Source organism: Rhinolophus sinicus, chromosome 3 (genome assembly GCF_057876585.1).
Source record: "Rhinolophus sinicus isolate RSI-liver-muscle chromosome 3, RSI-T2T, whole genome shotgun sequence".
In the NCBI taxonomy this organism is placed as follows: Eukaryota; Metazoa; Chordata; class Mammalia; order Chiroptera; family Rhinolophidae; genus Rhinolophus; species Rhinolophus sinicus.
The window spans coordinates 100,101,135-100,245,313 of record NC_142503.1 but is presented as its reverse complement, the minus strand read 5'-3'; the positions used below and the strand labels follow the sequence as shown (position 1 = coordinate 100,245,313).

At 42.8% G+C, this 144,179-nt stretch overlaps 1 protein-coding gene across 1 annotated transcript; it reads right to left on the bottom strand.

The window, feature by feature from the left end:
* Nucleotides 1-66,382: 66,382 nt before the first annotated feature.
* SEPTIN14 (septin 14) lies at nucleotides 66,383-114,357 on the bottom strand. The gene is made up of 8 exons (XM_074326717.1): nucleotides 114,267-114,357; nucleotides 113,694-113,889; nucleotides 105,500-105,686; nucleotides 103,862-104,023; nucleotides 87,512-87,608; nucleotides 78,554-78,722; nucleotides 77,545-77,677; nucleotides 66,383-66,562 (listed from the first exon to the last, which is right to left on the bottom strand). Exons 1-8 carry the CDS (start codon nucleotides 114,355-114,357, stop codon nucleotides 66,383-66,385), a joined length of 1,215 nt encoding a protein of 404 aa, XP_074182818.1.
* Between the last annotated feature and the right edge of the window lie 29,822 nt (nucleotides 114,358-144,179).

Genomic DNA, 144,179 nt, shown 5'->3' with positions numbered 1-144,179 from the left:
ACCCATAACCGTACCCTAAACCCTAGTCCTAACCCTAACCCTAACCCCTAACCCCTAGCACTAACCCTAACCCTAGCCCCTAACCCAAACTCTAACCTAACCCTAACCCCAACCGTAATCCTAACCTAACCCTAACCCTAACCTACCCTAACCCTAACCCTAACCCTAAACCTAGCCCTAAACCTAACCCTAACCGTACCCTGACCCTGAATCTGACCCTGATCCTGACCCTGATGCTGACCTTGAACCTGACCCTGATCCTGAACCTGACCCTAAATCCTAACGCTAACGCTTACCCTAACACTATCTTAACCCTAACCCTAACCCTAACCCTAAGCCACACCCTAACTCTAACCCTATCCCTAACCCATACCCTAATCCTAACCCTAACTGAGATCCTAACACGGTCCGGACCATAAATATATACGTGCCTGTAGGCTGAACCCGAATCCTGTACATCCCTCAACTTCAACCTAACCACCTCCGTAATATTGTCCCACCCTCGCTCAAACCGTCAGCACTATCATTGACCCTAACATAAATATCAACATGGGTTTAGGCAGAACCCGAACCCGGTCCCATCCCTACACCACACCATAACCACCTCCCTCACCTTGTCCTCACCCGCGCTCTAACTGAGGCCCTAGTTCTGTCCCGAACCTTAATTCATACCTGGCTGTCAGCAGGAGCCGAACCCTGTCCAATCCCTCATTCGTACCCTAACCACTTCCCTAACACTGTCCTCACCCTCGAGCTAACAGTAGCCCTAACCCTGATGTGAAACTTAATGTGTACCTGGCTGTAGGTGTAGCCAAACCCTGGCCATTCCATTACCCTCACCGTAACCAACATACCAAACTTGTCCCTACCCTCGAGGCTACCAACGTCCTAACACTCTTTCGACCCTAAATGTATACCTGGCTGTAGGCAGTGCCCGAAACCTATAACATCCCTCACCCTCACCCTAACAACCACCCCAAACTTTTCCCATCCCTCGCGCTAACCCAGGTCCTAACACTGGTCGGACCCAAACTCGAAACCTGGGTGAAACCTCAGCCTGAACCATGTGCTCACCCTAATGCCCACCTCAACGTTATGCCAACCCTCGCACAAACCGAGACCCAAAAAGTGACCCGTCCATTAATGTATACCTGGCTGTACGCAGAAGCCGAACCCCTTTCCATCAATCATCCTCACCCTGAACACCACCCAAAACTTTTCCCATCTTTGGTGCTAACAGAGGTCCTAACACTGGTTGGAACCTAACTCGAAACCTGGGTGAAGCCTCAGGACAAACCATGTCCCAACACTCATGCTCATCCTAATACGCCAGCACAGCATTGTCCCAACCGTTGCATTAACCAAGACCCTAAAACTGACCCAACCATAAATGTATACGTGTCTCGAGGCAGAACCCGAATCCTGTCCCATCCCTCAACCTCACCCTAACCACCTCCTTAATATTGTCCCACCCTCGCTCAAACCGTGGGCACTATCATTGAACCTATCCTAAATATCTACATGGGTGTAGGCAGAAACCGAACCCGGTCCCATCCCTCACACGCAATCTAACCACTTCCATAACCTTGTCCCACACTCACGCTAACCGTGGCCCTAACACTTACCCGAACCAAAATGCACACCTGGCTGTAGGCAGAAGCCGAACCCTGTCCCATCACTCACCTGCACCCTAAACACTTCCCTAACCTTGTCCCCACCCTTGCGCTAACCACGGCCCTAACACTGACCCAAACCATAATGAATACCTGGCTGTAGTCCGAAGTGGAACTCTGTCCCATCGCTCACCCGCACCCTAACCACTACCCACTTCCCTAACATTGTACCCACTCTCGCGCTAACCATGGCACTAACAGTGACCCAACATTAAATATGTACATTGCTGTCTTCAGAACACCATCACCCTAACTACCACCCCAAACCTGTCTCCACGCTCGCGCTAACTAAGGACCTAGCACTGACCTGAACCATAATGTATACTTGCTGTTCGCAGAAACCGAACCCTGGCCCATCACTCACTTGCACGCTAAACACTTCCCTAACCTTGACCCCACCCTCGCGCTAACCATGGCCCTAACACTGACCCGAACGTTAATGTATACCGGGCAGTAGGCAGAACCCAAAACCTGTCCCATCCCTCAAACTCACCCTAACCACCTACTTAAACTTATCCCCACCCTGACTCAAACCATGGGCACTAACACTGTCCCTACACTCTAAATATCGACATGGGTGTAGACAGAACACGAACCCGGTCCCATCCCTCACCCTCACCCTCACCACCACACCAACCTTGTCCCTACCCTCAGGGTAACCGTGGCCCTAACACTGTTCTGACCCTAAATGTATATGTGGCTGTAGGCAGATCCCGAATCCTGTCCGAATCCTCACCCTCACCCTAACCACCAACCCAAACTTGTACCAACCCTCACGTTAAACGAGGCTCTGACACTGGTCGCACCTTAAATCTAAAACTGACTGAATCCTTACGCCAACACCTGTACCAACTCTCACCCACACCCTAAAAGTTGTCCCTACGCTAACTCTAACCATGACCCAAATACGGATCTACCTTAACTCTAAAACTGGCAGGAGCCAGAGTCTGAACCATGAACCAACGCTCACCCTCACAGTTACCCATCCCAAACTTAATCCAACACTTGAACTAACCGTGGCCCTGATAGCTGAGCAAACTTCACCCCCACCCCCACCCGACCAGGTCCCCCACGCAGCTCTTGGACACTCAACCTCAGTCATGCTATGACCCCAGGAGCAGGAATCTCCCCGCACTTGGTGGCAAATGAAGGCTGAACAAACCTTGAAACACCCACACCCGCTACTCGTCCCCCACGAAAGCCTTGGGTACTCACCCTCAGCCAGGCGCTTACCTCAGGCACAAGGCTGCCACAGCACTGGCCAGCACCTGAAGGCTGCGCAAACCTCATCCACACCCCCACCCACTCCTGGTCCCGCACGCAGGCCTTGGGCACTCACCGTCAGCCAGGCGGTTGCCAGATGCACAAGGCTGCCATACCACTGGCCAGCAAATGACGGCTGCACAAACCTTGACCCCACTCCCACCCAGTCCTAGTCTCCCGCAAAGGACTGTGGCATTCACCCTAAGCAAAGGGGGACGCTCCAGGCCAACGGCTCCACCAGCACTGGCCAGCAACTGGACGCTGGTTCCAACTCTAACCCTAACCCTAAACCTATCCTGGTTCCAAAACTAACCCTAATCCTACCCTATCCTGGTCCCAACACTAACCCTAACACTAACACAAAACCTATCCTCGTTCCAACCCTAACCCTAACCCTATCCTGGTATCAAACTTAACCCTAACCCTAACCCTAACCCTACCCTGGTTCCAACCCTAACCATGACACTAACTCTAACACTATCCTGCTTCCAACCCTAACCCAAACACTAACCCTAACCTGATTCCATCCTAACCCTAACCCTAAACCTATCCTTGTTCCAACCCTAAACCTAACCCTAACCCTAACCCTATCCTGGTTCCAATCCTAACCCTAACCCTAACCTAGCCCTAACCCTAACCCTGGTTCCAAACTTGACCCTAACCCTAACCCTATCTTGGTTCCAAACTTCACCCAAAACAGAACATTATCCTGGTTCCAACCCTAAATCTAACTCTATCCTGCTTCCAACCCTAAACCTAACCTGAACCCTATCCTAGTTCCAACATTAACCCTAACGCTAACCCTATCCTCGTTCCAACCCTAACCCTCAGCGTAACCCTATACTGGTTCCAACCATAACAATAACCCTATTCAGGTTCCAACTCTAACCTTGACCCTATCCTGGTTCCAACCCTAACCCTAACCCTAACCCAAACCCTATGCTCGTTCCAACTGTAACCCTAACCATAACGCTATCTTGCTTCCAACTCTAACCCTAACCATAACATTAACCCTATCCTGGTACCAACACTAACCCTAACCCTAACCCAAACCCTATGCTGGTTCCAACCCTAACCATAATAATAACCCTAAACCTATCCTGGTTCCAACCCTCACCCAAACCCTATCCTGGTTCCAACCCTAACCCTAACCCTATCCTGGTTCCAACCCTAACCCTAACCCTATCCTGGTTCCAACCATAACAATAAACCTATTCAGGTTCCAAAACTAACCTTACACTTAACCCTATCCTGGTTCCAAGTCTACCCAAACTCTAACCCTATCCTGGTACCAACAATAACCCTAACCCTATCCTCGTTCCAACCATAAACTTAACCATAACCCTATCCTGGTTCAAATCCTAACCCTAACCCTAACCCAAACCCTATGCTGGTTCCAACTGTAACACTAACCCTAACCCTATCCTGGTTCCAACCCTTACCCTAACCCTAACCCTATCCTGCTTCCAACCCTAACCCAAACCCTAATCCTATCATGGTTCCAACCCTAATAATAACCCTATCTTGGTTCCATCTCTAACCCTAATTCTATCCCTATCCTTGTTCCAACCCTAACCCTAACTCTATCTGGTTTCGAACCCTAACCCTAACCATAACCCTCCCCTGGTTCCAACCCTAACACTGACCGGATCCTGGTTCTTACCCTAACCCTAAACATAACCCTATCCTGGTTCCAACCCTAACCCTAACCCTAAACCTATCCTTGTTCCAACCCTAACCATAACCCTAACCCTATCCTGGGTCCAATCATAACCCTAACCCTATCTCGCTCCCGGTCTCCCTTGCAGGCCTTGGGCACACTCCCTCAGCCAGGGGGTTGCCCAAGGCGCAAGGCTTCCACACCACTGGTCAACGCCTGAAGGCTGCACAAACCTCGTCCCCACCCCCACCTGCTCCTGATCCCCAGTGCTGGAGTTGGGCATTCACCCAGGTCCTCGGCTCCACCAGCACTGGCGAAAATCTGAAGCCTGCACAAACCTCATCCTACACCAACCCGCACCTGGTCCTCCACACAAGACTTGGGAACTCATCCTCAGCCAGGCTGTTGTCCCAGCCCCAGGGCTCTCGCAGCACTGGCTGGAACCTGAAGGTTGCACAAACCTTGTCCCTACCCTCACCTGTAATTTGTCCCTCGCCCAGGCCTTGGGCACTACCACTCATTGAGGCGGTTGCCATAGGCACAAGGCTGCCACAGCACTGGCCGGCACCTGAAGGCTGCACAAACCTCATAACCAACTGCAATCGCCCGTGGTCCCCCTCGCAAGCCTTGGGAACTCACCCTCAGACAGGCGGTGTCCCAGTCCCGCTGCTATAACAGCACAGGCCACCTCCTGAAGGCAGCAGAAACCTCATACTGCCCCGCACCCTCTCCTGGCCCACAGCGCAGAACTGGGTACTCACCCTCAGACAGGTGGTTGATTCAGGCCCAAGCCTTCCACACGACTGGCCAGCAACTGAAGGCTGCACAAACCTCCTCCCCACCCCCACCTGCTCCTGGTCCCCCTCACAGGTTTTGGACATTCACTCTCAGCCGGGCGGTTACCCAGGCGAAAGGCTTCCACACCACAGGCCAGCACCTGAAGGCTGCACAAACCTCATAACAAACCCCAATCGCCCCTGTTCCCCCTCACAGGCCTTGGGCACTCACCCTCAGCAAGGCGGTTTCCCCAGGCAAAAGGCTACCACAGCAGTGGCTGGCACCTGAAGGCTGCACAAACCTCGTCCTTACCCCACCCGCTCCCAGTGACTGGCGCAGGCCTTGGGCACTCACCATCAGCCAGGAGGTTGCTTCACACCCATGGCTCTCTGAGCACTGGCTGGCACCTGAAGGCTGCACAAACCTCGTCCCCACCCCTACATGCTCCTGGTCCCCCTCGCAGGCCTTGGGCACTCAGGCTCATCCAGGCAGTTGCTTAGGCCCAGGGCTCTCAAAGCATGGCTGGCACCTGAATGCTGCATAAACCTCGCCACACCCCCACCCTCTCTTGGTTTCCTGCGCAGGACTTGGGCATTCACCATAACCACGGCAGACGCCCCAGGCCCACGGTTCAACCAGCTCTGTCCAGCACCTGAAAGCTGCACTCACTTTGTCCCCACCCCCACCTTCTCCTGGTCCCTCTCGCAGACCTTGGGCAGTCACTCTCAGCCAGGCCATTGCCCCAGGCCCAAGGCTCCCACAACACTGGTCAGCACCTGAAGGCTGCAGAAACGTAGTCCCCTCCCCTAACCAATCCCTGTCATCGTGCAGGCCTTGGGCACTCATGCTATCCAGGCAGTTGCCAGAGGCACGAGGCTGCCACAGCACTAGCCACAAAATAAAGGCTGCACAAATCTCGAACAGACCCAAACCGCTCCTTGTCCCCCTTGCAGGCCTTGGGCACTCACACTCAGCCAGGCGGTTGTCTCAATCGCAAGGCTTCCACACCACTGGCCAGCACCTGAAGGGTGCACAAACCTCGCCCCACCCGCAACTGCTCCTGGACCCCCTAGTAAGACTTGGGCACTCACTCTCAAAGAGGACATTGTCCCAGGCCCAAGGCTCCCAGAGCACTGGCCAGCACCTGAATGCAGCAGAAACGTAGTCCCCTCCCACACCGGTTCCTGGTCCCCTTGCAGGCCTTGGGTATTCACTGACAGTAAGGCAGTTGACACAGACCAAGGACTCTCCCAGCACTGGCTGGCACCTAAAGGCTGCACAAACCTCGTCCCCACCCCCATTGGCTCCTGGTCCCCAGGGCAGGATTTGGGCATTCACCCTAAGAAAGGCAGAACCCAGGGCCACTGCTCTGCCAGCACTGCCCATGACCAGAAGGCTAAACAATCCTCGTCCCCACCCCCACCCACTCCTGTTACCCCTCGCAGTCCTTGGGCATTCACCCTCAGGCAGGAGGATGACAGAGGCACAAGGCTGCAACAGCGCTAGACAGGAAATAAAGGCTGCACAAACCTCGTCCCCACCCACACCCGCTCCTGGTCCCCTGCGCAGGACTTGGGCATTCACCCTAATCAAGGAAGATGCCCCAGAACCACGGCTCCGCCTGCACTGGCCAGCACCTGAAGGCTGCACAAACGTAGTCCACACGCCCACCAGCTCCTGGTCCCCCTAGCAGAACTTGGACACTCACCCTCAACCAGGCCGTTGCCCCAGGCCCAAGGCTCCAACGGCACTGGCCAGCACCTGAAGGCTGCAGAAACTTAGTCCCATTCCCTACCCGCTCCTGGTCCACTTGCAGGCCTTGGGCACTCACCCACAGGAAGGCTTTTGCACCAGGCCGACAGCAGTCCCGGCACTGGCTGGAACCTGAAGACTGCCCAAACCTCGTCCCTACCCCCACCCGCTCCTGGTTGACCATGCAGGCATTGGGCATTCACCCTAACCAAGGTGGCCACAACAGGCCGAAGGTTCTCCCAGAACTGGGCTGGCACCTGAAGGCTGCACAAACCTCGTCCCCACCCCCACTGGCTCCTGGTCCCCAGGGCAGGATTTGGGCATTCAACCTAAGAAAGGCAGAAGCCCCAGGGCCATGCTCTGTCAGCAGTGCCCAGGACCAGAAGGCTAAATAAACCTCGTCCCCACCCCCACCCGCTCCTGTTCCCCCTGGCAGGCCTTGGGCATTCACCCTCAGCCAGGCGGTTGCCGGAAGAACAAGACTGCCACAGCACTGGCCAGAAAATAAAGGCTGCACAAATCGCATATTGACCCCAACCGCTCCTTGCAGGCCTTGGGCACTCACACTCAGCCAGACGGTTGTCTCAGTCGCAAGGCTTCCACACCACTGGCCAGCACCTGAAGGGTGCACAAAGATAGTCCCCAAACCCACCTGCTCCTGGTCCCCCTAGCAAGACTTGGGCACTCACCCTCAAACAGGCCATTGCCCAGGCCCAAGGATCCCAGAGCACTGGCCAGCACCTGAACACTGCACAAAACTTGTCCCCACCCCACCCGCTCCTTGACTCCCATGCACCCATTGATCACTCACCGTCAGCCAGGCGGTTGCCAGAGGCACAAGGCGTCCACAGCAATGGACAGGAAATGAAGGCTGCACGCACCTTGACCCAACCCACACCCGCTGCTGGTCCCATGCGCAGGACTTGGGCATTCATCCTAACCAAGGCGGAATCCCCAGCCGCAGGGCTCTCCAAGCACTGGCCAGTACCTGAAGGCTGCACAAAACTCATCCCCACCCCCACCTCCTCCTTGTCACCCATGCAGAACTTGGGCACTCACCCTCAGCCAGGCGGTTGCCAGAGGCACAAGTCTGCCACAGCAGTGGACAGGAAATGAAGGCTGCACAAAACTCGACCCGACCCTCACCCGCTCCTGGTCCCCTGCACAGGACTTGGGCATTCACCCTAAACAAGGAAGACGCCCGAGACCCAGGGTTCTGACAGCACTGGCCAGCACCTTAAGGCTGCACAAACCTTGTCCCCACCCCCACCCGCTCCTGTTCCCCCTCGCAGGCCTTAGGCATTCACCCTCAGTCAGGCAAGTGCCAGAGGCATGAGGCTGCCACAGCACTGGCCAGAAAATAAAGGCTGCACAAATCTCGTACCGACCCCAACTGCTCCTTGTCCCCCTTGCAGGCCTTAGGCACTCACACTCAGCCAGGCGGTTGTCTCAGTCACAAGGCTTCCACACCACTGGCCAGCACCTGAAGGGTGCACAAACCTCGTCCCCACCCCTCCTGATCCTGATCCCCCTAGGAAGACTTGGGCCCTCACCCTCAAACAGGCCATTGCCCAGGCCCAAGGCTCCCAGAACACTGGCCAGCATCTGAAGGCTGCAGAAACCTTATCCCCACCCCACCCGCTCCTTGACTCCCATGCACGCCTTGCTCACTCACCCTCATCTAGGTGGTTGCCCCAGGCCCAGGGCTCTCCGTGCACTGGCTGGCATCTGAAGGCTGCACAAACCTCGTCCTGCACAAACCCCACCCGCTCCTGGTTGTCCTTGCAGGCATTGGGCATTCCCCCTAAGCAAGGCTGAGGCCCCAGTCCCAAGTTTCTTCCAGCAGTGGGCTGGCCACCTAAAGGCTGCACAAACGTAGTCCCCTCCCCTACCCGTTCCTGGTCCCCTTGCAGGTCTTCGGCACTCACCCACAGTAAGGCGGTTGACCCAGACCAAGAACTCTCCCAGTACTAGCTGGCACCTGAAGGCTGCACAAACCTCGTTCCCACCCCCACCGGCTCCTGGTCCCCAAAGCAGGATTTGGGCATTCAACCTAAGAAAGGCAGAAACTCCAGGCCCACTGCTCTGCCATCACTGCCCAGGAGCAGAGGCTGCACAAACCTCATCACCACCCCGACCTGCTCCTAGTCTCCCATTCAGAACTTGGGCACTCACCCTCAGCCAGGCCGTTACCCCAGGCCAACGGCTCAAACAGCTCTGTCCAGCACCTGAAGGCTGCACTAAATTTGTCCCCACCCCCACCTGCTCCTGGTCCCCCTAGCAGAACTTGGGCAGTCGCCCTCAGCCAGGATGTGCCCCAGGCCCAAGGCTCCCACAAAACTGGCCAGGACCTGAAGACTGCAGAAAATTAGTCACCTCCCCTAACCAATCCCTGTCCTCTTGCAGGCCTTGGGCACACAACCACAGTAAGGCAGTTGCCCCATGGCCAGTGCTCTCCCAGCACTGGCTGGAATCTGAAGGCTGCACAAACCTTGTCCCAACCCCCACCCACTCCTGGTTGCCCTTGCAGACATTGGGCATTCACCCTAAGCAAGGCGGAGGCCACAGGCCCAAGGCTCTCCCAGCACTGGGCTGGCATCTGAAGGTTGCAAAAACCTCATCTTGAACACCCAACCACCCCTGGTCCCCGGAGCAAGCCTTGGGCTCACACCTTAAGCTGGGCGGTGGCCCAAGGACTGCTGCTGTCACAGCACTGGTCACCACATGAAGGCTGCAGAACCGGCAAGGTTTCCTGGCCCACCGCACAGGCCTGAGCACTCACCATCAGACAGGTGGTTTACCCATGCCCAAGGCTGCCACAGCACTGGCTGGCACGTGAATGCTGCTCAAACATCCTCCCAACCCCCACCCACTTCTGGTCACCCACGCAGGCCTTCGGCACTCATACTCAGCCAGGCGGTTGTCTCAGTCGCAAGGCTTCCACACCACTGGCCAGAAACTGAAGGGTGCAAAACCATAGTCCCCACACCCACCTGCTCCTGTTTCCCCTCGCAGGACTTCGGCACTCACCCTCAGCCAGGCAGTTGCCAGAGGCACAAGGCTACCGCACCACTGGCCAGAAAATAAAGGCTGCAAAAATCTCGAACCGACCCCAACAGCTCCTTGTCCCCCTTGCAGGCCTTGGGCACTCACCCAGAGTAAGGCAGTTGACACAGAACCAGGACTCTGGCAGCACTGGCTGGCACCTGAAGGCTGCACAAACCTCGTCCCCACCCCAAACGGCTCCTGGTCCCCAGGGCAGGTTTGGGCATTCAACCAAACAAGGGCAGAAGCCCCAGGGCCACTGCTCTGCCAGCACTGCCCAGGAACAGAAGGCTAAACAAACCTCGTTCCCACCCCCACCCGCTCCTGTTCCCCCTTGCAGGCCTTGGGCATTCACCCTCAGCCAGGCGGTTGCCAGAGGCACAAGACTGCCACAGCACTGGCCAGAAAATAAAGGCTGCACAATTCTCGTACCGAAGCCAACCGCTCCTTGACCCCGTTGCAGGCCTTGGGCACTCACACTCAGCCAGACGGTTGTCTCAGTCACAAGGCTTCCACACCACTGGCCAGCACCTGAAGGCTGCACACACCTTGTCCCCACACCACCCGCTCCTTGACTCCCATGCAAGCCTTGCTCACTCACCCTCAGCTAGGGGGTTGCCCCAGGCCCAGGGCTCTCCAAGCACTGGCTGTCCCCACCCTCAGCCACTCCAGGTCCCCCTGCAGGCCGTACTCACTCACTCTCAGCTACGCCATTGCCCCAGGCACAGGGCTCTCCCAGCACTGGCTGGCACCTAAAGGCTGCACAAACCTCGTCCCCACCCTCACACACTACTGGTCCCCTCGGAGGCCTTGGGGACTCACACTCAGCCAGGCGGTTGCCGCAGGCAAAAGGCTTCCACACCAGTGGCCAGCACCTGAAGGGTGCACAAACCTCATACCCACCCACATCAGATACTTGTCCAATGCCATGGCCTTGGGCACTCACCCTCAGCCAGGCAGTTGCCCCAGGCCTGGAGTCTCCCAGCACTGGCTGGCACCTGAATGCTGCACAAAATTCATCCCCATCCCCACTGGCTACTGGTCCCCCATGCAGGACTTGGGCATTCACCCTAAGAAAGGCAGCGGCCTCAGGCCCATGGCTTCGCCAGCACTGGCCAGGACCAGAAGTCTCACAAACCACGTGCCAACCCCACCGGATCCTGGTCCCCAAGCAGGATTTGGGCACTCACCCTCAGCCAAGGGTTTGCCCCAGGCGAAAGGCTTCAACACCAATGGCCAGCAAATGAAGGCTGCACAAACCTCATCCCCAGCCCCATCAGCTCTGAGTCCCCTGCCGAGGCCTTCGGCACTCACTCTCAGCCAGGTGGTTGCCCTAGGTGCAGGGCTCCTCCAGCACTGGTGGCCACCTGATGGCTGAACAAACCACGTCCCCACCCCTAGCAGTTCCTGGTCCTGTGCGCAGGACTTGAGCATTCACTCTAACCAAGGCAGACACCCCAGGCGCAGGGAACTCGCAGCACTGGCCAGCACCTGAAGGCTGCACAAACATTGTCCCCACCCCACCCGCTCCTTGACTCCTATGCACGCCTTGCTCAGTCACCCTCAGCTAGGCGGCTGCCCCAACCCAGGGCTCTCCATGCACTGGCTGGCACCTGAAGGCTGCACAAACATCGACCCCACCCCCAACGGCTCCTGGTCCCCCTAGCAGGCCTTGGGCACTCAACCTCAGCAAGGCAGTGACAGAGGCACAAGGCTACCGCAGCACTGGCCAGCAACTGAAGGCTGTACAACCCTCAATCCCCACCCCAACAGCTCCTTGTCCCCTGCCGAGGACTTGAACACTCACCCTAAGTCAGGCCATTGCCCCAGGCCTAGGGCTCTGCCAGCACTGGCCAGCACCTGAATGCTACACAAACCTCGCCCCCACCCCACCCGATCCTGGTCCCCCTCGCAGGTCTTGGGCACTCACACTCAGCCAGGCAGTTGTCTCAGTCGCAAGGGTTCCACACATCTGGCCAGCAACTGAAGGCTGCACAAACCTCGTCCACAGCCCCACCTGCTCCTGGTCACCCTAGCAGGACTTGGGAACTCACCCTAAGCCATGCTGTTGCCCACGGCCCAAGGCTCCCACAGCTTGGTGAGCACCTGAAGTTGCACAAACTTAGTCCCCTCCCCCACCCGTACCTGGTCCACTTGTAGGCCTTGGGCACTCACCCACAGTAAGGTGGTTGGCCCAGGCCCAGGGCTCTCCCAGCACTGGATGGCACCTGAAAGCTGTACAACCCTCGTCCCGAACCGCACCGGCTCCTGGTGCCCTGTGCAGGACTTAGGAATTCACCATAATAAAGGCAAAGGCCCCAGGCTCACGGCTCCGCCACCACTGGCCAGCACCAGAAGGCTGAACAAACCTCGTCCCAAACCCTACCCTCTCCTGGTCACCCTCACAGGACTTGGGCACTAACCTTCAGCCTGGCAGTTGCCACAGGCCCATGGCTCTCAGAGCCCTGGCTTGACCTGAAGGCTGCAAAAACCTCATCGCCACCCCCACAAGCTCGTGGTCCCCAGGGCAGGACTTGGGCACTCACCCTAGGCCAGGCCTTTGCCCCAGGCACATGGCTCACTGAGCACTGGCCAGCCCAAGAAGGCTGAACAAACCTCGTCTCCACCAACACCTGCACCTGGTCCCCATCGCAGGCCTTGGACGCTCACCCTCAGCCTGGTGGTTGCCAGAGGCACAAAGCTGCCACAGCACTGGCTGGCACCTGAAGGCTGCACAAACCTCGTCACCAACCACACCGGCTCCTGGTGCCCCATGCAGAACATGGGCATTCACCCTAAGAAAGGCAGAGGCCCCAGGCCCACGGGTCCACCAGCACTGGCCAGCACCAGAAGGCTGAACAAACCTTGTCCCCAACCCCCACCTGCTCCTGGTCACCCTCGCAGGCCTTGGGCACTAACATTCAGCCAGGCGGTTGCCCCAGGCCCAGGGCTCTCCCAGCACTGGCTGGCACCTGAAGGCTGCACAAACCTCGTGCCCCCCGCACCGGCTCCTGGTTACCAGGGCAGGATTTGGGCATTCAACCTAAGAAAGGCAGAGGCCCCAGTTCCATGGCTCCACCATCAATGCACAGCACCAGAAGGCTACACAAACCTCGTCCCCACCCCAACCTGCTCCTGGTCCCCCTAGCAGGACTTGGGAACTCACACGAAGCCAGGCCGATGCCCACAGCCCAAGGCTCGCACAGCACTGGCCAGCACCTGAAAGTGCAGAAACTTAGTCCCCTCCCCCACCCGTTCCTTGTCCCCTTGCAGGCCTTGGGCACTCACCCACAGTAAGGCAGTTGGCCCAGGCCCACGGCTCTCCCAGCACTGGATGGCACGGGAAGGCTGCATACACCTCGTCCCCAACCACACTGGCTCCTGGTGCCCTGTGCAGGACTTGGGCATTCACCCTAAGAAAGGCAGAGGCCCGAGGCCCACCACTCTGCCTGCACTGGCCAGCACCTGAAGGCTGCACAAATCTAGTCCCCACGCCCACCAGCTCCTGGTCCCCCTCGCAGAAATTGAGCACTCACCCTCAGCCAGGCCGTTGCCCCAGGCCCAAGGCTCCAAAAGCACTGGCCAGCACCTGAAGGCTGCAGAAACTTAGTCCCCTCCCCCACCCGTTCCTGGTCCCCTTGCCAACCTTGGGCACTCACCCACAGTAAGGCGGTTGACCCAGACCCAGGACTCTCCCAGCACTGGCTGGCACCTGAAGGCTGCAAAAACCTTGTCCCCACCCCCACCCACTCCTGGTCCCTCTAGCAGACCTTGGGCATTCACCCTCAGCCAGGCCGTTGCCCTAGGACCAAGGCTCCCAGACCACTGGCCAGCACTTTAAGGCTGCACAAACTTGGCCCCACCCCCACCCTTTCCTAGTGACCCTTGCAGGCCTTAGACACTCACCCATTTCAGGTGGCTGCCCGAGGCCCCAAGCTCTCCTAGCACTGGCTGGCACCTGAAGGCTGCACAAACCTCATCCCCACTGTCACCGGCACCTGGTCCCCCATGCAGGACTTGGGCATTCACCCTAAGAAAGGCAGAGGCCCCAGACCCCCGGCTATGCCAGCACTGGCCAGCACCAGAAGGCTGAACAAACCTTGTCCCCACCCCCACTCGCTCCTGGTCCCCCTCGCAGGGCTTTGGCACTCAACTTCAGCAAGGCAGTTGCCGCAGTCACAGGGCTCTCCCAGCACTGGCCTGCACCTGAAGGCTGCACAAACCTAGTTCCCACCCCCACCCGCTGCTTGTCTCCCATGCAGACCTTGGGAACTCACCCTCAGCCAGGCGGTTGCCTGAAGCACAAGTCTGCCACAGAACTGGCCAGCAAATGAAGGCTGCACAAACGGTGTTCCTCCTGCTACCCGCTCCTGGTCCCCTGCGCAGGACTTGGGCATTCACCCTAAGCAAGGAAGACGCTCCAGGCACATGACTCCGCCAGCACAGGCCAGCATCTGAAGTCTGCACAAATCTCAACCCTACATCACCCGCTCCTGGTCCCCCTAGCAGGCCTTGGGTACTCACCGTTAGCCAGGCGGTAGCCTCAGGACCAGGGCTCTCCCAGCACTGCTGGAACTTGAAGTCTGCACAAACCTCATCCCCACCCCCACAGGCTCCTGGTCCCCCTCACAGGCCTTCAGCATTCACCCTGAGCCAAGCGATTGCATCCCAACACTTTCTCCACCTTCTTGCTGACCATGGCCCTAACACAGACAAGAACTTAATGTATACCTGGCTGTAGGCAGAAGCCGAACCCTGTTCCATCCCTCACCCTCACCCTAACCACCAACCCAAACTTTTCCCATCCCTCACGTTAACCGAGGTCCTAACACTGGTCCGACCCTAACTCGAAACCTGGGTGAAGCTTCAGCCCGAACCATGTCCCAACAATCACACTCATCTTAATGCCCACCTCAGCGTTGTGCCAACCTTCGTGCTAACCGAGACCCTAACACTGATCCGACCATAAATCTATATGTGTCTGTAGGCAGAACCCGAATCCTGTCCCATCCCTCCACCTCACCCTAACCACCTCCCTAATAGTGTCACATCCTCGCTCAAACCATGGGCACTATCATTGACCCTAACATAAATATCTACATGGGTGTAGGCAGAACCCAAACCTGGTCCCGTCCCTCACCTTCACTCTCACCACTTCCCTAACCTTGTCCCACACTCGCACTAACCGTGGCCCTAACATTCATCCGACCTTAAATATTTACATTGCTGTATTCAGAACCCGAACCCTGTGCCATCCCTTACCATGACCCTAAGTACCACCTGAAAACTGTCTACACGCTCGCGCTAACTGGGACCCTAACACTGACCCGAACCTTAATATATACCTGGCTGTGGGCAGAAACCGAACCCGGTCCCATCCCTCAGCATTACCGTAACCACTTCCCTAACCTTGTCCCCACCCTCGCGCTAACTGTGGTCCTAACACTGACCCAACCTTAATGTATACCGGGCTGTAGGCAGAACCCGAACCCTGTGCCATCCCTCACCTGCATCCTAACTGTCGCATCCAGTGCAACACAGGCAGTGAGGGTGTGAGAAGGGGCGGTTTGGGTTAAGTTTTTAAGAAAGAAACAAACAGAGACTTAATGCAGTTAAATCTCTCAGAAGGCCAGGGTTCTCTCAGTCTCAGAGGACTGGAGCCCAGAATAAGGCCGACTGAAGGTTTTTATTGATAGGTATACAAATACGAGATAGTAACATTGTTTCTTACACGGTCTGTGAGACTCATATATCATAGCAGAAAAATGTTTATTCCAATCAACCTTTGTCTGTCAACAGCCGAAGGTAGGTCCCATGATGTCTTACCTAAAGTATGTACCTTCTCAGGGTCAAGTCTCTCATATTGTAACAGCTCCGTTGAGATAAGTGAGACAGCTGATCTTTGTTGTCCTCATGACTTCTCTCACAAACAGGTGCAAGAGAAAAGCCAGAGCCGGCAACAGCTTTTCCCAGGCAGGGGGAAGGGGAGGCAAGGCTCTTTCCTATATTCTTCTAAGGCAGCTCATTGGGGGTCCCCACTCAGTTCCGCCTGCCTTAGGTTGTATCTCACGTGAGATATCTTACCAGTCTTTGGCTGCAAACCATTTTTTGGGGACCAGACAGAGAGACATAAGGTGTAAACACAAGGATGGAACAGAGTCCCAGAAAGGCACAGACTCACAGAATCTTCTTTACTTTAGGAAAGATGGCGGGAGAGTTGGCTAGGCTGTTGTGTGACTACACCTAACCATTTCCCTAACTTCTCCCCACCCTCGTGCTAACCGTGGCCCTAACAAGACCGGAACCTTAATGTGCACCTGATGCAGGCAGAAGCTGAACCCTGGCCCATCCACCACCCTCACCGTAACCACCATACCAAACTTGTCCCTACCCTCGCGGTAACCAAGGCCCTAACACTCTTCTGACCCTAAATGTATACCTGGCTGTAGGCAGAACCCGAAAACTGTTCCATCCCTAACCCTCACCCTAACCACCATACCAACCTTGTCCCTACCCTCGGGGTTACCGTGGCCCTAACACTGTTCTGACTCTAAATGTATATGTGGCTGTAGGCAGATCCCGAATCCTGTCCGAATCCTCACCCTCACCCTAACCACCAACCCAAACTTGTACCAACCCTCGCGCTAAATGTGGCTCTGACACTGGTCGCACCTTAAATCTAAACCTGACTGAATCCTTACCCCAACACCTGTACAAACTCTCACCCGCACCCTGAATGTTGTCCCTACCCTAACTCTAACCGTGACCCTAATACTGGCTCGACCTTAACTCTAAAACTGGCAGTAGCCAGAGCCCGAACCTGTCCCAAGGCTAACCCTCGCAGGTACCCCATCCCAAACTTATCCCAACACTTGAACTAACCGTGGCCCTGAAGGCTGAGCAAACTTCATCCAAACCCCCACCTGCTACTGGTCCCCCTCGCAGGTCTTGGGCACTCAACCTCAGCCAGGCAGTGACCCCAGGCTCAGGGCTCTCCCCACACTGGGTTGCACCTGAAGGCTGCACAAACCTCGTCCACACCCCCACCCGCTCCTGGTACCCTGCGCAGGCCTTGGGCACTCACCCTCAGCCAGCCGGTTGCCCAAGGCAAAAGGCTACCATACCACTGGCCAGCAAATGAAGGCTGCACAAAACTAGTCCCCACTCCCACCCAGTGCTAATCTCCCGCAAAGGACTGGGGCATTCACCCTAAGAAAAGGGGGACGCTCCAGGCCCATGGCTCCGCCAGCACTGGCCAGCAACTGAAGGCTGGTTCAAACCCTAACCCTAACTCTAACCCTATCCTGTTTCCATCCCTAACCCTAACCCTATCCTGGTTCCAACCCTAACCTTAACCCTAACCCTATTCTGGTTCCAACCCTAACGCTAACCCTAACCCTATCCTGGTTCTAAAGCTCCCCCTAACCCTAAACCTATCCAGGTTCCATCCCTAACCCTAACCCTATCCTGGTTCCAACCCTAACCTTAACCCCATTCTGGTTCCAACCCTAACGCTAACCCTAACCCTATCCTGGTTCTAACGCTCCCCCTAACCCTAAACCTATCCTGGTTCCACCCCTAACCCTATCCGGGTTCCAACACTAACCCTAACCCTACCCTTGTTCGAACCCTAACCCTAACCCTATCCTGGTTCCAACACTAACCCTAACCTAACCCTATCCTGGTTCCAACTATAACCCTAACCCTACCCTGGTTCCAACCTTAACACTAACCCTAACCCTATCCTGGTTCCAACCCTAACCCTAAACCTAATCCTATCCTGGTTCCAACCTTAACACTAACCTTAACCCTATCCCAGTTCCAAACCTAACCCTAACCCTAACACTAACCCTATCCTGGTTCCAATGCTCCCCCTAACCTTAACCCTATCATGGTTCCACCCCTAACCCTAACACTATCCTGGTTCCAACCGTAACGCTAACCATATTCTGGTTCCAACCCTAACCCCAATCCTAACCTTATCCTTGTTCCAACCCTAACCATAACCCTAACCATAAAGCTAACCCGATCCTGGCTCCAACCATAACCCTAACCCTAACTTGCTCCTGGTCTCCCTGGCAGTACTTGGGCACACACCCTCAGCCAAGGGGCTGCCCAAGGTGCAAGGCTTCCACACCACTGGCCAGCGCCTGAAGGCTGCACAAACCTTGTCCCCACCCCCACCTGCTCCTGGTCCCCTGCGCAGGAGTTGGGCATTCACCCTAAGCTACACAGACGCCCCAAGCCCACAGCTCCGCCAACACTATACATCACTTGAAGGCTGCACTAACCTCGTCCCCACCCCACCTACTCCTGGTACCCTTCGCAGGCCTTGGGCGCTCACCCTCAGCAAGGCCTTTGCCTAGGCGCAAGGCTCCTTCAGCACTGGCCAGCACCTGAAGGCTGCACAAACCTTGTCCCGAACCCCACCTGCTCCTGGTCCCACTCGCAGACTTTGGGTGCTCTCCCTCAGCCAGGCAGTTGATCCAGACCCATGGATCTCCCAGTACTGGCCAGCACCTGAAGGCTGCACAAACCTCGTCCCCACCCCCACCCATTCCTGGTCTCCCTCACAGGCCTTGGGCATTAACCCTTAGCCGGGCGGTTACCCCAGGCCCAAGGCTTTCACACCACTGGCCGGCACCTGAAGGCTGCACAAACCTCGTCCCCACACCCACCTGCACCTGGTCCCCCTAGCAGGACTTGGGAACTCACACTCAGCCAGGCCATTGCCCAAGGCTCCCACAGCACTGGCTAGCACCTAAAGGTGCAGAAACTTATTCCCCTCCCCCACCCCTTCCTTGTTCCCTTGCAGGCCTTGGGCACTCACCCACAGTAAGGCGGTTGCCCCAGATCCAGGGTTCTCCCAGCACTGGCTGGCATGTGAAGGCTGCACAAACCTCGTCCCCAACCCCACCAGCTCCTAGTCCCCCATGCACAACTTGGAATTCACCCTAAGAAAGGGAGAGGCCCCAGGCCCACAGCTCCGCCAGCACCAGCCAGCACCAGAAGGCTGAACAAACCTTGTCCCGAACCCCACCTGCTCCTGGTCCCACTCGCAGACTTTGGGTGCTCTCCCTCAGCCAGGCAGTTGATCCAGACCCATGGATCTCCCAGTACTGGCCAGCACCTGAAGGCTGCACAAACCTCGTCCCCACCCCCACCCATTCCTGGTCTCCCTCACAGGCCTTGGGCATTAACCCTTAGCCGGGCGGTTACCCCAGGCCCAAGGCTTTCACACCACTGGCCGGCACCTGAAGGCTGCACAAACCTCGTCCCCACCCCCACCCCTTCCTTGTCCCCAGCGCAAGACTTGGGCCTTCACCCTAAGCAAGGCGGAGGCCCCAGGCCCTCAGCTCCTCCAGCACTGGCCAGCAACTGAAGGTCGCACAAACCTCGTCCCCACCCCAACCCGCTCCTGGTCTCTCTCGGAGGCTTTGGGCACTCACTCTCAGCCAGGCAGTGGCCGCAGTGTACTGGGAGCAGCCATGAATGGTCACTAACGCCATCTTGGTGGGACCACACACCCCCGCCCCCGCAGTGCTGCGCAGCAAGACCCCAGTGTGGACCCGGCACTCAGAACCAGTTCCTGTCGGGAGCCTCACGGTGCAGAGGGGCCAGGCAGGGGAGGGGCAGCTGCACGTCCACTCTGATTCGCTCAATTACAAGCCTTTTACAGAAGCACAGAAATAACGAGCTCAATTTTAAAGACCTCATTTCCTGCACAAGGCTGGACAGCAGGGCACCTGCACGTCTCAGCTGGACCAGGCTCGGTGGCCCGTCCTGCAGCCTCCTCCCCTCCCATGAGCGTGAAGTCCTTGCTACCTGGTCTGGCTTCAGTTCAGCTGGGATGTCCTGTGGTGTCAGGTGGCTCCCCCTGGGCGTCGCCCACAGCAGTCCCCTGGGACACTCTGAGGTAACAGGAGGTGATGGCTGCTGACCAGCAGGAGGCTCACTGTCCACTGCTCCTCTCTCAGCCTTGTCAATGGGGCCTATTTGCCCTGGGCAGTGCCCAGCCCCATGTCTGGGTGACCAGGGACACACAATACTGGTGGCAAAACAAGGTCATGAGCTCCTGCTGGGAGCAGGCAGGTCATCTGGGCAGAGCTGGGCCTTTGTGGAGGCAGCCTGGGCCATGTCAGGACAGACCGGGTGGCCTGTATGGCCAGCCCCGCCCTCCCCGCCAGGAGGCTCCGTGAGCCCTGAGCCGGGCACACCCACCTGTGTGAGCAAGCACACGTGTCCCCAGGTGTGTGCAGGACCGTGAGTGGGTGGCATGTATGGCTGTGTGTGAGTGTACCGCTCACGTGTGCTGTGGGAAACTGTAGTGTCTGCGTCCGGCTTCTGATGCCAGGCTGACCATGCAGCCTCATTTCCCAGTGGTCATCTACGCCGCGGGGAGGGCGAATGCTGCCTTGGTTCTCCTAGGCCCCAGGGAGAAGGGGTGCCCACCGTATGCAAAGCCACACGGCCCCGCCGAGGCCTTACCATCACGCCAGGACAGACATCACCCCCCATGGAGCAGCCCCCCCAAGGTCACGTCGAAGGTGGCGCCAGGGGCTGACACCACGGTACTGCACCTCCTGTCACTCCTCCAGCCTTCCTCCGGTCAGCTGTACAGCCCCCAGGGCCCACCCAGCGGCTGACTCTCCGGACGGCACAGCACCCCAGGGCTTGAGAGCCAGAGGCTGCTGCACCCACACCCCAGCCTCGCGTGGTCACCACCTCTGCACCTCCTGTCTTCACCCTCACGTCCCCGTTGGGCTCAGGTGCCCACTTCTCCTGGCCAGCATTTTCTCTTTCTCCTCCTGTCACGCTTTGCTACATCCTCATGCAAAATTAAGTCCAAAACTATTCCAGTTACTCCCAACCCTGAGACAAGTTTTAAAATAGAGACTGGATTAACATCCCACTTCCCAGGACCCTGGCGGTTCCTAATGCATTTACCATTTGCAAACTTGCTGACACAAATCCCACTGGGAAAAGGAAACTGCTGATCTTCTTTCCTGTGCAAGTGTTTCCTCTGATGGGTCGGCTTCCCTTTATGCGGCTCCAAATGAAGTCTGCACAGACCCCTGCTTGTTCCCACCCCTTTTGTTAAAATTGAACATGTAAATCTCCGCTGTGGCCTTTAGTGATCAGGACCAAAATTAGAAATATAAATTACCATGGTGGGAAACAAGATGCTGTCTGACGTGAAGGATGGGGGACGGGGGCCACCTCGTCGGTGACGCATCGATGGGGACAAATAGCCGTTCAGGGAGACCTGGGAGCCACAGGATTCCAGCCACTTCCTGCCAGTCCCCTCTTCCCAACAGGAAGTGCAGGCCACACCTCAGTGCCCCACTGAGCTCTTCAATGAAAGCTGGCATTTGTTTCTTCCACTGTGACTTGCCTCTCTTGCCCGGCTTCCCGAAACCCTCCGTCTCCTCTCTATGGTCATCTCTGTCTGGTACTCACTGTTGACATTAGAGCCCCACATGCAGTTTGAAACAAGATGGATAAGCACATGGAATGTAGCCTTCTCCTGCACTGTTCAGGTGGAGCTGGCAGGAGACCCTGTCATAGCACAGTGGGAGAGCTGACGGGACACATGCCCAGGGAGGGCCCATGAGAGTCCCAGGGGCAGCCTTGGGGCCTGTGTCTGTGCAAATGCTCAGCCAGGGGGCTGCCAGGAAGGCCTCCTGGGCAGCTGGTTGGACGATGGAGCTGCAGAAGTGAGATAAAGGTGTGGTGGAGAGGGACGTGCGGGTGGGAGGGGGCACGGGGACGGGGCATAGCCATGAGGCCCAGGACCCCAGAGACAGGTCATTGTGTGAGCCGGTGGGGCCTCTCCATGCAGGCCTCAGACCAGCACGTCCAGCTCCTCCGTCCAGCTTGCCTGCTCTGGGCATCTACCTGCTGCCATCTCCTTCAGTGACATGTAGTCCCAGCAGGACAGGTGCCCCAGGAAGACCACCTGAAACAGGTTCCTCGTATTCTTGGGAGAGGACCGCACCAGCTCACCCTGGGAGTGTGTCTACCTGCACACATCTGCTCCTTGCATTTCCTTCCGTAAGGCTCTCTGGGAAACTCTGGCTTATATGTTCATCACTCTTGTGATCTAAAGGAGGAAGACTTTTTGTCGTCCTTTATCAGAGAGAGGGAATGTTGCTTCAGGTGGTTACCAGCTTGGACAGAGATGGGCTGATTCCAGCCCGGCCACCCCACCAGTGGCCTGCAGAGCCTGGCTGGAGTAAGGCACCCCCCACGCCACGCCACCCCCACCAACGTGTCCTGCTGGGTTCAGAAGGCCCATCGCCAGGGTGCGTGATGTGGGGAGGACCCATCATCCCGGGCCGTGGCCACCCGGTCTCGGGAGTGTTCAGGTAGCACCGTCGTGCCTCAGACTCTTCTGACACGTGTCCTTTTCTCTTCTGATTCTTGTCTGGCTCCACCTTAGATTACTTCTCTCTTCGTCTACATTTTAATCCCCTTGGGACAGAGACCCAGTGTCCCCACTTGGATATTAACCCCGATCCCTTCATCATGTTCAGTACTGGTGGGTCCCACTGTGCGAGTCCTGGAGGGCACGGCACTTCTGTTCATATTCATGCAGCGACCTGAGCCACACCCACGGTGGGCCCTGCAAGACTGGGTCCCAGAGTCCACATTAGAGGCGGGTCAGGCCTGGTGAGTCCTGTCAGCTCCAGAATCCCATGTTTTCTGTCTGCTCAAGGGGGTGATGGCACCACCTCATGAGGCTGGGGGAGGGGCAGGTTATCTTGTATTAATGGATAGAAAGTATATGGAGCAAAGAGTCATAGTGAGTACTCAAAAGATGGTACCAAATAAGTGTTATCAATTTGAGTTCTTGAACAAAGCCTTGACGTGGGCAAGTCCTTGCTCTGTGTTCTGTGCCAGTGTTCCCACCACGCACGCTGTCTGTGAGCCTCAGAGTGCTTCAGAGGTGAGCCAGCAGCCTGCACAGGAGGAGAAGGAAGCCCAGGACAAGCCGACTGCAGCCCTGCCTTCCTCCCCTGGAGGCTGTCAACGGGCAGGCCCATGGGAGCAGGAGCAGCCTGGTGAGGGCGCCACTGGCAGCTCCAGCTGTGCACGTGGCAGGCAGGACAACACACCTGCCCTCAAGCTGTGGGAAACATGACATCTTAGGAAGGTCATCTCTACTGCGTGATCTCACTGGCTTAGGGACCCTCTGCTCCCAACAGGCCACAGGTGACATGGCCCACCTAGGATATGTGATAGGCGTTTATGCACTTGTTTGCCTGTACAGAGATGGGTGTGTATAGAAACTGTGTGTGTGAGCATAAGTGCAGGGTGTGCAAGCACACAAACATTCCTTGGGGCCTACTGTCCCCACCGAGGTGGGAGATGGTGTCCTGGGCTGCCGTTTTGACCGTTAGCTGCACCCCCCAGGGCCTGGAACAAAACCCGGCAGCCTCTCAAACCATCCTTTCCAATGGATGTACGATGGTTATACGTAACACTAAGCTTCCCAGCAGAAGCCTTTCTCCCTGCTGCTGCCTCTGAGTCTCCATTTCAGTCCATTTCTGGCCATATTTTGCTTAAAAACCAGCCTTTAGTAGTTTGGAAAGCTTGAGGTGCCAGTGACTATGTCAAATTGCTGCTGGTATGAGTAGTGACAAGAAGAATGGCAGGACATTGGGAGGTGAGGGGCTGAGCTGTGGTCAGCTGTACAGCTCCAACAGCTTGGCCTGGGCATGTGCAGTCTTCCCAGAATCGCTGCCTGACACATGGCCTCCCGAGTGGGGACAGGCAGGGTGAGAGGAGAGGGCTTCCTGCGCCCTCTTGTAAGTACAGGGAGGCAGCTGTTCCAAAGTGTCTAGCCATCCACAGTGCCCTTTGTCCTCTGGCTGTGCAGCATGCTAGCCCTGGACCGTTACCCCACCCCTCTGGCCACACATGCAGGGCCAGCCCCCATGGTGTGAGGAGCACCACAGCTGAACTCCTGGAGGGACAGTTCGCCCACAAATCAGACACTCTGCTTGTCCCTGTTGCGGTGGCTGAGGGCGAGGTGACGAGCTCCTTGTCACTAGCAGTGTTCCAGCCAAGAGGTGGGAGGTCTGTGCAATGGGGAACAGCATGGTGGACAGTGACCCAAACCTGGGTTCAGACCCCAGCTGACCACTCAGCTGCAGAACCATGAGAAACCATTCACTCTGTCCCACTCTCACTGTCCTCCTTTGTTTACGGGGGTTGCTGTTTAATCTCCCTGCAGGGAAGTCACAGGGTTATGAAAGGCCTTTACTCAGTGCCCAGGGCAGAACCAGCTCATGGTAAGCTCCCCATCTACCCTCCCTGGGAAGTCACTGCCCTTGTTCTCAATGCTGCATAATTGTCATCAGTGCTACAGCGCCGCTGAGGGCAGACACTCCCCCCAAGATGCTGACACCAGGCCGCGGGCTTCAGCATGCCCCCCCTCCCCGAAGTCCTTGACCGCCATCCCTCCCTTTGCCCCTCAGTCATGTGATCCAGCCACACTGCCCTCCCTGCTGCTCCGGAAGCTCAGCAGCCACTTCCTACCTCAGGGCCTTTGCATGTGTTGTCCCTTTGGCTGACTGCTCTTTCCCCAGATCTGCACACAGCTGGCTCCTTCCCATCAATCACGTGAGCCTTCCTCAAACAGCCTGAGCCCGACCACCCCAAGTAGACGGCAGAAGCCCCTCCTGTACCCCACCTCCCAATAGACCCTCTCACCACCCTCACCTGCTTTACAATCTTTGCCAAATTTATCATCTTAAGTTAATTTGCTTATGTCTGCTCTCCACTATGACATATGCTGCTCCCCATTAAAACACGTCTGCCCCCCACTACAACACGTCTGCTCCCAACTATAACACGTCAGCGTCACACAATAACACATCTGCTCCCCACTATAACACATCTGCTCCCCACTATAACACATCTGACCCCCACTACAACACGTCTGCCCACACTATAACATGCACTGCTCCCCACTATAACACATCTGCCCCCACTATAACACATCTGCCCCCCACTATAACACGACTGCCCCCCACTATAAGACATCTGCTCCCCACTATAACACGTCTGCTCCCCACTATAACATGCACTGCTCCCCACTATAACATGTGCTGCTCCCCAGTATAACACATCTGCTCCCCACTGTAACACGTCTGCCCCCCACTGTAACACATCTTCCCCCACTATAACACATCTGCCCCCCACTATAACACATCTGCCCCCCACTATAACATGTCTGCCCCCACTATAACATGTGTTGCTCCCCAGTATAACACATCTGCTCCCGACTGTAACATGTCTGCTCCCCACTATAACATGTCTGCCCCCCACTGTAACACGTCTGCCCCCACTATAACACGTCTGCCTCCCACTATAACACGTCTGCTCCCCACTAGAACACATCTGTCCCCCACTAGAACATGTCTGCTCCCCACTATAACACGTCTGTCCCCCACTATAAAACGTCTGCCCCCCACTATAACATGTCTGCTCCCCACTGTAACACATCTGCCCCCCACTATAACACATCTGCCCCCCACTATAACACGTCTGCTCCCCACTATAACATGACTGCTCCCCACTATAATATGTCTGTCCCCCACTATAAAACTTCTGCCCCCCACTGTAACATGTCTGCTCCCCACTGTAACACATCTGCCCCCCACTATAACACATCTGCCGCCCACTATAACACGTCTGCTCCCCACTATAACACGTCTGCCGCCCACTATAACACATCTGCCCCCCCACTATAACACGTCTGCCCCCCACTGTAACACGTCTGCCCCCACTATAACACGTCTGCCTCCCACTATAACACGTCTGCCCCCCCACTATAACACGTCTGCTCCCCACTAGAACACATCTGTCCCCCACTAGAACACGTCTGCTCCCCACTATAACACGTCTGTCCCCCACTATAAAACTTCTGCCCCCCACTATAACATGTCTGCTCCCCACTGTAACACATCTGCCCCCCACAATAACACATCTGCCCCCCACTATAACACGTCTGCTCCCCACTATAACACGTCTGCCGCCCACTATAACACATCTGCCCCCACTATAACACGTCTGCCGCCCACTATAACACATCTGCCCCCCCACTATAACATGACTGACCCCCACTATAATATGTCTGTCCCCCACTATAAAACATCTGCCCCCCACTGTAACATGTCTGCTCCCCACTGTAACACATCTGCCCCCCACTATAACACATCTGCCGCCCACTATAACACGTCTGCCACCCACTATAACACATCTGCCCCCACTATAACACATCTGCCCCCCACTATAACACATCTGCCGCCCACTATAACACGTCTGCTCCCCACTATAACACATCTGCCGCCCACTATAACACATCTGCCCCCCCACTATAACATGTCTGCTCCCCACTATAACACATCTGCCGCCCACTATAACACATCTGCCGCCCACTATAACACATCTGCCGCCCACTATAACTTGTCTGCTCCCCACTATAACACATCTGCCGCCCACTATAACACATCTGCCCCCCCACTATAACATGTCTGCTCCCCACTATAACACATCTGCCGCCCACTATAACACATCTGCCGCCCACTATAACACATCTGCCCCCCCACTATAACACGTCTGCTCCCCACTATAACACATCTGCCGCCCACTATAACACATCTGCCCCCCCACTATAACATGTCTGCTCCCCACTATAACACATCTGCCGCCCACTATAACACATCTGCCGCCCACTATAACACATCTGCCGCCCACTATAACACATCTGCCCCCACTATAACACATCTGCCCCCCACTATAACACATCTGCCGCCCACTATAACACGTCTGCTCCCCACTATAACACATCTGCCGCCCACTATAACACATCTGCCCCCCCACTATAACATGTCTGCTCCCCACTATAACACATCTGCCGCCCACTATAACACATCTGCCGCCCACTATAACACATCTGCCCCCCCACTATAACTTGTCTGCTCCCCACTATAACACGTCTGCCGCCCACTATAACACATCTGCCCCCACTATAACACGTCTGCCCCCCCCACTATAACATGTCTGCTCCCCACTAGAACACATCTGCTCCCCACTATAACACGTCTGCCGCCCACTATAACACATCTGCCCCCACTATAACACGTCTGCCGCCCACTATAACACATCTGCCCCCCACTATAACGCGGCAGGAAGGCTACCACTGAGTCTCTGTTTCTGGAGCAGCTCTAAGAACATGGCAGGAGCTCAGTAAACAAGTGCTGGGCCGGCTGAGTGAATGAACAAATTGTTATTATCTTCACATCACGACTGTGTCTTCCTCAGGAACACCCCTGGCCGCCTGTCCTTGCACATTTAGTGTCAGCTCTGTCCTCTGTGGTGTGGGTTCAGGTGCCTGCAGGGTACCTTTCGAGTCTCAGTGAGGGCCCTGTGGTGCTACACGAAACGCGACACCCAGGTGAAAGGCTGCTTTCTCCTGTACAAGTGGCATCTTAAACTCAGAGATGCAGCTCCAGGAGGGCCTGCCCCCCAAACCTGGGCAGAACCCATCGTCTGCACTCTCCAGAAAAGTCTGGCTCTCCCCTGCTGAGGAACGTGCTGCCATCTCTCCCTCCCTGAGAAATCCAGGGGCAGTAGAATTGTACCAGCTCTCACTTGGAGTCCGACTGAGCCAAGCGATGAGCGATGAGCGGGCCCTTTAAAGAGCGGTATTGCTGTGGGCACTCGTTTGCACAGTGAGCGCGCAGCCCAAAGGTCCAACGTGCTGAGACAGCGCCCGCTGCCGGCTGCACCCTCGCAGTGCATTCAGAATTGCAATGCTTGAAATCCGGGTCTCCACACGTCCTTCCCTGGAGAAAAATAGCCTCTCCACAGTGCGTGCCCAAGCTGTGGCAATGTGCACAAGACGTCACTGTGGTGGGGGCACATAGGAGAACGTGCACTGCCCAGAGCCCCTTCCCTGAGCAGGTGTGTGCAGGTGCCCGGGAGCACCCCTGGCCCCACCTGGAGTGGGGACTGGAGCAGTGTGGAATTTAGGGGACCTCCCCTCAGACCGGAAGCTGCAACCCATGCAAAGAATGCTGACAACAGGCGCTGAATGTTGTAATCCCTGCTCCCAAACAATGCCTAACAGAGCAAGCAGCACTTGGACGCCTGTCAGGGAAGGCAGGGTCCTGGGAAGGGTGCTGATGCCATCCGAGTGCTTAGTGGCTGTCACCTACTTGTCTTGGGGAGTGCCTGTCACCTACTTGTCTTGGGCAGTGCCTGTCACCTACTTGTCTTGGGCTGTGGCTGTTACAACACGCCTGCCTCGGTTTTCTCACAGAACCGGAGAGGACAGCTCTGGCCACGGCCTCTGCTGAGCACAGCCGCCGTGTCCAGTGTGTGCCGTTGGGTCACATGCTTATCAGCTCCAGACAGACTCTTGTTCATTCTCACCTCCTGAAGGCTGCACGTGGGGCCGAGCACCCCCCTCCGTGTCCATCCTCACTGAGGCTCTAACAAGTCACCACACACTCAGGGGTGGAAAACAACACCAGTTATGCTCCTGCAGGGCCAGCCAGCCAGTCCCCAGCGAGTCTCCCCGGGCTCAGGTACAGGTGCCAGCACGTCCCTATGGAGGGTAGGAGAGCCTCTTCCTGCCTCTGAGGGCTGCCCATGCCCCCCCTTCAAAGCCACTGGGCGGCCTGCTCCCTGCCTCTGCTGCCACATCGTCACCTTCTCTTCTGTCCCGACCTCGCTGCACTCCTACAAGGACCCGCCCAGGTAACCAGGGAGTGTCCCCATGCTCAGGTACCTGGCGTCAGCACATCTTCAAATGCCTCTTCATGTAAAGTTCCAATCACAGGTTCTTGGGGTTCAGGACATGGGCATCTTTGGGGGCCCGATTCAGCCCGTACACCCACATCCTGGTGAGAGCCCACGTGAGTACTTCTTCCTTCATGGACACAGGCTGCAGCCTGAGCCCAATGTGACAGAGCCTGCAGCAGCCCCTCTCCCAATGTCCCCAAAAGAGACTGGCTCCCACTCTTGAGACAGACCTTTTCATGAGTGTATTTACGCAGTGGCCAGTGTGGCTGCAGCCCAGCCCTGACCCCAAGGAGTCAGGAAGCAAGAGGCTTTCTATAGCTGTCGCCCAAGACCCTGCTTGTTGCCCCTTCCTGACAGGGAGACTGCCGCTTCACTGTCCAACTTTGGGACAGGCTTGACACTTTGCGATCAGGGAGCTGGCACTTGGAAGTTCTACCCTGCTATACACGATGAGCCACAAAGGAGCCATCCCGGGGCATTTAGCTAGTCACCTGAGGCACAGGCCGACTGCCCCAGCCAGGCAGCAGGGAGCTGGAGGGGTGCCATGTGTGACGGAAATGCAGAATGAGCCCTGCCCTTCGCATGACTGCAGGCACTTTTCTTGTTGAAAAGTTAGGCACCTCAGCCAGACTTAAGGAGCAAGACTTAATGAGGGTCTGGATTCTTCACGCACAGAGTTGTGATAGGAAGACTCAGTGGGAAGTTAGCTTTAAACTGCCTGTCAAGTCGCGGTCTCCAGGACTCGGCAGAGAGTCTGTGCATTCCGCCAGCTCCCCTGGGACTGGGCTTTACACACTGTTCAGTGAAAGCTGTATGTGTTTAGGGTGCACACGAGGGTGGATGCACACACGTGAGAGGAGGAGGCAGATCCTCTAAGCGACACATCACCTCCTCACGCGCTGACACCATTTTCTGTGATGAGAACACCTGACATTCACTCTGAGGCACTTCACAGGACGCAGCAGAGCTGTTCACTGCAGTCAGGACACTGCATATTAGCTGCGAGGCTTCTGGGCCCACAAGACTGTGACGTTGTAGCCTTCATGCAACAAGGCCTCAGCCCGCCCCCAGCCACCATCTCTCTGCCTCTATGAATTTGAGTGTTTTAAGATGACACACGTAAGTGACACCATGCAGCATCTGCCCTTCTCTGTCTGACTTACACCACGGAGCCCAGCAGCACCGCTGGGTCCGTCCACCTTGCAGTGAGTGGCAGGGTTGCCTTCCTCTTTATGGCTGAACATTCCATGGGACACGAGGCTGCCCAGGCCCTATCCAAAGGTCACTTTGTCCTGTTTTAACACCCAAAGGCACCAGGTGTCAGACGTGCCAGGCGGCCCCCTGGCTGCATTTTAAAGGGGCTCCATCTGCTGCTTTTCACACGGGGAGCATCAGCATGCCTGGCTTGGAGCCCCGAGGAGCCCGGGGCCCAGACCTGCCCCTCAGGGGCTGCAGCACACACTGTGGGAGCTGGGCCAGCTCTGCACTTGTGAGCTCAGAAACACGCGAGTGCACGTGGGTCACACAGGCACGAAAAGTCACCGGCATGCTTTAATGTGGGCCATCTAAGGCCAAGGCCCTCACTATCGGAATCCTGGGAAACTGCCTGTTTCAGACCCCAGCGGGGATGACCCCGGGCTCTCCTGCTCACTGCCCCCAGGAGACAGGGTCCAAGCAGGCCTCAGGCTCTCCATCAGGGACCGTGGGGGTCGGCGGGGACAGAGGGGCAAGGAAGGCACCGCTTGCTGTGCTGAAGCTCTGTCACCTCACCGGGACAAACACACAGTGTCCTTCTGCCCTGTCTTGACCAGCTCGCAGGCCCTGCCCCTGCACAGCAGGCCCCCCGTCATTGTGCCGGGGTGACAAGCAAGCACAGTGTCTCCAGCTGCCCGAGGAGACTGGGAAGCCAAGACTGCCCCCTTGTGGACAGCTGAGGGCTTACGTGTTCCGTCCGGGTCACTCTCACAGAACAGGTACCTTTCTGGAGGTGCTCAAAACACAACTTACTGCCACAAACTATGTTGTTGCTTTGCCAAAACCTAGTAGGCAGCTCTCCCCAGCAGCTCTTATGGAGAGAAAACCCTACTTCACCACTTCACACCACTCCAGGGAAGGGAGGGAGGAACAATATTTTTAAAAGGAGAAAATGCCTGGAAAGCCCCTGTGGCCTTTCCCAGAGTGTACGTGACTCTCCCAATGTCTGGCTTCTCCCAGCAGCACGGTCTGGGGGCAGGTAGCTGGCCTGACCCCCAGTAGCATCTCAGGGCCTGGCCGGCCCTGGCTGGTTGCAAGCTCCCTGGGCCGGCCGGTGTCTGGGCTGGGAAGACCAGAAACCATGGGAATGGCACCCAGCACTGATCCTCACAGAAGAGCCATGCTTCAGCTTCACTGGGCTTCTCCGCGCAGCCGTGTGCCAGGCCTGGCTCACCCTATCTGTCCCCACACCTCACATGTCACACAGAGACTTGTGGGCCGTGGCCCAAGGCTCAGCTCCAGAGTCGGGCCATCCTGGAAAAGCCAAGGGTCTGGCTGATGCTCTCCGTGGTCTTGGGCAGGCCTCAGTTTCCTCACATTTGTGTTAAGGGGTGATGCTCATTTTCAATTGCCCTAAAAACAGATATGGACTCAAGGGTTTTTGTGCAGTAATCATTCAAGAGGTGATCCCAGGAAGCAGGGAGGAGAGAGCAGGGAAGTGAGACAGGAAGCAAGGAAAGTGAGGTCACAAAGTGTCCCCGAGGCTGCTATGAGGCAGAGGCATCCATCCCTGGGGAGTGGGGCTTCCCCCCCCCCCCCAGCAGAGATCATCCAGGGTTCGCCCAATTGTGCATCTAGCAGGCATTTACCCTGAGGCTGCTATGAGGCAGAGGCAACCATCCCTGGGGAGTGGGGCTTCCCCCCCCCCCAGCAGAGATCATCCAGGGCTCGCCCAATTGTTTGTGCATCTAGCAGGCACTTACCCAGTGCCGAGCTGTGCACGGTCTCACCAGGACAGACAAAGCAACTGAGAGATGTCCCGTTCTGAGTCCTAGCCAGGGCCTAATTCTGACTTCCAGAACTTTCCTCTGGGATTGAACACATGGTGTCCGGTGGATCTCGACATCCTTCAGGTGAGTGGACACGTAGCTGCAGAGCTGGGTGACCCCCAGCAGAGCCACACGGCTGCTGTGCACTGCTGAGCTCACTCATTTGGCTCCTGGTTGTCTATGAGCACCTACTCTAAGCCAGACACTGTTCTAGGCCCTGGGGACACAGTGCCCCAAGGACAAACCCCTGCCCTCAGGAGCCTGCACTCCGGTCAAGACAGACAGTACACCCGTAAGCAAATGAGCAAAGACCTGAAAAGACCAAAGAACATGCACAGGTGGCAATAAGCACACAAGAAGGTGCCCCACGGCACGTCACCAGGGAGATGCAAACTGAAATGACGATACCTCCACACGCCCGCCAGCCCAGCCACACCCCAGCTCACTGACGTCACCAAGTGCTGGCAGGACATGTGGCAGCAAGGATTCTCAGTCACTGCTGGTGGGGACACAAATGGCACAGCCACTTTTGGTGACAGTCTGGCGATTTCTCCAAAACTGAAACACTCTTATCATATGACCCAGCAGTCACGCTCAATCATAATTTGCCCAAAGGAGCTGAAAACACATGTCCACACAAAACCCGCTCACGGATGTTTACAGCAGCTTTTTTCGTAACTGCCAAAACTTGGAAACTACTGAGATGTTTTCAGTGGGTGATGGATAAGCAAACTGGTCCAGCTAGACGATGGAATATTATAAGTGATAAAGAGAAATTCAGTGAAAAGATACAGAGGAAACTTAAATGCATATTACTAAGTGATAGAAGCCCATCTGAGAAGGCTACATACTGTGTGAATCCAAGTACGTGACGTTCTGGAAAAGGCAAAATGCGTGGACAGTACAAGATCTGGGGTTGTAGGGTGGGAGGGGGAGGGATGAACGCAGGAGAACAGAACATTTTTAGTGCTGTGAAAACTTTCCACCGAAGTATCGTATACTGACAGGAAAGTGCTCAGTGGATTTTCATTCTCATGTCAGTAAACATCCTCACATAACCATGTCTGGGTGCTGACACGTGGCTTGGAAAGGTTACAGGGTGTTCCATTATTTCTGTGGTCAGTGCCATGCTGCTGGATACTCAGTCTGTAAAGATATTCCAAATAACAGTAACATTCCTAAAAACACACTCAGGAGTGTTCAGGAGGAAGATGCCATCTTAGTAGATATCAAATTCCTTCTCCTGATTTTGTTTCTCTTTTCTAAACAGAGGGTCGGTTGTTGGGCTGTTCTCATTCTGAAAGTACACACGTTCCAGATGTGGAAGAGAGCCCTCCTGCCTGCCTTTCAGGGAACGTGTAATTATGGAGGCGCCTGGCTCCAGCAAACAGGCATTCTCCTCCCTCTGACTCAGACACAAGATCTTCCAGACCCAGAGAGGACCTGCCCCTCATGGGCACTGACCTCGGGAGATTAAATGTCACCTGGTGCATAGGGTTGTGGCATCCCTCAAGTCAAACATTTTGGCTAACACGAGTTAGGCACATCCAGGCACTCAGGTATGTGCGCATGACCAGGTGACAACCATGCAACTCAGCCAGACACCCAGGGAGCCTAAGGAGCCAGACCATGTCCAGACAACCAGAGTGTGGGCACAGCTTTGCACACTGGTGCACCCACCAGGCACGGGTTCATTGCTACCTGTTCTCTTCTGCACTCTGTTCTGAAAAGCTCTGCCGCAGGATGGCTGGAACACAGAAAATGGACATGCAGCCCACGGCCCTGGTGGGACCAGGGACTTCCTGGGTCTCTTGTCCATGTGCTTGGCAGCCACGACTCAGCTGGTGCCCTTGTCACCCTCCCAGGAGCGAAGCCACAGGCAGTCCTTGAAATCTACATACCAGCTCCTCACAGTTTGCGAGGGGGTGACACTGGCAACCAGGCCTTCTAACACGGTCCTATTGATGTAGGTGATGTTGGATCTGCTGGCAGTTTCTGAGTGTGGACCAGGATCGTGTCTCATGAGGCCGAAGAATGGAAACACAGACCAGGGAGAGGCAAAAAGTTGTAAAAATAGGATAGTTTATTAGAGGCAGGAGAAGAGGTTGCAGCTACCGAGCAGGAGGGGGTCCCGAATGTGGGGTGCCCCATGGCTGAGGCAAAAGCTCTTAATTTTTATACCTTCCCTTGCCTGCTTGGGGAAGGGGAGCTGTTTGGAGAAGGGAACTGTTTGAAGAAGGGAACTGGCACCTTCTAATGAAATTCGTCTACCAGGTTGGTTTTGCTTGACCATGCTAAAGGAATTAGCAAAGGAACCCACTCTTATCTATCAGATCTGCTCCATTTGTCAGGCCAAAATGAATTTTATGATTTACCTCAAGGCCTTGTTACATTATGTCCTAGAGCAAAGGAGTGATTTCAAAACCTGAAGCTTTAGGATATGGCTGTGTTTTCTTTATCTTACCAGGGACCTACCTATCTACCTAACAATCATACTCACTAACCTGTCTCAATCCACCCCTCTGAAGACGAAACCCTAACTGGTGTTAGGGGACAGGGGCGACAACCGCTCTGGCTGCTTCAGGCTGAGGAGGACGTAGAGAGAGACCAGCAGCTAGGGCTTGCCCAGAGGTCTATCTAAGGGTCCCCGGTAGATGAGCAGAACCAGATGAGGAGTTTGTTGCTTTGGAGGCTGCGTAGCCAGCTAGTGAGTGGTTCACAAGCAGAGATGCACCGTATGCAACAGCAAGAGGTAATTCCTATAATAATGAATAACAGAAATATGAGAAAGGCTTCTTTAAGTCCTGTTAAGCTAGGAAGCCAGGAAGTAAGGAAGGATAACTCTAAACCAAAGAATCTTGTATTTACTTTAATATTGGAAACCTTTAATTAACTGTGAACTATCAGATAGACTGAAACAGCATAACCCTTTAAACCTTTTATATTCTTGACTGTGTTTGAGAAGTAGATAATCTATAGCAGCTTTGTTTGAGAACTGTTATTCTGACTTGTCCTAACTTTTGTCTCATGGCATGGATAGCCTGTGAGATGGCGTTTTAGGGTTTTTGTTATTGAGTAAGTTATTTGACTATCTAGCCTTTTGTATGTCCTTTTCTATAAAAGAACTCTCATCAGTGAAGAGCGTCCAATCTGGGTTGTCTAGGGGTATTTTTTTTGTACATCTGTTTTAGCAGTATAGGCTTGTATTAAAACTTATTGGCAGTTAATTCTTCCTCTGTCTCTGGGAGGAAGGTGGCAAGATTAAGGGTGGTGCAGGTCCTTATTTGAATCATAGGACCTTTTAAGAAGGCCTGATGTTGTAGGAGGCTCCTATCAGTGAGCCTGTGACTCTTATTAGCATTTAAAAGCCCTTGAATGTGGTGTGGGGGAAAAATGAAAATGGTTAAGTCTTGTCCCATTGTGAGCTTGGTGGCTTTGGGAACTAGGATGGCAGCTGCAGCTATGGCCTGGAGGCAAGCTGGTCAGCCGCCATGTTAAGATGTCTAGTATTTTACTTAAATAGTTTTAGAGTGCTCTTTATGTTTATTTTACATTTTTTAAAGGTATAGACCAAAGACAAGAAACAGGCTGAGCAAAATGAGCCCAAATCTGGGGGCTGATTTTATCTTTACAACCAAAGCAGTTTTCAGAGGAAAAAGGTCCAGAGTGAGCATTTGACACAGAATAAATGGCTTCTAGATCATTTAGGAAATTAATAGGCTTACCACGTCAGGGTCACCCACCGTTTTACCCGCTGTGATGAGAACAGCTTGGGAACTTTAGGCCCAACAGTGATGACAGCCATTTTGGGGGGAGGGAGCTGGTCCTTGCTCCCTTCAGAACAAGGGGTATTCTCTCCTGTAGTGCCCTTTAGTCTGTACAGGGGGCATGGTTGTTTTGGAGGATTAGGAATCTAGTGATCTGGGCTTGTATATCCAGAGTAGGCTCTTTTATCTGGAGCTTTCTCTGGGGCTTTGGAGTGTCCTGAGGTGGCTTCAGCCCTGGGTTGTCTATAACTGTGGCCAAAAATCTGTCCTGTCTCTGATCTTATGCTCTGGTCTCACTTTTCCTTTATTCCTTGTTTTTTTGTCTTGGCTGTTAAAGACATTTAAACAAATTCCTGGCCTTTTTTTAGGATCTGAGCCTCTTAATTAGGGATGTAACAGTGGGTCAGAACCATTAGAATTCCCTGCCAGTTAGGGAACATTAGGCTAAGTTTCCTTATATTGGCCGATAGCTGATACTGAGGAAAGCACATGAACTTTAGCAGTTTTACAATATAAAAGTTTACTTAACTGTTAGCAAAACTTAGTTTTTAGATTTAATTTTTGAGTAACCAAGGATGTGATTGAGAAAATATAAAACAGAAAATTATTCTGGTGACATATATACTGACAACCAAAAGCAAGCAATTAGCACTTCTACTGGCAAACCCAGGAATATATTTGACAACCTTTAAAAGCATAGGTTTTAGTAATAAAATATAAGATATATTTATTAACAGATCTTAATTTCTCTCTTAACATTCATGTGACAAGAAGTTAGAAATAGATGAACTTGTGATGTACCTAATAATTAACACCTCAGTATTTTGTTATTTTGAAATACCTAGATATTTAATTTAAGCTATTTTTTTTTTTTGACAAATTCTGTGAAAGATATCATGACTTTAGTATTCTGGGACTCCAATCTAAAGGCTGTTTCCCTTATAATGAATCTCACTGTGGTTGGTCGCTGTAGGACTCAGAGCAGCAGAGTAAGGGCACTGGCTTGAGGTTTGGTTTTTTAAAGTGCCACTTTTTTCCTTCAATTACCTCAGGCTTAGGCATTTCTGTTTATAGGTGGATTAGGAGATGGGTGTTTGTTGAAGGGTCGTCCTCAGGAGAGGAGGATCCCACTGGAGTTCTCTTGGAGGAGTCTCTTCAGGAGGGGTCTCCCTAGGGAGAGTCTCCTTAAAAGGAGTCCCCCTCGGAGGAGTCCCCTTAAAAAGGGACTCATTGGGGGAAGGGCGGCAAGAGATCACAGCCAAAACAGCCGGGTCAACTTTACATTTTTTACGGAGAGCTGGGTTGTCCCTCAGGGCAAAAAAGGCCTGAACATATGCAACTTCTGACCATTTGCCCTCCTTTCTGCAAAACAGCTCTAGTTGCATGATAGTATTGTAATTAATACTTCCCTCAGAAGGCCAAGTCTCCCCATCTTCCAATGAGTATTTAGGCCAAGTCTCTGAACAAAAGAAAATCAGGTGCTGTTTCTTCAAAGTCTGAGGGTCAAATTTGTCCCAATATTTCAAGATGCAGTTCAGGGGGGTGTAGGTGAGTGAGGGCTGATTGCCCATCTAAAAGAGAGGAAGAAGAGAAAGGCATCCCTTCGCAATTCATCTCCCACAATCTGCTCTGATGTGTCCCCCAGACCCGTGGGCCACGGACACCAGGCGACTGGTTCCGAGGCAGGTGGGGAGACATGGTGCGCCAGGATTATTTGCGCTTACCTCCGGGTGGGCGCCTACCCTGGCCCCCCTGAATGTTCGGTGTTGGCCTACAGGCCAATAAAGGCTGTGGCCTATGATGGGATGCTTTAAAGTAGCGGGGTGTGTACCGCGACTCTGGGCATCACAGAAATTGATTGCACGATTACTATAACAGTGGCCTTCTAAATAAAGGTGTTTAAGGACAGAGTACATTCTTAAGGCTTGTAGCTTGGGTATGGATCCTGTGCAGAAAGGCCAGGGGGACGTTTTGATTCCCAGTGGGTAAGAGAGTGCAAAAAGAGAAAACGGAAGCCCCAAAAGGCTTCAGATAAAGTTTCCTCCTTAAGGTAAAGTGAGTCTGGAATATGTTGGTCCTCCTTAAAAACTTTGCCCTGAGGTGGCTGAGGTGGCCTGGCGGGTGGTGCTCCGGAGGAGCTGCGCTTTTGCTTTTGCTTTTGTGGCCTTTCCCCCTCTGGGTTGTTGCTGCAGCCCTGCTGAGCTGGGGGCAGAGACAGGCAGCAGAGAAGCTGCTTGCGGTCCCCAGAGTACAGTGAGATCACGGAAGAGCAGGGAATGATTTGAGAGGGAATGTTAAATGCCAGTAAATCTTATCCCGAGTGACAAGAGATGTCCTATAGAGGCAGAGGTTCATGTTCTTACCTTAAGATGTCTTGAGGTCGGCAGGTAGTGCTGAGGAGGTCTCGCAGGGAAGAGACCCTAGACCAGCGTCTCAAAAGTTGAAGTGAGACAGTGACAGGATGAAAGGACAGCAGAGACAAAGGAGTCATCTTGCTGGCACTCTTATGGGCAGTCAGGCTGGGAGAGAACCTAAGGAACCTTTGGAAATTTGCCGTAGAGTGGCCCAGCCAAAATTCCCTCAGTTGTCCGCAAAGGCCCACAGTCCTGGCCGAGCGGCAGTACTCAGTCTCCTCATGGAAAGAGAAATGAGAAAGCAGTGGGGAGGCGAAGCGAGCCTCGGAACAGCTCCCTTACCGGCAGTCGGGCTGAGGGAAGACTCATGGAGCCTTTGGGACACATCGCAGAGTCGCCACGATCAGAATCCCGCAAATGCTGCCAAGGGCATTCACCTCAACCACGCGCCGTCTTTGGGCTTTACTCCACCCGACAGAGAAAGCAAGAGAGAAGGCAGTTAGACTGTGGCCGACATTCCTCCAGCTCAGTGCTGGAGGGGATCCACCAGAGCCCTCTTGCAAGACCTGCCCTCTGAGTCTTCAGAGTAGCAGCCGAGCTTTTCGCATTTAAATGACTGATGGAGACCTACTGTTTGCCTGATAGAGTAAAGGAGACAAAAAAATGATGAAGTCCCATAGGGTGGGCAAGTAGAAAGGCACAGATAAGATTTACCTCTCCTTCAATCCCGAGCAAGCCCCCAAATGATGGGGGTGATGTTGGATCTGCTAGCAGTTTTGGGATCATGTCTCGTGAAGGCGAAGAATGGAAACACGGACCAGGGAGAGGCAAAAAGTTTAAAAAAGAGGATAGTTTATTAGAGGCAGGAGAAGAGGTTGCAGCTCCCGAGTGGCAGGGGGTCCCAAATGGGGGTTGCCCCATGACTGAGGCAAAAGCTCTTACTTTTATACCTTCCCTTGCCTGCTTGGGGAAGGGGAGCTGTTTGGAGAAGGGAACTGTTTGAAGAAGGGAACTGGCGCCTTCTAATGAAATTCATCTACAAGGTTGGTTTTGCTTGACCATGCTAAAGGAATTAGCAAAGGAACCCACTCTTATCTATCAGATCTGCTCCATTTGTCAGGCCAAAATGAATTTTATGATTTACCTCAAGGCCTTGTTACATTATGTCCTGGAGCAAAGGAGTGATTTCAAAATCTGAAGTTTTAGGATATGGCTGTGTTTTCTTTATCTTACCAGGGACCTACCTATCTACCTAACAATCATACTCACTAACCTGTGTCACTGTCTGACCTAACAGTGTCTCCTCACCAGCAACATTTGTTCATTCTGGAAACAGGGCATGATGTTGGCTAATTCAGCCTCATCAGCGTTCATAAGATCAGATTAGACCTGATCATATTACATTAGATGACATCAAATCAAATTAGGCATTTTTGAAACTCTGAGTTGACATTGAAGGCTGCCCCCACAAATAGATTTTCAGAAAATGAGCCACAGTTACGGAGCAGCTACTCAAAGCCTGATGGCTTATAGCCCAGACCCTTTTGTAAACCCCGCTCTCATGGCTCGTGTCACATCTCTTGCCACATGGTGATCGACCCCGGGCTGGCCTCACATCCATGACCTGCAGGTGTTTTCAGCACACACAGATGGGCCCCTGGCATGGAGCTGGAATGAAGAGCTCGGCATCTGAACCCAGACATGATCTCTAAGGGGATCCCGCCTGCAGAGCACAGCAGCTTAGGTGTGTGTCACAGGAGTGGGAGCTGTCCGCGGTACTGAAGCGACCCCAGGCATCCCCCTACCCTACCTCCTCCTGCCACAGAGGCCTGGAAAGTCCAATACAGGCACACCTCGTTTTGCTGAGCTGCACAGACATCATGTCTTTACACACTGAAGGTTTGTGGCAATCCTGTGCCATTTTTCCAACAGGCTCAGGTGATGATTTGCATTTTTTAGCAATAAAGTATTCTTTAATGAAGGTTGTACAGTTTTTGACATACTGCTATCGCACACTTAGAAGACTACAGTATAGTATAAATATAACTTAATGCACTGGGAAACCAAAAAATTCACGTGACTTGCATTATTCAGTGTATTGCAGTGGTCTGGAGCCAAACTGCAATATCTCTGAGGTATCACAACGCGATAATCCTTCACACACACTAGAAAGGCTATAATTAAAAAATAAATAAATAGGACTTCCGGAAAAATGGCGGAGTAAGGTGAGCCTCTGTAAAGCTCCCCTGGAATTTACAAAGAATCGAACAACAAAAACTCCACAAAGGACTCCCTGCACAGCAGACAGGCAACACGAAGAGGCCCACTACCGACTGAAATCACCTACAGGTGGGAGATTCGCGCGAGTGGAGGGAGGAGGAAAGGGAGAAGTGCGCGGAGACGGAGCCACGCGGGCTCAGGACGCAGACCTACCTCAGTGCGCCGATCTCGCTGCTTCCCGGAACTACCGAAGCTGCGGGAGATCGGACTGCTAGGGCTCCGCCAGGGCTCCACAGGGCTGAGGGGACAGCATATAACACGGCTGAACCCAACGCTCACGGCAGAGACCTCGGAGAAAAGACTGAGGGAAAAAGGCTGAAACAGTGGTTTAAGCCCGCACTGCCGAGCAGAGAACGGAGCCTTAGGCACTGAGACCAGCCGCCCCCTCCCTCCCCTCCCAGAGCTCGCCCCGCCCCCACCTGCTCTGTGCTAGAAGGGAAACAGTAGCAGTGTCAGATCAAAACAACAGAAAATTTGCTGTTTTGAGAACTGTGGGCCGCAATCACAAATTCACAGCCCAACTAGTTCCAGCAAAGGGGAGAGACCTGTGGAAGCAGGACCGGCTGTGGTGGTGGTCGCCGCCATTGCTCTGGGCCACCTCTCACAACTCACCCCGTCCATGACCTCACCTATCTGGGCGGATCCCTGCAGGAGTAAACAGAACTGCTGAAATATACGGGCTCTGAATCAGGAGCTGGGAGAGCTTTGGAACATCAAAAGCTCTCCGCATACCCACCGGGACACTGCGCCCTGTGACCTAGACGATCTATTAACAGAGGAGAGGCCCGTCTCCCAGGGAATCCCCCCATTGTGTGAGAAGTTGGAATAGTGCAGAGAAAACATAGCACTACTGTGTGGGAGAAGAAAAATAAGTTGCAGTTGGAGAAATAATAAAACATTCTACCAACAAGTACTGGCAAACAAAAGAAAGACCGCTTTCTATCAACCTGTTGCAGAAGTCACTCCTGTAGATGTCTAGGAAGAGAAATAGTAAACCAGTAATCGCCATGAATAACCAAGGCAACAAGATAGCTCAGAAAGAAAGTGAAAAATCTCCAGAGAAGGCACTTAAAGATACAGAAATATGTGACTTAAATGACAGAGAATTCAAGATTGCAGTTCTGAAAAAACTCAACGAGATACAAGAAAACACAGAAAGGCAGTTAAAGGAACTCAGAAACTCAATCAAAGAACAGCATGAGCATTTTACAAAAGAGATTGAAATCTTAAAAAAGAACCAAATAGAATTTCTGGAGATTAAGAACTCAATAGAAGAAATTAAGAATGAAATAACCAGCTTAGGTAGTAGAGTTCACCAGATGGAGCAAAGAATCAGTGACCTCGAAGATAGAAACCTGGAAATGACACAGATAGAAGAAGAAAGAGACTTGAGACTTAAAAGAAATGAAAGAACTCTACAAGAACTTTCTGACTCCATCAGAAAGAGCAATATAAGAATAATGGGCATACCAGAAGGAGAAGAAAGACAGAAGGGAACAGAGAATATATTCAAACAAATTGTCGATGAGAACTTCCCAAATTTGTGGACAGAACTGGACACTCGAATCCAAGAAGAAAATAGAACACCTAGTTACCTCAATCCCAACAGACCTTCTCCAAGGCACATTGTATTGAAGCTGTCTAAAATCAACGACAAAGAAAGAATCCTCAAGGCAGCCAGGGAAAAGAAGACGGTAACTTACAAAGGAAAGCCCATTAGATTATCATCAGATTTTTCAGCAGAAACTCTACAAGCCAGGAGGGAGTGGAACCAAATATTCAAACTATTGAAAGAGAGAAACCATGAGCCAAGAATAATATATCCAGCAAAGATATCCTTTAGATATGAAGGAGGAATAAAGACTTTTCCAGACATACAGAAGCTGAGGGAATTTTCTAATACACGACCTGCACTACAAGAAATACTAAAGGAGGCTATTCGACCACCATCAACAGGGACAATTTGTGGCAACCAAAACTCAAAAAGGGGGAGAGTAAAGGCCTGAACCGGAATATGGGAATGGAGAAAGTAAGCATGCTGAAGAAAATGGAATACTCTAAATATCAAACTTTCTTTTACATAAACTTAAGGATAACCACTCAAAATAAATCCAGAACTGAAATATATACTGAAATAAAAGAAGAAACAGAGAGAAACATCATAGAATACCACCACACAGAAATAATAGACAACAACAAAAAGGCAAAGAAACAATGGAGACACAGCCTTACCAGAAAACTAAGGATAGAATGACAGGAAATCCTCACATATCAATAATCACCCTAAATGTAAATGGACTGAACTCACCAATAAAAAGGCACAGAGTAGCAGATTAGATCAAAAAACTAAACCCAACCATATGCTGTCTCCAAGAGACACATCTCAGCTACAAGGACAAGCATAGACTCAAAGTGAAAGGGTGGAAATTGACACTCCAAGCAAATGGTACCCAGAGAAAATCAGGTGTAGCCATAATGATATCAGATGAAACAGACTTCAAGATGAAAAAGATAACAAGAGACAAAGATGGACATTTCATAATGGTGAAGGGGACTGTACAACAAGAAGACATAACAGTCATCAATATTTATGCCCCCAATCAGGGAGCACCGAAATACACCAAGCAACTACTAACAGAACTAAAGGGAGAAATTGACCAAAACACAATTATACTAGGGGACTTAAATACATCATTGACAGCTATGGATAGATCATCCAAACAGAAAATATATAACGAAATAGTAGCCCTAAATGACACATTAGATGAAATGGACATAATTGACATTTATAGAGCACTTCATCCTAAAACATCAGACTATACATTCTTTTCTAGTGTACACGGAACATTCTCAAGGATAGACCATATATTGGGACATAAAATCAGTCTCAACAAATTTAAGAAGATTGAAATCATACCATGCATATTCTCTGATCACAAGGCTTTGAAATTGGATACCAAGTGTAAAAAGAAAGCGGGGAAAAACACAAATACATGGAGATTAAACAACATACTTTTAAAGAACGACTGGGTCAAAGAAGAAATTAGAGGAGAGATCAAAAGATACATAGAAACAAATGACAATGAAAATACATCCTACCAAAATTTTTGGGATGCAGCAAAAGCAGTTTTAAGAGGGAAATTTATCGCATTACAGGCCTATCTCAAGAAACAAGAAAACTCCCAAATAAATAACCTCATGTTACACCTTAAAGAACTAGAAAAAGAAGAACAAGTAAAACCCAAGGTCAGCAGAAGAAAGGAAATAACAAAAATTAGAGCAGAACTAAATGAAATAGACAACAAAAAGACAATAGAAAAAATTAATATGACAAAGAGCTGGTTCTTTGAAAAGATTAACAAAATTGACAAACCCTTGGCTAGACTTACTAAGATAAAAAGAGAGAAGACACTGATTAACAAAATCAGAAACATAAAAGGGGAAGTTATCACGGACACCACAGAAATACAAAGGATCATCCAAGAATACTATGAAGGACTATATGCCACCAAATTCAACAACCTAGAAGAAATGGACAAGTTCTTAGAAACATATAGCCTTCCAAGGCTGAACCATGAAGAACTGGAAAATCTAAACAGACCGATCACCAGTAACGAAATTGAATCAGTCATCCAAAACCTTCCCAAAAGCAAAAGTCCGGGACCAGATGGCTTCACTAGTGAATTCTACCAAACCTTCAAAGAGGATCGAATACCAATTCTGCACAAACTCTTCCAAAAAATTGAAGAAGAGACAGTACTCCCTAACTCATTTTATGAGGCCAACATTACCCTGATACCAAAACCTGGTAAGGACAGCACAAAAAAAGAAAACTACAGACCAATATCTCTGATGAATACCGATGCAAAAATCCTAAATAAAATTCTAGCAAATCGAATACAACAATGCATTAAAAAGATTATTCATCACGACCAAGTGGGGTTCATCCCCGGGACACAAGGATGGTTCAACATACGCAAATCCATCAATGTGATACATCACATAAACAAAATAAAGGACAAAAATCATCTGATTATATCAATTGATGCAGAAAAAGCATTTGACAAGATACAACATCCATTTATGATTAAAACCCTTAATAAAATGGGTATAGAAGGAAAATACCTTAACATAATAAAGGCCATATATGACAAACCCTCTGCTAATCTCATAATTAATGGAGAAAAACTGAAGCCCTTTGCTCTACGTTCAGGAACACGACAGGGATGTCCCCTATCACCTCTGCTTTTCAACATAGTGTTGGAAGTCCTTGCCAGAGCAATCAGGCAAGAGAAAGAAATAAAAGGCATCCAAATTGGGAATGAAGAAGTTAAATTATCACTCTTTGCAGATGACATGATGCTATATATAGAAAACCCTAAAGACTCCACCAAAAAGCTACTAGAAATAATCAACGAATACACTAAAGTTGCCGGCTACAAAATCAACGCACAAAAGTCCATTGCCTTCCTATATACTAACAATGAAATCTCAGAAAAAGAAATACAAAAAACAATTCCTTTTGCAATTGCAGCAAAAAGAATAAAATACCTAGGAATAAACTTAACCAAGGATGTGAAAGACCTATATGCTGAAAACTATAAGACATTTTTGAAAGAAATTGAAGAAGACACAAAGAAATGGAAAGACATTCCGTGCTCTTGGATTGGAAGAATCAACATAGTTAAAATGGCCATATTACCCAAAGCAATATACAGATTCAATGCAATCCCCATCAAAATCCCAATGGCATATTTTAAAGAAATAGAACAAAAAATCATCAGATTTGTTTGGAACCACAAAAGACCCCGAATAGCCAAAGCAATCTTAAGGAAAAAGAACAATAATGGAGGTATCACACTTCCTGATTTTGGCTTGTACTACAGGGCTACAATAATCAAAACAGTATGGTATTGGCAGAAAAACAGACACATAGACCAATGGAATAGAATTGAGAACCCAGAAATAAAACCACATAAATATGGACAGATAATTTTTGACAAAGAAGCTAAAAACATACAATGGAGCAAAGACAGCCTCTTCAATAAATGGTGCTGGGAGAATTGGATAGCCACGTGCAAAAGAATGAAACTGGACTGCTATTTGTCACCATGTACCAAAGTTAATTCAAAATGGATCAAAGACTTAAGCATAAGACCTGACACAATAAACGGCATAGAAGAAAACATAGGTACTAAACTTATGGACCTTGGGTTCAAAGAGCATTTTATGAACTTGACTCCAAAGGCAATGGAAGTAAAAGCTAAAATAAACAAATGGGAGTATATGAAACTTAAAAGCTTCTGCACAGCAAAAGAAACCATTGACAAAATAAAGAGGCCACCAACTGAATGGGAGAAGATTTTTGCAAACAGTGCCTCTGATAAGGGGCTAGTATCCAGAATATACAAGGAACTCATGCAACTCAACAACAAAAAAACAAACAACCCAATTGAAAAATGGGCAGAGGACTTGAAGAGACATTTCTCCAAAGAGGACATACAAATGGCAAATAGACATATGAAAAAATGCTCAACATCACTAATCATCAGAGAAATGCAAATCAAAACCACAATGAGATATCACCTCACCCCAGTCAGAATGGCTATCATCAACAAGACAAATAATAACAAATGTTGGAGAGGCTGTGGAGAAAAAGGAACGCTCATACACTGTTGGTGGGAATGCAGACTGGTGCAGCCGTTATGGAAGGCAGTGTGGAGGTTCCTCAAAGAATTACGAATAGAATTGCCATATGACCCAGCAATCCCTCTCCTGGGTATCTACCCAAAAAATCTGAAAACATTTAGAGATAAAGACACGTGTGCTCCAATGTTCATTGCAGCTTTGTTTACGGTGGCCAAGACATGGAAACAACCAAAATGTCCTTCGATAGATGAATGGATAAAGAAGTTGTGGTATATATACACAATGGAATACTATTCGGCAGTAAGAAAAGATGATATAGGAACATTTGTGACAACATGGATGGATCTTGAGAGAGTAATGCTGAGCGAAACAAGGCAGACAGAAAAAGCAGAGAACCATGTGATTTCCCTGATATGTGGTATATAAACCAAAAACAACAAAAAAACAAGACAAACAAATGAGAAACAGAAACTCATAGACACAGACAATAGTTGAGTGGTTGCCAGAGGGTAACGGGGGCGGGTGGTGGGGGGTGGGAGATGAGGGTAAGGGGGATCGAATATATGGTGATGGAAGGAGAACTGACTCTGGGTGATGAACACACAATGGGAGTTATAGATGATGTAATACAGAATTGTACACCTGAAATCTATGTAATTTTACTAACAATTGTCACCCCAATAAATTTAATTAAAAAAAAAAAAAAAAAAAAAAAAATTTAAAAAAATAAATAAATAAATAAATAAATAAATAAATAAATAAATAAATAAAAATAACAAGCATCGGCAACAATGTAGAGAAACCGGAATGCTTAAACATCTCTTGTGGAAATGTCAAATGATGCAGCCTATCTATATAACAGTTCAGCATTTCTTCAAAAAGGAAAAAAAAAATTACCACATGGCTCAACAACTACTCCTAGATACATATTCCAAGGAACTGAAAATAGGTATTCAAACGGAAACTTGTACACAAATATCCATAGCAGCATCTTCACAATAGCCCAAAGGTAGAAACAATTCAAATGTGCATCAATGAAAGGAGAAAGAAAATGTGGTAAATCCATAAACTGCAATATTATTTTGCCAGATAAAGGAATACATTAAATGTTACAGCCACTGTGGAAAATGGTATGGCAGTTCCTCAAAACTTAAAGATAGAATTAATGTATGACCCAGCAATTCTACTTCAGGGTATATGCCCAAAATATTTGAAATTAGGGACGCAAACAGATTATGTGTACACCCGTATTCATAGTGGATTCACACTAGCCGAAAGGTGGAAGCCACCCAAGTGTTTATAGATGAATGAATGGACAAAATGTGCTATATGCGAGGGGACTATTATTCAGTCTTAATATCTAAGGAAATTCTGGCGTGGGTTACCACATGGCTGAATGTGGTCCCTTGTTGTCCCTTGAAGCAGCAGCTCCTCCAGGATACACCAAGTCCCCTCACAACAGAAGCCACCACAGGATGCGAGAGACATCAGGATGGCTCTCGCCCCAGCTCTCGCGTTGAGACTCGGGACCCTGACTCTCATGAAGACTGGCTGCCCTCTGTCTCACGAGGCTGGCCCCTGGCTCTCATGCCAGAGTCATACCCTGTGCTCACTTAGTTCTCTGAAAAAGTGGTACCACAGGAAGTGATCACTTCAGTTGGGCCCGGAGGAAACGTGCGTGGGAAACCGGTTTGGAGAAAGTACTCACATGTGTAGATCCAGACCTCTAAATGGACCATTGCCCCACATAGCCAGACACCAGGGCCTGAGCAGGACCCCTACCAGGGACCCTGGACCCTAATCTCCAACCCTGACCCTGAATTCTAATCCCCTGCCTCCAACCCTACAGCTGTAAAGCCCTGAACCCTTAACATTTAACATCCCTGAACATGAACTATTACTATGAAAAACACCATGAGATCAAATGCTTCGAAGAGAAAAGGATGCCATCAAGAGACAGGGTAGATGTTAGATGAACGAGGCTGCTGCTGGTGTAACCCAGTATGTTACAGTGTTAGGAAGTTCTTACAGTGCTGTTCTCTAGACAGTAACAGAAAAACCCCACTGCTCAGCAGGAACCTTGAATGAGTTGTCATTTTGATCTAGGTTCTCCAAAGGCCCAGAGAAAATGAGTGACGTTTCTTCTGGTCTGGATATTCTATGAGCTGAGAGCTCACACTGGTGTCTTCTCTGTGAAATACACAAGCAGTTGTGTCAGTTTTATGCTGTTGGACAGTGGTCGAAACTGCAGAATCCTGAAATTAAAAGCATTAAAATTCAGATGCCCTTTCTCTACCTTTTGACTTAAAGCTGTAGATGAGCCATGTTTTATATTAAGTGTGTAACTAAAATGTTTTTAAAAACTTTCCCCTTTCTTAAGAGTATCTCAATTATCACTGAGAGGTCAAACCACCATTTCAATGCCCACACTAAGTACACATCAGTTGCCAAGAAAACATAGTAAAAGCAGACATTGTGCTCACAGATATTAACATTAAAAGTTTAACATTTTCCAAGTCCAAAAAGAATAAACGACCCATGCTCCCTGCTCCCTGCATGGGGTTCATCAGTGACAGTTTCCATGGGACTCACAGAAAGACCACAGAGCATTTTACAATGAACATGCATTGGGTCCTATTCGCCCCCTGTGCACTGAGTTGTGTGTGGGATACTGGCAGCAGTGACTGGAACTTATTTACTATAATGAAAGGACGAGGCAGTGTTACTGCATATGGGGCCCGGGTCTGCAAACATCCCATCACCCACTCCTCCCACTGCATGCCTCTGTTGTAAGGGTGAGACTCAGGGAATCAATACCACAGGTAGACCTAGCTACTTTGCAGTGTGACTCACAGCACAGGTCGCTATCTAGCCACCTGTAATTAAACCTAGTTACTGATCCATCCTGATACTCAGCTGTTTTCTCTTTGTTTCTCCCCTCAATGATTAACTGTTTGTTCCCTTTCTCAAGTAAACCCATACCTCGTTAACTAACATCCTAACCTGGGAAAGAGCAATTTCTTAATCCTCAGGCACCCGGACACTGGAATCCAATTTACAACTTCTTGCAGTTTTTCACTGGTGATGCATTCGAGTCCCAGGCCACTATGGCTAAGTGCTAGTTTGGAGTCCGGACATAACATCGTCTTCAAACAGACCAGACCCCAGGAAGGATGTCAGCCCTCAAACCTGCCTGACCCACTCCTCCTTTCCTACGTAAGAAAAAGCTAAGCTGAAGTTAGGTGCAGCTGTCCACCCTCAGACACTGGACTCTGCTCCGGCAACTCCCTCTCACCGCAACCAACACCCCCCCCCCCCCCCCCCCCCCGCCCCGTGTTTCTCTCCTTCCTACCAGAGGCAACTGTCATTGTTGGACACTGCCCTGGGCATTCTCTCTCTGTCCTAACTGTCATAAAAACTTCCTTTGTGGAGTCGGTGTGGAATGCTTTCACCTTTTGTAAATTCCACGCCACGACACCTATCTGTCCACATGGCTAACTTTGGAAATATGTGTATTTTTACAACATGTACATTCTCAGTTCTCCTGTCTTATTTAGGTTGTACGTGTCTTTACATCTGATATTCATGGAACTACAGTGCGATGAAAAAGATTTCTGTAACAATATCCCCTGAAAAAATTACCTTGCTGAGGGATGGTGGGCTGTGCCCCCTGCAACTAGCAACGGCAACTGGACCTGGAGCTGAGCTGTGCCTAAGACGTCACAACTAAGACGGAAAGAACAACTTGAAGCTGAACAGCACCCTCCACAACTGAGATTGAAAGGACAACTTGACTTGGAAAAAAAGTCCTGGAAGTACACACTGTTCCCCAATAAAGACCTGTTCCCCTTCCCCAATAAAATCTTTAAAAAAAAAATTACCTTGCTGAGTGGGATGACTTATATCTCGCATTAGTGGGTGTTCATTCAATTTATAGGTCCTTTCAAGCAAGTACACATTTACTAAAGTAAGGTGCATAAAGGCCCATCTAGCACAAAAATAAGGATAAAGTTGAAATCAATACATTAACCATGAACCTGATCATTTATTCCTATCAAATATTATGAACAGTATATAATTGCGGCTGTTGTACTTTTAGACGACTGGCATATGTGAATTCCCCATGCGTGTAGGTTAAAATTCGATTTTATCTTATTAATCTGATTCTTAATTTGAATATTAGCTCAGCTAGAAGTTGTTATTATAGGCAGAGAGAACAGTGCCTCAGGGAGAAACGGGATGGAAAGGAAGGAAGATGCTAGGTGAAACAAAGAAAAGAGAGATGAGATAGATCACTCCTAAGAAATGCTACAGCTACAGCTAATTGTAATGGGTTATAACACTATTAGCATTGCAGGCTGGGAAAAATCTCCACCCCTGTGTCCTCAGGACAGTTCCCACAAGGAAATCCCTCTTCCTGGTGGGAGGGAGTGGTCAGCAGAGACCCACCCTGGGAGCGCCCTGGAAATGCCCTGGGCTCACCTGTGATTCCACCTAAATTTTTCTTTGTTTCAGCACAGTCCCTCTCCTCCTGAGCCTGTGCACTCCTGCATTTTGGGAATATATTTTCTTTTTAAAAATAAATCCTCGGCCTGCTTGCCTTTGTTCACAACGAGTTGTTCCTACATCCTGGAATGCTTTCCTGTGATACCTCTGACCTACTCTCCGATAACACACTTACTAGAGCAAAAGAAATAATTTTTAAGCCCCCACAGTATTGGGGGAGACTGCGGGGAGAATTACTGGCCGGGGTGTCGGGTCCAGTGCAACACAGGCAGTGAGGGTGCGAGAAGGGGCGGTTTGGGTTAAGTTTTTAAGAAAGAAACGAACAGAGACTTAATGCAGTTAAATCTCTCCCCGAAGGCCAGGGGTCTCTCAGTGTCAGAGGACTGGAGCCCAGATTTGAGCCAACTGGAGGTTTTTATTGATAAGTATACAAGGGGGTAGCAGTGTTTTTGGCATAGTTTGTGAGACTCATCACGTTATAGAAACAACCCAAACCAATTATGTTGATCTTCAAACAGCCGAAGCAGAAAGTCCTTGAGGTGAGGTGTGCAACTCATTTAAGGGACATATATCACATGTTGAAATTGTTTCACAGAGCTGAGCAGAGAGAGTTTAATCATCACTCTCAAGACTTTTCTCCCAATTAGGTGAGAGGGAAAAGCCAGAGCCGGCAACAGCTTTTCCCAGGCAGGGGGAAGGGGAGGCAAGGCTCCTTCCTATATTCTTCTAAGGCAGCTCATTGGGGGTCCCCACTCGGTTCCGCCTGGCTTAGGTTGTATCTCCCGTGAGATATCTTACCCGTCTTTGGCTGCAAACCATCTTTTGGGGACCAGACCGAGAGACATAAGGTGTAAACACAAGGATGGAACAGAGTCCCAGAAAGGCACAGTCTCACAGACTCCTCTTTCCTTAAAGAAAGACACGGGGACAGTTGGCTAGGCTGTTGTGTGACTACACCAGGGCACTGCTAGCTCCTGGCAGCCGCTGCAGCTGGCAAGGATGTCTACCAGCAGAAGTAAGCAGTGTTTTTGTTCACCCTGTGAGCCTTTCTGGTGTATTTCTGCAGGGCTTGAGAGAATTTAGAAGTGCTGTGTCCTTTTCCCCTCCTCTACATGTAGACTGGCAGGAAAATATATTTGTGAATCTAGCTTCTCGGGAATAGCGACTCACAGGTTTTCTTTATTAAATCTTCCCTCCCAGAGGTGGTCATTTTTTGTGTCTCTATGTCTCTTGTGTCATTTGTCCTGACAAGTAAATACCACAATGACAGAAAGCCTTTGGCTTCCTTGGTTAAGCTGTAAAAAGACTTTTTGGTTTGAGTAGCTATTAAAATCCTACCATCAGTGGCCAGAGTATGGATCCTTTGAATTGGAAAAACTTCTAAATTGGAAAATGTGTTAGAGAACTCTCATAACAAAGCTGTTTTTTTTGGAACCTAAAGAAAGACCACATATTTAATACAAACAGATATAAGGAAATTTAACTATTCTTAAGCTTTTGAATTAGTTCTTCAGCTTCTTGGGTCTTAATAGATGCTAATGTCAACATTTGATTTAAAAAAGGCAGACAAGAAAATCAAGAGATGTGCAAATGTTAAAAATCTTTATGGAGATTTAAGATTTTGAGAACTGGTTTGTTGAAACCGGCTTTAAAGGATTTAATAACCAATCAGAAACTTGAGAAAAATGGAAGCTGATTTTTCTGTCTGATAGAAGTGAGAAAGTCTCACCATTACCTTGGGGCCCTCTGCAGAGTAGATCTGAAATGTAAACACAGCCCACAACTGCCCCAGGCCCACTGAGGTAAACAAAATAAAAATTTCAAAAGGGGCAGTTTTAACAATACAAGCCTCCCTCATCCAGCCTGGCTCCCCTTTTCCTGCTTCTTTAAAGACTGTGAAGCATAAATAAAACCCTGAGCACAATCCCCTTAGCAGTAGACAGGAAGACTCCATGCAAGAGCCTCACAAAACTTTACCTGCCACATGTGTTTAGCTTTTCCTGAATTACCTGTAAATCTCCCATTTTTACATCTAATGCCTAAGAGCCCACTGCCACCCTTGTCTAAAATGTCATATTTACCTGATTTCTCCTTGCTGTCTTTGGAAATTAATTTTTTGTGTGAATTCTAGGTGCTCGTGTGTTACAATTCTTGGTCTCTATCAGCAGTTGGGCAGAAGTTAGAAGGGGTGCGAGGCCTTTGTCTGCTTTCTGAATTTAGATCAGCAGAAAAAAATATCTGTGCAGCACCTTCTTGCACCTAGAGACTCTAGGGTTTTCTTTTTTTTTTTTTTTTTTTTTTTTTAATTAAATTTATTGCGGTGACAATTGTTAGTAAAATTACATAGATTTCAGGTGTACAATTCTGTATTACATCATCTATAAATCCCATTGTATGTTCATCACAACTCTAGGGTTTTCTTTATTCTTTCGTCCCAGAGATGTTCTTTGTTTCCTGTGTCTGTGTCTTGCGTGTCTTTTGCCCTAAGGAACTCCCACGGGGACAGAACACAGGCACAGGCTCCCATAAGCCTGTCCTTGGAGCCGGCCCCGCAGGCTGGGGAGTTAAGCGCTTCTCTCCAGACCAGCATCTGCGGAGACAAACTTTGCCGTGGGTCCCTCTCTAAAAATCTCTTCAGGTTTTTCTTTCCTTCTTGTTCTGTGTCCCGGGAGCTTGGCTTTGTGACCTAGGAAGCTAATCCTCTCCAGTCCCTATCATCGGCCAGGTGCACTTACTCCATTGGGCCTGGTGGCCAGTGGGATAAGCTGGGGTTCCCAGTGTGCCTCTGCCTGGCTGTGCCAGCTCCCAGGGGAGTGTGTGCTGAGGGGCCTCTGCCCATAAGGGGCATCTGTCCCCCGTGCCTTCCTTACCCGTTAGTGCTGGACAGATCCCGGTCCATTAGCACCTGCTGGGGACACAGATTAGTGGGTTTAGGGCTGGAGGTGCCTCCCTTTTTGTGGGAGACCTGAGACACCCTGTCCACCCCACCATCCCTACTGTCTGTGTGACGAAGGTCTGTGCTTTATCTGACTGTCTTTGGGGGTGACCCTTTGGCTGTGGGAGGGCTGCTTCCTCTGCACTCTGTGTGGAAGGGCCTCTGGCTTCCTGGCCTGAGCTGTAAAGAGGCTGGTTGGTGGTGTGTCACTATTTAGACCTCACTGTCCATGTACAGACGATGGGTCCTTGGAATGGGGAAAAGCTTCTAAAATGTGTTATAGAGCTCTTGTGACAACCAGCTGTTTTCTTGGTAAAACATCTTATTATGTTCTCTATAGTTATTAGTTATTACTAATTCTGTTAATTTGTGATCTCTGTCTGAAATGGTGTTTGATTGTGGTCAGATGTTTTCTAGTTCCGGATGGTGTTACCAATTTGTGATATTTGATTGGCTTTAACAAATTAAATGCTTATATAAACTAAGAAATAAAATAAAAACTAACCCAAACACTTTTCAGGATCAGATGATCTGGTGAAATATTTGATATTAAAGCTGGTTTTAGCGTGGTTTGATTACACAGTCGTGTCTTTGAAAATTATTAACCTAAAATACATTTTTTAACTGGGTTTATAAAAATAACTTTGTTATCCATGTTATAAACTGTGTCAAGAAAATAGCTTCGGTAATAATTGACTTTGAAATGTCTAAGTTTTAACTAATATGTAAAATAGATACAATTTAAAAAAATATTTAGGTAAACTTTTCAGTGATAATTATATTGTATATATACATTGAAAAGATTTTCTAGGTATCTTTGATAATTTGAAGCTTTAAAGTTTTGTTATCAAAATTCAGTGATGGATACTTATTGCATGTCTAGACCATTTTCAAATAGGAGAATAATGAAACACTAATTGCTGAACATAAATTTATCAACTTTTTGCTATTGTAGGGGAACTAAATATATTTGGGTGTATTAGTAAACATGTCTTCTGCCACATTTCAATTTTTTGTGTGTTATGGGGAAACATATTTCTAGAAATTATTAAATATGGTCATAATTATATCAATGTAAAGAATCCTGGTGGAACCGCACAATTGCTTGCTTAGTTTTCACTACAGATTAAGATGGACAATTGGATTGTTTCCGTGTCTTTGCTGCTGTGGACAGCGCTGCTGCGGATTCAGGTATTAACTTTTCACCCCTGTTTTCAACCTGTGTCTGTGGGGTATATTCCTAGAAGTGGATTTATTGAACCACATTGGGTGCTTTTTTTTTTGGTGCTGTGGAAATTTCAAAGCACTGTATGCAGAGGCCACACCATTTTAATATTTTTAAAGCAATGCTTTAGGGTTCTAATCTCTCTACATTGTTGCTGTGCCTTGTTAGTTTTAGTTTTCTGGATTGATAGCGAAAGGTAGTGTGTGTGAGGGGGGATCACACTGTGGTTTTCATTTGCATTTGCATCAGGACTGAGGATGTGGAACATCTTACTGTGCTTGTTGACCACTTGTATGTCTCATCTGGAGAAGTTCTAGTCAAGTCTATTTTACAATTTTAGTCGCTTGTCTTTTTATTCATGAGTTGTACAAGTTCTTTGTCTACTGTGGATAACAGACTCTTGTCAGATATATAATGTGTACCTATTTTCTTCCATTTTATGGGCTAATTTTTCACTTTCTGGGTAGCGCCTTTTGATGCACTTATGTTTTTAATTTTGAGGACAGCCAATTGGTCTATGTTTTTGTTGCTGCTTGTATGTCGTGTGAATTCTAAGAAACCATTGCTAATCCAAGGTCATAAAAATGTATCTCCATGTTTTGTTCGATAGTTTATACTGTTACCTCCTATATGAAGCCCTTCATCTATTTTTAATTAATTTTTGTATGGGGTGAGAGGCTAGGGTCCAATTGTATTTCTCTTCATGTGGATGGCCAGTTGCCCAGCAACATTTGTTGGAAAGACCCTTCTTTACCCAATGTCATGTTGTCTGTCATGTATCAGAAATCAATGGACTTAGATGGTGGGGAGCTGCTGTGAGCCCTGCGGCCACCCTCTGTGAATGGGCGCACCCCGTCTGGCCCTGGCCATGGCCCTGCAGCTCTCCTGGGAGTGAGGCACCGCCCTGCACAGGAGCGGCAAAATTGTGATCAAATTCCTATTTGATATCAACTACAGAAAACTGACTATGAGGGACCCAGTCTGCTGAGCCCTGTAATGCGCTAGATTATTTCTATCTATGACCCTATGAGGAATGTAGTATTCTGCCCCCTGTAGTTAATGGAACTAGAGTTTGGAATTATAAGTAATTTGCCCAATTTCACATAGCTAGTAATGGTGGAGCTTCAATTATAAAATAACTAGCAAGTGTGTCGCTGATCTCTATACGATAATGCCTGACACATGGCAGACGTCTTATAAAATTAGACCTTCTAATATAAAAAGTAAATATGCCCAAACATTGTTATTCTCTCCAGAGACAAAATCACTCAGACCTCCTTTGAATATTGTCTTCTGTTTACCTCCGTCATTGTGTTGATGTAATAACTTAAAAGGACACAGCTACTAAAATGAAATGAGAATTTCAATGGCAGACAGTAATTATGTTAACAAAAGAACAAGACAAACAAATGAGAAACAGAAACTCATAGACACAGACAATAGTTTAGTGGTTGCCAGAGGGTAACGGGGGGTGGGGGGTGGGCGGTGGGAGATGAAGGTAAGGGGGATCGAATATATGGTGATGGAAGGAGAACTGACTCTGGGTGATGAATACACAATGGGATTTATAGATGATGTAATACAGAATTGTACACCTGAAATCTATGTAATTTTACTAACAATTGTCACCCCAATAAATTTAATTTAAAAAAAAGAATTTAAAAAAAAAAAAAGAAAGTTATGTGGCTTGCCTGTTACATGCACCATCTAGTTTCCATTTCACAGTAAATCTGTTCATATGTATTAACTTCCTTCCACTTCGTGAGCTCAAAGTGACCTGTCCCAGGTTGCACAATGACAAGTAGAGGAGACTGGGTTCAAACCCAGATCACTTTGGCTCCAGAATCCAGAGGCTGCACTATTTTCTGCAAATGCTTCCTTCCTCCACATCTGGCTGAGGATCTTGGCAGTTTCCTCAGAGGAATGGGAAAGCCCTGAGGAGTTAAAGACCCCAGTATCACAGTCTCCAAAGCTAGAGGCTCATGGGGAGACAAAGTATCTTCTTTTTTTTTTTTAATTTTATTTTATTAAATTTATTGGGGTGACAATTGTTAGTAAAATTACATAGATTTCAGGTGTACAATTCTGTATTACATCATCTATAAATCCCATTGTGTATTCACCACCCAGAGTCAGTTCTCCTTCCATCACCATATATTTGATCCCCCTTACCCTCATCTCCCACCCCCACCCCCACCCCCCTTACCCTCTGGCAACCACTAAACTATTATCTGTGTCTATGAGTTTCTGTTTCTCATTTGTTTGTCTTGTTCTTTTGTTGTTTTTGGTTTATATACCACATATCAGTGAAATCACATGGTTCTCTGCTTTTTCTGTCTGACTTATTTCACTCAGCATTACTCTCTCAAGATCCATCCATGTTGTCACAAATGGTCCTCTATCATCTTTTCTTACTGCCGAATAGTATTCCATTGTGTATATATACCACAACTTCTTTATCCATTCATCTATCGAAGGACATTTTGGTTGTTTCCATGTCTTGGCCACCATAAACAAAGCTGCAATGAACATTGGAGTACACGTGTCTTTAGGTATAAATGTTTTCAGATTTTTTGGGTAGATACCCAGGAGAGGGATTGCTGGGTCATATGGCAATTCTATTCGTAATTCTTTGAGGAACCTCCACACTGCCTTCCATCACAGCTGCACCAGTTGGCATTCCCACCAACAGTGTATGAGGGTACCATTTCTCCACAGCATCTTCAACACTTGTTACTATTTGTCCTGTTGATGATAGCCATTCTGGCTGGGGTGAGGTGATATCTCATTGTGGTTTTCATTTGCATTTCTCTGATGATTAGTGATGTTGAGCATTTTTTCATATGTCTATTTGCCATTTGTATGTCCTCTTTGGAGAAATGTCTCTTCAAGTCCTCTGCCCATTTTTCAATTGGGTTGTTTGTTTTTTTGTTGTTGAGTTGCATGAGTTCCTTGTATATTCTGGATACTAGCCCCTTATCGGAGGCACTGTTTGCAAAAATCTTCTCCCATTCAGTTGGTGGCCTCTTTATTTTGTCGATGGTTTCTTTTGCTGTGCAGAAGCTTTTTTTTTTTTTTTTTTTAATTTATTGGGGTGACAATTGTTAGTAAAATTACATAGATTTCAGGTGTACAATTCTGTATTACATCATCTATAAATCCCATAGTGTGTTCATCACCCAGAATCACTTCTCCTTCCATCACCATATATTTGATCCCCCTTCCCCTCATCTCCCACCCCCCACCCTTACTTCCATTGCCTTTGGAGTCAAGTTCATAAAATGCTCTTTGAACCCAAGGTCCATAAGTTTAGTACCTATGTTTTCTTCTATACAGTTTATTGTGTCAGGTCTTATGCTTAAGTCTTTGATCCATTTTGAATTAACTTTGGTACATGGTGACAAATAGCAGTCCAGTTTCATTCTTTTGCACGTGGCTATCCAATTCTTCCAGCCCCATTTATTGAAGAGGCTGTCTTTGCTCCATTGTATGTTTTCAGCTTCTTTGTCAAAAATTATCTGTCCATATTTATGTGGTTTTATTTCTGGGTTCTCAATTCTATTCCATTGGTCTATGTGTCTGTTTTTCTGCCAATACCATGCTGTTTTGATTATGGTAGCCCTGTAGTACAAGCCAAAGTCAGGAAGTGTGATACCTCCATTATTGTTCTTTTTCTTAAGATTGCTTTGGCTATTTGGGGTCTTTTGTGGTTCCAAACAAATCTGATGATTTTTTGTTCTATTTCTTTAAAATGTGCCATTGGGATTTTGATGGGGATTGCATTGAATCTGTATATTGCTTTGGGTAATATGGCCATTTTAACTATGTTGATTCTTCCAATCCATGAGCACGGAATGTCTTTCCATTTCTTTGTGTCTTCTTCAATTTCTTTCAAAAATGTCTTATAATTTTCAACATATAGGTCTTTCACATCCTTGGTTAAGTTTATTCCTAGGTATTTTATTCTTTTTGCTGCAATTGCGAAAGGAATTGTTTTTTGTATTTCTTTTTCTGAGATTTCATTGTTAGTATATAGGAAGGCAATGGACTTTTGTGCGTTGATTTTGTAGCCGGCAACTTTACTGTATTCGTTGATTGTTTCTTTTTTTTTTTTTTTTTTTTTAATTAAATTTATTGGGGTGACAATTGTTAGTAAAATTACATAGATTTCAGGTGTACAATACTGTATTACATCATCTATAAATCCCATTGTGTGTTCACCACCCAGAGTCAGTTCTCCTTCCATCACCATATATTCGATCCCCCTTACCCTCATCTCCCACCCCACACCCACCGCCCCCGTTACCCTCTGGCAACCACTAAACTATTGTCTGTGTCTATGAGTTTCTGTTTCTCATTTGTTTGTCTTGTTCTTTTGTTGTTTTTGGTTTATATACCACATATCAGTGAAATCACATGGTTCTCTGCTTTTTCTGTCTGACTTGTTTCGCTCAGCATTACTCTCTCAAGATCCATCCAGGTTGTCACAAATGTTCCTATATCATCTTTTCTTACTGCCGAATAGTATTCCATTGTGTATATATACCACAACTTCTTTATCCATTCATCTATCGAAGGACATTTTGCTTGTTTCCATGTCTTGGCCACCGTAAACAAAGCTGCAATGAACATTGGAGCACACGTGTCTTTATCTCTAAATGTTTTCAGATTTTTTGGGTAGATACCCAGAAGAGGGATTGCTGGGTCATATGGCAATTCTATTCGTAATTCTTTGAGAAACCTCCACACTGCCTTCCATAACGGCTGCACCAGTCTGCATTCCCACCAACAGTGTCTGAGGGTTCCTTTTTCTCCACAGCCTCTCCAACATTTGTTATTGTTTGTCTTGTTGATGATAGCCATTCTGACTGGGGTGAGGTGATATCTCATTGTGGTTTTTTGTTGCATTTCTCTGATGATTAGTGATGTTGAGCATTTTTTCATATGTGTATTTGCCATTTGTATGTCCTCTTTGGAGAAATGTCTCTTCAAGTCCTCTGCCCATTTTTCAATTGGGTTGTTTGTTTTTTTGTTGTTGAGTTGCATGAGTTCCTTGTATATTCTGGATACTAACCCCTTATCGGAGGCACTGTTTGCAAAAATCTTCTCCCATTCAGTTGGTGGCCTCTTTATTTTGTCAATGGTTTCTTTTGCTGTGCAGAAGCTTTTAAGTTTCATATACTCCCATTTGTTTATTTTAGCTTTTACTTCCATTGCCTTTGGAGTCAAGTTCATAAAATGCTCTTTGAACCCAAGGTCCATAAGTTTAGTACCTATGTTTTCTTCTATGCAGTTTATTGTGTCAGGTCTTATGCTTAAGTCTTTGATCCATTTTGAATTAACTTTGGTACATGGTGACAAATAGCAGTCCAGTTTCATTCTTTTGCACGTGGCTATCCAATTCTCCCAGCACCATTTATTGAAGAGGCTGTCTTTGCTCCATTGTATGTTTTTAGCTTCTTTGTCAAAAATTATCTGTCCATATTTATGTGGTTTTATTTCTGGGTTCTCAATTCTATTCCATTGGTCTATGTGTCTGTTTTTCTGCCAATACCATGCTGTTTTGATTATTGTAGCCCTGTAGTACAAGCCAAAGTCAGGAAGTGTGATACCTCCATTATTGTTCTTTTTCCTTAAGATTGCTTTGGCTATTCGGGGTCTTTTGTGGTTCCAAACAAATCTGATGATTTTTTGTTCTATTTCTTTAAAATATGCCATTGGGATTTTGATGGGGATTGCATTGAATCTGTATATTGCTTTGGGTAATATGGCCATTTTAACTATGTTGATTCTTCCAATCCATGAGCACGGAATGTCTTTCCATTTCTTTGTGTCTTCTTCAATTTCTTTCAAAATGTCTTTCAAAAATGTCTTATAGTTTTCAGCATATAGGTCTTTCACATCCTTGGTTAAGTTTATTCCTAGGTATTTTATTCTTTTTGCTGCAATTGCAAAAGGAATTGTTTTTTGTATTTCTTTTTCTGAGATTTCATTGTTAGTATATAGGAAGGCAATGGACTTTTGTGCGTTGATTTTGTAGCCGGCAACTTTACTGTATTCGTTGATTGTTTCTAATAGCTTTTTGGTGGAGTCTTTAGGGTTTCTATATATAGCATCATGTCATCTGCAAAGAGTGATAATTTAACTTCTTCATTCCCAATTTGGATGCCTTTTATTTCTTTCTCTTGCCTGATTGCTCTGGCAAGGACTTCCAACACTATGTTGAAAAGCAGAGGTGATAGAGGACATCCCTGTCGTGTTCCTGAACGTAGAGCAAAGGGCTTCAGTTTTTCTCCATTAATTATGAGATTAGCAGAGGGCTTGTCATAGATGGCCTTTATTATGTTAAGGTATTTTCCTTCTATACCCATTTTATTAAGGGTTTTAATCATAAATGGATGTTGTATCTTGTCAAATGCTTTTTCTGCATCAATTGATATAATCATGTGATTTTTGTCCTTTATTTTGTTTATGTCATGTATCACATTGATGGATTTGCGTATGTTGAACCACCCTTGTGCCCCTGGGATGAACCCCACTTGGTCGTGATGAATAATCTTTTTAATGCATTGTTGTATTCCATTTGCTAGAATTTTATTTAGGATTTTTGCATCGGTATTCATTAGAGATATTGGTCTGTAGTTTTCTTTTTTTGTGCTGTCCTTACCAGGTTTTGGTATCAGGGTAATGTTGGCCTCATAAAATGAGTTAGGGAGTACTGTCTGTTCTTCAATTTTTTGGAAGAGTTTGTGCAGAATTGGTATTAGATCCTTTTTGAAGATTTGGTAGAATTCACTAGTGGAGCCATCTGGTCCCGGACTTTGCTTTTGGGAAGGTTTTGGATGACTGATTCAATTTCGTTACTGGTGATCGGTCTGTTTAGATTTTCCAGTTCTTCATGGTTCAGCTTTGGAAGGCTATATGTTTCTAAGAACTTATTCATTTCTTCTAGGTTGTTGAATTTGGTGGCATATAGTCCTTCATAGTATTCTTGGATGATCCTTTGTATTTCTGTGGTGTCCGTGATAACTTCCCCTTTTACGTTTCTGATTTTGTTGATCAGTTTCTTCTCTCTTTTTATCTTAGTAAGTCTAGCCAAGGGTTTGTCAATTTTGTTAATCTCTTTAAATAACCAGCTCTTTGTCACATTAATTTTTTCTATTGTCTTTTTGTTCTCTATTTCATTTAGTTCTGCTCTAATTTTTGTTATTTCCTTTCTTCTGCTGACCTTGGGTTTTACTTGTTCTTCTTTTTCTAGTTCTTTAGGTGTAACATGAGGTTATTTAATTGGGAGTTTTCTTATTTCTTGAGATAGACCTGTAATGAGATAAATTTCCCTCTTACAACTGCTTTCACTGCATCCCAAAAATTTTGGTAGGATGTATTTTCATTGTCATTTGTTTCTATGTATCTTGATCTCTCCTCTAATTTCTTCTTTGACCCAGTCCTTCTAAATCTCCATGTTTTTGTGTTTTTTCCCGCTTTCTTTTTACAGTTGATATCCAATTTCAAAGCCTTGTGATCAGAGAATATGCATGGTATGATTTCAGTCTTCTTAAATTTGTTGAGACTGATTTTATGTCCCAATATATGGTCTATCCTTGAGAATGTTCCGTGTACACTAGAAAAGAATGTATAGTCTGATGTTTTAGGATGAAGTGCTCTATAAATGTCAATTATGTCCATTTCATCTAATGTGTCATTTAGGGCTACTATTTCGTTATTTATTTTCTGTTTGGATGATCTATCCATAGCTGTCAATGATGTATTTACGTCCCTTAGTATAATTGTGTTTTGGTCAATTTCTCCCTTTAGTTCTGTTAGTAGTTGCTTGGTGTACTTCGGTGCTCCCTGATTGGGGGCATAAATATTGATGACTGTTATGTCTTCTTGTTGTACAGTCCCCTTCACCATTATGAAATGTCCATCTTTGTCTCTTGTTATCATTTTCATCTTGAAGTCTGTTTCATCTGATATCATTATGGCTACCCCTATTTTCTCTGGGCACCATTTGCTTGGAGTGTCAATTTGCACCCTTTCACTTTGAGTCTACGCTTTTCCTTGTAGCTGAGATGTGTCTCTTGGAGACAGCATATGGTTGGATTTAGTTTTTTGATCCAATCTGCTACTCTGTGCCTTTTTATTGGTGAGTTCAGTCCATTTACATTTAGGGTGATTATTGATATGTGAGGATTTCCTGTCATTCTATCTTTAGTTTTCTGGTAAGGCTGTGTCTCCATTGTTTCTTTGCCTTTTTGTTGTTGTCTATTATTTCTGTGTGGCGGTATTCTATGATGTTTCCCTCTGTTTCTTCTTTTATTTCAGTATATATTTCAGTTCTGGATTCATTTTGAGTGGTTACCCTTAAGTTTATGTAAAAGAAAGTTTGATATTTAGAGCATTCCATTTTCTTCAGCACGCTTACCTTCTCCATTCCCATATTCCGGTTCAGGCCTTTACTCTCCCCCTTTATGAGTTTTGGTTGCCACAAATTGTCCCTGTTGATGGTGGTCGAATAGCCTCCTTTAGTATTTCTTGTAGTGTAGATCGTGTATTAGAAAATTCCCTCAGCTTCTGCATGTCTGGAAAGGTCTTTATTCCTCCTTCATATCTAAAGGATATCTTTGCTGGATATATTATTCTTGGCTCATGATTTCTCTCTTTCAGTAGTTTGAATATTTGGTTCCACTCCCTCCTGGCTTGTAGAGTTTCTGCTGAAAAATCTGATGATAATCTAATGGGCTTTCCTTTGTAAGTTACCGTCTTCTTTTCCCTGGCTGCCTTGAGGATTCTTTCTTTGTCGTTGATTTTAGACAGCTTCAATACAATGTGCCTTGGAGAAGGCCTGTTGGGATTGAGGTAACTAGGTGTTCTATTTTCTTCTTGGATTCGAGGGTCCAGTTCTGTCCACAGATTTGGGAAGTTCTCATCGACAATTTGTTTGAATATATTCTGTGTTCCCTTCTCTCTTTCTTCTCCTTCTGGTATGCCTATTATTCTTATATTGCTCTTTCTGATGGAGTCAGAAAGTTCTTGTAGAGTTCTTTCATTTCTTTTAAGTCTCAAGTCTCTTTCTTCTTTTATCTGTGTCATTTCCAGGTTTCTATCTTCGATGTCACTGATTCTTTGCTCCATCTGGTGAACTCTACTACCTAAGCTGGTTATTTCATTCTTAATTTCTTCTATTGAGTTCTTAATCTCCAGAAATTCTATTTGGTTCTTTTTTAAGATTTCAATCTCTTTCGTAAAATACCCATGCTGTAGTTTGATTGAGTTTCTGAGTTCATTTAACTGCCACTGTGTTTTCTTGTATCTCGCTGAGTTTTTTCAGAACTTCATCTTGAATTCTCTGTCATTTATGTCACATTTTTCTGTATTTTTAAGTGCCTTCTCTGGAGATTTTTCACTTTCTTTCTGAGCTATCTTGTTGCCTTCGTTATTCATGGTGATAAGTGGTTTACTATTTCTCTTCCTAGACATCTACAGGAGTGACTTCTGCAACAGGTTGATAGGAAGAGGTCTTTCTTTTGTTTTCCAGAACTTGTTGGTAGAATGTTTTATTATTTCTCAACTGCAATTTATTTTTCTTCTCCCACACGGTAGTGCTGTTTTCCTGCACTATTCCTGCTTCTCACACAATGGGGGGATTCTTTGGGAGACGGGTTTCTCCTCTGTTAATAGTTCGTCTAGGTCACAGGGCGCAGTGTCCCGGTGGGTATGCAGAGAGCTTTTGATGTGCCAAAGCTCTTCCAGCTCCTGATTCAGAGCCCATATGTTTCAGCAGTTCTGTTTACTCCTGCAGGGATCCGCCCAGATAGGTGGGGCCAAGGGCGGGGTGAGTTGTGAGAGGTGGCCCAGAGCAATGGCGGCGAGCACCACCACAGCCGGTCCTGCTTCCACAGCTCCCTGTCTGTCATACAGGGTTTCAGGCAGGGTCTCTAGTCCCACTCCCCACATAGGAACGTAGGACATGGTGAGGCCCAAAAGGAACACCCACAGAGCCATAGATAGGGGCGTCATACCACTATAGTCTCGCTAGAAGCTGGGTAGGTGACACAGGAAGCAGGAGCCACACTACCCACCACCTGCCGTCCACTTCTCTCTGCCAACCAACCTGACTTGCTAGCTGCAATCTGCCATGCTAACTGCAATCTGCGCTTGCTGTCTCTTTCTCCCACCGTCTCTTGCCACCATCTTCTTGCTAGCCTGCATTTTCTCTGCTAGCGTAGCCATGGCAGTTATACTAGTGGCCTATGGTTCTCTGGTTACAGCTGATGGACAACTAGCCACAGCTGATGGCCATCCAATCACAGTTGATGGCCATTTACTACCTGAGCCAGCACCTTTCCTCGTGAGGCCGAGAGCCTGGAAACGGTACACCTGGCTCTGTCCCCACAGCTGTGAATCTGTGTCTGGGAACCACAGTTCTCAGAACTGCAAATATTCTGTTATTTTGATCTGACACTGCTACTGTTGCAGTTCTAGCACTGGGCAGATGGGGGTGGGGCAAGCTCTGGGAAAGCAGGGAGGGGGTGGCTAATCTCGTGCCTAAGGCTTCCATTCTCTGCTCTGCAGTGAGGGCTTAAACCACCGTTTTCAGTCTTCTTCCCTCAGTCTTTGCTCTGAGGTCTCTGCTGTGAGCGTTGGGTTCAGCCGTGTTATATGCTGTCTCCTGAGCCTTGTGGGCCATAAGCGGAGCCCTAGCAGTCTGAGTTTTTCCCTCTCCCACAGCTGTGGGAGTTCCAGGATGCAGTGAGCTTGGAGCACTGAGCTAGGTCTGCACCCTGCGCCCTGCGCCCACGTGGGCCTATCTCCACTCTTCTCCCTTTCCTCCTTCCCCGCTCATGCAATTTGCCCATCTTTAGGTTATTTCTATAGTGTGCCTCTTAGTCTTAACTCTCTGCTCTCCAGGGAGTCGTTTGTGGAGTTATGATTGTTCAATTTGTTGTAAATTCCAGGGGAGATTTCAAGAGGCTCACCTCATGCTGCCATTTTTATTAAACTACTAGATTTTTTTTTTAAGCAACCATACTTGTATACTGGAGCCACAGGCAGTGCTTTGTAAAAGGATTTCTGTGGCTAATCAACCCTTTTTACACTGTGTTATAGATTTCTTTGATTGTATTTTTGCAAATACTTATTGAGTATCAACTCTATGCTAGTCTTTGTTCTAAATGTTGAGGATACAGCAGCTAAGAAGATAGTCTAGTTAAGGTACCTGATTTCAAGGAGTTCACATTCTAGTTGGGAGACACATACAACAAGCAGGCAAATTTTTTAAATTAATAGAATTTTTTTTAATTTAATGGGGTGACAATTGTTAGTAAAATTACATAGATTTCAGGTGTACAATTCTGTATTACATCATCTATAAATCCCATTGTGTGTTCACCACCCAGAGTCAGTTCTCCTTCCATCACCATATATTTGATCCCCCTTACCCTCATCTCCCACCCCCCACACCCCTTACCCTCTGGTAACCACTAAACTATTGTCTGTGTCTATGAGTTTCTGTTTCTCATTTGTTTCTCTTGTTCTTTTCTTGTTTTTAGTTTATATACCACATATCAGTGTAAAGTCTATGAAGACAATCTCACAGAAAGATAGGATCAAGAGTGATAGGGCTCCACAACATAGACAATGGTAAGAGAGGCCTATTTCTTACGTTCTTTGTCCTTTTTTATACTGGTGCAACCCTGAGTCTGGAATGTTTCAGAGCCAGCCTTCATTTTATAAAAATTTATAATTTCTTCTTCCAATTGTCTTTTTTCCTCCTCAAGTTTTATTGTCTCCTCTTGTTGGACTCTTTTAAGTTGCTCAAACTTGTCCTGTAGCTGTGAAACAAATATGCATTTATGACTCAAAGCACACTATTGTGGCACATCTCCAGGAACATGCTTGTTTTTTTTCCTAGTTATCAAACATGTTAATCATCAGAGTAGAGCTTGATCTTAATAACAATTTCTTTTTTTTTTACTGTTATTGCTCCCCTATCCTGCAACCCCAACATTCTTTTTTAATAACAATTTAAAAATTTTATGTTTAATCATTTTATGTCTTCATCAATTGAATTTTAGGTGTCCCCAAGGAGCCAAATATAATAAAATCCACAACTATAAAACACTTTGCTTTTTCTAATGAGGTACAATTTCACTCTACATTTCCCCACAAATCTCTTCGAGTAAAATTTGATAGATTCGTGTTCACTAAACATATATACATGAAATTATAGCATGGATCTTGAAACACTTGTTGAGACTTTAATAGATAAAGACCTTTTGAAAGAAAGTTATAATTTTCTTGTTGAGTGAAATTAGCATAATTACAGAAACAAAAATCTTCAAGGACCTTATTTAGTTAATTTTTATTTACTTGTCAGGTCTTATTTAATCTGTGGGATTTACAATAAATCCAATTAGTCCGATAAAAGACATGATATCACCTTGGATTCCATTAGAGATTGGCTTGGGTCTTTAACATAATTTTATTCAACAACATAAAGACTGCTTGTATGTACCAGAGGAGGTACGTGTTTGAAAGCTATCACTTGTATGTCATAAAACTATAGAGGGCAAGTGTCATGCAGGGAGTCAAGCAGGGTCTCTGGTATGGCTCCCCACATAAGAACGCAGGACATGGTGAGGCCAAAAAGGAACACCCACGGAGCCATAGACAGGGGAGCCATACCACTATACTCTCGCTGGCGGGTTGGAGACACAGGAAGCAAGAGCCACAGAATCTGCAATCCACACTCTGCCTCACTCTGTGCTTGCTAGCGTAGCCACAGCAGTTAAATCAGAAGCTAGTGGCTAACCAACAACAGCCAATGGCCAACTAGTCACAGCTGATGACCATCTACTATCTGAGCCAGCACCTTTCCATGTGAGGCTGAGAGCCTAGAAAATGCTCTCTGGGGCTCTGTCCCCACAGCAACGTTATTTGCAGTTTAACTTTTTTGAAAAACAAATAGGCTAGGGGATTCCACTGCCATAATATTAATCAGCTGGTGTATATGGTGGTGAAAAACACAGTATTAACACCAGTGGTTTTAAACTCTAGGTGTCCATTAGAATTATTCAGTGATCTTGCAAATCTCCCAATGTTCAGGCTGCACACAGATTAATTACATCAGACTATCTGGAGATGAAATCCAGGCACCCATGCTTTACAAAAAAATCCCCAGGTGATTTTAGTGAGCAGCAAATGTTGAGATCTGTGCTTCAAAATAAATTTTTTTTGGTTTCCTGGAGTAAGATGTCTCTTGGAATTACATCTTCAGCCCTGAGAAACAAATAATCATCTGGACACAATAGCAAGAAGAATTGGAAATGCTGGGGATATGAGAATGTAGTAACTGTAAGTGACAGCAAAAATCATTGAGAAAATGTTTAACTTAAAGGTGGGAGGGTGAACGTGGAAGTCAGAGAAAGCTAAACCTCATCTTAATATATAAATACTTCAAATATCAACTACTCTGGTGAAAAGTTTGAAGTTTTCCCCCAACTCAGGTAAAAGACAGAGATGTGCCCTCTCTCCACTCATTTTCACCATTGTACTAGAATTATTTAGTAATGCAATGAAGTAACAGGACATAAAAGGTATACAGATTGGGAAGGAGGACATAAAACTGTCTTTTCCACGGATAACATGATCAACAATGTAGAAAATCCAAAAAAATTGCCAAAAAACCTCCTGGAACTAAGAAAAGATTATAGCAAGGTTGCAGGATCCAAGCTTAATACACAAAGATTAATTGCTTTTTTATATACCAGTAATGAACAGTAGAATTTGAAATTAAAACACAATACCAATTGTATTAGAACCCCCAAAAATGAGATACCTTGGTATAAACCTAACAAAAGTATACAAGATATATATGAGGAAAACTATAAAACTTTGATTTTAAAAAAATCAGAGAACCGTGGAGAGATAGTCCATATTCATGAATTAAAAAGATTTAATATTGTGAAGATGTCAATTCTTTCCATATAATCTAGAGATTCAATGCAATCCAAATCTAGATTCCAGAAAGTTATTTTATGGATATGGACAAGCTGATTCTAAAGTTTATGTGGCAAAACCAAAGGTCCAGAATATCCACCACAATATTGAAGGAGAACAAAGTTGGAGGACTGATGTCACCCAACTTTAAGACTGACTATAGTAATCTGACTAAAATTACAGTGATCAAGATAATATGATATTGGTAAAAGAATATAAAAATAGATCGGTGGGGACAGAGCCCCAAAGAGCAGTTTCCAGGCTCTCGGCCTCACATAGAAAGGTGCTGGCTCAGGTAGTAAATGGCCATCAACTGTGATTGCATGGCCATCAGCTGTGGCTAGTTGGCCATCAGCTGTAACCAGTGAGCCATTGGCCACTAATATAACTGCTGTGGCTACACTAGCGGAAAATGGGGGCTAGCAAGAAGATGGTGGCTGAGCTAACAAGAGCAGATTGCAGAGAGGTGGATGCCACCAGAGAGAATATAGTGATATGACTCCCCTACTTATGGCTCCGTGGGTGTTCCTTTTTGGCCTCACCATATCCTGCATTCTTATGTGGGGAGTGGGACCAGAGGCCCTGCAGGCTGCCCTGCAGGACACATGGTATAGTCGGCAGGATGTGGTGCCGGCCAAGGCTCTCCGAAGAGTGGTGGAGAGGTTTGTGTGTATGAACACTCAGTCTCTAGAAGACCAGGAGGAGCAGCTGCCTGAGAGCTGGACCCCCATGAAGGGGTGGGAAGACGTGGACGGTTCCCCAACCATCATAGGCCGGAGAAAGTGAAGGTCATTGCAGTCCTGTGGGCTAGGAAGAGCTTGCTGACGCAGCCCGGATACAGGACTTGTAGTCCCAGGAGGAAACGCTTGCTGAGTCCTCCGTGGGAGATGAGGGTGAGGTCAAGGTCATCCCTCAGCCCCAGGACAGCCCTGGCGAATGACTATGGACTATGGGGAATTGCCTTCTATCCCTAATTTAATGGACCGCTTTACTGTTTGCTTGGGAATGTACCACCATGTAGTTGAACTGGCGGATGTTTGCTTTATGTCTTGACCGGCCGCCATCAAGAATATGTAAGCACATTGACTGTGAGTCGCTGTTGTTCCAGCACAGTACCCTGAGCAGCCCAGAGAGAGTGGCAGTGCCATGAAAAACCCTGGTTGTGCCTGGGGAGACTGGTGGTACCCTAAGAAACCCAATAAGTCTGGTTGTGCCCAGAAGTACTGGTGGTGCCCTGAGAAACCCTGGTTGTGTCCAGAGAGCCTGGCTGTGTCTAGGATATTGCATTCACCTCCAGGTTCCTCACACAGGGCCCCTCTCAGAAGATACTTGTCACGTAGATTGTGAGGTGAGAGCCTGTAGGGGTGGAGTGTGGGGACAGAGTCCCAAAGAGCAGTTTCTAGGCTCTCGGCCTCACATAGAAAGGTGCTGGCTCAGGTAGTAAATGGCCATCAACTGTGATTGCATGGCCATCAGCTGTGGCTAGTTGGCCGTCAGCTGTAACCAGTGAGCCATGGGCCACTAATATAACTGCTGTGGCTACGCTAGCGGAAAATGGGGGCTAGCAAGAAGATGGTGGCTGAGCTAACAAGAGCAGATTGCAGAGAGGTGGATGCCACCAGAGAAAATATAGTGATATGACTCCTCTACTTATGGCTCCGTAGGTGTTCCTTTTTGGCCTCACCATATCCTGCATTCTTATGTGGGGATTGGGACCAGAGGACCCGCAGACTGCCCTGCACGACAAGATTTATGCAACAAAATAGCCTAAAAATAGATGCACATAGGTATGGTAAATTAACTAAGAAGCAAAGGCCATCACTGGAGTGAAAATAATCAATTCAACAAGTGGTGCTGGAACAACTGAACATTCACATGCAAAAATATGAATCTAGACACACACTTACACGCTTCATAAAAACTATTAACAACACAAATGGATCATAGACCTAAATGTAAAATGCAAAACTATAAAACTCCTAGAACATAATAAAGCAGAAAACCTAGATGACCTTGGATATGATGATGTGTATAGATATAACTGTAGACACAACCCATGAAAGACACAATTGATATGCAGGGATTTGTAAAATTATTCTTTTTTCTGCCGAAGAAAATGTTAGTAAAATTATAAAAGAACCAAAAACTGGCAAAAATATTTGTAAAAGAGAGAGGTGACATAGGAATGTCATGCAGAATATACAAACAGCTCTTAAAATTCAGCAATAAGAAAACAACAACCTGATTAAAAATGGATCAAATAGCTTAGCAGACATCTCCCCAAAGAAGACAGACAGATGGCAAATAAGCACACAATAATATTCCCCATCAGGAAAAAGCAAATTCAAACAACAATGAGATACCATGACACACCTATTAGACTTGCCAAAATTCAAAACACAACCAACAACAAATGTTGGTGAGGATGTGGAGCAAAGGAAATGCTCATACAATGTTGGTGAGAATGTGTTGTAATCCAAAAAAGGTTAGTAAGAAAAAAGCCTTTAATCCCATTCATTTGTTTTTGCTTTTACTTCCCTTCCTTTGAGGTCAAATTCCTAAAATCCTCTTTGAACCCAAGGTCTATAAGTTCGCTATACCTATGTTTTCTTCTATGCAATGTATTGTTTCTGGTATTATGTTTAGGCCTTTGATCCATTTTGAGTTAATTTTGGTACATGGTGCAGCCTATATGGAAGGCAGTATGGACGTTCCTCAAAAAATTACAAATAGAATTACAAACTAAATCAACAATTTCTCATTTGGTATATACCCCAAAAAATCTGAAAACATTTATTTCGTTGCCTCTTTATTTACAGTGGCCAAGACATGAAAACAACCAAAGAGTCCTTCGATAGATGATTGGATAAAAAATATGTGGTATATATACATCATGCAATACTATTCTGCCATAAGAAAAGACAAAATACTGCCATTTGCAATAACATGGATATGTCTTGAAATTATTATGCTGGCCAAAATAAGTCATACAGAAAAAGCAGAGAACCATATGACTTTACTGATATGTGGGTTATAAAACTGAAAGCAACAAAGAAAAAAGACCAAGAAATGAAAAAAACAAAACTCATAGACAATAGTTTAGTGGTACCAGAGGGTAAGGGGGAAGGCGGATGGTGGATGAGGGTAAATGGGATCAAATATATGGTGATGGAAGGAGAACTGACTCTGGGTGGTGAAACACAATGTGATATATAGATGATGTATTACAAAATTTTTCCCTTGAAACATATGTGATTTTATTAACAATTGTGACCCTAATAAACTTTTAAAAAAGAAAAAAATTAAAAAGAAGAAAGAAGAAAAAGACAACTTGCTACTGAAATTCAGAAATCAACTCACAGCACAAGTACGGATAACTTGTGACAAGCAAAAAACTTAAAAAATGAAGGAAGAAAAAAAGAAAACACAAACATAAAAGGGGAGAGAGTAAAGGTCTGAAACTGCAAATGGGAATGGAGATAAGACACATGATGAAGAAAAAAGATTACTGTATCTATGAAACTTCCTTTCAATTAAACTTAATGAAAACAGCTCAAAAACAAGAAATCCAGATCGGAAAAATATAACTTAAAAAAAGAAGAAATGTAGGGGAAAACGTAGAATACCACCACACTGAAATAAAAGACAGCAACAAAAAGGCAAAGAAACAATGAAGACACCATCCTATAAAAAAAAAAATACAATGGTAGGAAATACTCATATATCAATAATCACTCTAAATGTAAATGGACTGAAGTCATCAATGAAAAGTCAAAGAGTAGCACATTGAATCAAAACATTAAAGCCTAACCATATGCTGCCTCCAAGAGACACATCTCAGCTACAAGGACAAGCATAGATTCAAAGTCTATGGAAATTGACACTCCACACAAATAGTATTCAGAGAAAGGGTGGAAATTGACACTCCACACAAATAGTATTCAGAGAAAAGCAGGTGCGGCTATACGGATATCAGATGAAAGAGACTTCAAGATAAAAGAGGTAAAAAGAGACCAAGATGGACACTTCATAATGATAAAGGGGATTATACAACAAAAAGACATAACAGTCATCAATATTTATGCCCCCAATCATGGAGCACCAAATACACAAAGCAATTACTAACAGAACTAAGGGAGAAATTGACCAAAACACAATAGTAGGAGACCTAAAAACATCATTGACAGCTATGGATAGATCATCCAAACAGAAAATAAAGAAAGAAATAGGAGCCTTAATTGACACATTAGATGAAATGGACTCAATTGATATTTATAGAGCACTTCATCCTAGAACATCAGAATATAGATTATTTTCTAGTGTACATGGAACATTCTCAAGGATAGACCACATATTGGGACATAAAACTAACCTCAGCAAATTTAAGAAGACTGAAATCATACCTCTGATCACAAGGCTTTGAAATTGGATACCGATTGCAAAAAGAAAGCAGGGAAAACCACAAATATGTGCAGTTTAAACAACATAATTTAAAGAACGACTGGAAAATAAGAAATAAGAGGAGAGCTCAAAAGATACACAGAAACAAATTAGAATGAAAATACATCCTACCAAAATTTTTGCGATGTTGCAAAAGAGTTTTAAGAGGGAAATTTATATCATTACAGGCCTATCTCAAGAAAGAAGAAAAATCCCAGATAAATAACCTCATGTTACACTTTAAAGAAGTAGAAAAAGAAGAACAAATGAAACCCCAAATCAGCAGAAGGAAGGAAACAATAAAAATCAGAACACAACTAATTGAAACAGAGAACCAAAAACAATAGAAAAAATTAATGCAACAAAGCGCTGGTTCTTTGAAAAGATTAATAAAATTTACAAACATTGGCTAGAGTCACTAAGATAAGAAGATAAAAGACACAAATAAACAAAACCAGAAATGAAAAAGGAGAAGTTACCACATATAGGACAGAAATACAAAGGATCATCCAAGAATATTATGAAGGATTACATGCCACAAAATTCAATAACCTAGAAAAAATAGACCTGTGCTTAGAAACATATAGCCTTCCTAGGCTGAATAATGAAGAATTGAAAAATCTAAATAGACTGATCAACAGTAAAGAAATTGAATCTGTCATCTGAAACCTTCCCAAAAGCAAAAGTCCAGGATGAGACAACTTCACTAATGAATTCTACCAAACATTCAAAAAGGATCTAATACCTGTCTTATTCAAAGTCTTCCAAAAAATTGAAGAGACAACTCCCTAACTCATTTTCTGAGGCCAACATTACCCTGATACCAAAACCTGGTAAGGATAACCCACAAAAAAGAAAAGTACAGACCAAAACTTTGATGAATACAGATGTAAAGGTCCTAAACCAAATTCTAGCAAATCAAATGCAACAGGGCATTAAAAAGATTATAAATCACGATCAAGTGGGGTTTATCCCAGGGTCACAAGGATGGTTTAATATACGTAAATCAATCAATGTGATACTCCACATAAACAAAATAAAAGACAAAAATTACATGATTTTATTAATAGATGCAGAAAAGGCATTTGACAATATACTACACACATTTATGGTTAAAACATTTAATACAATGTGTATAGAAAAAACATTAACATAATGGTCATATATCACAAACCCTCAGAAAATATCATAATTAATGGTAAAAAACTGAAGCACTTCACTCTACATTCAGGAAAAAGACAGGGTTGTGCCCTATAACAACTGATATTCTGGAAGCATATACTGGAAGTTCTAGCCAAAGCAATAAGGCAAGAGAAAGAAATAAATGTCACCCGAGTTGGGAATGAAAAAGTTAAATTGTCACCTTTTTCAGGTGGCTAGACGCTATATATAGAAAACACTAAAGATTCCACCAAAAAGCTATTAGAAACAATAAACAAATACAGTCAAGTCACCAGCTACAAAATCAACATACAAAAATCCATGGCATTCCTATATACTAACAATAATATCTCAGAAAAATAAATAAAACAATTTCTTTTGCATTTGAACAAAAAAATAAAATACCTAAGATTAATAAACATAACCAAGGATGTGAATGACCTATACACTGAATACTATAGGACATTTTTAAAAGAAATTAAAGAAGACAAAAAGAAATGGAAAGATATTCCATGTTCATGGATTGGAAGAATCAACATAGTTAAAATGGCCAAATTATCCAAAGCAATATACAGATTTAATGCAATCCCCATCAAAATTCCAATGGCACTTTTTATAAAAGAAATAGAACAAAAAAATCATCAAATTTTTTTGGAACCACAAAAGAACCCAAATAGCCAAAGCAATCCTAACAAAAAGAACAATGCTGAAGGTATCACACTCCCTGACTTCCAGCAGTACTGCAGGACAACAATAATCAAAACAGCAAGGTACTGGCAGAGAAACAGGCACACAGACCAATGAAATAGAACTGAAAACCCAGAAACAAATCTACATAAATATGGACAGATAATTTTCGACAAAGAAGCTAAAAACACACAAGGAGGAAGAGACAGCCTCTTCAATGAATGGTACTGGGAGATTGGAAAGCCACATGCAAAAGAATGAAACTAGACTGCTATCTGTCATTGAGTACCAAAATTAACTCAAAATGGATCAAAGACCTAAACATAAAACCTGAAACAATAAACTGCATAGAAGAAAACATAGGTACTAAACTTATGAACCTTGGATTCAAAAAGGATTTTATGTATTTGACCTCAAGGCAAGTAAAAGCTAAAATAAATGAAAGGGACTATCCACTAAAAAGCATCTGCACAGCAAAGGAAACCACTAGCAAAATAAAGAGGCAACCAACCCAATGGGTGAACAACACCTCTGATAAGGGGCTAATATCCAAACTATATGTGGAACTCATACAACTCAACAACAATAAAAAATCCAATTAGAAAATAGGCAGAGGACCTGAATAGACATTTCTCCAAAGAGTACATACACATGGCCAATAGACACATAAAAAGAGAAATGCAAATAAAACCACAATGAGATATCACCTCACATCTGTTAGAATGGCTGTCATAATAAGTGTTGGAGATGCTGTGGAGAAAAAGGAACCCTCATACACTGTTGGTGGGAATGCAGATTGGTGCAGCCGTTATGGAAGGCAGTGTGGAGGGTCCTCAAAATTTTAGGAATAGAATTATCATACTACCCAGCATGGTAGTATGCTGGGTATATACCAAAAATATTTGAAAACACTTATACATAAAGATATATGTGCTCCGATGTTCATTGCAGCTATATTTACAGTGGACAAGACATGGAAACAACCAAAGTGTCCTTAGATGCATGACGGGATAAATAAGATATGGTATGCACACATAATGGAATACTACTCTGCCATAAGAAAAGATGAAATAGTGCCATTTGCAACAACGTAGACGGATCTTGAGATTATCATGCTAAGCGAAATAAGTCACCCAGAAAAAGCAGAGAACCATATGATTTCACTGATATGTGGTATGTAAACCAAAAACAACAAAAGAACAAGATAAACAAATGAGAAATAAAAACTCACAGGCACAGACAATAGTTTAGTGGTTACCAGAGTGTAAGGGGGATGGGGGGTGGTAGCTGAAGGTAAGGGGATCCAATAGGTGGTGATGGAAGAAGAACAGACTTTGGGTGGTGAATACACAATGTGATATATAGATGATGTATTACAGAATTGTACATCTGATATCTATGTAACTTTACTAACAATTGTCACTCCAATAAACTTAATTAAGAAAAAACAACAACAACAACAACAAAATCTGGGGTAACAATACTTATACCAGACAAAATAGACTTTAAAACAAAGGCTATAACAAGACACAAAGAAGGGCCCAGTATTCCCGCTTTTGGGTATTTATCCAAAGAAACGCAAAACACTACTTCAAAGGGACATGTGCATCTGTCTGTCTGTCTGTCTGTCTGTCTGTCTATCTATCTATTTTGCAGCATTATTTACAATAGCTGAGATATTGTGTCCATCAATGGATGAGTGGATAAAGAAGATGTAATACACACACACACACACATACACACACAATGGAATATTACTCAGCCATAAAAAATGAAATCTTGCATCTGCAACAACGTGGATGAACTTTGTGGGCATTGTGCTGAGTAAGTCAAACAGAGAAAGACAAATGCCATATAATTTCGTTTATATGTGGAGCATAAAGAACAAAATAAATAAACAAACAAAACTGTCACAAACTCATAGATACAGAGAACATTTTGATGGTTGCCAGCTGGGAGGAAGGTTGGAGAGATGGTCGAAAAAGGGAAAGGGATTAAGATGTACATATTGGTAGTTATAAAATAGTCATGAGGATGTAAAATATAGCATAAGGAATATAGTCAATATTTTAATAACTATGTATGGTATGAGATAGGTACTAGAGTTATTGGGATAATCACTTCGTAAGTTATATAAATGTCTAATCACTATGTTGTACACCTGAAACTAATATAATGTATACTATAATTAAATTGTTTAAATTATTAAAATAAACAAACTACTAAAAAAAATTTTTAAAAAGCAATTTTTCCAAATCCTCTAGATAAAAATTACAGACTATAATTTTTTAAAGTCTGTGCTCAAAACCTACATGGTAAATAGCTACTTGAAATCTATGTAATTTTACTAACAATTGTCACCTCAATAAATTTAATATAAATAAATAAATAAATAAATAAATAAATAAATAAATAAAAAATAGCAATGAGTCTCCCAAAACATCAACTAAATTATTGAGATTAAATACCCTAAATTAATAGGATACCTACAAATGAATACCAATTATATTAAACTGGAAATACTTGCCTCTTTTTCAGCTTCTTTAAATGTAATTTCTTTCTCCTTTACTCGCTGCATAAACTTTTGTTTCAATACATCTTCTTCCCTCTGGCATTGATCATAGAACTCCTGTCTTTTGACTTCATAGATCTCTTGAAAACTACAAAGGAATTTTATTATTATTATATTAAAATGGTAATATAAATAAAAGTATAATGTAAAAGTATATATTATATATTAAGTCTCATGTAAAGATATTTACCAATATTCTTCCATGCATAGAAATGGAAATTTCTATATCATGAAATATAAAAAAATGAGGTAGGTGCAATATTGAATATAAGACAGTATACTAGAAATTTGAAAACAGTTACATCAGTGATTTCTAGTTCCCACAACTTTTTATGATATCATTATTTCTTTACATCTTTTCACAATAAAATTTGGGAAAACCTCTTGTTCTCAAAATAATTAAAATTTTAAAAGCCCAGTATCTTTCAAACTATGGTTTATTTAAGGTAGCTAATTCAATTTTGGTTGTCTTCAAAGTACCATAACTAATATAACTAGATTATATGACTATCATGTTTTTGCAGCACAAATCCTATTCATCTTCAATATGGCTGAATACACCTACTTTCCAACTATTTTCATTTTATTTCCGTAATATTATACTGTTGTTTTTCCTCTTTCCTCCATCCAACTCTCAATATTTATTGCCTCCTTCTCAATATCCTTTGCCAGCCTTTGCCAATCTTTGCTACTATTTGTCAATTTTCTTCCTAAATGTCTCTTTTGGATATACACATTATCATATACATATACTGGATACACATATTTCAGAATCTAAATGATTCCTTGCATTATGTTTCTCCTAATAATGTTCTCCATCTAACTTTGAAGATGATTGAAAAACATAAAATTCAGGATAACTCAGGATATGAGAAGTACAGTTATTTCACAAATGATTGTATCTCATGAATGTAGGAACTTTGTAAATCATCCATTAGCTTGTTCAAGAAAAATCTCTACTCACCTAACTGGCTGGTTGTCTGGGCCTACATCAGTGAAGCCAATTCTCTGCAGTTTACAGCACCTATAACGTCCATAATGCAGGGTGTGAGTTTGTTCTTTTAGGTCTTCCATATTTGTACAAAGAAGCATGTCCCGGAGCTTAACAAAATCACAGTGATTTTCATTTTCCACTGGGTAGGGAAATAATAAAGCCACAACACATCATCAATCCCTAGCATTCAAGATGTTTTATTAAATAAATGCATGCATGAAAAACATATTTAAAATAACAACTAAGAGATCATTCTGATTAATAGTTATAATTGCTTTAACCACGTAACTATGAGGTATGACAATTAAGTTTTCTAGACTCATTCCAGAAAAAGTACCACATACCTCATTGATGAATATCACTATGGTCACCTTTGAAGTGCTCCCCTGGGGAAGCTATGCACCAACACCAGTGCCTAGTCCACCCTTCAAAGCAATTTTGGAATTTTTTTTTTTCTGAAATAGCCATCAGAACTGTTGTCGTATTACCCTACATGTCCTGAATGTCATCAAAATGTCGGACTTCCGGAAAAATGGCTGAGTGAGGTGAGCCTCTGTAAAGCTCCCCTGGAATTTTCAAAGAATTGAACAACAAAAACTCCACAAAGGACTCCCTGCACAGCAGACAGGCAAGACGAAGAGCCCCACTACCAAAATCACCTACAGGTGGGAGATTCGCGTGAGTCGGGGGAGGAGGAAACGGAGAAGTGCGCGGAGACGGAGCTGCATGGGCGCAGGACGCAGACCTAGCTCAGTGCTCTGAGCTCGCTGCTTCCCGGAACCACCGCAGCAGCGGAAGAGGGAAGAGCTCGGACTGCTAGGGCTCCACCAGGGCTCCACAGGGCTGAGGGGACAGCATATAACACGGCTGAACCCAACGCTCACGGCAGAGACCTCGGAGAAAAGACTGAGGGAAAAAGGCTGAAAACGGTGGTTTAAGCCTGCACTGCCGAGCAGAGAACGGAGCCTTAGGCACTGAGACTAGCCGCCCCCTCCCTCCAATCCCAGAGCTCGCCCCGCCCCCACCTGCCCAGTGCTAGAAGCGAAACAGTAGCAGTGTCAGGTCAAAACAACAGAAAATTTGCTATTTAGAGAACTGTGACCGCAGACACAAATTCATAGCCCAACTAGTTCCAGCAAAGGGGAGAGAGCTGTGGAAGCAGGACCGGCTGTGGTGGTGGTCGCCGCCATTGCTCTGGGCCACCTCTCACAACTCACCCCGCCCATGACCCCACCTATCTGGGCGGATACCTGCAGGAGTAAACAGAACTGCTGAAACATACGGGCTCTGAATCAGGAGCTGGAAGAGCTTTGGAACATCAAAAGCTCTCCGCATACCCACCGGGACACTGCGCCCTGTGACCTAGACGAACTATTAACAGAGGAAAAGCCCGTCTCCCAGGGAATCCCCCCATTGTGTGAGAAGTTGGAATAGTGCAGAGAAAACATAGCACTACCGTGTGGGAGAAGAAAAATAAGTTGCAGTTGGAGAAATAATAAAATATTCTACCAACAAGTACTGGCAAACAAAAGAAAGACCACTTCCTATCAACCTGTTGCAGAAGTCACTCCTGTAGATGTCTAGGAAGAGAAATAGTAAACCAGTAATCACCATGAATAACCAAGGCAACAAGACAGCTCAGAAAGAAAGTGAAAAATCTCCAGAGAAGGCACTTAAAGATACAGAAATATGTGACTTAAGTGACAGAGAATTCAAGATTGCAGTTCTGAAAAAACTCAACAAGATACAAGAAAGCACAGATAGGCAGTTAAATGAACTCAGAAACTCAATCAAAGAACAGCATGAGCATTTTACGAAAGAGATTGAAATCTTAAAAAAGAACCAAATAGAATTTCTGGAGATTAAGAACTCAATAGAAGAAATTAAGAATGAAATAACCAGCTTAGGTAGCACAGTTGACCAGATGGAGGAAAGAATCAGTCACATCGAGGATAGAAACCTGGAAATGACACAGATAGAAGAAGAAAGAGACTTGAGACTTAAAAGAAATGAAAGAACTCTACAAGAACTTTCTGACTCCATCAGAAAGAGCAATATAAGAATAATGGGCATACCAGAAGGAGAAGAAAGACAGAAGGGAACAGAGAATATATTCAAACAAATTGTCGATGAGAACTTCCCAAATTTGTGGACAGAACTGGACCCTCGAATCCAAGAAGCAAATAGAACACCTAGTTACCTCAATCCCAACAGGCCTTCTTCAAGGCATATTGTATTGAAGCTGTCTAAAATCAACGACAAATAAAGAATCCTCAAGGCAGCCAGGGAAAAGAAGATGGTAAGTTACAAAGGAAAGCCCATTAGATTATCATCAGATTTTTCAGCAGAAACTCTACAAGCCAGGAGGGAGTGGAACCAAATATTCAAACTATTGAAAGAGAGAAACCATGAGCCAAGAATAATATATCCAGCAAAGATATCCTTTAGATATGAAGGAGGCATAAAGACCTTTCCAGACATAGAGAAGCTGAGGAATTTTCTAATACACGACCTGCACTACAAGAAATACTAAAGGAGGCTATTCGACCACCATCAACAGGGACAATTTGTGGCAACCAAAACTCAAAAAGGGGGAGAGTAAAGGCCTGAACCAGAATATGGGAATGGAGAAAGTAAGCATGCTGAAGAAAATGGAATACTCTAATTATCAAACATTCTTTTACATAAACTTAAGGGTAACCACTCAAAATAAATCCAGAACTGAAATATATACTGAAATAAAAGAAGAAAAAGAGGGAAATATCATAGAATACCACCACACAGACATAATAGACAACAACAAAAAGGCAAAGAAACAATGGAGACACAGCCTTACCAGAAAACTAAAGATAGAATGACAGGAAATCCTCACATATCAATAATCTCCCTAAATGTAAATGGACTGAACTCACCAATAAAAAGGCACAGAGTAGCAGATTGGATCAAAAAACTAAACCCAACCATATACTGTCTCCAAGAGACACATCTCAGCTACAAGGACAAGCATAGACTCAAAGTGAAAGGGTGGAAATTGACACCCCAAGCAAATGGTACCCAGAGAAAATCAGGTGTAGCAATAATGATATCAGATGAAACAGACTTCAAGGTGAAAAAGATAACAAGAGACAAAGAGGGACATTTCATAATGGTGAAGGGGACTGTACAACAAGAAGACATAACAGTCATCAATATTTATGCCCCCAATCAGGGAGCACCGAAATACACCAAGCAACTACTAACAGAACTAAAGGGAGAAATTGACCAAAACACAATTATACTAGGGGACTTAAATACATCATTGACAGCTATGGATAGATCATCCAAACAGAAAATAAATAATGAAATAGTAGCCCTAAATGACACATTAGATGAAATGGATATAATTGACATTTATAGAGCACTTCATCCTAAAACATCAGACTACACATTCTTTTCTAGTGTACACGGAACATTCTCAAGGATAGACCATATATTGGGACATAAAATCAGTCTCAACAAATTTAAGAAGATTGAAATCATACCATGCATATTCTCTGATCACAAGGCTTTGAAATTGGATATCAACTGTAAAAAGAAAGCGGGAAAAAACACAAATACATGGAGATTAAATAACATACTTTTAAAGAAGGACTGGGTCAAAGAAGAAGTTAGAGGAGAGATCAAAAGATACATAGAAACAAATGACAATGAAAATACATTCTACCAAAATTTTTGGGATGCAGCGAAAGCAGTTTTAAGAGGGAAATTTATCGCATTACAGGCCTATCTCAAGAAACAAGAAAACTCCCAAATAAATAACCTCATGTTACACCTTAAAGAACTAGAAAAAGAAGAACAAGTAAAACCCAAGGTCAGCAGAAGAAAGGAAATAACAAAAATTAGAGCAGAACTAAATGAAATAGAGAACAAAAAGACAATAGAAAAAAATTAATGTGACAAAGAGCTTGTTCTTTGAAAAGATTAACAAAATTGACAAACCCTTGGCTAGACTTACTAAGATAAAAAGAGAGAAGGTACTGATTAACAAAATCAGAAACGTAAAAGGGGAAGTTATCACGGACACCACAGAAATACAAAGGATCATCCAAGAATACTATGAAGGACGATATGCCACCAAATTCGACAACCTAGAAGAAATGGACAAGTTCTTAGAAACATATAGCCTTCTAAGGCTGAACCATGAAGAACTGGAAAATCTAAACAGACCGATTACCAGTAATGAAATTGAATCAGTCATCCAAAACCTTCCCAAAAGCAAAAGTCCGGGACCAGATGGCTTCACTAGTGAATTCTACCAACCTTCAAAGAGGATCTAACCAATCCTGCACAAACTCTTCCAAAAAATTGAAGGAGAGACAGTACTCCCTAATTCATTCTATGAGGCCAACATTACCCTGATACCAAAACCTTGTAAGGACAGCACAAAAAAAGAAAACTATAGACCAATATCTCTGATGAATACCGATGCAAAAATCCTAAATAAAATTCTAGCAAATGGAATACAACAATGCATTAAAAAGATTATTCATCACGACCAAGTGGGGTTCATCCCCGGGGCACAAGGATGGTTCAACATACGCAAATCCATCAATGTGATACATCACATAAACAAAATAAAGGACAAAAATCATAAGATTATATCAATTGATGCAGAAAAAGCATTTGACAAGATACAACATCCATTTATGATTAAAACCTTAAGAAAATAGGTATAGAAGGAAAATACCTTAACATAATAAAGGCCATATATGACAAGCCCTCTGCTAATCTCATAATTAATGGAGAAAAACTGAAGCCCTTTGCTCTACGTTCAGGAACACGACAGGGATGTCCCCTATCACCTCTGCTTTTCAACATCGTGTTGGAAGTCCTTGCCAGAGCAATCAGGCAAGAGAAAGAAAGAAAAGACATCCAAATTGGGAATGAAGAAGTTAAATTATCACTCTTTGCAGATGACATGATGCTATATATAGAAAACCCTAAAGACTCCACCAAAAAGCTATTAGAAACAATCAACGAATACAGTAAAGTTGCCGGCTACAAAATCAACGCACAAAAGTCCATTGCCTTCCTATATACCAACAATGAAATCTCAGAAAAAGAAATAAAAAAAACAATTCCTTTCGCAATTGCAGCAAAAAGAATAAAATACCTAGGAATAAACTTAACCAAGGATATGAAAAACCTATATGCTGAAAACTATAAGACATTTTTGAAAGAAATTGAAGAAGACACAAAGAAATGGAAAGACATTCCGTGCTCTTGGATTGGAAGAATCAACATAGTTAAAATGGCCATATTACCCAAAGCAATATACAGATTCAATGCAATCCCCATCAAAATCCCAATGGCATTTTTTAAAGAAATAGAACAAAAAATCATCAGATTTGTTTGGAACCACAAAAGACCCCGAAGAGCCAAAGCAATCTTAAGGAAAAAGAACAATAATGGAGGTATCACACTTCCTGACTTTGGCTTGTACTACAGGGCTACAATAATCAAAACAGCATGGTATTGGCAGAAAAACAGACACATAGACCAATGGAATAGAATTGAGAACCCAGAAATAAAACCACATAAATATGGACAGATAATTTTTGACAAAGAAGCTAAAAACATACAATGGAGTAAAGACAACCTCTTCAATAAATGGGGCTGGGAGAATTGGATAGCCACGTGCAAAAGAATGAAACTGGACTGCTATTTGTCACCATGTACCAAAGTTAATTCAAAATGGATCAAAGACTTAAGCATAAGACCTGACACAATAAACTGCATAGAAGAAAACTTAGGTACTAAACTTATGGACCTTGGGTTCAAAGAGCATTTATGAACTTGACTCCAAAGGCAATGGAAGTGAAGGCTAAAATAAACGAATGGGACTATATGAAACTTAAAAGCTTCTGCACAGCAAAAGAAACCATTGACAAAATAAAGAGGCCACCAACTGAATGGGAGAAGATTTTTGCAAACAGTGCCTCCGATAAGGGGCTAGTATCCAGAATATACAAGGAACTCATGCAACTCAACAACAAAAAAACAAACAACCCAATTGAAAAATGGGCAGAGGACTTGAAGAGACATTTCTCCAAAGAGGACATACAAATGGCAAATAGACATATGAAAAAATGCTCAACATCACTAATCATCAGACAAATGCAAATCAAAACCACAATGAGATATCACCTCACCCCAGTCAAAATGGCTATCATCAACGAGACAAATAGTAACAAATGTTGGAGAGGCTGTGGAGAAAAAGAAACCTTCATACAGTGTTGGTGGGAATGCAGACTGGTGCAGCCGTTATGGAAGGAAGTGTGGAGGTTCCTCAAAGAATTACAAATAGAATTGCCATATGACCCAGCAATCCCTCTCCTGGGTATCTACCCAAAAAATCTGAAAACATTTATACCTAAAGACACGTGTGCTCCAATGTTCATTGCAGCTTTGTGTACGGTGGCCAAGACATGGAAACTACCAAAATGTCCTTTGATAGATGAATGGATAAAGAAGTTGTGGTATATATACACAATGGAATACTATTTGGCAGTAAGAAAAGATGATATAGGAACATTTGTGACAACATGGATGGATCTTGAGAGAGTATTGCTGAACGAAACAAGTCAGACAGAAAAAGCAGAGTACCATGTGATTTCACTGATATGTGGTATATAAACCAAAAACAACAAAAGAACAAGACAAACAAATGAGAAACAGAAACTCATAGACACAGACAATAGTTTAGTGGTTGCCAGAGGGTAAGGGGAATCGAATATATCGTGATGGAAGGAGAACTGACTCTGGGTGATGAACACACAATGAGAGTTATAGATGATGTAATACAGAATTGTACACCTGAAATCTATGTAATTTTACTAACAATTGTCACCCCAATAAATTTAGTTTAAAAAAAAATGTCTTCCTTTCAGTATTATCTTTACCTTCAGGTAAAGAAAGAAGTCATTGGGGGCCAGATCAGGTGAGTACAGAGGGTGTTTCAATATTGTTATTTGTTTACTGGGTAAAAACTCCCTCACAGACAGTGCCGTGTGAGCTGGTGCATTGTCATGATGCAAGATCCATGAATTGTTGGTGAAATGTTCAGATCATCCAATTTTTTCATGCAGCCTTTTCAGCACACCAAAATTGATTAACTGTTTGTCCAGTTGGTACAAATTCATGATGAATAATCTCTCTGAGATCAAAAAAGTTAGCAACATCATGGCAACAAGTTCTCAAACTTAATTGTCAGTCTTTGTATGGTTAATGGTACATGCTAATTATAGACAGTTTATTTATAGACCAGAAATTTTGCTTTAAATTTATTAGCCAAAGAACAAATATGAAACAGTGAAGTAACATGTTATATTATATCGTTATATGGTATAAGTTTTCATTAATAATTATATTTGTATTTTACAAACTACCCTCAAGGTATTTTACAGAGCACTAACAAAAAATATAATATACTTTCACCACAGTAAATTATTTCATTAAATTAAATCTGCTAACACAAAAATTTTTTCTTTTTCCACTTATATTTTTTTAATTTATTGGGGTGACAATTGTTAGTAAAATTACATAGATTTCAGGTGTAAAATTCTGTATTACATCATCTATAAATCCTATTGCGTGTTCACCACCCAGAGTAAGTTCTCCTTCCATCACCATATATTTGATCCCCCTTACCCTCATCTCCCACCCCCCAACCCCCTTACCCTCTGGTAACCACTAAACTATTGTCTGTGTCTATGAGTTTTTGTCTTGTTTGTTTCTTGCTTTCAGTATGAACAATGTTTTGTTTTGTTTATTAAAGTTTATTGGGGTGACAATGGATTAGTAAAGTTACATAGCTTTCAAGTGTATAATTCTGTAATACATCATCTGTATATCACATTGTGTGTTTACCACCCAGAGTCAGTTCTCCTTCATCACCATATATTTGACCACTTTTACCCTCATCTACCATCCCCCTCCCTTTTTACCCTCTGGTAACCACTAAACTATTGTCTATGTCTATGAGTTTTTGTTTCTTTGTTTGTCTTGTTCCTTTGCTGCCTTCAGTTTTATCTCACATATTATTGAAATCATATGGTTCTTGACTTTTTCTGTCTGACTTATTTCACTCAGCATAATAATCTCAAGATCCATCCACATTGTCACAAATGGTACTATTTCATCTTTTTTTTTTACGGCAGAATAGTATTCCATTTTGTATCTGTACCACATTTTTATCCAATCATCTATTGAAGGACACTTTGGTTGTTTTGATGTCTTGTTCACCATAAATAAAGCTGCAATGAACATTGGAGCACAAGTCTTTACGGATAAATGTTTTCAGATTTTGGGGGTATATAACCACGAGAGGGCACTGGTGGGTCATATGGTAATTCTATTCTTAAATTTTTGAGGAACCCTACACTGCCTTCCATAGCGGCTGCACCAGTCTGCATTCCCACCAACACTGTATGAGGATTCCTTTTTCTCCACAGACTCTCCAACACTTGTTATTATTTTTCTTGTTGATGATAGCCATTCATTTAAACTCTAGTATTTAGGTTTCAATTTTGTTCAAAGTACTTTTTTTCAAAGGACTTTCCAACATCTTGAATGTGATGGCTCATGCATAGAGAAGTAATATGCATATGGAAGATCGGGGCAAATGAGGAGGTTCTGTCCAGCCTCTGTGGGTTGTTTCCTAAAACACTATCCAGCAAAGTGATATAAGAATAAATCATAATCAAAATAAGCACTAGCTTAAATGAAACAGAATCTGTGCTTCTTATTAGCAACTGTTATTATACTACTTAGCAACAGTTACCAATATTGGCTCAAGTTAAAATGATATTTTGAGACTTTGATAATATGCATATTAATAACATAATCAGTCCAGAGCAAGCCTAGCCTGCTCACTATCATCATATTTACCTTGTATAACTCCCCAAGGGTAATGACGGCCTCTGACCATCCTTTTTCCAACTTTGACCTCATCCGTACTCCCTGCTACAGCAAAAGGTAAGTGTCCCTAGAAATGAAAAGAAATTTTATTATGTTCCCTTATACCAACATAACATACTCTGTTACTCTTATTTCTGTTATGGAAATAACAGAGACAAGAATAACATAATAAGTTTATTCAAACAAGGGATCTACCCTGCCTCAGATTTTATGACTTGGCAGAAAATATGAGTAAATTGATTTCTGCAAGCATTAGTGTCAGGTCACGCACACAATTGAAAACTGTCTACTGAGTAGAGCCTAAAGCAAGACATTATGCTTATGCTGTGGGAAATACAAAGAGAAAAGATTTTTAGTAGATATATCATTTTTCTCACATTATCTTTACCCTGAAACACAAAGATAAGGTCAGGGAAATAATATACAAATCACTTTTAAATTCAGTGTTAAGTTAAAAAACAAAGTATAAGAATAACTATAATTAGTTAATGTATACACAATATAAAGTATATTAATAAATAGTGCTATATAAATTCTAAATACAATGATGGAAGGGTCATTTTGGATAGTGAGTGTCAGGGGAAATCTAAAAAATGAGGTCAACTAAGGGAGATTTGGGAAGAAGATAAACAAAGTAGGAAGGGTAATCATAGGTTAAGGATAAGGTTTTGAATAGGATGCAGAACACAGGATATTAATGATCTGTCAGAAGCTATATAGATTGTGAATAGAAGAGTTGACTATACAGATGATGTTTAAAGTAAAAACTATTTAGCATCGTGTTATATATTTAACAGTTAACAGTAGTATATTAATTACTTTTGGTGAAAAATTATTCTCTATGTGTTTCTCAGGGTAAAATTAGATAAGAGAGATCAAAATACTTAAGACAAGATCTAAATAAAATACAGTGTAGAAAGACAATTAAAATCTTTACATTACTCAGCTTTTTAATTTAAAAATCTTAGTTTTTGATATCTTAAAATAGAGTATGAAAACCAAGAAAAGATAAATAAAAAAAAACGGCATTAACATTTACTTGTTATTCTCTAGACCCTGTGTTTTAGGCACTTCACAAAGAACACCCACTCTCATATTTCCTATTCAACATTCAACTTAGTACTAGAAGTCTTAGCCAGAGTAATTAAGAAAAAAATAATGAAAAGAGAAATAAAAGGCATACAAATCAGAAAGAATTAGTAAACTGGGTATTCTTGCTTTATTCTTTATATTAGATGAAAGCTTACAACTTTTCACTGTTGTGTATGATGTTAGTTGTAGAGTTTTCATGAGTGATTTTGTTATGTTGAAGTATGAAGTGTGATCAGACAATATGGTGAATGTTTAAATAGAAAATTGTATTACAGGAAAAGACACATTGCCATTAATACCCCTCAAAATACTCCTCCTTGGTTCAAGCACACTTATCCCATCATTCTTGCCACTTTCTGAAGCAGTTCGGAAAGTCTTCTTTCACGAAAGTATATTTGAAAACTTTTATAATAAAACATATTTACTGGCAAACCCCCAAAAGTAATTTACAGGAGAATTAAAACCAATGTCTGTAATCCTCCTAAAACTCTTAAAAGATATTAAAAAGGAACAAACACTCTCAAACTGATTCTATGAATCGTCAATGCCAAAGCCAAACAAAGTCACAAAGAAAAGAAAGCTATACACCAAACTCCCTCATAAATATTGATGCAAAAAAATATAAATAAAATGCAAGGAAACCAAACTCAAGAGCCTATTAAAATATTATACACACTGACCAAGTAGGTTTATTTCTGGAATGCAAAAACAGTTCATTGTATGAAAATCAATTCATGTAATCTGCCTCATGATAAATCTCACTTAATGCGTAAAGCATTTGCCAAAATTCAATACTTTTGGATCTTGAGAGAGTAATGCTGAGCGAAATGAGTCAGACAGAAAAAGCAGAGAACCATGTGATTTCACTGATATGTGGTATATAAACCAAAAACAACAAAAAAACAAGACAAACAAATGAGAAACAGAAACTTATAGAAACAGATAATAGTTTAGTGGTTGCCAGAGGGTAAGGGAGGTGGGGGGTGGGGGGTGGGAGATGAGGGTAAGGGGAATCAAATATATGGTGATGGAAGGAGAACTGACTCTGGGTGATGAACACACAATGGGATTTATAGATGAAGTAATACAGAATTGTACACCTGAAATCTATGTAACTTTACTAACAATTGTCACCCCAATAAATTTAATAAAATAAAATAAAATAAAATAAAATAAAAAAAGACTCAACAAACTAGGAATAGAAGGAAACTATGAGGTCTGATTTAAAAAATAAGGTGAACGTGGGTGGCCAGATGGCTCAGTAGGTTAGAGTGTGAGACCTGAATAACAAAGTTGCCAGTTTGATTGCCACATGGGCCAGTGAGCTGCATCCTCCACAATTAGATTGAAGACAATGAGTTGTCGCTGAGTTGCCAGAGGGGCAGCAGGATGGTTAGAGCAGGAGCTCTTTTTTTTTTTTTCTTTTCCAATTTATTTTTTAAATTTATTGGGGTGACAATTGTTAGTAAAATTACATAGATTTCAGGTGTACAATTCTGTATTACATCATCTATAAATCCCATTGTGTGTTCATCACCCAGAGTCAGTTCTCCTTCCATCACCATATATTTGATCCCCCTTACCCTCATCTCCCACCCGCCACCCCCCTTACACTCTGGTAACCACTAAACTATTGTCTATGTCTATGAGTTTCTGTTTCTCATTTGTTTGTCTTGTTCTTTTGTTGTTTTTGGTTTATATACCACATATCAGTGAAATCACATGGTTCTCTGCTTTTTCTGTCTGACTTCTTTCGCTCAGCATTACACTCTCAAGATCCATCCATGTTGTCACAAATGTTCCTATATGATCTTTTCTTACTGCCAAATAGTATTCCATTGTGTATATATACCACAACTTCTTTATCCATTCATCTATCGAAGGACATTTTGGTTGTTTCCATGTCTTGGCCACCGTACACAAAGCTGCAATGAACATTGGAGCACACGTGTCTTTAGGTATAAATGTTTTCAGATTTTTTGGGTAGATACCCAGGAGAGGGATTGCTGGGTCATATGGGAATTCTATTCGGAATTTTTTGAGGAACCTCCACACTGCCTTCCATCACGGCTGCACCAGTCGGCATTCCCACCAACAGTGTATGATGGTTCCTTTTTCTCCACAGCATCTTCAACAATTGTTACTATTTGTCCGGTGGATGATAGCCATTCTGACTGGGGTGAGGTGATATCTCATTGTGGTTTTGATTTGCATTTCTCTGATGATTAGTGATGTTGAGCATTTTTTCATATGTCTATTTGTCATTTGTATGTCCTCTTCGGAGAAATGTCTCTTCAGATCCTCTGCCCATTTTTCAATTGGGTTGTTTGTTTTTTTGTTGTTGAGTTGCATGAGTTCCTTGTATATTCTGGATACTAGCCCCTTATCGGAGGCACTGTTTGCCAAAATTTTCTCCCATTCAGTTGGTGGCCTCTTTATTTTGTCAATGGTTTCTTTTGCTGTGCAGAAGCTTTTAAGTTTCATATAGTCCCATTCGTTTATTTTAGCCTTCACTTCCATTGCCTTTGGAGACAAGTTCATAAAATGCTCTTTGAACCCAAGGTCCATTAGTTTAGTACCTATGTTTTCTTCTATGCAGTTTATTGTGTCAGGTCTTATGCTTAAGTCTTTGATCCATTTTGAATTAACTTTGGTACATGGTGACAAATAGCAGTTCAGTTTCATTCTTTTGCACATGGCTATCCAATTCTCCCAGCACCATTTATTGAAGAGGCTGTCTTTGCTCCATTGTATGTTTTTAGCTTCTTTGTCAAAAATTATCTGTCCATATTTATGTGGTTTTATTTCTGGGTTCTCAATTCTATTCCATTGGTCTATGTGTCTGTTTTTCTGCTAATACCATGCTGTTTTGATTATTGTAGCCCTGTAGTACAAGCCAAAGTCAGGAAGTGTGATACCTCCATTATTGTTCTTTTTCCTTAAGATTGCTTTGGCTCTTCGGGGTCTTTTGTGGTTCCGAAAAATTTGATGATTTTTTGTTCTATTTCTTTAAAATATGCCATTGGGATTTTGATGGGGATTGCATTGAATCTGTATATTGCTTTGGGTAATATGGCCATTTTAACTATGTTGATTCTTCCAATCCATGAGCACGGAATGTCTTTCCATTTCTTTGTGTCTTCTTCAATTTACTTCAAAAATGTCTTATAGTTTTCAGCATATAGGTCTTTCACATCCTTGGTTAAGTTTACTCCTAGGTATTTTATTCTTTTTGCAGCAATTGCAAAAGGAATTGTTTTTTGTATTTCTTTTTCTGAGATTTCATTGTTAGTATATAGGAAAACAATGGACTTTTGTGCGTTGATTTGTAGCCAGCAAATTTACTGTATTTGTTGATTGTTTCTAATAGCTTTTTGGTGGAGTCTTTAGGGTTTTCTATATATAGCATCATGTCATCTGCAAAGAGTGATAATTTAACTTCTTCATTCCCAATTTGGATGCCTTTTATTGTTTCTCTTGCCTGATTACTCTGGCAAGGTCTTCCAACACTATATTGAAAAGCAGAGGTAATACGGGACATCCCTGTCGTGTTCCTGAACGTAGAGCAAAGGGCTTCAGTTTTTCTCCATTAATTATGAGATTAGCAGAGGGCTTGTCATATATGGCCTTTATTATGTTAAAGTAATACCCATTTTATTAAGTGTTTTAATCATAAATGGATGTTGTATCTTGTCAAATGCTTTTTCTGAATCAATTGATATGATCATATGATTTTTGTCCTTTATTTTGTTTATGTGATGTATCACATTGATGGATTTGCGTATGGTGAACCACCCTTGTGCCCCTGGGATGAACCCCACTTGGTCGTGATGAATAATCTTTTTAATGCATTGTTGTATTCCATTTGCTAGAATTTTGTTTAGGATTTTTGCATCTGTATTCATCAGAGAAATTGGTCTGTAATGTTTTTTGTGTGTGTGTGTTGTCTTTACCAGGTTTTGGTATAAAGGTAATGTCGGCTTCATAAAATGAGTTAGGGAGTACTGTCTCTTCTTCAATTTTTTGGAAGAGTTTTAGCAGGATTGGCATTAGATCCTCTTTGAAGGTTTGGTAGAATTCATTAGTGACGCCATCTGGTCCCGGATTTTCGCTTCTGGGAAGGTTTTGGATGACTGATTCAATTTCGATACTGCTGATCAGTCTGTTTAGATTCTCCAGTTCTTCATGGTTCAGTCTAGGAGGGCTATGTGTTTCTAAGAACTTGTCCATTTATTACAGGTTATTGAGTTTGGTGGCATATAGTCTTTCATAGTATTCTGGATGATCCTTTGTATTTCTGTGGCATCTGTGATAACTTCCCCTTCTTCAATTCTGATTTTGTTTATTAGTGTTTTCTCTCTTTTTATCTTAGTGAATCTACCGAAGGGTTTATCAATTTTGTTAATCTTTTCAAAGAACCAGCTCTTTGTCACATAAATTTTTTCTATTGTCTTTTTGTTCTCTATTTCATTTAGTTCTGCTCTGATATTTGTTACATCCTGTCTTCTGCTGACCTAGGGTTTCATTTGTTCTTCTTTTTCAGTTGTTTACGGTGTAACGTGAGGTTATTTATTTGGGATTATTTCTTTCTTGAGGTAGGCCTGTAATGATATAAATTTCCCTCTTAAAACTACTTTAGGGACTTCCGGAAAAATGGCGGCGTGAGTTGAGCCACTGTAAAGCTACCCTATAATTTACAAAGAATCAAACAACAAAAACTCCACAAAGGACTCCCTGCACAGCAGACAGGCAAGACTAAGAGGCCCAGTACCGACTGAAATCAACTACAGGTGGGAGATTCGCGCAAATGGAGGGAGGAGAAAAGGGAGAAGTACGCGGAGACGGAGCCGCGCGGATGCAGGACGCAGACCTAGCTCAGTGCTCCGAGCTCACTGCTTCCCGAAACTACCGCAGCTGCGAGTGAGGGAAGAACTCGGACTGCTAGGGCTCCGCCAGGGCTTCACAGGGGTGAGGGGACAGCATATACCACAGCTGAACCCAATGCTCACGGCAGAGACCTCGGAGAAAAGACTGAGGGAAAAAGGCTGAAAACGGTGGTTTAAGCCTGCACTGCCGAGCAGAGAACGGAGCCTTAGGCACTGAGACTAGCCGCCCCCTCCCTCCCCTCCCAGAGCTCGCCCCGCCCCCACTTGCCCGGTGCTAGAAGCGAAACAGTAGCAGTGTCAGATTAAAACAACAGAAAATTTGCTATATTTGAGAACTGTGGGCGGCAGACACAAATTCACAGCCCAACTAGTTCGGGCAAAGGGGAGGAAGCCATGGAAACAGGACCGGCTGCAGTGGTGGTTGCCGCCATTGCTCTGGGCCACCTCTCACAACTTACCCCACCCCTGGCCCCACCTATCTGGGTGGATCCCTGCAGGAGTAAACAGAACTGCTGAAACATACGGGCTCTGAATCAGGAGCTGGAAGAGCTTTGGAACATAAAAAGGTCTCCGCATACCCACCGGGACACTGTGCCCTGTGACCTAGACGAACTATTAACAGAGGAGAAGCCCGTGTCCCAGGGAATCCCCCCATTGTGTGAGAAGTTGGAATAGTGCAGAGAAAACATAGCACTACCGTGTGGGAGAAGAAAAATAAGTTGCAGTTGGAGAAATAATAAAATATTCTACCAACAAGTACTGGCAAACAAAAGAAAGACCGCTTCCTATCAACCTGTTGCAGAAGTCACTACTGTAGATGTGTAGGAAGAGATAGTAAACCAGTAATCGCCATGAATAACCAAGGCAACAAGATAGCTCAGAAAGAAAGTGAAAAATCTCCAGAGAAGGCACTTAAAGATACAGAAATATGTGACTTAAATGACAGACAATTCAAGATTGCAGTTCTGAAAAAACTCAACGAGATACAAGAAAACACAGATAGGCAGTTAAATGAACTCAGAAACTCAATCAAAGAACAGCATGAGCATTTTACGAAAGAGATTGAAATTTTAAAAAAGAACCAAAGAGAATTTCTGGAGATTAAGAACTCAATAGAAGAAATTAAGAATGAAATAACCAGCTTAGGTAGTAGAGTTCACCAGATGGAGCAAAGAATCAGTGACATCGAAGATAGAAACCTGGAAATGACACAGATAAAAGAAGAAAGAGACTTGAGACTTAAAAGAAATGAAAGAACTCTACAAGAACTTTCTGACTCCATCAGAAAGAGCAATATAAGAATAATAGGCATACCAGAAGGAGAAGAAAGAGAGAAGGGAACACAGAATATATTCAAACAAATTGTCGATGAGAACTTCCCAAATCTGTGGACAGAACTGGACCCTCGAATCCAAGAAGCAAATAGAACACCTAGTTACCTCAATCCCAACAGGCCTTCTCCAAGGCACATTGTATTGAAGCTGTCTAAAATCAACGACAAAGAGAAGAATCCTCAAGGCAGCCAAGGAAAAGAAGACAGTAACTTACAAAGGAAAGCCCATTAGATTATCATCAGATTTTTCAGCAGAAACTCTACAAGCCAGGAGGGAGTGGAACTAATATTCAAACTATTGAAAGAGAGAAACCATGAGCCAAGAATAATATATCCAGCAAAGATATCCTTTAGATATGAAGGAGGAATAAAGACCTTTCCAGACATACAGAAGCTGAGGGAATTTTCTAATACACGACCTGCACTACAAGAAATACTAAAGGAGGCTATTCGACCACCATCAACATGGACAATTTGTGGCAACCAAAACTCAAAAAGAGGGAGAAAAGGCCTGAACAAGAATATGGGAATGGAGAAAGTAAGCGTGCTGAAGAAAATGGAATACTCTAATTATCAAAGTTTCTTTTACATAAACTAAAGGGTAACCACTCAAAATAAATCCAGAACTGAAATATATACTGAAATAAAAGAAGAAAAAGAGGGAAACATCATAGAATACCACCACACAGAAATAATAGACAACAACAAAAAGGCAAAGAAACAATGGAGACACAGCCTTACCAGAAAACTAAAGATAGAATGACAGGAAATCCTCACATATCAATAATCTCCCTAAATGTAAATGGACTGAACTCACCAATAAAAAGGCACAGAGTAGCAGATTGGATCAAAAAAACTAAACCCAACCATATGCTGTCTCCAAGAGACACATCTCAGCTACAAGGACAAGCATAGACTCAAAGTGAAAGGGTGGAAATTGACACTCCAAGCAAATGGTGCCCAGAGAAAATCAGGTGTAGCCATAATGATATCAGATGAAACAGACTTCAAGGTGAAAAAGATAACAAGAGACAAAGAGGGACATTTCATAATGGTGAAGGGGACTGTACAACAAGACCTAACAGTCATCAATATTTATGCCCCCAATCAGGGAGCACCGAAATACACCAAGCAACTACTAACAGAACTAAAGGGAGAAATTGACCAAAACACAATTATACTAGGGGACTTAAATACATCATTGACAGCTATGGATAGATCATCCAAACAGAAAATAAATAACGAAATAGTAGCCCTAAATGACACATTAGATGAAATGGACATAATTGACATTTATAGAGCACTTCATCCTAAAATATCACACTATACATTCTTCTCTAGTGTACATGGAACATTCTCAAGGATAGACCATGTATTGGGACATAAAATCAGTCTCAACAAATTTAAGAAGATTGAAATCATACCATGCATATTCTCTGATCACAAGGCTTTGAAATTGGATATCAACTGTAAAAAGAAAGCGGGAAAAAACACAAATACATGGAGATTAAACAACATACTTTTAAAGAAGGACTGGGTCAAAGAAGAAATTAGAGGAGAGATCAAAAGATACATAGAAACAAATGACAATGAAAATACATCCTACCAAAATTTTTGGGATGCAGCGAAAGCAGTTTTAAGAGGGAAATTTATCGCATTACAGGCATATGTTAAGAAACAAGAAAACTCCCAAATAAATAACCTCATGGTACACCTTACAGAACTAGAAAAAGAAGAAAAAGTAAAACCCAAAGTCAACAGAAGGAAGGAAATAATAAAAATTAGAGCAGAACTAAATGAAATAGAGAACAAAAAGACAATAGAAAAAATTAATGTGACAAAGAGCTGGTTCTTGAAAAGATTAACAAAATTGACAAACCCTTGGCTAGACTTACTAAGATAAAAAGAGAGAAGACACTGATTAAAAAAATCAGAAACGTAAAAGGGGAAGTTATCACGGACACCACAGAAATACAAAGGATCATCCAAGAATACTATGAAGGAGTATATGCCACCAAATTCAACAACCTAGAAGAAATGGACAAGTTCTTAGAAACATATAGCCTTCCAAGGCTGAACCATGAAGAACTGGAAAATCTAAACAGACCGATCACCAGTAACGAAATTGAATCAGTCATCCAAAACCATCCCAAAAGCAAAAGTCCGGGACCAGATGGCTTCACTAGTGAAATCTACCAAACCTTCAAAGAGGATCTAGTACCAATTCTGCACAAACTCTTCCAAAAAATTGAAGAAGAGACAGTACTCCCTAACTCATTTTATGAGGCCAACATTACCCTGATACCAAAACCTGGTAAGACAGCACAAAAAAAGAAAACTACAGACCAATATCTCTAATGAATACCGATGCAAAAATCCTAAATAAAATTCTAGCAAATTGAATACAACAATGCATTAAAAAGACTGTTCATCAAGACCAAGTGGGGTTCATCCCCGGGGCACAAGAATGGTTCAACATACGAAAATCCATCATTGTGATACATCACATAAACAAAATAAAGGACAAAAATCATGATTATATCAATTGATGCAGAAAAAGCATTTGACAAGATACAACATCCATTTATGATTAAATCACTTAATAAAATGGGTATAGAAGGAAAATACTTTAACATAATAAAGGCCATATATGACAAGCCCTCTGCAAATCTCATAATTAATGGAGAAAAACTGAAGCCCTTTGCTCTACGTTCAGGAACACGACAGGGATGTCCCCTATCACCTCTGCTTTTCAACATAGTGTTAGAAGTCCTTGCCAGAGCAATCAGGCAAGAGAAAGAAATAAAAGACATCCAAATTGGGAATGAAGAAGTTAAAGTATCACTCTTTGCAGATGACATGATGCTATATATAGAAAACCCCAAAGACTCCACCAAAAAGCTATTAGAAACAATCAACGAATACAGTAAAGTTGCCGGCTACAAAATCAACGCACAAAAGTCCATTGCCTTCCTATATACCAACAATGAAATCTCAGAAAAAGAAATACAAAAAACAATTCCTTTTGCAATTGCTGCAAAAAGAATAAAATACCTAGGAATAAACTTAACCAAGGATGTGAAAGACCTATCTGCTGAAAACTATAAGACATTTTTGAAAGAAATTGAAGAAGACACAAAGAAATGGAAAGACATTCCGTGCTCATGGATTGGAAGAATCAACATAGTTAAAATGGCCATATTACCCAAAGCAATATACAGATTCAATGCAATCCCCATCAAAATACCAATGACATATTTTAAAGAAATAGAACAAAAAATCATCAGATTTGTTTGGAACCACAAAAGACCCCGAATAGCCAAAGCAATCTTAAGAAAAAAGAGCAATAATGGAGGTATCACACTTCCTGACTTTGACTTGTACTACAGGGCTACAATAATCAAAACAGTATGGTATTGGCAGAAAAACAGACACATAGACCAATGGAATAGAATTGAGAACCCAGAAATAAAACCACATAAATATGGACAGATAATTTTTGACAAAGAAGCTAAAAACATACAATGGAGCAAAGACAGCCTCTTCAATAAATGGTGCTGGGAGAATTGGATAGCCACGTGCAAAAGAATGAAACTGGACTACTATTTGTCACCATGCACCAAAGTTAATTCAAAATGGATCAAAGACTTAAGCATAAGACCTGACACAATAAACTGCATAGAAGAAAACATAGGTACTAAACTTGTGGACCTTGGGTTCAAAGAGCATTTTATGAACTTGACTCCAAAGGCAATGGAAGTAAAAGCTAAAATAAACGAATGGGACTATATGAAACTTAAAAGCTTCTGCACAGTAAAAGAAACCATTGACAAAATAAAGAGGCCACCAACGGAATGGGAGAAGATTTTTGCAAACAGTGCCTCCAATAAGGGACTAGTATCCAGAATATACATGGAACTCATGCAACTCAACAACAAAAAAACAAACAACCCAATTGAAAAATGGGCAGAGGACTTGAAGAGACATTTCTCCAAAGAGGACATACAAATGGCAAATAGACATATGAAAAATTGCTCAACATCACTAATTGTCAGAGAAATGCAAATCAAAACCAAAATGAGATATCGCCTCACCCCAGTCAGAATGGCTATCATCAACAAGACAAATAGTAACAAATGTTGGAGAGGATGTGGAGAAAAAGGAACCCTCATACATTGTTGGTGGGAATGCAGATGGTGCAGCCGTTATGGAAGGCAGTGTGGAGGTTCCTCAAAGAATTACAAATAGAATTGCCATATGACCCAGCAATCCCTCTCCTGGGTATCTACCCAAAAAATCTGAAAACATTTAGAGATAAAGACACGTGTGCTCCAATGTTCATTGCAGCTTTGTTTACGGTGGCCAAGACATGGAAACAACCAAAATGTCCTTCGATAGATGAATGGATGAAGAAGTTGTGGTATATATACACAATGGAATACTATTCGGCAGTAAGAAAAGATGATATAGGAACATTTGTGACAACATGGATGGATCTTGAGAGTGTAATGCTGAGCGAAACAAGTCAGGCAGAAAAAGCAGAGAACCATGTGATTTCACTGATATTTGGTATATAAACCAAAAACAACAAAAGAACAAGACCAACAAATAAGAAACAGAAACTCATAGACACAGACAATAGTTTAGTGGTTGCCAGAGGGTAAGGGGGAGCGGGTGGTGGGGGGTGGGAGATGAGGGTAAGGGGGATCGAATATATGGTGATGGAAGGAGAACTAACTCTGGGTGATGAACACACAATGGGATTTATAGATGATGTAATGCAGAATTGTACACCTGAAATCTATGTAATTTTACTAACAATTGTCACCCCAATAAATTTAATTTTAAAAAAAAAGTCCATTGCCTTCCAAGATAGTAACAATGAAATCTCAGAAAAAGAAATACAAAAAACAATTCCTTTTGCAATTGCAACTAAAAGAATAAAATACCTAGGAATAAACTTAAAGAAGGATGTGAAAGACCTATATGCTGAAAACTATAAGACATTTTTGAAAGAAATTGAAGAAGACACAAAGAAATGGAAAGACATTCCGTGCTCATGGATTGGAAGAATCAACATAGTTAAAATGGCCATATTACCCAAAGCAATATACAGATTCAATGCAATCCCCATCAAAATACCAATGGCATATTTTAAAGAAATAGAACAAAAAATCATCAGATTTGTTTGGAATCACAAAAGACCCCGAAGAGCCAAAGCAATCTTAAGGAAAAAGAACTATAATGGAGGTATCACACTTCCTGACTTTGGCTTGTACTACAGGGCTACAATCATCAAAACAGCATGGTATTGGCAGAAAAACAGACACATAGACCAATGGAATAGAATTGAGAACCCAGAAATAAAACCACATAAATATGGACAGATAATTTTTGACAAAGAAGCTAAAAACATACAATGGAGTAAAGACAGCCTCTTCAATAAATGGTGCTGGGAGAATTGGATAGCCACGTGCAAAAGAATGAAACTGGACTGCTATTTGTCACCATGTACCAAAGTTAATTCAAAATGGATCAAAGACTTAAGCATAAGACCTGACACAATAAACTGCATAGAAGAAAACTTAGGTACTAAACTTATGGACCTTGGGTTCAAAGAGCATTTATGAACTTGACTCCAAAGGCAATGGAAGTAAAAGCTAAAATAAACTAATGGGACTATATGAAATTTAAAAGCTTCTGCACAGCAAAAGAAACCATTGACAAAATAAAGAGGCCACCAACTGAATGGGAGAAGATTTTTGCAAACAGTGCCTCCGATAAGGGGCTAGTATCCAGAATATACAAGGAACTCATGCAACTCAACAACAAAAAAACAAACAACCCAATTGAAAAATGGGCAGAGGACTTGAAGAGACATTTCTCCAAAGAGGACATACAAATGGCAAATAGACATATGAAAAAATGCTCAACATCACTAATCATCAGAGAAATGCAAATCAAAACCACAATGAGATATCACCTCACCCCAGTCAAAATGGCTATCATCAACGAGACAAATAGTAACAAATGTTGGAGAGGCTGTGGAGAAAAAGATACCCTCATACACTGTTGGTGGGAATGCAGACTGGTACAGCCGTTATGGAAGGCAGTGTGGAGGTTTCTCAAAGAATTACAAATAGAATTGCCATATGACCTAGCAATCCCTCTTCTGGTATCTACCCAAAAAATCTGAAAACATTTATACCTAAAGACACATGTGCTCCAATGTTCATTGCAGCTTTGTGTACGGTGGCCAAGACATGGAAACAACCAAAATGTCCTTCGATAGATGAATGGATAAAGAAGTTGTGGTATATATACACAATGGAATACTATTCGGCAGTAAGAAAAGATGATATAGGAACATTTGTGACAACATGGATGGATCTTGAGAGAGTATTGCTGAACGAAGCAAGTCAGACAGGAAAAGCAGAGAACCATGTGATTTCACTGATATGTGGTATATAAACCAAAAACAACAAAAGAACAAGACAAACAAATGAGAAACAGAAACTCATAGACACAGACAATAGTTTAGTGGTTGCCAGAGGGTAAGTGGGGAGGGGGGTGGGGGGTGGGAGATGAGGGTAAGGGGGATCGAATATATGGTGATGGAAGAACTGACTCTGGGTGATGAACACACAATGGGATTTGTAGATGATGTAATACAGAATTGTACACCTGAAATCTATGTAATTTTACTAACAATTGTCACCCCAATAAATTTAATTTAAAAAAAAAAATCCTAAACAAAATTATAGCAAATCAAATACAACAATGTATTAAAAAGATTTTTCATCTGGGTTCATTCCCATGGCACAAGGATGGTTCAACATCTACAAATCCATCAATGTGATACATCACATAAACAAAATAAAGGACAAAAATCATGATTATATCAATTGATGCAGAAAAAGCATCTGACAAGATACAACATCCATTTATGATTAAAACCTTTAATAAAATGGGTATAGAAGGAAAATACCTTAACATAATAAAGGCCATATATGACAAGCCCTCAGCTAATCTCATAATTAATGGGGAAAAACTTAAGCCCTTTGCTCTCCGTTCAGGAACATGACAGGGTTGTCCCCTATCACCTCTGCTTTTCAACATAGTGTTGGAAGTCCTTGCCAGAGCAATCAGGCAAGAGAAAGAAATAAAAGGCATCCAAATTTGGAATGAAGAAGTTAAATTATCACTCTTTGCAGATGACATGATTTTCTATATAGAAAACCCTAAAGACTCCACCAAAAAGCTATTAGAAACAATCAACAAATACAGTAAAGTTGCTGGCTACAAAATCAACGCACAAAAGTTCATTGATTTCCTATATGCTAACAATGAAATCTCAGAAAAAGAAATACAAAAAACAATTCCTTTTGCAATTGCAGCAAAAAGAATAAAATACCTAGGAATAAACTTAACCCAGGATGTGAAGGACCTATATGTTGAAAACTATAAGACATTTTTGAAAGAAATTGAAGAAGATACCAAGAAATGGAAAGACATTTCGTGCTCATGGATTGGTAGAATCAATATAGTTAAAATGGCCATATTATCCAAAGCAATATACAGATTCAATGCAATCCCCATCAAAATCCCAATGGCATATTTTAAAGAAATAGAACAAAAAATCATCAGATTTGTTTGGAACCTCACAAGACCCTGAATAGCCAAAGCAATCTTAAGAAAAAAGAACATACTCCCTGACTTTAGCTTGCACTACAGAGCTACAACAATCAAAACAGCATGGTATTGGCAGAAAAATAGACACATAGCCCAATGGAATAGAATTGAGAACCCAGAAATAAATCCACATAAATATGGACAGATAATCTTTGACAAAGAAGCTAAAATCATACAATGGAGGAAGGACAGCCTCTTCAATAAATGGTGGTGAGAGAACTGGATAGCCACGTGCAAAAAGAATGAAACTGGACTGCTATCTGTCACCATGTACCAAAATTAATTCAATATGGATCAAAGACTTAAGCATTAGACATGTCACAATAAACTGAACAGAAGACAACATAGGTACTAAACTTATGGACCTTGGGTTCAAAGAGCATTTTATGAATTTGACTCCAAAGGCAATGGAAGTAAAAGCTAAAATAAACGAATGGGACTATATGAAACTTAAAAGCTTCTGCACAGCAAAAGAAACCATCAACAAAATAAAGAATCAACCAACTGAATGGGAGAAGATTTTTGCAAACAGTGCCTCCGATAAGGGGCTAATATCCAGAATATACAAGGAACTCATGCAACTCAACAACAAATAAAACAAACAACCCAATATGGATGGATCTTGAAAGTATAATGCTAAGCAAAATAAGTCAGACAGGAAAAGCAGAGAACCATATGATTTCACTGATATGTGGTATATAAACCAAAAACAACAAAAGAACAAGACAAACCAATGAGAAACAAAAACTCATAGACACAGACAATAGTTTAGTCGTTACCAGAGGGTAAGGGGGGTGGGGGGTGGGAGATGAGGGTAAGGGGGATCAAGTATATGGTGATGGAAGGAGAACTGACTCTGGGTGGTGAACACACAATGGGATTTATAGATGATGTAATACAGAATTGTACACCTGAAACCAGTGTAACTTTGCTAAAAATTGTCACACCAATAAACTTTAATTTAAAAAAATAGAATTGATTTGAGTAAGACTAAAGAAACATGAACTATATTTTTTTTAACTTTTATTATAAACATATATCATATATAAGCATATATAAAATGTATTGTGCTGGTTAAGGAATAATCTAAATAAACACCATGTATCTATCTCACACAAAAATAGAAGTGATTTTTCAGTGAACGTTTTTTTAAATCAAGGAAATAAAATGTTTTCCACACTGGATTTAAAAAAAACAAATCTATTTATATTGTCTTTATTAGGAAAAGTGATAATATATTACTAATGTTGTTACTTACAATTTACATTTTATTCCCACATGTAAAATAGAGTTGATATTAAATTGTTAGAAGCTTACATTCATTGAGGTGTTCACTTGAGCAGTAGTTTCATCATCTGTTGGGAACTGATATATCTGGATGTCATTACTAATCAATTCACTCATTATCTTACACTTAAATTTCTGTAAATCATTTTTAGAAATTGTATCTGCTTTGGCAATCAGTGGTATAATGTTCACCTATGAAGAAGGAAGGAAACAAAATGTCACCACTGAGGATTTGTTGTTAATCCTGGAATTTTTACAGGTAAAACCTCACAGTTTCTGACAATAAATATTTGTAACTAGATAATCACTGATTATTATGCCTTCCTCACAAAATTTCTTTCCAAAATACTCAGTATTTTGAAGATAATTTTTTTTTTATCAGAGTTCAGATTTAGAAGTCTTAACTTGTGTTCCTTTCTACACTTCTAACACATCAGGAGTTAGTAAAATGTAAGTAGTAAGGTGATGTAATCTATTTAATTCATTATAAATTTGATTGCTTATTTACTGAGTGCTATAAAAGTAGAAGAGACCTTTCATCAAAATTATAAAATAATTTGTCCTCTACCTATCATTCATTTACTTTTCTCCCTTTTGCATTACTTTCTCCATAAATCCATCTTAAACTACTTGATTATATATGAGATTAAGCACAATTTTTTCTAGTTTGAATAATACATATCAAAAGTCAAGAATTCTTTGACAGAAAAAACAATTTTAGAATTTTTCCTCTCCAACTGAACAAGATTGAAAACAGCATGTTTTATAAGGGCTGACTGCAGAAAAGAATCTCATGACCTAAGTTTTTTCATATGTATATTGACCCCCTGTTGGAAAAATATATATGTTGCATTCTGTATTCTCTCTAATAAGACCAGTAGCCAAGATCATGAAAGCTTCATGTTTCACAAAATATGTGGCACCAGGTAAATGTTAATGAAATTACTTTATAGTACCATAAAGTAAATTCAATTTCAAAAATATGGGCAACTGACCATAATCTGAGTTACCATTTAATCACACACAAAAAAAAACTAAAAATCAGTTAACTGATTTTTTACCTGCATCCTATTGTCCTAAATGATGCATTATTCTAATTAAATTTCTCTAGAAAGCAAGCTAAGATTGAAATTTATCAAATGCTGTTATAGGCTAAAACTGTCTCCCCCACCCCATGCATATGTTGAAGTCTCAATCCCCAATGTCTCACAATGTGATTGAATTTGGAAATATAAGGTCATTTAATGAGGTGATTAAGTCAATATAAGACCAGTAGGGTGGACCCTAATTCTATCTGACTGTGTCTTTATAAGAAGGGGAAACTTGGACATACAAAGAAATATCAGATGTGTGCACAAAGGAAAGCTCATGTGAAAACACAGCCATCTGCCACCCAAGTGGAAAGGTTTCAGAAGAAACAAAATTTGGCAATACCTTGATCTTGGACTTCTAGCCTTGAGAACTGTGAGAAAATTAATTGTTGTTTAAACCAGTAATTCTGTGGTATTTTGTAATGATATTCCTAAGAAACTATTACGAAATCTTTCAAATTTAACAGAAAAATATACACATATTACAAAGTAAGTTATTGTATGCAAATACCTTCAAGATATGCATTATCTGAAAATAATTATCAAATCCTGAGGTTGGTAGATTTACCGAACACACCTTACTACCAATGCTCTTCATTGTTGATAGATCAAGGGACTTCAGAGAATGTCCTGTAGGTGAAATGAAGTAAAGGCACACATGGATACGAGAATCATGGTAGTCAACAAAGGAACGTTTAATTTTCAATTCTTCTTGAAGATAGGCTTCAAATTGAGCATCTATGTAGTCAACTATTGGTTGGTAACTGAAAAACAATTATTTAAACATTTAGCATAACATATTAATAACATCTGAAGTCTACATTTTTACCATTTAATAAATAGTTAGTATGTATACTCAATAGTTTGTCACAGTAGTATAAACTGAATTACCTGTCTTCACAAAAATACAATTACAAAAAATAAAAGGACCATGCTTTACATTGTTTATTGAAATGGCAAAGTGATTTATCAGTTCAATACAATGCAAATCAGAAACTAAAATTTTTAATTGGGTCCGGAAAAATGGCGGCGTGAGGTGAGCCTCTGTAAAGCTCCCCTAGAATTTACAAAGAATCGAACAACAAAAACTCCACAAAGGACTCCCTGCACAGCAGACAGGCAAGATGAAGAGGCCCACTACCGACTGAAATCACCTACAGATGGGAGATTCGCGCGAGTGGAGGGAGGAGGAAAGGGAGAAGTGCGCGGAGACGGAGCCGCGAGGGGGCAGGGCGCAGACCTAGCTCAGTGCGCTGAGCTCGCTGCTTCCCGAAACTACCACAGCTGTGAGTGAGGGAAGAACTCGGACTGCTAGGGCTCCACCTGGGCTCCACATGGCTGAGGGGACAGCATATACCATGGCTGAACCCAACGCTCACGGCAGAGACCTCGGAGAAAAGACTGAGGGAAAAAGGCTGAAAACGGTGGTTTAAGCCTGCACTGCCGAGCAGAGAACGGAGCCTTAGGCACTGAGACTAGCCGCCCCCTCCCTCCAATCCCAGAGCTCGCCCCACCCACACCTGCCCGGTGCTAGAAGCGAAACAGTAGCTGTGTCAGATTAAAAAAAAAAAAAAAACAGAAAATTTGCTGTTTTGAGAACTGTGGACCACAGACACAAATTCACAGCCCAACTAGTTCCGGCAAAGGGGAGAGAGCTGTGGAACCAGGACTGGCTGTGGTGGTGGTCGCCACCATTGCTCTGGGCCACCTCTCACAAATTACCCTGTTCCTGACCCCACCTATCTGGGCGGATCCCTGCACGAGTAAACGGAACTGCTAAAACATACGGGGTCTGAATCAGGAGCTGGAAGAGCTTTGGAACATCAAAAGCACTCTGCATACCCACCGGGACACTGCGCCCTGTGACATAGACGAACTATTAACAGAGGAGAAGCCCGTCTCCCAGGGAATCCCCCCATTGTGTGAGAAGTTGGAATAGTGCAGAGAAAACAGCACTACAGTGTGGGAGAAACAAAAATAAATTGCAGTTGGAGAAATAATGAAACATTCTACCAACAAGTACTGGCAAACAAAAGAAAGACCTCTTCCTATCAACCTGTTGCAGAAGTCACTCCTGTAGATGTCTAGGAAGAGAAATAGTAAAGCAGTAATCGCCATGAATAACGAAGGCAACAAGATAGCTCAGAAAGAAAGTGAAAAATCTCCAGAGAAGGCACTTAAAGATACAGAAATATGTGACTTAAACGACAGAAAATTCAAGATTGCAGTTCTGAAAAAACTCAACGAGATACAAGAAAACACAGATAGGCAGTTAAATGAACTCAGAAACTCAATCAAAGAACAGCATGAGCATTTTACGAAAGAGATTGAAATTTTAAAAAAGAACCAAATAGAATTTCTGGAGATTAAGAACTCAATAGAAGAAATTAAGAATGAAATGCTAGCTTAGGTAGCACAGTTCACCAGATGGAGGAAAGAATCAGTGACATCGAAGATAGAAACCTGGAAATGACACAAATAGAAGAAGAAAGAGACTTGAGACTTAAAAGAAATGAAAGAACTCTACAAGAACTTTCTGACTCCATCAGAAAGAGCAATATAAGAATAATGGGCATTGCAGAAGGAGAAGAAAGAGAGAAGAGAACACAGAATATATTCAAACAAATTGTCGATGAGAACTTCCCAAATTTGTGGACAGAACTGGACCCTCGAATCCAAGAAGCAGATAGAACACCTAGTTACCTCAATCCCAACAGGCCTTCTCCAAGGCACATTGTATTGAAGCTGTCTAAAATCAACGACAAAGAAAGAATCCCCCAGGCAGCCAGGGAAAAGAAGACGGTAACTTACAAAGCAAAGCCCATTAGATTATCATCAGATTTTTCAGCAGAAACTCTACAAGCTAGCAGGGAGTGGAACCACATATTCAAACTATTGAAAGAGAGAAATCATGGGCCAAGAATAACATATCCAGCATAAATATCCTTTAGATATGAAGGAGGAATAAAGACCTTTCCAGACATACAGAAGCTGACGGAATTTTCTAATACACGACATGCACTACAATATTAAGGAGGCTATTCGACCACCATCAAGAGGGACAATTTGTGGCAACCAAAACTCAAAAAGGGGGAGAGTAAAGGCCTGAACCGGAATATGGGAATGGAGAAAGTAAGCGTGATGAAGAAAATGGAATACTCTAAATATCAAACTTTCTTTTACATAAACTTAAGGGTAACCACTCAAAATGAATCCAGAATTGAAATACATACTGAAATAAAAGAAGAAACAGAGGGAAACATCATAGAATACCACCACACAGAAATAATAGACAACAACAAAAAAGGCAAAGAAACAATGGAGACACAGCCTTACCAGAAAACTAAAGATAGAATGACAGGAAATCTTCACATATCAATAATCACCCTAAATGTAAATGGACTGAACTCACCAATAAAAAGGCACAGAGTAGCAGATTGGATCAAAAAACTAAACCCAACCATATGCTGTCTCCAAGAGACACATCTCAGCTACAAGGAAAAGCGTAGACTCAAAGTGAAAGGGTGGAAATTGACACCCCAAGCAAATGGTACCCAGAGAAAATCAAGTGTAGCCATAATGATATCAGATGAAACAGACTTCAAGGTGAAAAAGATAACAAGAGACAAAGATGGGCATTTCATAATGGTGAAGGGGACTGTACAACAAGAAGACATAACAGTCATCAATATTTATGCCCCCAGTCAGGGAGCACCGAAATACACCAAGCAACTACTAACAGAACTAAAGGGAGAAATTGACCAAAACACAATTATACTAAGGGACTTATATACATCATTGACAGCTATGAATAGATCATCCAAACAGAAAATAAATAACGAAATAGTAGCCCTAAATCACACATTAGATGAAATGGACATAATTGACATTTATAGAGCACTTCATCCTAAAACATCACACTATACATTCTTTTCTAGTGTACACGGAACATTCTCAAGGATAGACCATATATTGGGACATAAAATCAGTCCCAACAAATTTAAGAAGATTGAAATCATACCATGCATATTCTCTGATCACAAGGCTTTGAAATTGGATATCAAGTGTAAAAAGAAAGCGGGAAAAAACACAAATACATGGAGATTAAACAACATACTTTTAAAGAACGACTGGGTCAAAGAAGAAATTAGAGGAGAGATCAAAAGATACATAGAAACAAATGACAATGAAAATACATCCTACCAAAATTTCTGGGATGCAGCGAAAGCAGTTTTAAGAGGGAAATTTATCTCATTACAGGCCTATCTCAAGAAACAAGAAAACTCCCAAATAAATAACCTCATGTTACACCTTAAAGAACTAGAAAAAGAAGAACAAGTAAAACCCAAGGTCAGCAGAAGAAAGGAAATAACAAAAATCAGAGCAGAAATAAATGAAATAGAGAACAGAAAGACACTAGAAAACATTAATGTGACAAAGAGCTGTTTCTTTGAGAAGATTAACAAAATTGACAAACCCTTGGCTAGACTTACTAAGATAAAAAGAGAGAAGACACTGATTAACAAAATCAGAAACGTAAAAGGGGAAGTTATCACGGACACCACAGAAATACAAAGGATCATCCAAGAATACTATGAAGGACTATATGCAACCAAATTCAACAACCTAGAAGAAATGGATAAGTTCTTTGAAACATATAGCCTTCCAAGGCTGAACCATGAAGAACTGGAAAATCTAAACAGACCGATCACCAGTAACGAAATTGAATCAGTTTACAAAACCTTCCCAAAAGCAAAAGTCCGGGACCAGATGGCTTCACTAGTGAATTCTACCAAACATTCAAAGAGGATCTAATACCAATTCTGCACAAACTCTTCCAAAAAATTGAAGAAGAGACAGTACTCCCTAACTCATTTTATGAGGCCAACATTACCCTGATACCAAAACCTGGTAAGGACAGCACGAAAAAAGAAAACTACAGACCAATATCTCTAATGAATACCGATGCAAAAATCCTAAATAAAATTCTAGCAAATCGAATACAACAATACATTAAAAAGATTATTCATCACGACCAAGTGGGGTTCATCCCCGGGGCACAAGGATGGTTCAACATACGCAAATCCATCAATGTGATACATCACATAAACAAAATAAAGGACAAAAATCATATGATTATATCAATTGATGCAGAAAAAGCATCTGACAAGATACAACATCCATTTATGATTAAAACACTTAATAAAATGGGTATAGAAGGAAAATACCTTAACATAATAAAGGCCATATATGACAAGCCCTCGGCTAATCTCATAATTAATGGAGAAAAACTGAAGCCCTTTGCTCTATGTTCAGGAACACGACAGGGATGTCCCCTATCACCTCTGCTTTTCAACATAGTGTTGGAAGTCCTTGCCAGAGCAATCAGGCAAGAGAAAGAAATAAAAGGCATCCAAATTGGGAATGAAGAAGTTAAATTATCACTCTTTGCAGATGACATGATGCTATATATAGAAAACCCTAAAGACTCCACCAAAAAGCTATTAGAAACAATCAACGAATACAGTAAAGTTGCCGGCTACAAAATCAAGGCACAAAAGTCCATTGCCTTCCTATATACTAACAATGAAATCTCAGAAAAAGAAATACGAAAAATAATTCCTTTTGCAATTGCAGCAAAAAGAATAAAATACCTAGGAATAAACTTAACCAAGGATGTGAAAGACCTATATGCTGAAAACTATAAGACATTTTTGAAAGAAATTGAAGAAGACACAAAGAAATGGAAAGACATTCCGTGCTCATGGATTGGAAGAATCAACATAGTTGAAATGGCCATATTACCCAAAGCAATATACAGACTCAATGCAATCCCCATCAAAATCCCAATGGCATATTTTAAAGAAATAGAACAAAAAATCATCAGATTTGTTTGGAACCACAAAAGACCCCGAAGAGCCAAAGCAATCTTAAGGAAAAAGAACTATAATGGAGGTATCACACTTCCTGACTTTGGCTTGTACTACAGGGCTACAATCATCAAAACAGCATGGTATTGGCAGAAAAACAGACACATAGACCAATGGAATAGAATTGAGAACCCAGAAATAAAACCACATAAATATGGACAGATAATTTTTGACAAAGAAGCTAAAAACATACAATGGAGTAAAGACAGCCTCTTCAATAAATGGTGCTGGGAGAATTGGATAGCCACGTGCAAAAGAATGAAACTGGATGCTATTTGTCACCATGTACCAAAGTTAATTCAAAAAGGATCAAAGACTTAAGCATAAGACCTGACACAATAAACTGCATAGAAGAAAACATAGGTACTAAACTTATGGACCTTGGGTTCAAAGAGCATTTTATGAACTTGACTCCAAAGGCAATGGACGTAAAAGCTAAAATAAACGAATGGGACTATATGAAACTTAAAAGCTTCTGCACAGCAAAAGAAACCATTGACAAAATAAAGAGGCCACCAACTGAATGGGAGAAGATTTTTGCAAACAGTGCCTCCAATAAGGGGCTAGTATCCAGAATATACAAGGAACTCATGCAACTCAACGACAACAAAAAAAAAAACAACCCAATTGAAAAATGGGCAGAGGACTTGAAGAGACATTTCTCCAAAGAGGACATACAAATGGCAAATAGACATATGAAAAAATGCTCAACATCACTAATCATCAGAGAAATGCAAATCAAAACCACAATGAGATATCACCTCACCCCAGTCAGAATGGCTATCATCAACAAGACAAATAGTAACAAATGTTGGAGAGGCTGTGGAGAAAAAGGAACCCTCATACACTGTTGGTGGGAATGCAGACTGGTGCAGCCGTTATGGAAGGCAGTGTGGAGGTTCCTCAAAGAATTACGAATAGAATTGCCATATGATCCAGCAATTCCTCTCCTGGGTATCTACCCAAAAAATCTGAAAACATTTAGAGATAAAGACACGTGTGCTCCAATGTTCATTGCAGCTCTGTTTACGGTAGCCAAGACATGGAAACAACCAAAATGTCCTTCGATAGATGAATGGATAAAGAAGTTGTGGCATATATACACAATGGAATACTATTCGGCAGTAAGAAAAGATGATATAGGAACATTTGTGACAACATGGATGGATCTTGAGAGAGTAATGCTGAGCGAAACAAGTCAGACAGAAAAAGCAGAGAACCAGGTGATTTCACTGATATGTGGTATATAAACCAAAAACAACAAAAGAACAAGACAAACAAATGAGAAACAGAAACTCATAGACACAGACAATAGTTTAGTGGTTGCCAGAGGGTAAGAGGGGCAGGGGGTGGGGGGTGGGAGATGAGGGTAAGGGGGATCGAATATATGGTGATGGAAGGAGAACTGACTCTGGGTGATGAACACTCAATGGGATTTATAGATGATGTAATACAGAATTGTACACCTGAAATCCATGTAATTTTACTAACAATTGTCACCCCAATAAATTTAATAATAAAAAAAAACTCATAGAACTCAACACATAAAAGAAAAAATAAAATAAAATTTAAAAATGGATGGAGGACCTAACTAGACATTTTTCCATAGAGGACAAATAGATGGTCAACAGACAGATAAAAAGATGTTCAGTCTTCTTTATCCAATCACCTAGTGAAGAACACTGATTGTTTCCATGTCTTGACCACAGCAAATAAAGCTGCAATGAACATCAGAGCACATATATCTTTAAGGATAAATGTTTGCAAATTTGGGGGAAAATACTAGGAGAGGTACTGCTGGGTCATATGATAATTCTATTTTTAATTTTTTTTGAGGAACCTCCACACTGCCTTCCACACCAGCTGCATTAATCTTCATTCCCACCTTCAGTGTATGAGGGTTCCTTTTTCTCCATAGCCTCTCCAACACTTGTTACTATTTGTCTTGCTGATGATAGCCATCCTAACTTGTAGATATACACAATGCCATAAAAAAGATGAAATTGTGCCATTTGTTAAAATATGGATGGATCTTGATATTACTATGCTAAGCGAAATAAGTCACACAGAAAAAGTCAAGAACCATATGATTTCACTGATATGTGGGATATAAAACTGAAAGCAACAAAGAAACAAGGGAAACAAATAAAGAAACAAAAACTCAGACACAGACAATAGTTTAGTGGTCACCAGAGGGTAAAGGAGGAGGGGGTCGTAGATGAGGGTAAATGGGGTCAAATATATGGTATGGAAGGAGAAATGACTCTGAGTGGTGAACACACAGTGTAATATATAGATGATGTATTACAGAATTGTACACTTCAAATTTGTGTAATTTTACTAATCATTGTCTCCCCCAATAGTTTTAAATTTAAAAAGTAGACATATGAAAAAATGCTCAACATCATTAATCATCAGAGAAATGCAAATAAAAACCACAAAGAGATATCACCTCACCCGTTTAGAATGGCTATCATCAACAAGACAAATAGCAACAAGTGTTGGAGAGGCTGTGGAGAAAAAGGAACCCTCATACACTGTTAGTGGGAATACAGAGTGGTGCAGCCACTATGGAAGGCAGTGTGGAGGTTCCTCAAAAAATTACAAATAGAATTACCATATGACCCAGCAATCCCTCTCCTGGGTATCTAGCTAAAAATGTCTGAAAACATTTATACAAAAATATCAATTTTATCATAAGAAGAAATATTACTTAAATAGGCAGAATGAAAATATGGAATGAAAATTTTCAATTGCCTTAGAAAAACATTACAATTTAGAGGAAGAAGACAAATTCCTTGAAATAATAAAACCTTTTAATTAAAATAAGAAAACACTAACCTTGCTTCTTTGTTTATTTGATCACCATATCCCACTGTTTTCACAACAGTTAATTTCAACTGAACATTGCTTTCCTGAAGGTCATATGTCTGAATTTTAAGTTCAACATTTGGATAAAAATGCGAGGATTTTTTGTCTTTCAAATTGGTGTTAAACAATGTGTTGATCAGTGTTGACTTTCCAATTCCAGTTTCCCCTGTAATAAACAGATATATCATATAGGGGCATAAGATGGCTAAGAAGTAACACTCTGAATCCCTAGAGTGGTTTAGGAGGTCCCAAATTCTTCAAAGACAAAGATGTCCTTGATAATATACATGCTACTCCTGACACCCTCAATCATTAACATAATATAGATAGAAAATATACATAGAACTGTATCAGATTTTGGAGAGCACTGAAACATTTAAAGAAAAAAAGTGTTTAAGTAGTATGGCTATGAAGATGTAAACGAATACAAGCATGAGGATGTATTCTTGAATTACCACTGCCAGTGTTACACTGCTGAAGATGAGTTAAAGTGAACTTTTGGGAAAATTAAGTAATAATGCAGATGAAAACTCCAGCACTTACCCACACAGAGAAGATTAAAAGAGAATCCTTGTTGAATAGATCTGTTCACTAACTGATGAGGCAAACATTCAAAACCAAAATGACCAAACATAGTTAAGCAACGGATGTTATCTTCTTTTTGCTTAAAGAAACAATAAGTAAAAATATTTTGATTAGAATAGGAAATATCATTTGAAAACATAATTATAATATTTCAAATAAATTAGAATTGATTACTGTTTGGTTATCATACTTCAGGCAAGAGCAAATTAAGTAAATTTATTTTTAAAAAAGAGAAGTCTTTGTCCAGACACATAGATTTTGCTATCATTTTTATAACTAGTGAATCTATCTGTGACTACACTCAGAGAGACAGTGTTCCTAAACTTAAAAGTAGGAAATTAAAGAAATACCTCAAGGAACTTCAGTGTATTACTGTAAAATAAGAAATTATACTTTTCATTAAAGAATGAAAAAATTAGTATACTTTCATTCTGATTCAGTGTGTTAATATATCTAGGAAACTCAATGTATGTTAATATATGCAAGAAAAGTTAGTGACCCCAAAAGGCAAAGGAAATAAAAGCAAAAATAAGTGAATGGGACTATATCAAACTAAAAAGCTCCTGCACAGCAAAAGGAACCATCAACAAAACAAAGAGGCAACAAACCGAATGGGAGAAGATATTTGCAAACAACGTCACTGATAAAGGGCTAGTATCCAAAATATATAAAGAATTTGTACAACTCAGCAACAAAAACAAACAATCCAAATAAAAAATGAGGAAAGCAGAGTAATGTCACAGAAATGGCAGCATGAGGAGTGCTTCTTGAAATAGCCCATGGAAGTTACAACAAATTGAACAGCTATAATTCAACAAAGGAATCCCTGCACATCACACAGGAACACCTGAGATATCAGTACATTGAATCACCTGAAGGTGGGCAAATCTGGTGAGTGAAAGAGGAGGAAGAAGAAAGTGCAGAGACTTGGGCCAAGTGGCCATAGGACACAGTCTGGAGCTCACTTTGGTCTGAGGAGAGGGAAGAATTCAGGCTGCAGGCACACCTGCTGTGGCCCACAGACCTGCCTGAGGGATCACCATATAATACAGCTGAACCCAGTACTCATGGCAGAGACCTCAGAGCAAAGGCCAAATACAGAAGGGTGAGTATACAGTGGTTTAAGCCCTCACTGCCAGGCAGTAAACATAAAACAAACACATGAATCCTAACTGCCTCCCCCCACCTTCCCAGAGCTCATCCACCATCACAATCCTAGTGTTAGAAGCAGCCTCCAGAAGAAACAGTAACAGTGTCAGCTTAAAGAGCAGAATATCTACAGCCCTGAGAAATGGCGCGAAGGTCCCGTAGCCACAGACTCATAGCACAACTAATTGTGGTGAAAGGAAAGGAACTGTAGGGGCAAGACAACTATGGGTTGGTAGTCACCATTGCTCAGAATCACAAAAGCACCAACCACCTCTCACAGCCTACCCTGCCCCCACCTTTCTGGGCACATATCTGCAGGGGAAACCAGAGCCACTGAGACACACATGCTCTGCATCAGGCTGCAGGGGAAGAATTTGTATTTCAGAAGCTCAGAACTCTATTACATCCTCCCACACAGTCAGTGTCCTGAGACCTGGGTGACTTGCCACAAATGCACAAGCAGCCTTTCACAACCCAAGCTGCATCCAACCTTCTGGATGGATCTCTGTGGGGGCAATCAGAGCCCCTGAGACACAAAAGCTCTACATCAGACTGCAGAGGCAGCAATTGGATCTCAGAAGATTAGAACTCTATGGACTTACATACTCTTCCATGGAGGAAGTACCGTAAGACCCAGGTGACCCAGGTGACTTGGGTCTCAGGGTATTGCCTCCATGGGAGGGTATGGAAGAAACCCACATTCCAGGGCAACACCCCACCCTTGTGTGAGAAGCCAGAACAATGCAGGAGCAAATATAAGACTACAGTGTAAGACAGAATAAAAAGTGGGAGAGAAAATAAAACATTCCAGCAAACACCTACTTGAAAGCAAAAGAAAGACCTCTTCATATCAACCTGCTGCAGAACCTACTGTAGAAAACCAGGAAGAGAAATAATAATTTATTAATTGCCATGAATAACCCAGGTAACAATGTAGTTCAGAAATAAAATGAAAAGTCTCCAGAAAATGAACTTAAAGACATGAAAATATGTGACTTAAATGACAGAGAATTCAAAATTGCAGTTCTGAAAAAACTCAACGAGATGCAAGAAAGCACAAATAGGCAGTTTAATGAACTCAGAAACACAATCAAAGAAAAAAAATGAACATTTTGTCAAAGATTGACATTTTTGAAGAACCAAATAGAAATACTGGAAATGAAGAATTCAATAGGAGAAATAAAGAATGAAATAGCCAGCTTAGGTAGTAAAGATGACCAAATAAAAGAAAGAATTAGTAATATCAAAGATTATCTGACATAAAGGCAGAAACCAACAGTAATATAGTCATAGTATGGGACTTTAACACTCCATTAACACCAATGGACAGATCTTCCAGACAAATAATCAAAAAGGAAAGAGCAACCTTAAATGGTACATTAGAGCAGATGGAGTAAATTGATATTTTCTGAACATTTCACCCCAAAGTAGCAGCATATACATTATTTTCAAGTGCATATGGAACATTTTGCAAGATAGACCACATTAGCCCACAAAACAAGTCTTGGTAAATTCAAGAAAATTGAAATCCTATCAAGTGTCTTCTCTGACCACATGGGTATGAAACTAGAAATCAGTTACAAGAAAAATACTGAAAAATCAATAAATACATAGAGGCTAAATAACATGCTGCTAAATAATGAATAGGACAGCAACAAGATCAAGGAAGAAATCAAACGTTTCTTTGAGACAAATGAAAATGAAAACACACTGAGCCAAAATCTGTTGGACACAATGAAAGTAGCCCTAAGAGGAAAATTCAGAGCAAGACAAGCCTATTTGAAGAAATGAGAAAATTTTCAAATAAATAATCTAACTCTACACTTGAACTAGAAAAAGAAGAGAAAAAAAAAAGGATATAGTAAGCAAAAGCAAAGAAATAATAAAGATCAAAATGGAAATAAATGAAACAGAGTCTAAAAAACAATACAAAATGTCAATGAAACCAAGAGCTGGTTCTTTGAAAAGATAAACAAAATTGATAAACCTTTAACCATACTTATCAAGAAATAAAGGGGATTTCCAGTCAAGATGCTGGAGTAGCTAAACTGTGCTTACATCCTCTCACAACATCAAAATTAAAACTAAACTACAGAAAAACCATCATTCAGAATCACCTGAAGTCTAGCTGAACAAAAGGCCTATAACAAAAGACATATAGAAGAAGCCACCTTGAGACTGGTGGGAAGGGCAGAAACACAGAACAGGCTGATCCCACACCAGCATGTAACCATTAAAAATTGGAAGGGATAGCTCATCTGTGGTGGTACCCCCAGTGGAGTGAGTGGTCCCAACCCCACACTAGGCTCCCAAGCCCAGGGTTCCAGTGCTGGGGAGAGAAGTCCCCATAACTTCTGGCAGTGGAAACCAGCAGAGATTGTGGCTGAGTGAGACAAGGGCAGCTGCAGTCCTGGGTGCTCTTCTTAAAGGGCCTGCATACAGACGTACTCACTGATAGACTAACTCGCTCTGAGCTCCAGCCCTGGGAAGCAGCTAGAAAGGCTTCAGGGACATATGGGGAGGAACTGAATTGTCTAGCTCAGGGCGAGGGCCAGAGGGGCAGCGTTCTTCCAGATGGAAGAGTTGGCAGAAGCCATTGTTTCTTTGTCTCCCTCCCCACTCCTGGCATGCAGACAAAGGTGGCCACCATACAAGGTCTGACAATTCAGTTTGCAAACTAATTCTAGAAAAAGTGCTATATACCTCATTGCTAATCACTATGGTCACCTTTGAAGTACTCCCATTGGGAAGCTATGCACTGACACCAGCACCTAGTCCACCCTTCAAAGCAATTTTGGAACTCTTTTTTGGGAATGGCCATCAGATCTGATATCGTATTACCACTGATGTCCTGAATGTCATCAAAATGTCTTCTTCTTAATATTTCCTTTATCTTTGGGTAAAGAAAGAAGTCATCAGGCGCCAGGTCAGGTGAGTAGGTAGGGTGTCCCAACACAGTTATTTGTTTACTGGCTAAAAACTTCCACACAGTACCATGTGAGCTGGTGAATTGTCATGATGCAAGAGCCATGAATGGTTAGCAAAAAGTTCAGGTCATCTAACTTTTTCGTGCAGACTTTTCAGCACTTCCAAATAGTAAACTTGGTTAACTGTGTGTCCAGTTGATACAAATTCATAATGAATAGTCCCTCTGATATCAATATCATTGCAAACAAGTTCACAAACATAATTGTCAGACCTTGTATCTGAGTCTCCATCAACCTGGCTAACACATTTCATTTGCCCCACTTTGATGATTCCCTGAGACCCTGAGCCACCCAACTTTCAGGCACACCTTTCTGTGTCATTTCCAGGCAAATGCCAGTCTTGGCTCACCTGCAGATGTTCCTAAAATCTCTCAAAGTCTCACAAAACTCAAACATTTAACATTTGATTTCAGCACATCCTGTACCTCTGGCTGAAGCAGCCCTAAGCCCAGCACTAGTGGCAGCCTGACTTCATCTGAAGTTTGGCCTCATGAGGTACCTCTAAGACCAGAGTGGTTGGCAGCTATATGCACATTGCTTTGGGGCTCATGAAAGGTGGTCCTGGAAAGAGCACAGTCTCCAGCTTAACTTGGCTAGCAGTGGGTCTCCTCAAATGAGGCCCTGGGACTGGCACACACAGTGGCCAGCACTGACTGAGCTGGAGCATCAGTCAGCCACCTCCAAGGATGACACAACCAAAGGACACACTGGACCAGCACCAGAGCCAGCTAAAGTAAACCCTGCTCCCTAGTGTCAGCTATGCACATCAGCTCTTCCACTATAGTCACAACCAGTCCTGTCAACAAATCAGCCAAAGGTAAATCCCTACTATTGATGTGCAAACAACAACCAAGGCTCAACTCCAGCAGGAAGGTACACACAATCTACACAAGGGACACACAAGAAGTACCCAGCTCAGGTGACAAGGAAGATTGTACCACTGGGCTCCACAGGACAACTACTACATAAGGCCACTCTAATGAAAACAGGAGACATAGCAGCCTAAAATGATACACAGAAACAAAGACAGGGAGGCAGCCAAAATGGGGAGACAAAGAAACATATTCCCCAAAAAAGAAAGAAAAAAGCTCCACAAAAAATTAACAAAATGGACACAACCAATCTACTAGATACAGAGCTCCAAACATTGGTTGTTAAGATACTCAATGATCTTAATGTGAGCTTCAACAAAGATACAGGAAACATAAAAATGGAGATAGATAACATTTAAAAGAACCAGTCAGAAATGAAGAATATAAATGAATTGAGAAACACACTAGGGGGAATCAATAGTAAGTTACATGAAGCAGATGATCGAATCAGCAATTTGGAAGATAAGGTAGCAAAAAACACCCAATCAGAACAGCAAAAAGGCAGTTTAAGGGGCCTCTGGAACAACATCAAACATACCAACTTTCACATCACACAAGTACCAGAAGGAGAAGAGAGAGAGCAAGGAATTGAAAACTTATTTGAAGAAATAATGACTGAAAACTTTCCTAACCTGAGGAAGGAAATGGATAGTCAAGCTGAGGAAGTCCAGAGAGTTCTGAACAAAATGAACCCAAAGAGGCCAACACCAAGACACATCATAATTAAAAGGCCAAAGTTTAAGGACAAAGAAAGAATGTTAAAGCAACAAGAGAAAAGCAGTTAGTTACCTACAAGGGAGCTCCATAAGACTTTCAGCTACTTCTCAACAGAAACTTTGCAGGGCAGAAGGGATTGGCAGGTAATATTTAAAGTAATGAAAAGCAAGGACCTACAACCAAGATTACTCTACCCAGCAAAACTATAATTTAGAATTGAAGATACAGATAAAGAGCTCCCTAAACAAACAAACAAAAAAAACTAAGGGAGTTCACCACCACAAACAGTATTACAAGGAATCATACAGGGACATTTAAAAATAAAAAAGATAAAAAATATGAATAACAAAATGCCAATTACTACATATCTATCAACATTTTAAATGTAAATAGATTAAATACTTCAATTGAAAAGGAGGGAGGCTGGACTTCCGGAAAAATGGCAGAGTGAGGTGAGCCTCTGTAAAGCTCCCCTGGAATTTACAAAGAATCGAACAACAAAAACTCCACAAAGGACTCCCTGCACAGCAGACAGGCAACACTGAAGAGGCCCACTACCGACTGAAATGACCTACAGGTGGGAGATTCGCGCGAGTGGAGGGAGGAGGAAAGGGAGAAGCGCGCGGAGACAGAACCGCGCGGACGAAGGACGCAGACCTAGCTCAGTGCGCCGAGCTCGCTGCTTCCCGGAACTACCGCAGCTGCGGGAGATCGGACTGCTAGGGCTCCGCCAGGGCTCCACAGGGCTGAGGGGACAGCATATAACATGGCTGAACCCAACGCTCACGGCAGAGACCTCGGAGAAAAGACTGAGGGAAAAAGGCTGAAAACGGTGGTTTAAGCCTGCACTGCCGAGCAGAGAACGGAGCCTTAGGCACTGAGACTAGCCGCCCCCTCCCTCCCCTCCCAGAGCTCGCCCCGCCCCCACCTGCCCAGTGCTAGAAGCGACACAGTAGCAGTGTCACATCAAAACAACAGAACATTTGCTGTTTTGAGATCTGTGGAAAGCAAACACAAATTCACAGCCCAACTAGTTCCAGCAAAGGGGAGAGACCTGTGGAAGCAGGACCGGCTGTGGTGGTGGTCGCCGCCATTGCTCTGGGCCACCTCTCACAACTCACCCCGCCCCTGACCCCACCTATCTGGGCAGATCCCTGCAGGAGTAAACAGAACTGCTGAAATATACGGGCTCTGAATCAGGAGCTGGAAGAGCTTTGGAACATCAAAAGCTCTCCGCATACCCACCGGGACACTGCGCCCTGTGACCTAGACGAACTATTAACAGAGGAGAAGCCCATCTCCCAGGGAATCCCCCCATTGTGTGAGAAGTTGGAATAGTGCAGAGAAAACATAGCACTACTGTGTGGGAGAAGGAAAATAAGTTGCAGTTGGAGAAATAATAAAACATTCTACCAACAAGTACTGGCAAACAAAAGAAAGACCGCTTTCTATCAACCTGTTGCAGAAGTCACTCCTGTAGATGTCTAGGAAGAGAAATAGTAAACCAGTAATCGCCATGAATAACCAAGGCAACAAGATAGCTCAGAAAGAAAGTGAAAAATCTCCAGAGAAGGCACTTAAAGATACAGAAATATGTGACTTAAATGACAGAGAATTCAAGATTGCAGTTCTGAAAAAACTCAACGAGATACAAGAAAACACAGATAGGCAGTTAAAGGAACTCAGAAACTCAATCAAAGAACAGCATGAGCATTTTACGAAAGAGATTGAAATCTTAAAAAAGAACCAAATAGAATTTCTGGAGATTAAGAACTCAATAGAAGAAATTAAGAATGAAATAACCAGCTTAGGTAGTAGAGTTGACCAGATGGAGGAAACAATCAGCGACATCGAAGATAGAAACCTGGAAATGACACAAATTGAAGAAGAAAGAGACTTGAGACTTAAAAGAAATGAAAGAACTCTACAAGAACTTTCTGACTCCATCAGAAAGAGCAATATAAGAATAATGGGCATACCAGAAGGAAAAGAAAGAGAGAAGGGAACAGAGAATATATTCAAACAAATTGTCGATGAGAACTTCCCAAATTTGTGGACAGAACTGGACCTTCGAATCCAAGAAGCAAATAGAACACCTAGTTACCTCAATCCCAACAGACCTTCTCCAAGGCACATTGTATTGAAGCTGCCTAAAATCAACGACAAAGAAAGAATCCTCAAGGCAGCCAGGAAAAAAAAACGGTAACTTACAAAGGAAAGCCCATTAGATTATCATCAGAATTTTCAGCAGAAACTCTACAAGCCAGGAGGGAGTGGAACCAAATATTCAAACTATTGAAAGAGAGAAACCATGAGCCAAGAATAATATATCCAGCAAAGATATCCTTTAGATATGAAGGAGGAATAAAGACCTTTCCAGACATAGAGAAGCTGAGGAATTTTCTAATACACGACCTGCACTACAAGAAATACTAAAGGAGGCTATTCGACCACCATCAACAGGGACAATTTGTGGCAACCAAAACTCAAAAAGGGGGAGAGTAAAGGCCTGAACCGGAATATGGGAATGGAGAAAGTAAGCGTGCTGAAGAAAATGGAATACTCTAAATATCAAACTTTCTTTTACATAAACTTAAGGGTAACCACTAAAAATAAATCCAGAATTGAAATATATACTGAAATAAACGAAGAAACAGAGGGAAACATCATAGAATACCACCACACAGAAATAATAGACAACAACAAAAAGGCAAAGAAACAATGGAGACACAGCCTTACCAGAAAACTAAAGATAGAATGACAGGAAATCCTCACATATCAATAATCACCCTAAATGTAAATGGTCTGAACTCACCAATAAAAAGGCACAGAGTAGCAGATTGGATCAAAAAACTAAACCCAACCACATGCTGTCTACAAGAGACACATCTCAGCTACAAGGACAAGCATAGACTCAAAGTGAAAGGGTGGAAATTGACACTCCAAGCAAATGGAACCCAGAGAAAATCAGGTGTAGCCATAATGATATCAGATGAAACAGACTTAAGGTGAAAAAGATAACAAGAGATAAAGATGGACATTTCATAATGGTGAAGGGGACTGTACAACAAGAAGACATAACAGTCATCAATATTTATGCCCCCAATCAGGGAGCACCGAAATACACCAAGCAACTACTAACAGAACTAAAGGGAGAAATTGACCAAAACGCAATTATACTAGGGGACTTAAATACATCATTGACAGCTATGGATAGATCATCCAAACAGAAAATAAATAACGAAATAGCAGCCCTAAATGACACATTAGATGAAATGGACATAATTGACATTTATAGAGCACTTCATCCTAAAACATCAGACTATACATTCTTTTCTAGTGTACACGGAACATTCTCAAGGATAGACCATATATTGGGACATAAAATCAGTCTCAACAAATTTAAGAAGATTGAAATCATACCATGCATATTCTCTGATCACAAGGCTTTGAAATTGGATATCAACTGTAAAAAGAAAGCGGGAAAAAACACAAATACATGGAGATTAAACAACATACTTTTAAAGAAGGACTGGGTCAAAGAAGAAATTAGAGAAGAGATCAAAAGATACATAGAAACAAATGACAATGAAAATACATCCTACCAAAATTTTTGGGATGCAGCGAAAGCAGTTTTAAGAGGGAAATTTATCTCATTACAGGCCTATCTCAAGAAACAAGAAAACTCCCAAATAAATAACCTCATGTTACACCTTAAAGAACTAGAAAAAGAAGAACAAGTAAAACCCAAGGTCAGCAGACGAAAGGAAATAATAAAAATTAGAGCAGAACTAAATGAAATAGAGAACAAAAAGACAATAGAAAAAATTAATGTGACAAAGAGCTGGTTCTTTGAAAAGATTAACAAAATTGACAAACCCTTGGCTAGACTTACTAAGATAAAAAGAGAGAAGACACTGATTAACAAAATCAGAAACGTAAAAGGGGAAGTTCTCACGGACACCACAGAAATACAAAGGATCATCCAAGAATACTATGAAGGACTATATGCCACCAAATTCAACAACCTAGAAGAAATGGACAAGTTCTTAGAAACATATAGCCTTCCAAGGCTGAACCATGAAGAACTGGAAAATCTAAACAGACCGATCACCAGTAACGAAATTGAATCAGTCATCCAAAACCTTCCCAAAAGCAAAAGTCCGGGACCAGATGGCTTCACTAGTGAATTCTACCAAACGTTCAAAGAGGATCTAATACCAATTCTGCACAAATTCTTCCAAAAAATTGAAGAAGAGACAGTACTCCCTAACTCATTTTATGAGGCCAACATTACCCTGATACCAAAACCTGGTAAGGACAGCACAAAAAAAGAAAACTACATACCAATATCTCTAATGAATACCGATGCAAAAATCCTAAATAAAATTCTAGCAAATCGAATACAACAATACATTAAAAAGATTATTCATCACGACCAAGTGGGGTTCATCCCTGGGGCACAAGGATGGTTCAACATACGCAAATCCATCAATGTGATACATCACATAAACAAAATAAAGGACAAAAATCATATGATTATATCAATTGATGCAGAAAAAGCATTTGACAAGATACAACATCCATTTATGATTAAAACACTTAATAAAATGGGTATAGAAGGAAAATACCTTAACATAATAAAGGCCATATATGACAAGCCCTCTGCAAATCTCATAATTAATGGAGAAAAACTGAAGCCCTTTGCTCTACGTTCAGGAACACGACAGGGATGTCCCCTATCACCTCTGCTTTTCAACATAGTGTTGGAAGTCCTTGCCAGAGCAATCAGGCAAGAGAAAGAAATAAAAGACATCCAAATTGGGAATGAAGAAGTTAAATTATCACTCTTTGCAGATGACATGATGCTATATATAGAAAACCCTAAAGACTCCACCAAAAAGCTATTAGAAACAATCAACGAATACAGTAAAGTTGCCGGCTACAAAATCAACGCACAAAAGTCCATTGCCTTCCTATATACTAACAATGAAATCTCAGAAAAAGAAATACAAAAAACAATTCCTTTTGCAATTGCAGCAAAAAGAATAAAATACCTAGGAATAAACTTAACCAAGGATGTGAAAGACCTATATGCTGAAAACTATAAGACATTTTTGAAAGAAATTGAAGAAGACACAAAGAAATGGAAAGACATTCCGTGCTCATGGATTGGAAGAATCAACATAGTTAAAATGGCCATATTACCCAAATCAATATACAGATTCAATGCAATCCCCATCAAAATCCCAATGTTATATTTTAAAGAAATAGAACAAAAAATCATCAGATTTGTTTGGAACCACAAAAGACCCCGAATAGCCAAAGCAATCTTAAGGAAAAAGAACTATAATGGAGGTATCACACTTCCTGATTTTGGCCTGTACTACAAGGCCACAATAATCAAAACAGCATGGTATTGGCAGAAAAACAGACACATAGACCAATGGAATAGAATTGAGAACCCAGAAATAAAACCACATAAATACGGACAGATAATTTTTGACAAAGAAGCTAAAAACATACAATGGAGCAAAGACAGCCTCTTCAATAAATGGTGCTGGGAGAATTGGATAGCCACGTGCAAAAGAATGAAACTGGACTGCTATTTGTCACCATGTACCAAAGTTAATTCAAAATGGATCAAAGACTTAAGCATAAGACCTGACACAATAAACTGCATAGAAGAAAACATAGGTACTAAACTTATGGACCTTGGGTTCAAAGAGCATTTTATGAACTTGACTCCAAAGGCAATGGAAGTAAAAGCTAAAATAAACTAATGGGACTATATGAAACTTAAAAGCTTCTGCACAGCAAAAGAAACCATTGACAAAATAAAGAGGCCACCAACTGAATGGGAGAAGATTTTTGCAAACAGTGCCTCCGATAAGGGGCTAGTATCCAGAATATACAAGGAACTCATGCAACTCAACAACAAAAAAACAAACAACCCAATTGAAAAATGGGCAGAGGACTTGAAGAGACATTTCTCCAAAGAGGACATACAAATGGCAAATAAACATATGAAAAAATGCTCAACATCACTAATCATCAGAGAAATGCAAATCAAAACCACAATGAGATATCACCTCACCCCAGTCAGAATGGCTATCATCAACAAGACAAATAGTAACAAATGTTGGAGAGGCTGTGGAGAAAAAGGAACCCTCATACACTGTTGGTGGGAATGCAGACTGGTGCAGCCGTTATGGAAGGCAGTGTGGAGGTTCCTCAAAGAATTACGAATAGAATTGCCGTATGACCCAGCAATCCCTCTCCTGGGTATCTACCCAAAAAATCTGAAAACATTTAGAGATAAAGACACGTGTGCGCCAATGTTCATTGCAGCTTTGTTTACGGTGGCCAAGACATGGAAACAACCAAAATGTCCTTCGATAGATGAATGGATAAAGAAGTTGTGGTACATATACACAATGGAATACTATTCGGCAGTGAGAAAAGATGATATAGGAACATTTGTGACAACATGGATGGATCTTGAGACAGTAATGCTGAGCGAAACAAGGCAGACAGAAAAAGCAGAGAACCATGTGATTTCCCTGATATGTGGTATATAAACCAAAAACAACAAAAGAACAAGACAAACAAATGAGAAACAGAAACTCATAGACACGGACAATAGTTTAGTGGTTGCCAGAGGGTAAGGGGGGGGGGAGGTGAGGGTAAGGGGGATCGAATATATGGTGATGGAAGAACTGACTCTGGGTGATGAACACACAATGGGATTTATAGACGATGTAATACAGAATTATACACCTGAAATCTATGTAATTTTACTAACAATTGTCACCCCAATAAATTTAATTAAAAAAAAAAAAAAAAATCAACGCACAAAAGTCCATTGCCTTCCTATCTACTAACAATGAAATCTCAGAAAAAGAAATACAAAAAGCAATTCCTTTTGCAATTGCTGCAAAAAGAATAAAATACCTAGGAGTAAACTTAACCAAGGATGTGAAAGACCTATATGCTGAAAACTATAAGACATTTTTGAAGTAAATTGAAGAAGACACAAAGAAATGGAAAGACATTCCGTGCTCATGGATTGGAAGAATCAACATAGTTAAAATGGCCATATTACCCAAAGCAATATACAGATTCAATGAAATCCCCATCAAAATCCCAATGGCATATTTTAAAGAAATAGAACAAAAAATCATCAGATTTCTTTGGAACCACAAAAGACCCCGAAGAGCCAAAGCAATCTTAAGGAAAAAGAACAATAATGGAGGTATCACACTTCCTGACTTTGGCTTGTACTACAGGGCCACAATAATCAAAACAGCATGGTATTGGCAGAAAAACAGACACATAGACCAATGGAATAGAATTGAGAACCCAGAAATAAAACCACATAAATATGGACAGATAATTTTTGACAAAGAAGCTAAAAACATACAATGGAGTAAAGACAGCCTCTTCAATAAATGCTGCTGGGAGAATTGGATAGCCACGTGCAAAAGAATGAAACTGGACTGCTATTTGTCACCATGTACCAAAGTTAATTCAAAATGGATCAAAGACTTAAGCATAAGACCTGACACAATAAACTGCATAGAAGAAAACATAGGTACTAAACTTATGGACCTTGGGTTCAAAGAGCATTTTATGAACTTGTCTCCAAAGGCAATGGAAGTGAAGGCTAAAATAAACGAATGGGACTATATGAAACTTAAAAGCTTCTGCACAGCAAAAGAAACCATTGACAAAATAAAGAGGCCACCAACTGAATGGGAGAAGATTTTTGCACACAGTGCCTCCGATAAGGGGCTAGTATCCAGAATATACAAGGAACTCATGCAACTCAACAACAAAAAAACAAACAACCCAATTGAAAAATGGGCAGAGGACCTGAAGAGACATTTCTCCAAAGAGGACATACAAATGGCAAATAGACATATGAAAAAATGCTCAACATCACTAATCATCAGACAAATGCAAGTCAATACCACAATGAGATATCACCTCACCCCAGTCAGAATGGCTATCATCAACAAGACAAATAATAACAAATGTTGGAGAGGCTGTGGAGAAAAAGGAACCCTCATACACTGTTGGTGGGAATGCAGACTGGTACAGCCGTTATGGAAGGCAGTGTGGAGGTTTCTCAAAGAATTACAAATAGAATTGCCATATGACCTAGCAATCCCTCTTCTGGTATCTACCCAAAAAATCTGAAAACATTTAGAGATAAAGACACGTGTGCTCCAATGTTCATTGCAGCTTTGTTTATGGTGGCCAAGACATGGAAACAACCAAAATGTCCTTCGATAGATGAATGTATAAAGAAGTTATGGTATATATACACAATGGAATACTATTCGGCAGTAAGAAAAGATGATATAGGAACATTTGTGACAACATGGATGGATCTCGAGAGAGTAATGCTGAGCGAAACAAGTCAGACAGAAAAAGCAGAGAACCATGTGATTTCACTGATATGTGGTATATAAACCAAAAACAACAAAAGAACAAGACAAACAAATGAGAAACAGAAACTCATAGACACAGACAATAGTTTAGTGGTTGCCAGAGGGTAAGTGGGTCGGGGGGTGGGGGGTGGGATATGAGGGTAAGGGGGATCGAATATATGGTGATGGAAGGAGAACTGACTCTGGGTGATGAACACACAATGGGATTTATAGATGATATAATACAGAATTGTACACCTGAAATCTATGTAATTTTAGTAACAATTGTCACCCCAATAAATTTAATAAAATAAAATTAAAAAAAAAAAAAAGATTATTCATCACGACCAAGTGGGGTTCATCCCAGGGGCACAAGTTTTATGTACCATATATCAGTGAAATAATATAGTTTTCTATTTTCTGTCTGAGTTATTTCGCTTAGCATAATAATTTCAAGATCCATCCATGTTGTTGCAAATGGCACTATTTCATCTTTTCTTATGGCAGAATAGTATTCCATTGTGTATATATACCACATCTTCTATATATAAAACTGAAAACAACAAAGGAACAAGACAATTGAAGGACAAAAATTCATATAAAATAATATTGAATAATACTAAATATACTTTACTTTATATCCCCATGACTATTCTGTAACTATGAATTTGTACTCTTAATCCATTCATAGATACAGAAAATAGTTTAGTGGTTATCAGAGGGTAAAGGGGGAGGTGGTAGATGAAGGTAGAAGGTATCAAATATATGGTGATGGGAGGAGAATTGACTCTGGGTGGTGAATACTCAAAGTGATATACAGATGATGTATTACAGAATTGTACAACTGAAATCTATCTAACTTTACGAATAATTATCATCCCAATAAACTTTAATTTTAAAAAAAGGAAACTGCCCACTTTAATCAGATCATGCATATCTGGAAGCACAATGAAAAAAAAATTGTCTGGCTGGTTTCTTTTTCTGAAAATTTAGAGTCAAGTTACTAAGTGTTTTGCTAGAAATTCTAATACAATCAAGCAGAATTGGGAATTCATTTGTGTAAAAACTATCAAATTGTTCTCTTTATTGAAGAAAGCGCAATTGTATTGCACACTCTAGCATCAAACAACTGGAAAAAAAGTTCATTAAAATAACAACAAATTAAAAATACATAGGAACTAAATTAGTAAACGACATGTAAGACATTTACACTGAAAACTACAAAAGAATGAAAGTAAGTAAGATAGAGCTAGATAAGTGAAAATATAAATCATGTTTATATATTGGAAAAACCCTAATATTAAGGTGTCCTTTTCCCCCATATATAGAGATTCAAAAGTAATCCTAAAAGCACAGGAGAATCTGTTTAAATGACACCTCCTAGTCAAATGTTGCATATGTGAGCATCAAAATTAATAATAGTGGGATTACTGTTCTTCTATTCCAATTCCATGTTTTAATTCTACCACTTCCTGGACTACTCTGCTATGGGGTCCTTATTTGAGTTCAGTAGTAAGAGTAAAATAGATTTACTATATCATGTTTTTAGCATAAATATTTTAAATAGTGTGGTCAAAATCTAAAAATATTTAGAATTTTGTCTTCAGAAAGAAAGCATAAAATTGGTAGATCTAAATAAGAGCATTCTCAGATCGAGGAGGAAAAATGGCGGCATGAGGTGAGCGTCTGTAAAGCACCCCTGGAATTCACAATGAATGGAACAACAAAAACTCCACAAAGGACTCCCTGCACAGCAGACAGGCAAGACAAAGAGGCCCACTACCAAAGTCACCTACAGGTGGGAGAATAGCGTGAGCGGGGGTGGAAGAAAGGGAGAAGTGCAGAGACGGAGCCGCGCGGGCACAGGACGCAGACCTAGCTCAGTGCTCCGAGCTCGCTGCTTCCCGAAATTACTGCAGCTGCGGGAGAGGGAAGAACTCGGACTGCTAGGGCTCCATTTATGGCCCACAAGGCTGAGGGGCCAGCATATAACACGGCTGAACCCAACGTTCACGGCAAAAACCTCAGAGAAAAGACTGAGGGAAAAAGGCTGAAAATGGTGCTTTAAGCACTCACTGCCGAGCAGAGAACAGAAGCCTTAGGCACTGAGACTAGCCACCCCCTCCCTACTCTCCCAGAGCTCGCCTCGCCCCCACCTGCCTGGTGCTAGAAACAGAACAGTAGCAGTGTCAGATCAAAATAATAGAATATTTCCTGTTCTGAGAACTGTGGACCGCAGACACAAATTTGCAGCCCAACTAGTTCTGGCAAAGGGGAGGGAGCTGTGGAAGCAGGACCGGCTGTGGTGGTGGTTGCCGCCATTGCTATGAGCCACCTCTCACAACTCACCCTGCTCCTGACCCCACCTATCTGGGCAGATCCTTGCAGGAGTAAACAGAACTGCTGAAACATATGGGCTCTGAATCAGGAGCTGGAAGAGCTTTGGAACATCAAAAGCTCTCCGCATACCCACCGGGACACTGCGCCCTATGACCTAGATGAACTATTAACAGGGGAGACGCCCGACTCCCAGGGAATCACCCCATGGTGTGAGAAGTTGGAATAGTGCAGAGAAAACATAGCACTACCGTGTGGGAGAAGAAGAATAAGCTGATGTTGGAGAAAAAGTAAAACATTCTACCAACAAGTACTGGAAAACAAAAGAAAGACAGCTTCATCTCAACCTGTTGCAGAAGCCACTCCTGTAGATGTCTAGGAAGAAAATAGTAAATCAGTAATTGCCATGACTAACCAAGGCTACAAGATAGCTCAGAAAGAAAGTGAAAAATCACCAGAAAAGCCACTTAAAGATACAGAAATATGTGACTTAAATGATAGAGAATTCAAGATTGCAGTTCAGAAAAAACTCAACGAAATGCAAGAAAACACAGATAAGCAGTTAAATGAACTCAAAAACACAATCAGAGAAGAGCATGAGCATTTTACGAAAGGATTGATATTTTTAAAAAGAACCAAATATAATTTCTGCAGATTAAGAACTCAATAGAAGAAATTAAGAACAAATTAACCAGCTTAGGTAGTAGAGTTGACCAGATGGAGTAAAGAATCAGTGACATCAAAGATAGAAACCTGGAAATTACACAGATGGAAGAAGAAAGAGACTTGAGACGTCAAAGAAATGAAAGAACTCTACAAGAACTTTCTGACTCCATCAGAAAGAGCAATATAAGAATAATGAGCATACCAGAAGGAGAAGAAAGAACGGAACAGAGAATATATTCAAACAAATCGCTGATGAGAACTTCCAAATTTGTGGACAGAACTGGACCCTCAAATCCAATAAACAAATAGAACACCTAGTTACCTCAATCCCAACGGGCATTCTCCAAGGCATATTGTATTGAAGCTGTCTAAAATCAACGACAAAGAATCCTCAAAGCAGCCAGGGAAAACAAGACGGAAACTTAAAAAGGAAAGCCCATTCTACTATCATCAGATTTTTCTGCAGAAACTCTACAAGCCAGGAAGGAGTGGAACCAAATATTCAAACTATTAAAGAGAGAAATCATGAGCCAAGAATAATATATCCAGCAAAGATATCCAGACTGAAATATATACTGTAATAAAAGAAGAAACAGAGGGAAACATCATAGAATACCACCACACAGAAATAATAGACAACAACAAAAAGGCAGAGAAAAAATGGAGACACAGCCTTACCAGAAAACTAAAGATAGAATGACAGGAAATCTTCACATATCAATAATCACCCTAAATGTAAATGGACTGAACTCACCAATAAAAAGGCACAGAGTAGCAGATTGGATAAAAAAACTAAACCCAACCTTATGCTGTCTCCAAGAGATACATCTCAGCTACAAGGACAAGCATAGACTCAAAGTGAAAGGGTGGATATTGACATTCAAAGCAAATGGTACCCAGAGAAAATCAGTGTAGCCATAATAATATCAGATGAAACAGACTTCAAGGTGAAGAAGATAACAAGAGACAAAGATGGACATTTCATAATGGTGAAGGGGACTGTCCAACAAGAAGACATAACAGTCATTAATATTTATGCCCCCAATCAGGGAGCACCGAAATATACCAAGCAACTACTAACAGAACTAAAGGGAGATATTGACCAAAACACAATTATACTAGGGGACTTAAATACATCATTGACAGCTATGGATAGATCATCCAAACAGAAAATAAATAACGAAATAGCAGCCCTAAATCACACATTAGATGAAATGGACATAATTGACATTTATAGAGCACTTCATCCTAAAACATCAGACTATATATTGTTTTCAAGTGTACACGGAACATTCTCAAGGATAGATCATATATTGGGACATAAAATCAGCCTCAGCAAATCTAAGAAGATTGAAATCATACCAAGCATATTCTCTGATCACAAGTCGTTGAAATTGGATATCAACTGCAAAAAAAAAAGCAGGAAAATACACAAATCCATGGAGATAAAACAACATACTTTAAAAGAACGACTGGGTCAAAGAAGAAGTTAGAGGAGAGATCAAAAGACATATAGAAACAAATGACAATGAAAAGACATCCTACCAAAATTTTTGGGATGCAGCGAAGCAGTTTTAAGAGAGAATTTTATCTCATTACAGGCCCATCTCAAGAAACAAGAAAACTCCCCCCCCCCAAAAAAAAAAAAAGAAAACTCCCAAATAAATAGCCTCATGTTACAACTTAAAGAACTAGAAAAGAAGAACAAGTAAAAACCAAGGTCAGCAGAAGAAAGGAAATAACAAAAATTAGAGCAGAACTAAATGAAGTAGAGAACAAAAAGACAATAGAAAAGATTAATTTGACAAAGAGCTTGTTCTTTGAAAAGATTAACAAAATTGACAAACCCTTGGCTAGACTTACTAAGATAAAAAGAGAAGGCACTAATTAACAAAATCAGAAACGAAAAAGGGGAAGTTATCAAGGACACCACAGAAATACAAAGGATCATCCAAGAATACTATGAAAGACTATATTCCACCAAATTCAATAACCTAGAAGAAATGGACAAGTTCTTAGAAACATATAGCCTTCCAAGGCTGAACCATGAAGAACTGGAAAATCTAAACACACCGATCACCAGTAATGTAATTGAATCAGTCATCCAAAACCTTCCCAAAAGCAAAAGTCCGGGACCAGATGGCTTCACTAGTGAATTCTACCAAACCTTCCAGAGGATCTAATACCAATCCTGCTTAAACTCTTCCAAAAAATTGAAGAAGAGACAGTACTCCCTAACTCATTTTATGAGGCCAACATTACCCTGATACCAAAACCTGGTAAAGACAGCACAAAAAAAGAAAACTGCAGACAAATATCTCTGATGAATACAGATGCAAAAATCCTAAATAAAATTCTAGCAAATCGAATACAACAATGCATTAAAAACATTATTCATCACGACCAAGTGGGGTTCATCCCTGGGGCACAAGGATGGTTCAACATCCGCAAATCCATCAATGTGATACATCACATAACCAAAATAAAGGACAAAAAATCATATGATTACATCAATTGATGCAGAAAAAGCATTTGACAAGATACAACATTCATTTATGATTAAAACATTTAATAACCTAGGTATAGAAGGAAAATACATTAACATAATAAAGGCCATATATGACAAGCCCTCTACTAATCTCATAATTAATGGAGAAAAACTGACGCCCTTTGCTCTATGTTCAGGAACACGACAGGGCTCTCCTCTATCACCTCTGCTTTTCAACATAGTGTTGGAAGTCCTTGCCAGAGCAATCAGGCAAGAGAAAGAAAGAAAAGGCATCCAAATTGGGAATGAAGAAGTTAAATTATCACTCTTTGCAGATGACATGATGCTATATATAGAAAACCCTAAAGACTCCACCAAAAAGCAATTAGAAACAATCAACGAATACAGTAAAATTGCTGGCTACAAAATCAACGTACAAAAGTCCATTGATTTCCTATATACTAACAATGAAATCTCAGAAAAAGAAATACAAAAAACAATTCCTTTTGCAATTGCTGCAAAAAGAATAAAATACCTAGGAATAAACTTAACCAAGGATGTGAAACACCTATATGCTGAAAACTATAAGACATTTTTGAAGTAAATTGAAGAAGACACAAAGAAATGGAAAGACATTCCGTGCTCATGGATTGGAAGAATCAACGTAGTTAAAATGGCCATATTACTGAAAGCAATATACAGATTCAATGCAATCCCCATCAAAATCCCAATGGCATTTTTTTAAAAAATAGAACAAAAAATCATCAGATTTGTTTGGAACCACAAAGACCCCGAATAGCCAAAGCAATCTTAAGAAAAAAGAACTATAATGGAGGTATCACACTTCCTGACTTTGGCTTGTACTACAGGGCCACAATAATCAAAACAGCATGGTATTGGCAGAAAAACAGACACATAGACCAATGGAATAGAATTGAGAACCCAGAAATAAAACCACACAACATGGACAGATAGTTTTTGACAATGAAGCTAAAAACATACAATGGAGCAAAGACAGCCTCTTTAATAATTGGTACTGGGAGAATTGGATAACCACGTGCAAAAGAATAAAACTGGACTGCTATTTGTCACCATGTACCAAAATTAATTGAAAATGGATCAAAGACTTAAGCATAAGACCTGAAACAATAAACTGCATAGAAGAAAGCATAGGTACTAAACTAATGGACCTTGTGTTCAAAGAGCATTTTATGAATTTGACTCCAATGGCAATGGAAGTAAAAGCTAAAATAAACGAATGTGACTATATGAAACTTAAAAGCTTCTGCACAGCAAAAGAAACCATCGACAAAATAAAGAGGCCACCAAATGAATGGGAGAAGATTTTTGCAAACAGTGCCTCTGATAAGGGGCTAATATCCAGAATATACAAGGAATTCATGCAACTCAACAACAAAAAAACAAACAACCCAATTGAAAAATGGGCAGAGGACCTGAAGAGACATTTCTCCAAAGAGGACATACAAATGGCAAATAGACATATGAAAAAATGCTCAACATCACTAATCATCAGACAAATGCAAATCAAAACCACAATGAGATATCACCTCACCCCAGTCAGAATGGCTATCATCAACAGACAAATAGTAACAAGTGTTGGAGAGGCTGTGGAGAAAAAGGAACCCTCATACACTGTTGGTGGGAATGCAGACTGGTGCAGCCGTTATGGAAGGCGGTGTGGAGGTTCCTCAAAAAATTATGAATAGAATTACCATATGACCCAGCAATCCCTCTCCTGGGTATCTACCCAAAGAATCTGAAAACATTTATACCTAAAGACACGTGTGCTCCAATGTTCACTGCAGCTTTGTTTACGGTGGCCAAGACATGGAAATAACCAAAATGTCCTTCGATAGATGAATGGATAAAGAAGTTGTGGTATATATACACAATAGAATACTATTCGGCGGTAAGAAAAGATGATATAGGAACATTTGTGACAACATGGATTGATCTTGAGAGTGTTATGCTGAGAGAAATAAGTCAGACAGAAAAAGCAGGGAACCATGTGATTTCACTGATATGTGGTATATAAACCAAAAACAACAAAAGAATAAGACAAACAAATGAGAAATAGAAACTCATAGACACAGACAATAGTTTAGTGGTTACCAGAGGGTATGGGGTGGGAGGTGGGAGATGAGGGTAAGGGGGATCAAATATATGGTGACGGAAGGAGAACTGACTCTGTGTGGTGAACACACAATGGGATTTATAGATGATGTAATACAGAATTGTACACCTGAAATCTATGTAATTTTACTAACAATTGTCACCCCAATATATTTAATTAAAAAATAAAAAGAAAAAAAATAAGAGCATTCTCCAAATACTTTTTGAAAAAAGCATTTTTTGTGTAGAGAGTAAAATTGCATTATTTCTTTTCTGTAAGCATTCTAGTATAATGAGTGCAATAGATATAAGGAGAACATTTGTATCATATTAATAGTAGCTATGATTAATATCATAACTACTTTAAGGGATTAAGATCCAAACAAGCTCTCAGTAGTTGTTGAATGAATGAACAGTGAATGGTAGTGATAAGATCTGAGCCCTAAATATCAAGAATCAACAAAAGATTGACAGAAATTCCATGGGGATTTCACATTGAAAGAGTGTGTATTTTTAGCAATACAAAACTTAAAATATAATCAAATAAGAAAACATATTCTTTTTATTTTTCTTTTCCTCACTATTTGTAAGAAAACACTCTCAGAAGATGGGGTTTTATATATATATAGTAAATTCTGATTTCTTCTCTACTTATGAAGGGAACATTCTGATCCATATACTCTGAAGATTATTTTAGTGTAACAATAATAGATTTGGACACTCCACTGTACACTATGGCCTAGACTTTCTTGTAACATATTTTTCTCATTTTTAAATTTGTAGCTCAGGGAAGTTATCAGCTCAAAGTGCTTTGTGCATCAATACAACAAAATAGAGCCCATTGTCTTATCAAGAAAGGGCCAGAAACCTTGGCCTCATTAGCACTGAGCTCTCACCACAGAGCAAACAGCAGGGATTTCCATAGTATCATCACTGCTACTTTAACAAATGCCTTCTAATGAGCCAGAAGTTATTTCTTATAGCATTTATTTCTATAAAATGCCAACATCTATGTAGAAAAGAAATATTTCAGATTATACTAATTTGGGATTTGTGATCATTCAAATCTTGTTCTAAGATTCACTTTTGAATTATCTGCAAATTGGGAAGTAACCAAGCAGGTGTATAAAAATATAAGGTTTAACCTACTATTAAAAGGATTACTTCATATGGATTTACATAAAACTGAAGTGTTAAACATAAATTATTTTAATCCCTGATAGAAGTACACATGGATTACATCTAGCAAATGAGATAATGTACATAAATTCAGTCTGTAAACTATAAAAATTTCTACAAGCTCTGACAAGCAGTAGTAGTGTTTAACCTGTACTCACTGAACTCTGTTTTCTAGCGGCACTGGGAAGAGTTAACTGAATAAGAAAATTCACTAGTCGTTGTGGGACTTTGGGACAGTCACTTTTGCCTCTGTTTCTCTTTTGTAAAATGAGAACATTTGATTAGGTAATATTAAAATTATTTCACACTCTAATATTCTGTAAGTCAAGTCTTATTTATGAACAATGTATCATTTTAATAAGAATTAAACCCATGCAGGAAAAGTTAAAATCTTTTTAACGTCATACCAAGTCCCCAAATTATAGAAAAGTCAATAAATAATATAAGAACTTGGAAGAAGGATAGATGGCTGTGGTATGAAGTAGTTGAAGATAATTCACAGTCTGCAGATAGCAATTTGGCTCTTAAAGATGAGATAATATTTGTGTAGAGGAGGTAAGTACTATGAACAGGAGACAAATGTGGTTCTGAGTCCCTTGCACAGAAAGAAACTTGTGTACTTAAAGGGAAAGCTTTAAATTATGAAACAGAGGAGGAAGAATGGAAAAGATTAAAAATAACCCTAACAGTAGAAAGTTTTAAGTATGACGCTAAGAAATATCTAAACGGTAATGAACAGTGTCTGAAGGTTTGAGTCAGGGAATGTTAGAAGAAAGAAGCATTTCAAAAAGATAAATAAAGAACTAGTAAGCAAAGTGGCTTGGAGAGGAAACCAGCGCCAGACTATGAAGCTATGGAGCCATTTTCCTAACAAAAATAGTGGTAATAACATTATTGGTGTGAATGAAAAAGGGAGAGAGAGAGATGAGAGAGATGTTCTGAAATAAAGAATCAAAATAACTTGACAACTAACCAGGTACTATGATAAGTAATAAGAAAATAAGAAGAGAAAGCTAGCATTTTTTGTGTGAGAGAGAAATAATTTTGAGTTTTGAAATTTTAATTTTAAGGAAAGTATAAAAATACCCTGAAGGTAATTGGATACATTTCAGAACAGTGAAGGCTTGAAGGCAAGTGAAGAACACACAATGTGATGTACAGATAATGTATTATAGAAATGTACACTTGAAACCTATATAATTTTACTAACCATTGACGCCCCAATAAATTTAACAAATAAATCATCTTGGAACACAGTCATCATGCTGTGCACAAGCCCAGGCCACATAAAGAGGCTATGTGTCAGTATTCAGCTGACATCCCCAGCTAAGGTTCCACCACAGAGAGCATTAATTCCAGACTTGAGTGAGAAAGTCTCCGAGACTCCAGCCCTGGCAGCCATCCAACTGCCCCACACAGGAGAGCCTGCATGAGAACCATCTAGCTGAGACCAGAACCCTGGAGGATGTTAATAAAACAACAATTTCCAGGGAAAGGAAGGAAGGAAGGAAGGAAGGAAGGAAGGAAGGAAGGAAGGAAGGAAGGAAGGAAGGAAGGAAGGAAGGAAAAGAGGCCCAAGAATGAGACATGGGAAATGTCTATTCTCAGGAGGTGAAGAGATGAACCTAAAGAGGAGATGATGAATGAACAGACAGGGAAATTAAAAAAAATCAATATAATGTAAATTATAAAAATATTGTGACCAATGACATCATCAAAATGGCAGAGTAAGGTGAGCCTCTGGAAATCTCCCCTGGAATTTACAACAAATTGAACAACTATAACTCCACAAAGGACTCCCTGCACAGCAGACAGGCAAGATGAAGAGGCTCACTACTGAATTCACCTAAAGGTGGGCAAATTGTGCGAACAGGGGAGGAGGGAAAGGAGAAGTGCAGAGGTGGAGGGCGCAGGTGAAGGACACAGGCCTGGCTCAGTGCTCCAAGCTCGCTGCATCCTGGAACTACCACAGCTGCAGGAGAGGGAAGAGCTCAGACCTCTAGGGCTCTGTTCATAGCCCACAGGGCTGAGGGGACAGCGTATAACATGGCTGAGCCCAACACTCAAGGCAGAGACCTCGAGCAAGGATTGAGGGAAGAGAGCTGAAAATGGTGGTTTAAGCCCTCACTGCCGAGCAGAGAATGGAAGACTTAAGCACTGAGACTGGCTACCCCTCCATACCCTCCCAGAGCTCACCCCTCCCCCACCTGCCCAGTTCTGGAAGCGGAACGGTAGCAGTGTCGGATCAAAAGAACAGAATATTTGCGGATCTGAGAACTGTGGTCTACAGACACAGATTCACAGCCCAACTAATTCCGGCAAAGGGGGAGGGAACTGTGGAAGCAGGACTGGCTGTGGTGGTGGTCAACGCCATTGCTCTGGGCCACCTCTCACAACTCACCCCACCCCTGTCCCCACCTATCTGGGTGAATCCCTGCAGGGATACCAGGAGTAAACAGAACTGCTGAAACACACAGGTTCTGAATCAGGTGCAGGAAGAGCTCCGGAACCTCAAAATGTCCTCATCTCCACAGGGATGTGGCGCCATATGACCCAGGTGTACTGTTAACAGAGGAGAAGCCTGCCTTCTAGGGAATCCCTCCATTGCGTGAGAAGCTGGAATAGTACAGAGAAAACATAACACTGCAGTGTGAGAGACAAAAAATGGGTGCAGTCAGAGAGAAAATAAAACATTCTACCAACACGTACTGGAAAATGAAAGACCTCTTCCTACCAACCTGTTGAAGAACCCACTACGTTAGATGTCTAAGAAGAGAAATAATAAATCAGTAATTGCCATGCATGACCAAGGCAACAAGACAGCTCAGAAAGAAAATGAAAAGTCTCCAGAAAAGGAATTTAAAGGTATGGAAATATGTTACTTAAATGACAGAGAATTCAAGATTGCAGTTCTGAAAAAACTCAACGAGATGCAAGAAAACACAGAAAGACAGTTTAATGAACTCAGAAACACAATCAAAGAGCAACATGAACATTTTACGAAAGAGATTGAAATTTTAAAAAAGAACCAAATAGAATTGCTGGAGATTAAGAACTCAATAGAAGAAATTAAGAATGAAATAGCCAGCTTAGGTAGTAGAGTTGACCAGATGGAGGAAAGAATCAGTGACATCGAAGATAGAAACCTGGCAAGTACACAGATGGAAGAAGAAAGAGACATGAGACTTCAAAGAAATGAAAGAACTCTACAAGAACTTTCTGACTCCATTGGAAAGAGCAATATAAGAATACTGGGCAGACCAGAAGGAGAAGAAAGAGAGAAGGGAACAGAGAGTATGTTCAAAAAAAGAGTCGATGAGAACTTCCCAAACTTGTGGAAAGAACTGGATCCTCGAATCCAAGAAGCAAATAGAACACCTAGTTACCTCAATCCCAACAGACCTTCTCCAAGGCACATTGTATTGAAGCTGTCTAAAATCAACGACAAAGAAAGAATCTTCAAGGCAGCCAGGGAAGAAGACGGTAAACTACAAAGGAAAGCCCATTAGATTATCATCAGATTTCTCAGCAGAAACTCTACAAGCCAGGAGTGGAAACAAATACACAAATTATTGAAAGAGAGGAATTATGAGCCAAGAATAATATATCCAGCAAAGATATCCTTTAGATATGAAGGAGGAATAAAGACCTTTCCAGACATGCAGAAGCTGAGGGAATTTTCTAATACACGTTCTGCACTACAAGAAATACTAAAGGAGGCTATTCGACCACCATCATCAGGGACAATTTGTGTCAACCAAAACATAAAAATGGGGAGAGTAAAGGCCTTAACCGGAATATAGGAATGGAGAAAGTAAGCATGCTGAAGAAAATGGAATACTCTAAACATCCAACTTTCTTTTACATAAACTTAAGGGTAACCACTCAAAAAACACTCCAGAACTGAAATATATACTGTAATAAAAGAAGAAACAGAAGGAAACATCAAAGAATACCACCACACAGAAATAATAGACAACAACAAAAAAGCAAAGAGACAATGGAGACACGATCTTACCAGAAAACTAAAGAGAGAATGACAGGAAATCTTCACATATCAATAATCACCCTAAACGTTAATGGACAGAACTCACCAATAAAAAGGCACAGAGTAGCAGATTGGATCAAAAAACTAAACCCAACCATATGCTGTCTCCAGGAGACACATCTCAGCTACAAGGACAAGCATAGACTCAAAGTGAAAGGGTGGAAATTGACACTCCAAGCAAATGGTACCCAGAGAAAATCAGGTGTAGCCATAATGATATCAGATGAAACAGACTTCAAGGTGAAAAAGATAACAAGAGACAAAGATGGATATTTCATAATGGTGAAGGGGACTGTACAACAAGAAGACATAACAGTCATCAATATTTATGCCCCCAATCAGGGAGCACCGAAATACACCAAGCAACTACTAACGGAACTAAAGGGAGAAATTGACCAAAACACAATTATACTAGGGGACTTAAATACATCATTGACAGCTATGGATAGATCATCCAAACAGAAAACAAATAACGAAATAGTAGCCCTAAATCACACATTAGATGAAATGGACATAATTGACATTTATAGAGCACTTCATCCTAAAACATCAGACTATACATTCTTTTCTAGTGTACATGGAACATTCTCAAGGATAGAGCATATATTGGGACATAAAATCAGTCTCAACAAATTTAAAAAGATTGAAATCATACCATGCATATTCTCTGATCACAAGGCTTTGAAATTGGATATCAACTGTAAAAAGAAAGCGGGAAGAAACACAAATACATGGAGACTAAACAACATACTTTTAAAGAAGGACTGGGTCAAAGAAGAAATTAGAGGAGAGATCAAAACATACATAGAGAGAGTGACGTCATAGCAATGGCGGCAGCGGGGCGCACTTTTTGAGTTCTCCGTCGGATCTTATCAGAAACGGGAAGCTTATAACCCATCAAAGGACTCTCTGCTCATCACGCAGAACAGCGAAGAGACTCGCGCAGGGATTTCTTGCAGGTGGGGAAAAATTGGGCGAGCAGGGGAAGAAGGAAGGGAGCGGAGCGGAGACGCGCCGCACCTGCGGTGGCGGTGGGGACGCGGGTTGGGATCGCGGTCCACACCTGTGGCGGTAGAAATTCGGCCCCCACCCTCGGGTTGTGGAAATCTGCTCCGCACCTGTGCCTGTGAAATTCCAGCCCACACCCACGGCTACAGATACGCAGGATATCCCAGGACGGAGGAGAGCCCGGAAGCCACGAGGTGGGCGTTTTGCCCTGCATCCCACAGCGGACCTCTCCCGCTGCAGGGGCAGCATATCCAGCATTAACTTCAGCTAATAACCTCAGTTGGTCCTTGGGCCGGACAAGCAACACAGACTCCGTGCCTGGGCACCTTCCCCCGCTCTTCTGACCCTGCCCCCGCCTTTCTAGAGACTTGATCTAGCCCCTGCACTAAGGAGCAGCGGCAGATTACAGAGGCGCCTTGGAGCCCCGGCTCCGGGAAGACAGGCGGGCCCAGGGAGGAGGCTAGGAGCTGGGAATCTTCCGCCCCCAGCCACCACCTTTTCTGGCCTGCGGGAAGAGTGTTAAGACAGCGGGGCTGGGAAAGAGAAGACCCCTCCTTCCATCCCCAGCCCCCACCCTTTCTAGCCAGCCTAGAGCGGGGTAAACACATCCCCAGCTGCAGAGACGCAGGGGTTCCCAGGACAAAAGAGAGAACACAAAAGCCAAGTGCCGGACTCTACTTTGCGTCCCACAGCAGACCTCTCCCTCCCGCAGAGGGAGGATTTCTAGCATTTGAGACTATTAAACTCCATACCTGGGCCCCTCCCCCCGCTCTTCCAATCCTACCCCCACCCTTCCAGAGACTTAAACTGGCTCCTGATCTGAAGAGCAGTGTCAGATTACAGAGGAGCCTTGGGGTTTGGGCTAAGGGAAGACTGGCCGCTGGCTTTGGTCCAGGGAAGAGGCTGAGAAGAGTGTGGTTTGCCCTGGACTAGGAGACAGAAGACTCATCCACCCCCAGATACCACCGTTTCTGGCCTGTGGGTGGGGTGTGACACAGCTGGGCTGGGAAAGAGAAGACCCCTCTTTCCATCCCCAGCCCCCACCCTTTCTGGCCTGCCTAGGGCGTGGCAATTACATCGGCGGAGGCACTCCCAGGGATCAGCAGTAAGTGGTATATACAGCACTCAGCTTTCAGCAGCTGAGGAATTCCCTGCCGGCCACACACACACACACAGGGAAGAGGTGCCCTAAGACTCAGGAGAGCTGGACACAGGGCTGGTGGTGCTATTCTCGGTGTGCATATGTGCCGGCAAGGGCAGAAACTGCACTGACTTTGTAAAACCTACTGTCCAGACCCCTCAGCCCCACGCATCTAAAGCTGCAGCCTCAGAGTCACTCTGGGCATCAGGTGACCGGCTCTACCTGCACAATACGCAGGGGATTACTTGGTGGGCTTAAGCCACAACTGGCGCTGTTTTTTGTTTTTTTTTTTCTTTTTGTTTTTTTTTTCTTTTTCTTTCTTTTCTTTGTTTTGATTTGTCTTTATATTTTTGACATCTTTGCCTGTGTCGAGTGGGGATTCTGTGCTACAGCAGAGAACAACTTGGAGATCACTTGGTGGGCTTAAGCCACAACTGGCGCTGTGTTTTTTGTTTGTTTGTTTGTTTTTTGTTTGTTTGTTTTTTGTTTGTTTGTTTGTTTTTGTTCTGTGTTGATTTGTCTTTATATTTTTGACATCTTTGCCTGTGTCGAGTGGGGATTCTGTGCTACAGCAGAGAACAACTTGGAGATCACTTGGTGGGCTTAAGCCACAACTGGCGCTGTGTTTTTTGTTTGTTTGTTTGTTTTTTGTTTGTTTGTTTTTTGTTTGTTTGTTTGTTTTTGTTCTGTGTTGATTTGTCTTTATATTTT

Coding starts and splice junctions, on each gene's coding strand:
- SEPTIN14 (XM_074326717.1), bottom strand. CDS start 114,357: ATGTTTGGTCATTTTGGTTTTGAATGTTTGCCTCATCAGTTAGTGAAC. Junction 104,024..105,499: donor TGAAGAGCATTGGTAGTAAG/GTGTGTTCGGTA, acceptor CCTTCTTCATAG/GTGAACATTATACCACTGAT. Junction 77,678..78,553: donor CCAGACAACCAGCCAGTTAG/GTGAGTAGAGAT, acceptor ATTCCTTTGTAG/TTTTCAAGAGATCTATGAAG.